Source organism: Lytechinus variegatus, chromosome 2, assembly GCF_018143015.1.
Source record: "Lytechinus variegatus isolate NC3 chromosome 2, Lvar_3.0, whole genome shotgun sequence".
NCBI classification, from domain to species: domain Eukaryota; kingdom Metazoa; phylum Echinodermata; class Echinoidea; order Temnopleuroida; family Toxopneustidae; genus Lytechinus; species Lytechinus variegatus.
Genome location: NC_054741.1, coordinates 49,763,820 through 49,897,826, shown reverse-complemented (window position 1 = coordinate 49,897,826; position 134,007 = coordinate 49,763,820). Strand labels below are relative to the sequence as shown.

The 134,007-nt window shown below is 35.7% G+C and overlaps 8 protein-coding genes across 9 annotated transcripts; 3 read left to right on the top strand and 5 right to left on the bottom strand.

Annotated features, from left to right (window-relative positions):
• Positions 1-2,298: 2,298 nt before the first annotated feature.
• On the top strand, positions 2,299-9,178 carry LOC121408275 (NADH dehydrogenase [ubiquinone] iron-sulfur protein 6, mitochondrial-like). Its single transcript, XM_041599680.1, has 4 exons — positions 2,299-2,461; positions 6,867-6,920; positions 7,793-7,915; positions 8,581-9,178. Exons 1-4 carry the CDS (start codon positions 2,330-2,332, stop codon positions 8,665-8,667), a joined length of 396 nt encoding a protein of 131 aa, XP_041455614.1. The 5' UTR covers positions 2,299-2,329; the 3' UTR covers positions 8,668-9,178.
• A 10,368-nt stretch (positions 9,179-19,546) lies between these two features.
• LOC121408274 (neurocalcin homolog) lies at positions 19,547-29,187 on the bottom strand. The gene is made up of 4 exons (XM_041599679.1): positions 28,929-29,187; positions 25,556-25,768; positions 22,948-23,216; positions 19,547-20,805 (listed from the first exon to the last, which is right to left on the bottom strand). The coding sequence occupies exons 2-4, from the start codon at positions 25,665-25,667 to the stop codon at positions 20,626-20,628; spliced, it is 561 nt and encodes a 186-aa protein (XP_041455613.1). The 5' UTR covers positions 25,668-25,768; positions 28,929-29,187; the 3' UTR covers positions 19,547-20,625.
• Positions 29,188-31,743: 2,556 nt separating this feature from the next.
• LOC121408271 (ileal sodium/bile acid cotransporter-like) lies at positions 31,744-39,633 on the bottom strand. The gene is made up of 4 exons (XM_041599677.1): positions 38,007-39,633; positions 37,174-37,468; positions 36,238-36,352; positions 31,744-34,099 (listed from the first exon to the last, which is right to left on the bottom strand). Exons 1-4 carry the CDS (start codon positions 38,596-38,598, stop codon positions 33,644-33,646), a joined length of 1,458 nt encoding a protein of 485 aa, XP_041455611.1. The 5' UTR covers positions 38,599-39,633; the 3' UTR covers positions 31,744-33,643.
• On the top strand, positions 33,992-57,228 carry LOC121408272 (solute carrier family 10 member 6-like). The gene is made up of 9 exons (XM_041599678.1): positions 33,992-34,074; positions 41,858-41,949; positions 43,321-43,389; positions 49,126-49,558; positions 52,276-52,456; positions 53,367-53,661; positions 54,175-54,289; positions 55,277-55,536; positions 56,499-57,228. Exons 4-9 carry the CDS (start codon positions 49,145-49,147, stop codon positions 56,680-56,682), a joined length of 1,449 nt encoding a protein of 482 aa, XP_041455612.1. The 5' UTR covers positions 33,992-34,074; positions 41,858-41,949; positions 43,321-43,389; positions 49,126-49,144; the 3' UTR covers positions 56,683-57,228.
• A 4,432-nt stretch (positions 57,229-61,660) lies between these two features.
• Positions 61,661-78,594, bottom strand: LOC121408270 (ileal sodium/bile acid cotransporter-like). 2 transcript variants are annotated; one of them, XM_041599675.1, is made up of 7 exons: positions 78,412-78,594; positions 65,973-66,300; positions 65,091-65,367; positions 64,445-64,736; positions 63,554-63,668; positions 62,744-63,003; positions 61,661-61,932 (listed from the first exon to the last, which is right to left on the bottom strand). In XM_041599675.1, exons 1-7 carry the CDS (start codon positions 78,435-78,437, stop codon positions 61,758-61,760), a joined length of 1,473 nt encoding a protein of 490 aa, XP_041455609.1. In that variant the 5' UTR covers positions 78,438-78,594; the 3' UTR covers positions 61,661-61,757. The 2 variants fall into 2 exon arrangements, with proteins under 2 accessions (XP_041455609.1, XP_041455610.1); XM_041599676.1 differs by having other exon boundaries at positions 61,662-61,932; positions 78,381-78,593.
• LOC121408269 (ileal sodium/bile acid cotransporter-like) lies at positions 70,705-73,436 on the bottom strand. The gene has a single exon (XM_041599674.1). The coding sequence runs from the start codon at positions 72,446-72,448 to the stop codon at positions 70,739-70,741; it is 1,710 nt and encodes a 569-aa protein (XP_041455608.1). The 5' UTR covers positions 72,449-73,436; the 3' UTR covers positions 70,705-70,738.
• An 8,052-nt stretch (positions 78,595-86,646) lies between the features above and the next one.
• Positions 86,647-110,692, bottom strand: LOC121408268 (targeting protein for Xklp2 homolog). The gene is made up of 14 exons (XM_041599673.1): positions 110,482-110,692; positions 103,609-103,734; positions 102,554-103,114; positions 101,360-101,507; positions 100,621-100,896; positions 100,103-100,391; positions 94,886-95,069; positions 94,383-94,527; positions 93,529-93,763; positions 91,536-91,637; positions 90,278-90,454; positions 89,667-89,807; positions 88,691-88,805; positions 86,647-87,512 (listed from the first exon to the last, which is right to left on the bottom strand). The coding sequence occupies exons 1-14, from the start codon at positions 110,585-110,587 to the stop codon at positions 87,232-87,234; spliced, it is 2,886 nt and encodes a 961-aa protein (XP_041455607.1). The 5' UTR covers positions 110,588-110,692; the 3' UTR covers positions 86,647-87,231.
• Positions 110,693-114,091: 3,399 nt separating this feature from the next.
• Positions 114,092-125,811, top strand: LOC121408267 (gamma-soluble NSF attachment protein-like). The gene is made up of 10 exons (XM_041599672.1): positions 114,092-114,508; positions 115,150-115,217; positions 115,903-115,987; positions 118,674-118,722; positions 119,039-119,148; positions 119,777-119,843; positions 120,441-120,590; positions 122,389-122,468; positions 123,381-123,510; positions 124,556-125,811. Exons 1-10 carry the CDS (start codon positions 114,450-114,452, stop codon positions 124,721-124,723), a joined length of 966 nt encoding a protein of 321 aa, XP_041455606.1. The 5' UTR covers positions 114,092-114,449; the 3' UTR covers positions 124,724-125,811.
• The last annotated feature ends 8,196 nt before the right edge of the window (positions 125,812-134,007 follow it).

The window sequence follows — 134,007 nt, the reverse complement described above, 5'->3', positions numbered from 1 at the left end:
TTTGTAGCTATAGAAACATAGCACTATTTAAACTAACCTAAATCTAACCAATGAAATTAAAGAAAATAGGAGAGCCTAACTAAAATGTGGTAATCCAATTCATAATATATTATAAACCAAAGAGGTCATGAGGAATAAGACGAAGGTGATAAAAGATGTCTGTGTGATTGTAATAATGGCATTAGAAACTAAGGAGTCAGGTGAGAGGTGGAATGAGTGGAACACTTGAATAGAGAAGGAATGAAGATAAAAGAGAATCAGAGGAAAGAATCCAATGTGGAGAAGGATGAATAAAAACTGAATATAGTCAAATGATGTATACAATGTAGTGTTCAGACTGCAAGGCAGTGCTGAAAAGAGAATGCAAATGAACTCAAGTCTAGACGGAACAGAAATGTAAAACAGCTGAAGAAAACATACATTAAAGAAATAAAGAAAATAGGAAAATGACAGAATAACCATTCTATACTACTGTACTGACCACATACATTGTAATTGGTCAATAATTTAAAGTTTGTCTTCTGTTTTGTCTAAAGTTATTGTCACTCAGTATAATGGTACACTGCATTGAACTAGTCTATGTGCGAGTCTTTGATTGATATATAATCAGCAAATTCCCTTTAAACAGCCGCCCACTGGTGCCTGGTGGCTAAAGTGTAATTGTAAAGATGTAAGTCTATTGTAGAATGTCAGGAATTGTTAAATACCGTGATCTTCAATCTGCCACCCCTGGCCTGATCTATCCCCATTCCCAAAATCAAAAGCAACACACAACAGCAATACATTTGCTAAACTGAACTTTTATAAGCTAAAGTAACATGCCTAAATCATAAATGCCAATTCTTGACATTTGTGATTTGTTTCCTTTTGTCACCTTCCTGCCTGTGCATTACCTTTTCAGGCTTTAGTTCGGGTGACATGCTGATTCCCTCAAAATCAATAAAAATATGCTTAGAAAAGAAATAGATCATTTAGATCTAGAAGAAGTTTAACACTATGCAGTTCGAACTATTAGCTCTAACTTACTTAGGCCAGGGGGGGCTTAAGTTACAATACTGTAGGATGGTGGGGTCGGGTGTCCGGACACTTTATATTTTTGAAGCCTTCGTTTTTGTCTTTGGATTACACTATTAAAAAAAATACGAATTAAAATTTCAATATAGTTGTAATCATTCTATTTTGTTCTCTATATTTCCTAACATTTTGTACTAGAAATTGATGAAACTTCGCTTGTAGTAAATTTTCCAAATGACTTTCTAAAATTGATCGTCCAGACCTCCCAATGGTTCATTACCATCCTGCCTGTGGACTATGGTATCATTGGTATGCCAATGCTGTACATAGCACACAATTTAAAATATTAAAATATCACTTTTGTGACCAAAAATACTAATTTCCATACAGTTTCAATTTATTTTTCATTAGTACATGGGGGTATTACTTTGTATTCACCAGAGTGCTCGAAAACTTGACTTTGGGGCATATTTTTGCGTACGCCCTCTATTGGTGGAAAGTAATATGGCAAGACAATTGTAGCTGGATTCCCTGGAATGGAACCCGACACTGACAGTGTAAAAAAATCAGGCATTTGTCCCCCCCCCCAAAAAAAAAAAGAAAATAAGCCAAACATTATCATTGCAAACCTTATTTCACCACGGAGGAGTAAACCATGGTAACAGAGAACAGTCAAGGTTTATATATCTTAATGATAACCTTGTTCATCATGTAGTCATAGAATGAGTGTATCAGACTATCAGGACTTAAATACGGTACAACCTGTCCGGATACACAAGGGTGGTAGGCCTATTATACAACAATTAACTTACCAATAACAAATAACATGCCATATGACTATTATTATGAGCTCGTACTGCCTCGGAGTAGTAGTAAGCACCACTCTCTGTCTGACTCCGCTGTGTCTGTAGGCTAGCCTACAGTGTAGCTGCACGATGACAAACTACCATTGAGTGGGTATTGCTCACACTAGGCCCTATACTTAATTTATGCGGGGATTTAGCTCCTGCGCAAGCTAAGTGATTGCATCACAATATATTGTGATGGCCCCATTAGATATGTGTGCATAAGAATTGCATGCGTCGATAATGGAAATGGCCTCTTGTCGGTCGAGCCTAAAATCGACCTTATTAATAGTGTTTTTATCGTGTCAAAACATAATTACTAACTTAGATAGGGCTAATGGAAAATGATTCTCACTTAAATGTATTTTATTGAGGTATTATTTTTAAAGTTAAATTGACAAAGCGAATAAGTCATTTTTTTACTTCATGCAATTACAAAAAATTTCGAACAAGGATGAAAAATATTCAACATGGCGGCGCTCAGGGCACTTTTTCTGAGAGCAAACTCATCCAGTTTAGCCCGTTTCTCGGCTGTAAGGCAACCAATTGTGATTTCAAAAAGACTTTGTTGCTCGGCGGAGAAAGTCACTCATACAGGACAGGTGATTTAATCTCCTATTACTATAACATTTACAGTAAATTCCAATCTATTTTCCGGTTGGCCCCAACTTCTCAACCAGCGCCAGCTGCAGCTCAGCCTCAGGCTCCGAGCAATCGGCCAGTGGCCCGCACGCTACGGTTGGCCAGCCGGCGGAGCTCGGAGCGTGTAGGTCGTACGTTAGAATGGGGGTCGGGTTTCCGGACACTCCATATTTTAGAAGCATTCTCTTTGTCTTTGGTCCTTTTTTGGATTACACTTTGAAAAATTTGAATTGTACTTGTAATCATCTTCTAATTCAGGGTGACCAGATTTAACAAAATGAAATATGGGACAATCAACAAAGCACGCTGCATGAGCAGATGGTCTTAACAAAAGTAGATCAACAAAGAAGGCTACAATGTTAGACTTGCGAAAAAATATAAGAATTGGAAGGGAGGGTGAATGAAAGAGAGAAAAGACGAAAGAAAAGAGATGAATTGAGAAGAAAAAAATAAAGGGGAAAATGAGAAAAAAAATATAAAGAATTGGAAGAGATGAAAGAATGAAGGAAAGAAAGAATAGACGAAAGAAAAGAGAAGAATTGAGAAGAAAGAAAAAAATAAAGGGGAAAAAAGAAAAAAAAAATGAAAGAAAGTTAGAATAAAAGAAGGATGAAAAAATAAAAGATAGAAAAAAAAGGTTTCCGTCATTCTTTGAAATGAATAAAGAAAGGAAAAAAGAAAGGAAGGGAAAAAAATTAATTAATAAATGTGTGAAAGAAAAAAAAGGCGAGAAAGTAAAAAGTAAGATAAAAGGAGGAAAGAAAGAATGGAGGAAAGAAAAATGTTTCCTTCATTCTTTGAAAGATAGGACAAAGAAAGAACAAAAGAAATAATTAGAAGAAAAGATAAAAGAAAGAGGAGGAAAGAATGAAAAAATAAAGGAGAAAAAGAAGAAAATGAGAGGAAGGGAGAAGAAAGCAAAGAAAAGTTTAAGGATAGAAAGAATAAAGGAAAGAAGGGAAGTAAGAAAAATGAATAGAGAGATAGATGAAGGACCAGGAAAGAAAGATAGGAAATGAAGAACAAAAAAGGGCAATCAAGAAGGATGAAGAAAGGATAGAAAAGAAAGGACAAAAGTTCAACTTTCAAGCCCCCCAAAAAAATCTTATCAAAGAAAAATCATAATGGTATTTGTTGGGTTTTAATGTTTCTTTAAAACATGTGTTTTGGAAATGAATAAAATAAAACATTGTCAAACTTAGTAAACAAAGGAAACATTGCGGCATCATACACAGGCATCTCTCCCATCCCATTATAGATTCGCACAGATCACAAGACTCAAAACGAAAGTTGAAACAACTAGATCTATTTAGTTATGAAAACTCAATAAACTTGTTCCTCTGATTACATCTCCAAATTAGTAATCTGATAATCCATAATTATGATTATGAATATTTCCCGCCGATTTTGTGATTATTTTGGTTTAAAAACTGTTTATCATGTGAGATTGTTTGTGCAATTGAGAATCTGCTCCGATCCTACATGCCTAGCTAGTAGCCTGTCACATACAGGCAGAAGGCCAGTTTGTTTGCAATGCATTAATTTAAGAAAATTACTGCAGAACTTCCAAAAAGTTTACAGTTCTTGATTTTATTGTAGTCTCTGCTTCGTCATGATTATTTTGGTTATTTGATGAAAATTTGTCACTTTTAAATGTATGACTATATTTTGTTCAATATTCTGAAATACGGGACAAAACGGCGTCCTGGGATGGTTTGTCGGGACAAAGGAGCAAAATACGGGACAATCCCGTGAAATACAAGCCTTCAACATCTGGGGTGGTATTCTGAAAACGTTCTTATCTTTGTTCTTATCTTTTATCTTATCTCACTGAGATAAGAAGACGCTAAAATCATTGCAAATCGGTATTCTGAAAATCTTCTTAACGCGTTCTTATCTCTGTAAGGACTGCCCCCTTCTTATCTCCAACACGCCCATTTTTAAAGATTTTACCAATCAAAATGCGCGTTATATTGGCAGTTTAACCAATAGAAGCGTACCTTATGTGAAGAGAATATCATGGGCGCTGCGCGTACACTGTTTCTGGCGCATTGCGCGAAATAGGCATTTTATACGCAATGACTGATTTTATTATTTCGAGACGTCCACGTGCACAAAATAAAGAAAGAAAAAAGTAAATAAAGCAGGTACGAATAAAGAATAAAATATGAAGAAAGAAAGTAAGTAGGTATTAAAGTAAGAAGACAGAAAAGGGTCAGAATGAAGCAGAAAAAAAGATGAAAGGAACAAAGCAGAAAATAATGAAAAATAAATAGTAAACGAAAGAAAGCGAGCAAAAAGGACTTAAAAATAAAAAAGAAAGAAAAATAGAATAAATAAAAGAAGGAAAAGGATGAAAGAAATAAAACAATTATCAATGATAAAGTGAAGGAACAAAAAGAAAAAGAAAAGAAAGAAACTAAAAGGAACACACACACAAAAAAGAAAAAGGTCGAACTAAAAAGATTTAAAAAAGTAACATGAACCGAAAAAGAAAATAGTCTAAAAGCGAATAAAAGAAAGTTAGAAAGAAAAAAAAAGAAGGATAAAAAGGGAATAAAATGTAAAAAGTGAAGAGAAAAAAAAGGAAATGAAACAAAGAAATAAAATTGAGAGAGAAAAAATGAAAGGAAAATTAACGCAAACATGAAGACTACAAAAAGATAAAGGAAAGAAAGGTAAATTCAAAGAAAGAAAGAAAGAGAAAAAAAACGAAAAGGGAAAATAAAGAGTTAAGAGAAGAAAGACAGAGAGAAGAAACAAAGTAAAGAAAAAGGGTAAATAAAGAATGAACGAAAAAAGAATGAGCGACGAAATAAAGAAAAAAAAGAAAGTAAAAAAAGACACAAAAATTTCAGAAAGCAGAAATAAAATAAATTTAGAAAGAAAAATTAAGAATTATTAAAGGGAAGGAAGCAAAAGGGGGAAAATAAAATGAATGATTAAAAAAAGGAAAAGCATATATAAAAACGAAAGAATTGAAGAAAAAATAAGGAAGAAAAATAATAAGATTACAAAAAAGTGAAGGAAGAAAGAAACAAAAAGGAAAAGCATATATAAAAACGAAAGAAGGGACGAAAAAATAAGGAAGAAAAATAGAAAGATGACAAAAAAGTGAAGGAAGAAAGAAAGAAAAGGAAGAGAAAAGGGGGAAAATAAGAAATAAAGACTCAGTAGCTATAAAGAAATAAAAAAGGGATAAAACGAAAAGGAAAAATAAAAATGGAAGAAAGATGAAGTATAAATGAAACAAAGCAAAAGAAAAAAAATTTAAAAATTTAAACAGAACAAAAGAAAAGATATAAATGAAGAATTAAATAAAAGAAGAAAGACATGCAGATAGAAAGGAAGAAAGACAGACAAATAGAAAGGAAGAAAAAAAGAAAAAGGGATAGAAAAAATAGACGGGCAAAATAAAGGGTGAATGAAAGAAATGGTGGGAGTAATACTTGTGGGTACTTATTACTACTAGTGGCCGTCGATTTTGAGCAAGAAAAAACGCAGACATCGTGAGATGTGATAACCCTCTAGCTATCTTAAATATTATCTTAAATACCGTGAAAGATAAGAAAGAAAAAAGATAAGAACGTTTTCAGAATACCACTTATCTTGATTTTGTTCTTATCTTTTTAGCGCACTTTTGTATTATATGCGCGAGTGGTAAATTTACGCGCTCAGCATTGGGGGTGGAGAGCAAGATAAGAACAAAGATAAGAACAAAAGATAAGAAAAAGATAAGAACGTTTTCAGAATACCAATTTAAGAAAGTGACGTAGATAAGAACAAAATTAAGATAAGAACGTTTTCAGAATACCGCCCCTGGTCACCCTGTTCTAATTTGTTCTCAATAATATTTCCTAACATTTTGTATTATGGATTGGTGGGCCCCAAGTCTTGATTAACAAGTTGCTAACTAATATGTCCAGGCCAGGGCCACTCATTCAATGAACAAGGTTATATCTATGATATGGCCAGGGCCTGAGCTAATTTAGGCTTTGCACTTTACAAAGAAAAGTCAGATGTCAAAAATCATTTATCAAAATGTTTTCAATAATGCAATTGTTATACCACAATTTTCTTTACCACAATTGTCTATCTTGATAGTTGATAGTATCCTTAGCAGTCAGATTTTTCATTTATTTTGAGGCATTGTCTGCATGAGGCAAACCCCTTCAATTCATATTAAAAAAAAAATATGATGGAATGCATGTTATGCCTATGAATATGACTGTAGAACCCAACTACAATTTGCTGTTTCAGTGAAGAAAAAAAAACTTACCTGTCGAGGAGTATGAGGAAGCATGCCAACTTCTAATATTTAACCACTTGCCTTTCACATTTTTTAAATTTTTATTTTTTTTACAGGTCTATGATGAAGGAGATTACAGAAAACTTAGATTTCTTGATAGAGAAAAAGAGGTACTTTATTTTTTTTTCTAGTAGGAAGAAGGAACTAATTCGGAGGGGGGGGGGGGGTCTTTAAATTCAATTTATTATCCTGCATAAGTATGGAGTCCATAGGCCCTACTTATTTTACTTACAAATAACGGTGTCTGTTGCATATTAAAGAATACTGATATGTATCCTATTTTCATCACAATTACTTTGCCATTCAAATATCAAAATATTTTACTGAATGAATAATCATGTGCAATATGTAGGACTTTCTCAGAAAAGAGCCCAGAAGATTACTCAATTTTAATATTTGTTTGGTGATTTTTCTTGAAAGAAAGGCCCTATAAGCAAGAAGTGACACAACTCTCAGCCAAAAATAATTTGATGAGCAAATAATGATGGGGAATTTCACTATGAAATCTCACTGTTTCTTTCCAATGAATTTGAACAAGGAAAAGAAAAAACAAATTTATCTTTTGATAATTGTTAGCCTGTTTCTCTCGCATTTTTTCTCATATTTTAAGCAAATAATATATGTTTTTATGATCCCATATTTCAAGGGACACCTGTTCTTTCTTTACACTTGTGGATCATGGGGGGGGGGCTCTCCTTTCTCACTCTGTTTCGGATCAGAGGTCAAATTCAAATATGTGCAAAGAATCTTTCAATTAAAAATTTTCTAACTTTTTGGTGTGATACTATATTGTAAAATTTTAAACTTTACAGTTAGAATAATAACCCTGATTCACATTATTAATTCTTTACTTTTAAGTTTCATCATGGCTTTATAAGGAGATACAAATCTATATTTTAAATTAATATTTCTATCAAATAATGAGTTTTCATCAAATTATTCATCTTGGCAAATGTATCCTTTGGATTTTTTTTCCTGAAAGGTAAATGAGAAATTTGCAATAGATCTGGTCCATGAAGAACCACCAATAGTCATCAATGGAAGGAGTGTTAATTGTGACGGAGGTGGAGGTCCATTAGGTCATCCCAAAGTCTTCATTAACTTAGTAAGTTAACACCTCAATAGCGGATTTCAAGTTAAGCGTTGACCTTTTGGTGTTGTTTTTGTTGTTAGAAAAAAAATTGGTCGTGGGACAAGTATCTCTTAGTGTTGAGTTATCGGTACAGTTTGAATTAGAAGGCAATCTAAATTGTACTCCAAGCACCAACATCAATCTTGAAATCACACATAGTACCTTCTATAACTCCTACCTCGGATCTGCAAACTGATGTTCTCTTGAAGTTGACATTCATAATCTGGAATTGTAAATAGCTTTGTAAAATTATACAATGAATTAAAAGATGTGTTTCATGTGCAGTGCAGGTGATTGAATTGAAAGTTGTTGACTGACAAACTTTCAGGCAAGTCTAATGCTTTTGAAAGAATGACTCTATATCTCCATTAATGGTTTATTTGGGTTCTTTTTCCTTATTTTTTCTCTTTGTTTTAGTATCTTGTGTTTATCAAGTTGAAGCAATTTACAGACTTAATTTATTCATAGTTCACTCTTCATCAGTTAGTTACTCATTCCATGTTTTTTTAACTAATGAAATGCTACAAAGCTAGTACATGTATATTGATAAATATATTTACATTTTATTATCATGCATGATGATAAATTATAACGCAGTTCAATTATTCTTACATTTATTTCTTCTTTTTTTTTGTCAGGATCAACCCGGAATTCATACATGTCCTTACTGTGGAAGAAGATACGTTGCTGCTGTACACTACAATCCAACAGATGACCATAATTGACGACGATATATAGAGATAATTTATCAGTTTTATGTACAGTTATGTATGGGAGTGAATGATCCATTTAAGAAGTGTCAGTGAAAATCAATTGAACAATATTTTCCATACCCAAACATGGGTTTTATGACTTGATGAATCCACATAGCTCTAATCATTCACTTTATTCTAATTTTTTATGTATTCCACTGCATGAAGGAAAACATCGTTTGGAGAAAAAAGGAATCCTAAGTTGATGTATTTCATTGCAAGGAGAGTTGTGTATTCTATAAAGCACACTGTATAAATTTGACATAACATTTTCTTGTGAAAAAAAATGTAAAAACTGTTTCATTTGAACTGACGATAATGGACTTTGCATAGAAGAGGATGTGAGAAGAAGTTGGTGTTGATAACCAATTTTGTTTCAGAAAGTAACAATTATTGTTTTCAAGCTGTGAACTTTAAGATTTTAAGACTAAGTTGAGATATTGAAATTCTAGGCACATTAAATATGGATTTGTATAATAGTTGAGTACTTACATCTGAAAGACTTTCTTCTTTATTTGCATTATCATTGGATTTTTTTTTAAGTGTGATGGTGTGTGTGTGTATGTTTGAACCAAGATGAATTAGCCAGGGGAGGGTGGTCACACAATAGAAAAGCCTTGTCCTGCAGCTTGCCCCCCCCCCCTGCTTTCCTGTAGCTGTCCTGTTGAAAAGATAGATGTATATTGAGTATATTGAGTAAATGTAGATATTTGTGGCCCAAATTTTGGTTTGCAAAAAATCTGTGGTTTCGAATTGCAAGTGATCTACATTTATGTAAACTAAGAAATAGGAATTGTAGATTATTTGGAATGTTTCATCTATCACAATTGTATGTGGGGCCTGGATGACAGATCAAATTGAGTATATGTACATCACACATGTACTATAGCTCATACTTTTTGGACAGGTCATGATAATTTCAAAACCTGGTTTTCATAACACAAAGGTTAGTGATTAATTTCTAAATTAAATGGCCTATCAAGAGCATCGTTGCATGCGCATTTTTTGAAGTAGACTGACAAGAAACCAATCAGAAGTGTCCTTTCAAATAAGCAATTAATCACTAACCTTTGTGTTACGGGGGCCCTGGTCAAGGATTTTCCATTAAAAAATGACTATCAGACTGGTTACCAGGATTTAATTTCACAAAGTCTTCAGGACAAATTAATATAATATATATAACAAAACAGTCCCGCTTACTAATGCAGGCATGACACGTAATGCCTGATTTAATTGATGAATATGTGGTATATTGATCATAGGCGGCAGAAGCGGGGGGGGGTCCTGTCCCCCCTAAAAACGTTTGTGGATATTTTTATTTTTTTTACTTTTCAAAAAAATGGTGATGGTCCCCCCTAAAATTTTCGTTGATAACCTTTTTATTTTTTTGCTTGTCACTTTTGTATCCTGCGTCCCCCCTAAATTTCAGGTGGACCCCCCCAAAAAATTTTTTTTGGCTTTCGCCGCCAATGATATTGGTAACTTGCATCAAGGATGTCTGATCTTATCAATGCGGTGATGTATAATGTATTATATGGTTCCATGACATATGCTCTGGTGACAATAGCCTACTCAACTCTTTTAGACACAACGGTCCCCGTATTTGGAACAATCTACCCAATAATTTTATGTCATGCACTACATTGTCATCTTTTAAGGTTTTATTGAAGAGACAGCTCGTCTCTTCCTATTCATTGTAACTCTATTTTAAGTACCTATGTATCACGCGTGTTATGGTGTGTGAGTGTGTGTTGAGGGTGTGTGTGTGTTAGGGTGTGAGTGTGCAGTGGCGTACCGTGGGTCACGGCATGGGGGGGCTCCATCAAAAATTTTGAGTCACCTAGTGAGCGCGCTCAGTTGCCAGGTATACTGATATTTTAAGGACAGTGCCATTAAACGGATATGTATCTCACTGATCATGCGAGCGCGAAGCGCGAGCTGAAAATTTTTGACATTTAGACCTAGGAAGGGACATAATAAGCAAATTTTTGTTATGTTACATACCTGTCTCGCTAAACAAACAATACGAGCGCGATCGAGCACAAGCTTGAATTGACCCCAAACAGGGACATTTTAAGGACTTTAACATATCTCACCATATTCATCTAATGCGAGTGCCAAGCGCTTGCTGATTTTGTTAGAATTATATCTAAACACAGGAAGCACTTGCAATCATTGTAATCATGATTCACATACGCATTTCACTAATCAAATATTGCGAGCGCGAAACGCGAGCTGAAATTTAGGAAATTCGGACCTGAAGTGGGGCATTCTAAGGCTTGTTTAACTAAGACCTTACGTATTTCACTAACCAAATGATGCGAGCGCGAAGCGCGAGCTGCAAATTTTTGAAATTGAGATAAGAAAAAATGATATTTTGAGAACTATTTTTTAAGGAATCCATTAAGAGTATACATATCTCACCATAGTCATCTAATGCGAGTGCCAAGCGCTTGCTGATTTGGTGAGAATTACATCTAAACACATGAAGCACTTTTTGTAGTCAGTGTAATCATGATTATTATACGCATCTCACTAATGATATATTGCGAGCACAAAGCGCGAGCTGAAAATATAAGTAATTCAGACCTGAGGAGGGACATTCTAAGGCTTGTTTGTAGGAATTCACTAAGACCATAGTACGTATTTCACTAACTAAATGATGCGAGCGCGAAGCGCGAGCTGAAAATTTTTGATATTCAGATCAGAAAAAGAGACAGGAAATGTTTTATATTAAGACCTTAAAATGGGGCGATCACTTTAAGTAGTCATGAAAAAGAAGCATATGTCACTACATAAAACAATAATAGCTCAAAGTGCGAGGAAACCTATTTGGTGTATATTGACTGGATTTGACAACGTCACATCTCTCTAATATACTTGAAAACTATAGTATTCCGAAAAAAGACATGAGCCCTGAGCAAATCATGTTTCATAAAGTTATTACAAAAAAGTTTTTGTAATATACAGTAATATAACATAATTATGATATAATATAAAATTGATCATTTTTTCTTTCCCACTACGTTTCTCTTCCTTTCTCCCTCTTTTTCTCCCTTTCCCCGTTTTTTTTTTGGCCAGCCGATTGGGGGGGCACGTGCCCCCCCGTAGTTACGCCACTGTGAGTGTGTGTTTGTATTGTAACAGGTGTTTTTTTTTCGTTTTGAGGGACTATGACTTACAAGCTTTTTAACTTTCATATTAGTCTAATATTTCATTCATTACATTAAATCGCGATTGTGTGCATGTTACTTTGTATATATTTTATGATTGAAATAAATTGAATTTAAAAAAATTGCTCTGATGGGAAAGCTGCACGTTAAGCCAAGCATAAAACCTTACCTACAAAACTAAATAAACCCCAATCATTATCCTTACATTATTCTGAACCAAAATACTATATTATGATCCTAACTGTAACCATACATGCCCTCTGTGATATTATTACCGCAGCAATTGTCACAGGAGCAAAATCACCGTATATTATATATATATATATATATACATGTACCACCGCAATTGTGAATTTAAGTATGATTTTTATTAGAGTTAATCCTTGTGAAACACCCCTAGACGTGATACTATGGGTGGCTTTCCAGTCAATTACCAAATATTAATAACTTGGCCCAGGGGTGGATCCAGGAATTTTCCAAAGAAGAGGGTCATTTTTGTACAGCAAAAAATTAGCAAGTCTTCCTCCCCCCAATGAAAAAAGATCTGCACTCCAAATTAATGGTGATTTATGAAAAGAAAAACAAAATAAGATGCAAGAAAAGCAAATCACTACAAATTGGATGATATTTTCTTGCAGGAACAATATGAAGCGGAAAAAAGTGGGAGAGAGAAAGAAAAATAAAACTTGCTTGTATGCGCGACATATCCCCCTGCAAAATATTTTTAATGCCTCCCAAAGGGGAGGGGGCACAGGCCGGATGTGCCCCCGCCTGGATCCGCCCCTGTCTTGGCCCAATGAGAGCCCAAATCAAGAATTAATTCAATCGATTCTAATCAAGAAAAAATCCAGCGCCATCGGTGTTATCTAATCATGACAAACACTGAAAATTGTACCAATCACCTGATCGTTTTGTTTTTTTTACTTCAGGAGAAGATGACTCCTAGATAAAAACGCATCATGACATTTCTGTAGTATAGAGATGAATAAGTCAGAAATCTTGTATGAGACAAGTGCCCTGGTAACTAAGTTTCTGGGGAAGGAGCATTCATTCGAATAAGTAAACATTTCTGGTTTTTTTATTGTGTTGATCCCGTCTGCTTTTCTGAAATGTTGCCAATTCTTCCTGGAGTGGGTGCCCAAGCCCTCCCCTACCCCACCCCCTCCATTCAGAGGCGTCGATCCTGGGGGGGGGGGACAGGGTGGCGATCGCCCCACCAATGAAAATATATATTTTTTTTTTTGGGGGGGGGCAAACATCATTTTGCCCCCTCCCCAATAATTCGGCATGTGCAAAAATAAACAAGATGGTAACGGTACACAGAAATCATCAAGCGAGATTGAGCTACACAACTCGTTCTTTATTTAAAGTCATGCTCAAGTTGTCCACTTTTCAGATTGGAATATACAAATTTTCAGCTCGCGCTTCGCGCTCGCATCATTTCTGTAGCAAAACCCCATACTTTTCATGATTAAATAGGTAAATAGAATGTCCCATTTTCAGTTTTAAACCTCAAAAGAACTCCCTCTTCGATTTACAATAATCTTGTTGGATCTTCTGTATTAAAACTTTCCATTAAACTGTCATTTTTTCAGATCGAAATATAAAAATTTTAAACTCGCGCTCGCATCTATTGTTTTTTTAGATACCCATCTTAATCATTGGTACCAAAAATGCTTAGAATATCAAGCTTTCTGGTCAGAATATAAGGAAATTTCAGCTCGCCCTCGGCACTCACATTATCTGTATCGTGAGATATGTATCCTCATGAGTTACTACAAACAGTCCTAATTACAGGCACCTTTTTCTTGTTTTCAGGTCAGTATATTAACAAATTTAAGCTCGCGTTTCGCGCTCGCATTTATTTATTGGTAAGATCTCTATCTCATGAGTCATATATATATGTATATAGTTTGTTTTGTGTGATCGAGCGCCTATGGAAAGTTGATTCATGATTTTGCCCTCCCCCCCATCTGAAAAATCTATCGACGCCCCTGCCTCCATTCGAACCTCTTTGAAATTCTGGCTTCTAAAAAGAAGCTTTCTCTTATATGCAACCGGGCGAAATAAAATAAAAATGTTCAGTCGTGCTATCCTTATTGGGTTAACATACGATTGAACTGGTTTGTACGAGAGGTTAATTAAAATCTACTTTTATTCGGGACTGTTTGTTCGTCATCTTTGTGTATCATTCATTTTGCAAGGGGTATTCTACAGTTGGTAATCTAAAGATCGATCTATAAGATTATGATGGAGACGAAATAAGAATTTATTTATCATACCTTAACTATATCTTTCTTTGAGATGAACCATTTCCATCTTATCTACAGCAAAGAGCAATTATATCCAGTCTAGTTTATCAACGCTGGAATGCTTTGGCAATATACTCATTCTAACAAAAAATAAAGAAATAAAAATAAATGCATCGGGCTACCCGTAAGTCGGATCAGAGCGCGCGTTGGCAAGCACTGAAATAAACCCCTCAAAAAAGTTTGGAAATCTGACTGATCGATAATCCCTCCTCGGTTTTAGTGAATAATTTAGTGTGTGATTGTCTGATACCAATGAATAGATAATTCAATTCTTTTAAAAATGATACTAGTACCCTACATGATATGATTATGGTTCACATGGAGGTGCAGCAGGGTGACCAGATTTCACAAAATCAAATACGGGACAATCGACAAAAAGGATCAACAAAGATACACATTGTTAGACTTGTGAAAAATATAAAGAATTGAAAGGGATGGTAAACGAAAGAATTAAGGAGAGGAAGACAAGACAAAAGAAAAGTGATGAATTGAAAAGAAATAAAGAAAAAAAACGAACTGAAGGGGAAAATGAAGAGAAAAAATAAAGAAAGTTAGAATAAAAGAAGGATGAAACAAATAATAAAAGAAGGATGAAAGACAGAATAAAAGAGAGAGAAAAGGTTTCCCTAAATTCTTTGAAATGAATATAGAAAGAAAGAAAGAAAAAGAAAGGAAGGGAGGATGAATATATGTGTGAAAGACAAAATAAAGGAGAGAAAGGAAAAAAAGAAAATAAGAAAAAAGAGGTGGAAAGAACGAATGAAGGAAAGAAAAATGTTTCATTCATTCTTTGGAAGAAAGAAAATAAATTAGAAAACCGGAAGAAAGGAAGGAAAACAAGGGAGGAAGGAAGGGAAAGAAATGATGAGGGAAAAGAATTAGAAGGAAATATAAAATAAATAATGAAAGGAAGGAGGAAAGAGAGGGAGGAAAGAATGAAGGGAAGAGAGAATGAAAGAAAGAGAAACTAATGGAAGGAGGGAAAGAACGAAAAAAGATAGAAAGGGAGAAGGAAGCAAAGAAAAGATTAAAGGTCAAGTCCACATCAGAAAATGGTGATTTGAATCAATAGAAAAAAATCAGACACAATGCTGAAAATTTCATCAAAATCGGATGTAAAATGAGAAAGTTATGACATTTCAAAGTTTTGCTTATTTTTAAGAAAATAGTTATATGAACGATATAACATCCAAATGAGAGAGTCGATGATGTCACTCACTCACTATTTCTTTTGTTTTTTATTGTTTGAATTATACAATATTTCAATTTTTACGATTTTGATGATTGGGACCTCCTTGCTTGAAGCACAAAATGTTAAAATAATAAATTTCCACGTGTTCAGGGAGGAATGTCACTTCATTTCACATGACAATGATAAGAAAATAAAAATATCTCATTTAATAAAATAAAAAAGAAATAGTGAGTGAGTGATGTCATCAGTTCCGCATTTGCATGCCGACCGAGATGTGCATATAACTGTTTTGTGAAATGAAGCGAAACTTTAAAATGCCATATTTTTCTTATTTTACATCCGATTTTGATGAAATTTTCAGTGTTATGCTTGTTGATTTGTCTTTATATTCAAATCAAGTTTTTTGTTGGGGGACTTGTCCTTTAAGGAAAGAAAGATTGAATTCAGGAAATAAAAAATGGAAATTTAATAAAGGAAAGTAACAGAAAGAAGGAAAGAAAGACAAATAAACAGAAAGGTTCAGGAAGAAAAGATCGGAAATAAAGATAGATGGAACAAAAAAGGGCAAGCAGGAAAGATATAAAGATGAACAAAGAAAGAGGAAAAAAGTTCAAACTTCAAGCAAACAAAAAATCCAGTCATTTAACAGAAATCATGATATTTGGTGCTTTGTATAAATACATTTTTTGAATTTTGAAAAACTAAAATGTTTTAGATAATAAAATTTCACAGTGAAACATTGTCAAATTTAAAAATTAGATGAAACATACCGGCATCGTACACAAGACTAAAAACGAAAGCTGAAATAACAAGATCTAGTTATGAAAACTCAATAATTTGTTCCACCGATTACATCTCCAAATTACAGTAGTTTCATTGTTATCTCTGCTTCGTCATCTGTTGGTTATTTGATGAAAATTCATCACTTGTTAATGTATTAACTACATTTTGTTCAAAATTCTTAAATACGGGACAAATAGGCGTCCCGGGAAGGGTTTGTCGGGACGCCGGGACAAAGGAGCAAAATACGGGACAATCCCGGGAAATACGGGACGTCAGGTCACCCTGAGGTGCAGTGCCTTGAAATTTGGGGCAAGGTCAAAATTCAAAAGTTGCAAAATGACACAGTATTGAAAGTCACTGTTTTTTACCGTGGTGATATATGTGAGTTTCTCAGCCGCGGTTTATTTTGTTTTCATGCACCTAAGCAACAACATTAACATGGAGATCTGTGAGATGACATGGTTTGAGTCGTGCTTTGAAAATACCCATGCATGTTTGTTTGTTATGTGTTTGCTTGTGCAGAGGTGTGTTTTATTCCTTGTTAATGCCGATGTTAAGGTGCGTGAAGCAAAAGAAACCCCTGGGAAACTCGCTCATCACCACGGACAAAATGAACAATGACTTTCAATATTGTGTTATTTTGCAACTTTTGAATTTTGACATTGCCCCACATATCAAGGCACTGCACCTCCATGTTAACCATAATCATATCATGTAGTGTATCATTTTAAAGGGAAATCAATGATCTTTTTAATGATATCAAATATGCATTGTGTCAAATTAGGAGTAGGGAGACAAATGGCCAAACTCAGATTTCCAAACTTTTTTGAGGAGTATATGTAACGTGGCAACTGTTAATGTCATTTCTTATAAGATTTACAAAAGTACTCCGGTTACAGAATTTACTAGCATATATTTTTCATGAAGGCAATGTTAATGGCCGGGAGAGCTGGCTTGTTCTTTTTGTCTAATGTCTTTTCATTGATAGACGTACCGGATTGACAACTTGTACTCTTGACCCGGACTCTTGAATCATTATTTGCTAATAGGCCTATATTGAGATGTAAATGAATTTACATTGCCATAAACCTTGAGAGGATGCCTTCCGATCTATGGTTCATGATTATGAACTTTGATAACAGTTGGTTATAATCTCTCATATACAATATGCTATTTTTTATTTTAAGTGTTGATTATGACGGTACGTCAGCGATATTCTGAAAATTTAGTGGCACTCGGACCCCCGGCCCCCCCCCCCCCCCCATGAACGTCAGTTGTTGTCAAGGGGAAGGCGGCATGACGACCAACCCTTATCCCAGTTCTTTATTTCATTTTCCCGATAGAGTCATTATGTCCCTCCCCTCCCATTCCCTCCCCCCCCCCCCCCCCCCGTGGCGGACCGTGACCCGGAGGAGACATCGGAGGGGCACAGCATTGTTCACAATACAGTGCCCCTCCAATGCTTTGTCTCCTCCGGGTCACGGGTCCGCCATGCACTGCCCCCCCCCCTTCTCTCTGCCCGTCTCTTCACTCTATAAATTTCTTTCTCTCCTCATCTCTCACTGACATCAATAAGATTGGGGATTGTTTTTCTTGCCAAGTCTTAATGATTCAATAATAAAAGGCACAATCCCCGGGGCACAATCACAGAAGAACAAACGCAAGAGCATGACCATTTTCTCACTGTCGGCATGTACTTATTGTACATTGAGAAACTCATGATTTTCTTGATCAAATAATGTTGAGAGTTGAAATCATTAAAGGACTGTATGTCATTGGCATTATCTTTTGTTTAGAAAATCGTAATCGTGACATATGCTTCTTTTTCATGACTTCTTAAAGTGATTGCCCCATTTTAAGGTCTTAATATGAAACATTTCCTGTCCGTGCTTACGTTCGCATTAGTGGATTGGTGAGATATGTCTGCTCTTCATGAATTCCTAAAATCAGTCCTCAAAATGTCTCTTTTTCTGATCTGGGTAAAAAAAAATTCAGCTCGCGCTTCACACTCGCATCATTTGGTTAGTGACATACGTATGGTCTTAGTCCATTCCTACAAACAAGCCTTAGAATGCCCTCTTCACGTCTGAATTTCCTAATTAACAGCTCGCAATATTTGATTAGTGAGATGCGTATGATAGTCATGATTACAATGACTACAATTATTGCTTCATGTGTTTAGATGTAATACTAACAAAATCAGCAAGCACTTGGCAGTCGCTTTAGATGACTATGGTGAGATATGTATACTCTTAATGGATTCCTATAATACAGTCCTTTAAATGTCCCTGTTTGGGGTCATTATGTACAAAAATTTCATCTCGCGCTTCGCGCTCGCATTGTTTGTTTAGAGAGACAGGTACGTATCATGATTACGAAAACTGTCTGTTTTTTGTCTGAATATCTAAAAAAAAAATCAGCTCGCGTTTCGCGCTTGCATTATTTGATCAGTGAGATTTCTCACTGAGTTTTCGTCATAAATTCGGGCCAAGCGATTTATTTGCAATTTCTCACCCACACTGAATGATGAAGATGATAGAGCATATATGTACATATTTATATTCTTTATAACAAATCACATGATCACCATTAACAATTGGTTTTTATTAGAAAAAGACATAAGTGACATTATACCTTCATTGAATATAAAAAAGGCTGATTTATTTTGTATTCTTGGACAGATATATGACTTTTATATCAAGTTTCCATTCTGATTTTTTAAATTTCATTTCCAACCTCAGATGCGAATTTGATCAATGTACTGTTTGTCTTATAATGGTTACCCTAATATTGCTCCCTTGCATTAGTCCCTTGTCAATTTTCCATTGAATTATTACAATAAATATGTACATGTTGGGGCATTTTTACTTAGTTTTGTGAATTAAGTAAACACAAACCAAATTGATAATTTGTTCAAAGGTTAATCACCACGCCAAATGGCACGCAAACACACAGTTTTTATTTAACGTTTGTATATTACGTTTGATTTGTTTAGTTCTGAAATGGCGCTGGCAAGCAATATCATTACTGACGCATATTCGCAAATGCAAATTGAACATGTAAAGAAAAAAACAGAAAAAATATCAGAATATGCATCATGTTCAAATCTAGGTCAAATCTTACATGGTGCAATCAAAGGGTACATTACAAAATAGAAGACTGTTAATCCCCCAAACTCACTGACTTCACATTATTTACAGAGTATATAGGCCTTCACCATCTGTTTAGTTCCAATTTTAAGAATAGTGGTTTAACTACAGACTAAGGAAGAATTTAGTCCAAATTTTTATGGAACTCTATAAGTTTCACCTTCATTCATGCCATTAGTCAACCATTTTGAAAACGGTAAATGATATGTTAGATAATCCTTTTTACCCCTTTTATAAAAAAAATCTTTGGACAGTTTTTATCGCATAACTACAATATAATAACTTTGCACTTTGTAATTGAGTTGGCGCTCCATAAAACTATGTACTTCAGACCAGTGGGTGACACGATATTTCCATCTGTGACAAATGCTCCGGGCTTAATTTCATCTAAGATGTAGGGTTGGGGATGCAACTAGGGTTTTATGTTATAGGTTTAGGATAAGGTATAGTGTTAAACCCAGAGCTAAAGTAAATAGGTCATTCGATTAGTGTGTGGAATTTAGAGCGGAGCAATGGTCGCCGGAGCATATGTCATGGAACAGATCAGTGATGTTAAATCTTTAATGGTCACATGTTTGTGTCGTGTTACACTGAGGCATGACGTTGATTTCGCTATTTTAATCGTCGTACGTCAAAATGACTCTAATACGCTGTTCAAACTCAGAATGTCTAACAGTACTATAACAATACAAAAATAACATGCAGTTACTGTAATGCTTACACCCTAATTAAAATAGATCGATATTTTACACTTTCGAAACGTACACTCTAGTCTAAAACACTGAAAACTGGGTAGAAAGGAAACATGCATGTTTGCTGGGTATATATTTTCACCCCATATTAGGCTATTTCAACGCAAAATTGCGTAGAATGTACGAAATATATCTTTCATTAGTATCCAACCAACATGAATATTCCCATTTTACCCAAAATTGGGTAAACCTTAAGGTTTACCCAATTTTAAGTTATTTTAAGTGTATATTACAATCATATTCTAACAGAAATTATATTTTCCTTTAACACTACACCTCTAAATTCAAGAGCTCAATTCTTCTGAACATCAAGAAATGCTTACCTAAAATATAAACAAGACAACAACATAATTCAACAAAGCAGCCCCCCCCAAAAAAAAAAATCAATGATTTGAATATTTTATCAGCGTAAAGGAAAAAAATGTTCAACCTACACCATATCATGGATAAAATCGAAGAAATCAGCACTGTCTGTTTTTTCGTAGGGGTCCAAGATCATCCCAACTGTAAACAACTTGGCAAGGGAAAAAATAAGATACCAACTTAATATTACATTCCTAGACAAATTAATTACTGCAGCATGGACATGATTCCAGGGTCATGAGAAGCTGCATCAAGGAATTCACGAAGTGAGAGTCTATCATCACCATCTCGATCCACATTCCTAAAAATAGTCTCGAGCTTGTTCTCTGGTGTCGCTTCATCATAACGTGTATCCTCTGACATCTCACCTACCATTCTATACAGTGACTGCACACAAAAAAAAAAAACAGAATGAAAAAAGGTGAATGTTACAGCCCCCATCACACTTATTCCGAATCAAGCAGAATTGACCGGAATGAAAGGACTATTGTTCATCTACCAGTTGGTCATTTAAATCTACTTCGAACACCGTTTGAAAATACCCCTCGAATGTTTTGTACAAGACCAAAACCTTCGGGACGACCCCAAAAAATGACAGAAATATTTCGAATGCACTGAGAATGAAGTAAGAGTATTTAGAATGCGCCTAGAATGTCCAAGAATGTAGTACGAATTATCAATCTGACTCCACTGCGGTTCATTTTGACTAGTGTATGAATCACCTTGTCACTTTACTGAATTTTAACTCCAGTTTGGTGAATTTATAAGTTCCTCCCCCAAATTTCTAGATTTTTTAAATATTTTTTCGTTCCAAGTTCTGCTTGATTCCTGCTGATTCCGAATAAGTGTGATGGGGGCTTAATGGTTACTCTAAACTCAAGTCCCGGGGGGGGGGGGCAGTCAAATGTATTGCTGTACACACGCGTGACCAAATCATTTCCAAACAACCCCTATACAAGCTCATCTCTTCATTTACACATTTTGCCCACTAAACAAGTTATTGCCAGAATATGACCCCTAAAAAAGCTTTGGAAAAAAATATACCCTAAAAATACGTTTGACCCCGCGATTGACCATTGACCAGTCTTTCAAAACCACGCTGAAGAAGTGAATTCCCACAATATACTAAACTTGCATTTTGATTTGCATTGGTCAAGATCGTGAATTACATTTTTGTAAGTTGATAAGGTCGTTTCTATATACCTCCTGCTTTAATTTCGAGCTCAATGTGACAGGAAAGTTATGTTCCAAAAGCGAACATAATTATTCAACATTATATTTAATTACTGCGTATGTTATATTGTAGAATCATAGTAGTTTTATCCCATTGTTGGTCAACATCCACAATCTACTTCTTTAAATCTTCTCCTTTCTATTTTTTCCCTTTCAACCGCCCCAATGCATCTAATCAATGAATATGTTAGAGTCAGGGGCGGTGGAATAAAGGAGGCATGGACGACCACTCTCACGGCGTTCCAAGTATGTGATAAAGGAGTAAAAGAAGATGAAGAAAATTGAACTTAATAAAGAAAAAGAAGATCATCATAATGATATTATAATGGCATGAGACTATTGCGTGTAACTCAGACATGTCAGGGGCGGATCCAGAATTTTCCAAGGGGGCACATTTTCCCGAGGAAAATTTTGACAAGCAAAGAAAAAAAAAGGTTTTCAAACCAAAATAAGACAATTTCGTTCACGAAAAAAATTGGACAAGCAAAAAAAATGGTCTTCACCTTAAAGGGGCGGGGCATCCTTCTGTTTTTATGGCATTTTTACATTACAAACTTTAATTGTGCCTCTCAAAGGGGGAAGGGGGCAAAGACCGCCTTTGCCCGCCCGATCCGCCAGTGGCTTAACTTAACATTGGGGAGTTCTCGCTTCCACTACCTTAGACGGATTCAAGAACATAGAAACTGCATTTTCAAAAGCCCTTCATGACAACCAAGAAGTCTTTTTGTTGAAAATTGATGAATCAAATCAGCAGATTCGTCGTGGACTGCATATATTTGCAATTTTTAGTCAGCTCCCAAAATAAGGACGAAACTGCTGCTCGGGTTCACCAATCGACAAAGGCCTCCGAGCTGTTCATTGTCATGTGACAGCATTTTCAATACATTTACTGTGTTCTTTAATCCGTCGTTCGTCGTATAAGCGACTGCAATTGAGAAAAAAATGACGTCCCCGTGACGTCTTGCCCACTCTATCGAGATGCCCTGAAGCCGGTCACACCAGGTTTGGAAAGTGTATCACCCCCTCCATTTGAATATTTAAAAAAATGAATAAAGATAAATAAATAAGATAAAATGAAATAATGAATAATTAATTGAATAAATAAAAATTAAAAAAAAATAAATAAATGAATAAATAAATAAATAAATGAATAAATAAATAAATAAATAAATAAATAATAAATGAATGAATAAATAAATAAATAAATAAAATAATAAATAAATAAATAACTGAATGAATGAATAAATAAATGAATATAGTTACATAACAATAATCAAATGAGTCGAAATTGATTACCTGAAGTATTTCCAACATCTCTGGTCTTGAGATATATCCATCCTTGTTGATATCGTACATACTGAAGATCCAGCTCAATTTCTGCTCAACCGTACCACGAGCGAGTACACTCATCCCACACATAAACTCTCGGAATGATATCGAGCCGTCCCGATTACTGTCGAACGTACGATATACGTGTTCGGTAAACTTCGTGGCATCACCCGAAGGGAAGTACTGGGAATATAACTTCTTGAAGTCTGCTTTTGTGAGGTAATCCTTTGAGCTGGCTGTTTTTACATGTGAGAGAGAGAGAGAGAGAAAAGAAGGTGGAAGAAAGATATGATAGAGATAAAGGTTCGGCTCTACACACACAAAAAATAAACAATTATAAAATAGGTTTTATATGAAGTAACTATAAAATAATAAAATGTCTCAGTCAAAATGCCATAGCCAACTCAAAACAGTATCAGCTTCGGTACTTAGCATCTCAAATGGGCGATTACACACTAGAACTTCAAAAATATCATAATTTCAACATGTTTTCAATACGTCATTAGTAGTGTAATATTTTTCGATGATAACTAGATTTTGTGAAAATCATAAGTTTTAAGCAAAAGTGAAGTCAAAAATAGTTTTTTTTGGGAAACAATGGAATTTTCAATTTTTAATAATTTTGCTAATTAAATTCTCAAGTACGAAAATATTGCAAGTCAATGGAATAATGTATCATTGATGGTTCCAAATGATATCTACAACATTTTCATGATGCATAATAGGGGCAGCCCTGATTTTTCCGAACTTATTTTTGGCAATGTCGCGTACGAAACATGAAAATGCAAAAGTTTTTCCTACAATTTTAGTTTTGATGATACAATTTCACAATATCAGTTTCTCTATCTTTGATCCATGGGTGATCGATTTATCCCATAAGGATCCTATTACTGCCTTTCATTTGTTAATATTTGTCCTATTAAAAGTTGTCCCGTACGACACACAATATATACTGCATTTAAATGCGGTATTTGGATTCAGAAACTATAAATAGTAGGCCTATTTTTAATGAGTAATATTGATTTTACATAAAATGAACTGAAAAATTACTTTTTATCTCCTTAGAACATGAAATAGGTGATTCTAACCATTTCAATTGACTTCATGTAGGCGTATTCTATTGTGAATCCCTTCAGCTAAACTGGTGATTGTCACTGGTCATGACAGAGCAGGTTAATTTCTTTGTTATTGAGCATGAAAATAAAAACTTAATAAGTGATTCACCCTAACCTGGAAGATGACTTCCTCTTGCATGCTAATGTGAAATTATTATAAGATATTTTAAAAAATATTTACATATCAATCATCTATTTGGACTTCCCTTGATGATATCTAATTCATTTTTATATACAGTATTGAAACTCCATACGTTTTTCAAGTTGTAAAAAAGAAATCTGGAAAATAAGACAAACCATGTTGTTCAAAACAAAAATCTGGAAAATAAGACAAACCATATGGTTTCATGAAATGCAGAAAGGTTTGAAAAAGTAGAATCGCATTTCTTTAGAAAAAAATATTTTTGTGGAATTACAAGTGACAGTTGTGACATATATAATGTATGTATACATTTTATATGGAAAAAATAGCATTTTAGCCCCATAATTTACACAATCAGTTTCATTCATTCATTGTTTAAATAGCGTATTGGAAATCATTAATTGATTCACTAAAATATAACTTCACACAAAACATCAAGTTTTTCAGCTCGTAAAAATGCTGTGAACCATCATGAAAAAAGGGGAAAAAATGAAACATAATGAATGTAGTTTGATAGGATTATCATTATCATCAGCCAAATAAAGTGATTGAAGAAGTCAAAGAGACATAAAATAAAAATAAAAAATTGTCCCGTATGACACATTTTGAGTGTCCCGTACGCCACAATGTTCTCGAAAATTGTCATTTGCTTTATATATTCATAAGTGTTTATTTTGCTTTCTTTCATAGATGTGTTTGTTCTTGGGTAATTGAATATCAATTTGAGTTCAGTTTCTATGAAAATTATCTGTCCAACTCACAGAGTACAAACTTGAGGTTTCTAAAAAAGCCACTTTTTCTGCGTCCGTACGACACATTACTATTTATATCTGTATTATTACAGGATGTGAATTCAAGTCATGTTAAGCCTTGATTTTCCCAACACTCTGGTAGTACTTAATGATCACCTTTAGTTACTGGGATATTTTTTGTTTTTCTTGTCAAAAAACTGTCAAATGTTCTCTAATTGTCCGGTACGACACGTATGGAATCGCCCAAATGTTTGAGGGTTTTTTAAGTCGAAGCAAGAGTTATCAACTTATAAGCGATAAATGATATTATGTTAGAAATTTAACATTACTATTCAAATTGGCAACATTTTGTATAAAGCATTTTTACTGTCTACTGAAAATGGTGTCAATACTGGTGTTTAGATATTTGGAACCCAGAAACCTAGGAGCGGTGCTAGAGGGGGGGGGGGTCAGGGGCAATCCCCTATGATTTTTTAGTTAGTGGGGCTGGGGAAGGAGGAGGGGAAAAAGACCATAAGATTCCCTATACACACAACACTCTAACAATGACCATTCTCATGTTTTACCTTTCTTGAAATCGGCATACCATTGTTGAAGCTCTTCTTCTGTAAAGTAGGTTTGTTTCCGGAGATCGTTGAGAGCCTCTGGTTTTAAATCATTGCTGGGTTTATTGCCCATCTTCGCTTTGTCGATCGAAATAGGTTTGGTATTGGTATAGTGGTCTAATCGATGATCTCTGACAAAGATGTCTATTCACAGTCCTAAACATGAATGTCTTCCTGTAGACGAGAGCAAACACAGAATGTGTGGGTTTTCTTCAGTGGTTTCGAAAGTTGACACAATTCTCGAAGTGAACAATGCATATTCATATTGGCTCGGCGGCAAATAATCCACTGGAAAAAAATCCACTGAAAAGGAATTTCTTTACATGATCAAGCACAGCTTGTGTGAGTACAACACACTCTATACAAAATCTATTATAACGAATGTGAGCGTTTTTTTTTTACTTGTGGTTAAAAAATATGGATTGACGGCAGATTCTTGATATAATTATAGGCAATGTTTTAATAACTTTTCACCATGTAAAATAATATTAGAAAAGTAGTGTTGAATTTGCAGAAAAGTATACAGTATAATAGAAACAAAGCATAAACATAACATGTTTGGAGTGCATATTCCCCTAAATCACATTGATGATGACTTCGTTGAAGTAAACTTGGATAAAGCATCTATTTATTTTGAGAACACTCAAAAACACTAACAATTTGTCTTTATTAAATAAAATTTTTGTTAAAGAGACAGAAAGAGAGTTATTATTTACCATTGTTATCAGCAGACTGGCAATTAGACTACAAACTTCTTCATGAGAACAAACGATTATTATCATGATTTGATAATAAATTCACATCGCAGAAATAAATGTGAAGTACTTATTCCGGAATCCGGTTATGTATCCTGTGTCCCCAGCTAACTTCTCTTTAGATAAAATGGAATCAAACTTCAATCGGTTTGTGAGATAGAAACTATCTGGGCATTTTGTTTTGTTTATATTTCTCATGTATGGAGCCATACACATTGTAGTTTTAAAGCAATCTGAATTGTATTGATCACAAGTTGATACTATTTATACTAAGGTAATGCAATCTTAATTCTGATATATTGTGGCCCCTCTGTATTACTATTCTCATTCCAATTGGGAGAGATCTACGTCAACTTCAGTCTATTTTGTCCCTCCTATTACAATTCCCCGGTGTCTTCAAGGGATGGTCCGGGCTGAAAAATATTCATAGCGTAATAAATATAGTAGAATTCACTGAGCAAAGTGCCGAAAATTTCATTAAAATCGGATGGCAAATAATAAATTTATTGAATTTTAAAATTTAGCAATATTTTGTGAAAACAGTTATCATGAATATTCCACTAGGTGGGCTGATGATGTCACATCCCCACTTGTTCTTTTGTATCTTATTATATGAAATTAGGTTTATTCATTTTTCCTCCAAGAACTAGAAAAATTGGATTGACAACTGATTTAGTGCATTAGATTATTATTGCTGCAACTTATTTCATTATAAGGGAGACATATTATTCACACAGGTATAAAATAATGAAAAAAAATGATTTTATGTAAGAACATAAGAAAACGGAAAGTGGGGATGTGACATCATCAGCGCATGTATAATGAATATTCATGATGACTGTTTTCACAAAATATTGTTAAACTTTAAACTTCAATAACTTTATTATTTGTGATCCGATTTTGATGAAATTTTCGGCACTTAGTCAGTGAATTCTACTCTATGTATTAAAATAAATATTTTCAGCCCGGACAATCCCTTTAAATGGGGGAGGGGGAGGGGTCACATTATAACGCAGGCATATCAAGGAGATAAACTGACAATTCCTAGCTTGGGCATATCGATCCACTAATTGTCCCGGACTGTATTTTGCGGTACCGTACAAAAATAGTCCAAAACAGTACTCGTGTTTTTATAGTCATACATATAAATCAGAGATTCACTGAGTGCATTTAATTTCGAACAGCTAGGACCCATAATGTAACCTTGATATACATTCTGCAGAAAAGGCCAAACAGTTTTCCAACTGCACGTTAAGCCAAACATGAAATCTAACCTACGAAACTTAATAAACCCGTATCCTTATCGTTACCTTATTCTGAATTAAAAAACAATCCTATACTTTTTCCGGGACTCTTTTTCTATACCCTCTGAGATATCAAGACCGGAGCAAATGTCGCAGGAGAAAATGTCGTGCCACCCTAATACCGGACTAACTGGCATGGGCACTACAGCATGATACTATAGTCGTGGCCAATGGTACAATGACAATCGGTGACATTTCGTTAAGTTATAATAAATTGCAGCTAAATAATCACAATTATAGCCAATCCTTCATTTCAAGAATTCAATCTTTGATAAGGTATCATTATTAACCTTGTTGCATGTATGTGCTAATGACATGAATGAAGAAGCATATTAGCCTGTAGGTTATACATATATGTAGACCCATGTTATTTAAGAAAAAAAATATAGGACTCCGCGGCCCAGACCCGGGCCCAGAGAGAGAGAAAAAATCGTCAAGTTCTTGATTGACCTTACCAGATTGTGGTAAAGTGATATCAGATTGGCTCGCAATTAATTTCGGGCAACAGTTTCAGATAAAAAAAATCTAAATGACCAACACTATCATATTCAATCAAATTTTTGCCCATGAATTCAGCATGTTTAAGTGATTCTAGTCCATTACCAAATATACAGAATTCTGGGGAGCGTTTCATCAATATTTTCATCCGACAAGTTGTCAGATCTGACATCTTTCCTTGATTCTGATTGGCTGAGAGGCACTGTTCCTATGGTAACTGTCGGATAAACTGGTACTTGTCGGATAAAATGTCCGACAAGTCCTTTCATGAAACGCTCCCCTGGTTCTATTTCCCCTTTTTCAATCATTCAAGTGGCTAAACTCATGTTACTCTGCATTTGCCTCTAGCTTTTATTAATCCAGAGTACCAATCGCGTTGTGTAATACTGATATACTGACATTCCTCATCACAAAGTATCTCTATGATCTACGATCTAAGAACTCTACAATTGCTTTAGCATATAGGTAAACATTCGTTACATAAGAACTTACATATCACTTAATTCGGTTATTTATTTACCAAAAGCAAAGGCAGCTATAGTATTACCATGTTCCGACATCAAAATATTGGCCACTGCATCCCTATTGATGTTCTCTCTCACTTCAATAACGAATAATATACCATGTTTTCGGGTATAGGGAACATTATTCCAAAGACAGTTCAATAAACATTACTCTCCATAATCTGATATAGCTCGTCTATTCATCACTTCTAAATCTCTCCTTCCCTTCTGTCTGTGACTCTCTTTCCCTAATTTCTATATTTTGTTACATTACCTTATATATTTGTGATGTTGTTCTCAGAGATGTTTGCTGCTTAGAGATGTCTAATCCAAAATCTTGATAACAGTGAAGTTATAAAGGATTTCCCCTAAAATCTCGATTTACGTGGCCATGATCATCACGAACTGGTTTCCAACTTGAGTATCTCAGTGGCGCCTCTGCATAACAATGAACCTGCAGAGGCTACAGCCGACGCAGCTAGAGCTTTGATTCATTCAAAACCCGACGAGCTTTCGAACAAAATTCAACGAATCATGACAATAGTGTGTAAGACCATGGACCTACTACTCTGTTTAGTCTGCTGTGCAAACCCTTCAATCGAGTTAAGGGTCTGAATGTGCAGCCTACTTATGCCTTGCAGGGGCCGGGGAACGGTTTTCAAAGGGGGGGGGGGGCGACCATGCAAAAAATCGTAATCCTATGGTCATTTTTACGTTTTAGTACACGGTTTTGGAAAAAAGGCCTACTTATGCCTTGCAGGGGCCGGGGAACGGTTTTCAAGGGGGGGGGGGCGACCATGCAAAAAATCATAATCCTATGGTCATTTTTGTACACGGTTTTGGAAAAAAAGTGGGAGGGCTGAAGCCCCCCTCCCCCGCTTCCGCGGCCCCTGCCTTGTGTAATGAAGGCCCTCTCGCTTTTTATGTGCTAGTCTGCAATCAGGGTCTGTGCCTGCAAACTATACCCTGTCCTCTGTCCAAGGGATGGGGTATTGTTCATTTAAAAAAAAATAGCAAGCCAAAAATAAAGGTATATGCCCGATTAATGGTGATTTACGTCAGGAAAAATTCCCAGAAAATTTTGACAAGCAACAACAAAAACCCAATAGGTATTCACTTGCGTATGCACGACGTTTACCACTTAAGGTTCTCAAAGAGGAGGGGGGGCCTGTACGGAGTACCTTTACGGTATTATTGCCCAGTATTATTGCTCTTACTATCGTTTGCGATCATAAATTTAGCACGTTGCATGTTAGGCACAATCGCAACGGTTTTAAGCAGTCGCTCCACTAAGCGGGACTTTATGGGGGATAATGTCTCGGGAGAGAGGGGGGGGGGGTCAGAAAATGGAAAAGAGAGGTGTTAAAGAAAGAGAGGGACAGAGAGAAGAGGGATAGAAAGTTAAAAAAATGAAAAGAAAAAAAAAACATCACAGTAGGGACCTACATGCATTTCAGCCATTTTGGTTACAATGTAAGATTCCTCCGAAAAGACTCTTATTCAGATTTCATATCCCAATACACATTACAGGCTACATGTACATGAGCTCCAGATTTGTTCCTCCCAAACTACAAATTCATCCAGAAATATACATCAGAAAAGTACACAGAGTCATGGAAAATGCATTAGTATATAACGGTGACATAAATTCAGTGGAGGTATAGATGTAAGAGCGCTCTTTTAACAAAAAGTTATGTGTGAACATTTCCCACACCGAATAATTTCGATTTTTTTTTATTGTGAGAATAAAAGCGTGTTCAGTGAACTTACCCACTATAATTTTGTTACAATGCAGGCCGTTCAGACAACCTTGAAAATAACACTCCCTTATTCATAACAATAATGCCATGCTCCACTGAAGATCATGGAGAATGGAATAGCTGTTATCCACCTTTGTAAGCAGAGTACGTAGTCGGACTTATAAAAAAAACTCTATTAGTGATCGTCTGTTGGGCTGTTGATTTCACTCATTCAAAACTGACTAATGTACTCTTAAATATCATTGTGTTCTCTTGTTTTATCTTTATAATCATGTAATACATGTATTCGGAACAATCGCATTCATCAACACTGAATATTTGTATACTTATGCAATATTACTTTCTTTCTTTGTCATTTTGCCCCATCCCTTCTCCATTTCTATATAGGCTTTCTTTTCACCCCTTCATTAATTCTTTTTTTTCTTTCTTTGACTCTCTCTATCCCCCTCGCTCTCTTTCTTTCTTTTTTTCTGTCGGTATGTCTCTCTTTCTTTCTATCTATCTTTCTTTCCTATTTTCTTTCTTTCTTCATTTCCTTATAGTCTCTATACACCATTCTTTCTTTCCTTTCTAATCTATTTCCATCTTATGTCTACTTCTCTCAATCACTTATCACCCTGCTAATTAGGGTCCTTGAATTCAGTTTGTAAATATATCTCTTATTGTTCTGTTTATGGTTTGTTTAATGTAATTTTTTTTATTTGTTTTAACTTTTGAAATCAGTATGGTCCGATTAATAATTCTTACGATATAAGATGAGGCACAAAATCTAACAGTAAACACACATCTAACATTTATTTTTTTATTTGCTTGAACGTAGGCCCACATGAGCGTCCAGACCATATGAGTTTGTGATAGGCTCGTAAAAATCAAATCGGAAAAAACAAATTTTTCAAACAAGGTTCAAAGTCAAGTTTTCAATATTTCACTTGACTAGTTTGCTAACAGAAAAAAATAGTATCAACAACATATTTTATTGTGTGTTATCATGTTAAGTAAATCACTCTATAATAGACACGATTCGGATTTATATACACCAGTGTTATTCTATAACTATGATAACTACAAACAAAGATATACGACATGCATACTATAAAAGCCCACCCTCTTCACAAATTGATCTTTTTTTAAATGTGCAATAATCATTCCCGATTGATAAGCGAATCTCGTTGTATATATATTAAAAAAACATTGTATATCGAAATACGTATGCTATAGTATCGTCTTGGTATGCGATTTGGCATTAATAGTTAATATGAATTTTGAAAAATCTCAGATACTCGATTTATTGAATAATCATGATTATTCTAAAACCTTTTTTAATGCAAATGCTACGGATGAACAGGGGGGGGGGATGAGAAAAGGCTACATCATTTTTCTCGACTGAATAACAAAGGAGCATTCCAGTAGTAACATGAACCCGACCCCTCTTTTTGATACTCTACGTTCGGCATCGCTTTGTGTTTCTGCCATTTCGTCATTAAAAAATAAAAAATGAAATGAACAAATTAAGGGCATTCCTCCTTGACATTGTAGCGCCGCCCTTCCACGTGAGTGAACAATCAGTATTAGTTATGGACCTATATTTTTACATAAAACCTTAGCATATTATTCAGATTGAATTTCGAAGCAGTGACATAAGTAATTCTGATAGCGACGATTTGATATATCTGGCACGATGGTGTATTCATGATCAGGTGCGGGCGCGCGTCTCTTGCAACCTCTCCATATTTTGAGAGTCACTCTGAACATACACATTGGCAAAGCTTAAATCTAAGAATATTGTCGTCTGCACCTCCTCTATTTTGACATTTTGTTTTTGCGCCCTTCTATTTCGAAATCATTGATCCGCCACGCAAAAAAGTGACTAATTTAAGCCCCTTTCACAATTGACGTACGGCCATTTGCGACCTTTTGATCGAGCGACAGGCTGCAACAGGCATCAATCGCTGTCATCTCATAAGATCGCACAGAGGCTTTCACAGTTGCAACAACTGTCGTACAACAAAAACAACTAGTAAACCCCGTTGCACGAGTAAGTCGGATGTGCTCTTATTGTGCTCGTGCGATCACATGCGAGTGTTGCACGAGGGATTGCGGGTGGAACGGTCGCATAAATGCGAATGAAACGGTAGTGCAATGTTGTAAGCCGTTGCGATCGGTCTTGCAACAGTCTTATGGCCCATATATTATCGCACCCAGTCGCAAGACAGGTCTGTGTACATGTAGGTCGCTAGCACATGTGCAAGTGTTGTGCGACCTCCAGTCGAGTAAATGCGACTACTTTGTCGTGCCACCTCTCGCACCAAGTCGTACAACGTTGAACAACACTCGCACGATGATCGCCCAACCGATGGTACGACCCCGGGTACGGCCTGATGCGAGTGAATCGATCGTCTTTTATCGCGTTCGGATTTTGAACATGTTCAAAGTTCAGTTGGTACCAGTCACGACCACCTCGAGTTCGTGCGACCGTCTGCAACGACTAGCGAGTTCTCACAAGACACCAAGAGATCGATCGTGCAACAACAATAAAAAAATTGTTGCAGGCGGTCGTAAACTGGTCGGACGTCAATTGTGAAAGGGGCTGAACGGTCGCATACATGAGAATTCAACGGCAGGGGAATGCTGTAAGCCGTAATTTCGATCGGTCTTGCAACGTGTGCAACAGTCTTATATAATCGCACCTAGTCGCAAGACTGGTCTCTGTAGGTCTCTAGCACATGTTCAAGCGTTGTACGACCTCCAGTCGACTAAATGCGACTATACTTAGTTGTGCCACCTCTCGCACCAAGTCGTACAACGTTTAACAACACTCACACGATGATCGCCCGACCGATGGTACGACCTGATGAGAGTGAATCAGTCGTAATATCTAATAGCGTTTGGATTTTGAACATGTTCAAAGTTCAGATGCGACCAGTCACGGCCACCTCCGACCACCTCGAGTTCGTGCGATCGTCTAAAACGACTGCGAGTGCTCGCAAGACACCAAGAAATCTATCGTGCAACGACAAGAAAAAAAAACTGTTGCAGGCGGTCGTAAACAAGTCGTACGTCAATTGTGAAAGGGGCTCTAACAGACGAGGATTACTATATCACTTACTTCAGTTCATCATCGCGCGGCTGCAATCAAATCAGACAAACACAATTTATGCTAAAGCGCCCTCCAGTGGGATGAAACCCTCATGGATTTTCCACAGTCCAAGTTCACGATCATGATTTTGATTTAAAATACCGTTACGTCAACACACGGATTATCCAGGCCATCGTCCCCTGCTTGTGAATCCCTTGTCTCTCTCATACTACCATTAACAGTAAAAACAGCAGATGGTTTAGACTCCCCATCATTGATTATCTTCTCATCATCTTCATTTTCTCTCCCTCCCAGTATAACATCGCACCTCGATCTACACAGGAGATAACGCACGGCTGAGTAGACGACGGAGGCGACGACGCCTTCGATGAGGGTGACGACCACGTTGACGAGCATGACACGGGCGATGAGGTCGGCCTCGGGCTGGGGATAGAAGAGACCGATGATGGTACGGCCGAGAAGAGCGTTCTGAATGCCCGTCTCCAAGGCAATAGTGATTGATGTACGGATATCACGAGCGAAGATACGGGCAAAGGACAGGCCGAAGAAGGCCCCAAATGCTGGTGTGATGATGGATACTACCCAAATCTAAGAAGATAAAAAAAAATTGCATTTTTTTTTAATGTGACTTCAGATTTTCTTATAATTCCTCCCAATAAAAAAAAATCACATTCAGGCGCACATAGACCCTTTCACCATTATTCTTTCATGTGGTAATTGAGCCTAAATCATGAACGGCGATTGCACTTTCAAGTCTCTTGTTTTAAATCAAGATTTATTTATACAGGTTGATAAGAATCATCCTGTGTGATAATAGAATAAGACTTAAACATTTTCAATTTGAGGTTTTGTTATCAATGGCGTTAGCACATTTTGACACTTTACACGTTCTCGCTTCTCTCAGTGACAGTGGTCGCGAGCATGATACTGTTTCAAAAATGTGTCCAAATGTCAAAATCCTGTTACCGCACTTTATGCTCCAATATCAATATTGACAAATTCTCATCGAATGCAAGTAATGTTCAAAAACACACACACAAAAAAATGAAAATGCTTTGAACATTTGCTACGTCCAGCGCAACGTTGTTAACTCCTCGGCAAATACGTACCAATTTGGCAAACATCGCCGTTTTCGATATAAATGTTATAGTTTCTATTATTTTTCGGCATCGCCATGTTGCATTTACGTTAAAAACTTTGCACGATTTGCACAGGTGTACGGCATTTGTTACTTTTTTTCAAAAGTAATTCTCAACTCAAGCGATTGGGGATGCTTCCGAACCAAAGTCTGAGTTATAATAAAACATTCGACGCACAAAATGGATGTGAATGTGGCATTTCGTCACCCATCTCGTCATTCGCTATTTTTTTGCAAAACACCAACATTCCCCTGGAACAAACATGCTGAAAACTAAGAAGGTTGTGCCGCCATTTTGACACATACACATGCTCTTTCTCAGGCCCCAATGATACCAAATACTATCTCGTCAATGTTTATGTCGCACTCGAACCAGTGACACCGTCATCTGGGGCCCGTTTCATATAGGCATTGCAACTGTTACCATGTTACCCTGTTGCCAACTTGCCATTATGGCAAAGTTACAACAGTTGCAAGTCATTTGTGAAACGGGCCCCAGACCGCGGTCAAATCTTAGTATATGCTCTTTGGGCAGTTTCCGCACCGCGACGCAGAATGAATTAAAAAACACAGTAAATATATTGAAAATGCCAGTAATATTACAAAGCACAACTGGGATGTCTTTGTCGAAGTTTGTGACCAGGGGCAGCAGTTTCGTCCTAAGTTTTGGAGCTGACGAAAATTTTCAAATATGTAGTTTATCCATGCAGAGTCCGGAACGAAACTGCTGTTTTGATTGGCCAAATTTCGACAAAGCCTTCTTGGTTGTTCGTTGACATAAAAGACATTTGACAAAATATTTTCTACGTTCTTGAATCCGTCATGCGTAGTGAAGCGAAAGCTCCATCAGCCGTAATAACCTACATACTGTAGGGCTGTACATTACTTTCATAGAAGTCGAACATAATTTGAAAGTAACCAGCTTAGTAAAAAAAGGACAGCAATGCTGCTCGGGGGGGGGGGCGCATTTCCATTGACGAGTGGATACCATGCGTGAATATGGGCTTTCGAAAAGCACCCTAAACAAGCAATTTCCATATTCTGTAAATGCACCCCTTAGCAGGTATACTGGCGTGTGAAACCCTACCCTTAACATGCTTAACAAGCATGGGAAACAATACAGTACCTTTGACAAGTATTCCCTGAATTGAGCCCTTAAACAAGTACAACAATATTTTAATTGTTATGCCACAGACGTGATCACGGACGCCGGCTTTACCTTTACTTACGTTGGGTTTAGTACTGCCCCACCTCCCACCCACTCGCTCAAATCGGACCCTAAACACTTAGTTTTGGGGGCAAAAATTACATCCTCTATCCTTTGTAAAGTATTTTAGTCTTTTCTATACTCTTGTAAATTGGACTGCAAACATGTCGTTTTCCTGGCGAAAAATATACCATTTTTTCACCATTTAGTGTTTTTACTCCCTTATTACGTTACAGAATTATGTAACGTGCCCTATCTTTAAAAAAAAGAGAGATTTTTACGTGTTTCTTTTGTCACGCATGGCAACCACTCGTCAATGGACATGCCCCCCCCCCTCCGGGCAATGTTGCAACCACACTAGAATGTACATGGTGTATCTACCTTGGCAGATGACGTAGTGAATGCATATAGGTCAGCCGGAACAGCTAGAGAAACACCGAGAACGATTAGGAGTGTACCAATAGGCTTCATCACTTTACTGCAAAACGTTCTGAACCTATAAAGTAAAAAAGAAAGAAAATTATTTAAAACAAGTATATATGTTTAAAATACAACAAATTAATGAAATATTATTGCTTTCTTTATTGGTTCAAAACATAACTTCTATCTGCTAAAGGCCATATAATAGACAAAATGTGAAAGCAATTTTTTTCTTCTTGTATAGAATTGAGGCTAAAGATTTTTTACCGACATCTGAATTGTTTTTTTTTACCGACATCTGAATTGCTTTTCATATTATAGATTTTACCGATTATTCGTTATGACAACGAAAATAGTAACCATGAATAATTAAATTTCGGATGTCGTTCCTTAAAAAAAGGATAATATGAAATATCTCTATTTTCTTAAATTACCATCAATAAATTTGAGTGATATGAAACTCACCAATTGCCAATTTAGTGACTTTGTCGCGAAACATGACAAAGCCGACACTTTTCAAAGCAAAATTTGCGACCTGTGATGATTTTACAAGCAAATATTGGGCTGCCAATTTTACGACTTAAGTCATCAATGCAAAACGTAATGTATACAAAAATTGTCAAAGTTTCCGTAAGTGACCCAAAGTCACAAAGTTTGTAGACCTAGTCGTCAACTTTGCGACAAAAAGAATTGTCGAATTCGTGACCAGCGAATTTAAGGCTATATGCAGCACATGACATATTATCTTCAGGACTACAATACTACAGTCATATCAACGAAACATACTCCAAAACCGACTGATAGTCTGCCTTTGGTAATAAGATAATAGATTCTGTTGGTCTCGAATCGTTTTCTTCAATGATACTGTAGCTTAAACCATTGATTATATCCACATACTTGGGGTATCTATAGGAGACTCCAATGCCAATGAAACACGGTACAACAAGGAGAGCCAACTGCTGGGCCATCTCACCGAACGGTGTTTCCAATCGAGCATTGCCTTCCGCGTAGGGTGTGGCATAGATGAAAAGATTTAGAGGCATCATCCCCATGGCGATGATGGAAGAGAAGAAGGTCATCGTCAAGCTGAGGACGAAGTCGACGTCGAGGAGGACGCTGAACACGTTGCTGAGCCAACCACCGGGGCAGGTGCCGACGATGATGATCCCGAGAGCCGTAGGCGGATCGTCAGCTGGATGGTGCGACAATTATTGTAGGGACTTTCATCAGACAGGTACAAAATTGTATTCTGCATCAATGATTCTTTTTCATCGATTGAAATAAATGAATAATTAAAGGAAAATACCTATTTATGAGTGAAATAGTATATGATAATTAAGGGAATATCATTATTTTTATCAATTCATTTTACCCATACGCAAATAAAGTTTTAATTTTTACCTGTTGCATAACAATCGAGGGAATATATTTTTAAGTCAAATAAAAATGATTAGGTCACTGCATGGGATCTAGATTAAAAAATATCAGATAAAAAGTTATTAAATTCTATCATCATGACATTATATAAGTTGTAAAGATCTTAAAAAACACGAACATGAGGTGATGTAAAACAATTCTCTTTATGATTTAGTTCAAGTAAAAAAAAATGTATATCAATATTTCAGATTTCCTTACGAACTAACATTATCAACTTTGGTTTAATTAAAAGGCCTTCATATTTAAATAGTATGTTTTCCAATCACTATGAAAAGCATTGCGTCAGGACTTACCTACGGCCACCTTGGCGATGTAGTAGGTCATGACTGGCATGATGATAAACTGACAGAAGATACCAATGAGCACACCCCATGGTCTCCTGACTCTTGCCCAGATAACCTGCATGTCCATGGTACCACCCATCGACAGGTAGCTCAGGACAATCCAAACCATCAAGGTGTAGATGTAGATAGTCTGCAGGATAGATGGAATCCTCTTTACCGCAATGGTCTGTGAGCCAACCTTGAGGACATCCTCAGAGGCATCAGCCTTGAACCTGATCTGAAGTTCGCTGATGGAGATCAACCTTGCGCGGATCATCACCGTCAGGTTCTTCGGTAAGACGTCCTCTGGGGTCACTGGAAAGGATTCGTCGACCACCAATTCGAAGTTGGCCTGGTTTTCGGTCTGGAAGGTGATGATACCTTGGGTGGTAACAGCTTCGATCGATACGGTAACATTGATGTCATCGCCTTCAAAGACATAGTATGTGTCTTCTGGATATGAAACGTTGACTGCATTGCTGCTACCTCCGCATTGACCGCGAATAGATGTCAAAGTTTGGAGAAGAGTTACCAAAAATATTACGATTTTAACAAACTGCATGTTTCCCAAGGATGTTTTTTCATAACAATGCTACTCTCGAAGTTTTTTTTGTGTCTCAATGAGTCTGATTGATGTTCAGTAAAGAAAGCCAAATTTCCTTTCGACACTTTAAATTAAAGTGAACAAAAAATGCAATATGGCAACAAAGTTCAATCGTCAGTTCGTAAAACATGCAGTAAAAGGCGACGAAAATCCAACTTTAGTAGTATCGCGCTTATTCAGAAAATTTCAATTTTCCAATTATTAATAATCATAAAGGATGAGTTACATGCAATTTTTTCTTAAGGTGTGCAAGCCTTGAAGAGTATCAGAGAATGAATTCGTATCTTTCATGCAGTTTAATTTATAGTATGCTAACCAAAGTTGTTGACAAAGTAGGATTATTTATAGGAACAAATGCTCTAATTTTATGATGTGTATACAGTGTGACCCATTACTAATATTATTCAAGGTGTATGATAAATTGTTTTGAGGGATACAAAATGGTGGGGAAGAGTGTGTCTAGCAACCAAGCATGCATCGTCTGTATCCTATTTGGAAGGATTGTAAGAACTCACTGATGTGTCAAGTGTAATTGCTTTCACATAGAAGAGGTATCTCCCAAACATGGCCAAGATATTCTTGAACCAAAATATCTATATTCTCTTGCTTTCTCACCCCCCTAAATAAAATGTTGCAAATACGCCCATAACAGCAAAGATAAATGATGCAATTCGAAATTCACCCCCGCCCCCCTATCACCCGGCCCTATCACCGACAGCTTAAAAAGAAACTTCACATTTTAACCACAAATTCGTCAAGAAATAAAGTGTGGTTAATCGAAAATAAGAATAGCTTTAACAAATTTACCTCGAAATTCCAATAGGGGGGCCGTTGTCAAGTGCAAGGTACACGTTTATAATATGAGTTTAAGATGCCGAAGCGATAACAAACTATTCATTTGTCATTTATCAACGTCGTGTCGTCATAAAATTACCTCATTGTCAAATGACAGTGAACTCTGTACGTAGTCAGGTGCAGTCTGTGGTTTTGGGAAATCAAATATTTCATATTCATATGATTATTTTACGAATTCTATTTTTCTCGTGGTGTATACTTTCATTTGTATTATGCTATGTAACTACAAGAATATTCATTAGGAGGCTGCACTCTACAAGCTCCGCTTTTTAGCAGCCTCCTCCATTTCCAACCTGATATGTAATAATCTTGAAAATAATTTTGGTACAGGGATACTTGAAATATGTTTTGTTATAATGTGTATGTCGAAATGTACAAAACAAACTGTAATTGTAAAAAAAAATGAAATGAAAATGAAGTAATCATTGCGATAGATGTATTTACCTGTATACGGTTTTTATCCTAACTTTAACGAATTAAACATGTCTGAAAATTACAATTGTTGAAAAATAAAACATCAAGAACAGAATGATCAAAAGCATCACTGGAATGAAAAACTCAACTGGACAAAGAAATGTTTATTCATTTTGATTTTCTTTCAATTTCTTCTATCTTTTCTTACAATCAAAGTCATTTATAGGAATATATTTATTCTTAATAGAAAAATATGGAGAAAATATTTCCTTTATTACACGCATGAAATATATTGTCTTGAAATGATCCATACCGGTCTGGTCCTATTGTGAAGAAACCACTGGATTAAAAAAAGAATAAAATCTAGGATTACACAGAAAGGGTTACCAAATCAATTGAAAATGAAATTCTTGATTGTTATCACGATCTTACACTGTAAAAACTGTGGTGTTAAAACTGACACCAATTGGTGTTAATAGAGGACCACACACTGAGGTGTTAAAATTACACCCTAGAGATTGAACATAACACCAAAGAGTGTAAATGTAACAACCAAAGGTGTTACACCTATAGGTGTAAAACTAACACCACCAATTTAACACCGGTGTAAAATAACTGGTGTGGTCATCTATGTACACCGGTTAACACCACAGTTTTTGCTATGTACGAAATAAGAATGCAATGCGTAAGAAAATTGCTGCTAATATTGGCGGAATAAATAATATCAATTTGATCAAACTGTGATCAAGGATATGCACGAACTGTTTTATGATGATGAGGCGCCGTGTGCAATATTCCACCCAGATCTGTTTGTTAAATGAATGATCTTTGTAAATAATGACTCTCTAATCTGTATTAAATAGTCCTTAATAGGTATGTTGTAAAAGAAGCGTCTTCCATAATCGTATCAATGTAGGATCCACCCGGAGCGGCTCAGTGGGTCAGGGGCCCTGCCCTGCCCTATCGCTATCCTGGCCCTTGGGTAATATAACTCTGTGAACAGGCCTCCTTTATTATACCACCCCTTCAAATAACTGAACACAATCTTAATATACAAATACCGAGATGATGCTTAAACAATCAAATTTTTTTCACATCATATTCGATGGGAGGGGGGCACGTTTACATTATTTCTTACGACCCTATTTGGGCCCGTGCCACTCATTAAATGCGTAATTGGAAAGAAACCACGCCTTACAGATCATACAGAGTAACCTATAACCTATATCACATATATTTCAGAGATGTTGCATGCATATACAAGTCTTAAATAATATCATATCCCTCCAGCCAAGTCTTTTTCCCCCTTTTCTTTCCCCTTTTAAAGTATTTTTTTTTCTTGTTAATTTCCTCGTTTTTATGTCAAATGTTATATCTAGTATTTCACGTCTTATCATATTTTAAATTTTCATTTTGTCCAGGTGGCAGTGTTGAACATGCTTTATATTTCGCATACTCCTCATTTCTTTTTTTTTGTTGTTGATGCAAGAACACCCTCTTTGCTTTCCCGAATATTAAGAATATTCTGTTTGTGTATTTTTTCCTGAAATATGTGTTGACTCTGAATGTATTCTATCCGTATGTTATTTATCAGTGTTATTAACGACGAAGGGAATAAATGCGATCAAATAAAAAAAAATCCCAGAAAGTTAATGAAGAGAATGAACACTCCCTGCTTCTTTAAAATAGACGAAACATAAAAATTATGACGATTGGAAGTTTATTAAAAAAAATAAATAATGAAAATTGAGTAGTTTGGTTGTGCCTCCTGCTTACCTACTGCACGCATCATCCAAATTTTATATCAACTGTTTATGTAGTATATTGTCATCAATTCATGAAAGTATGTTTCTAGATGTTCAAGCTGACGATTATTGCTGACTGAATTAATTTCGACAATCAATTTTCCTTCCGACATTTCCTTTCAATGCTGCTTCCTTTCTTTCAGAGTTGATTTCCGGTTTTTCGAGCACAATTTCATCTATACACTCTAAACTGCATGAGGGAAATCCACGTGGACTGTACAGTTAGAGACAGCTGGTGAGGTTTACTTTTAATGCAAGGGCGGAAACCTCTCCCCCAAATAAAGGGGGCCGGGGGCTGGAAAATTGGACAAGCCAAAAAAAAAGAAAGGCTATCACCCAAAAAGTAAGGTTAACTCGTCCAAAATACATGTTTTATTTATATTTTAAATGATGTATTTTTTAATACATCATAAGTACCAAATATAGTAGGGGCATTTCATATTCTGTCCCCTACTATTTTAGGGGGACGCATCCCTCTGCCCCCTGGGATTTCCACCCATATTATTATTATAAAATCCATTTGTTAATCTAAAGGGATCTGAATTTGAATACTTTAAGATTTAAAAATTGATATTTATAATTACGACTACATCCCAAATTCGATTATTTGGGATAATAGAGTCCACCTGGATTTATTTTAAATCCCTGTAATTTTGGAGTGTAAGTTCAGTCTTACCATGCTTACTAATTGAATGGATCTGATATATACCCTAGCATACCAACATAGTATTCAGCCAACTGCTTTCTCGCAAGATAAGACTCATTTGTTAACATGATGGTGACGGGAGCGTTGCCGCTGCCAGGCGGATCTAGGATTGATCATGGAGAGAGGAACGAGGGCCCTCACTTTCTATTTCAAAATTGTCCTATATACAAGCAAACGGACCCCCCCCCCCCCCACCAAAAAAAGATGATAATAAAAACAATGCGAGTTCATTTTACAAGACGGGAAGCAAGTTTTTAAAACAGTTTTTTTTTACATTTTGTCATGTTTACATCCCCATTTCGGATCATAACTCGGGATGAAAAAAAAAATTTTTTTGGACTTCTGTACTCTAACACAACTTTATCAAACATGCTAAATGTCATTATTTGATTGATTTGACTGTTTTCCCGTTGAAAAAAAAAGAAATCATAATCATGGAGAAAAAAAACACCGCTACCCGCGTCATCATTCATGTGCGAAATGTTTTCAAAGATTTATGTGAACTTTTATTACTCGGCAATAACTAAAAAGCAAAGATATATTTTGGAGAAATCAAATTTGCTCAAACCGAGGTGTGTTCCATGGGACTCCAATGAGAGATATAAAGTGTTGTGAAGATGTGTATGTGTATTATACCAGTGTTGGCAAACGATCAACATAACATGCATTGTTGGATATATTATGCTAGCGCTACCCATCTCTGATTTGAATAATAATAATAAATAGAATATGGGCAAACGATCATAACAAAGAACAGATCGAGCCTTAACCCTGCAGCATACGGAGGCCTCAATATTATTATTTTTCCCTCAATCATTACAGACGGCCATCCGTGGTGTTTCCAACCCAGGATATCGCTCTGATTGTTCATCAAATATTTCATCATTGTTAACCTCCTAGGTCTCGTTTTTAGATTGGGTTTGGAACCTCGGCATCCATATCAACGGGACCAAGCTTTTCATTGAAAAGGTGAGTTTTAACTATCAAGTTTGACAATTTTTAAAATTTCCATTCTCTGAAAAGAGAGGGGTTTTAAAATTGCCTTTCCTGTTTAGACCATCAACCTTTTTAACGTTACACTCTTAAAACAAATCATTCAAATTGACTAGACCAGTAGTCAGCTGGGTGCAACTGGTATGTCTAGTCACATTTCTGACATATATTCTAGTCAGAAACAACTCTATTCTAGTGAAATACGACTAGAATAACAGTCGAACCCAGCTGACCCTGTTAACTATAGTCATTTTTTACTGATCTGTTTTTAAAAGTGTAATATTATGTATGTTCAGACACAGTAGCAGGTTTTCATATACAAAATCAGGTGGAAAACTCCCGGTAGTCCCGCCTGAAACTCTGACAAGATATTCAAAGGTAATTGATTGACCTTATGTCCAAGTTTCATGAACTAGATCCATATACTTTCGAAGTTATGACGACATTTAAATACTTAACCTTGGTTAAGATATTGATGTGGATTTCTCCCAACATGGTCTAAGTTCATAAACCCTAAATGGCCTTTGACCTTGGTCACGTAACCTGAAACTCAGTCAGATATTTAAAGTAATACTTTATTACCCTTATGTTCAAGCTTCATGAACTAGATCCATGTAATTCCAAAGTTATGATGACATTTCAAAAACGTAACTTTGGTTAAGATCTTAATGTGAACGTCGGCCGCCGTCGCCGGAAAAGCGGCGCCTCGATCTGCTTTATGCGAGAAAAAAAAACTGGTTGGATTAACATCTCACACAGCACTTATCTCCTGTGAAACATATTTGTTTCTTTCTATCCCAGTATACCCAAAGGGTGACAAAGTCATTGTAATAAGATTGACATGTATGCGATTGGGAAATTTGTTAAAAATCCCGGCATTTGCCATGCAGGGTTGCTCCCCAGGGAGTGGAAATTGATATGTACTTTACGCGTATAACAGTGAATTAGCACATTCTTTCATCATAATTTCATATCCAGATATTCATATTCACCAAAATGTGGTTGTTCGGTATTATACTATTTAGTGATATTTATTTTTGTTAATTGTCAATATATCAAATATTCATTATTTTCCTTTTATTACTTTGTAATCTTGTTGAAAATATGAAATGAAATAAATCCTGTATCAATTATTCAATAAATCAATATGGCATACTAAGCATGGGTAGATATGTGCATCGAGTGATATAATGTAAATTGTCAATATTTTTCTTGGATAGTAAAATGAGTAAAAAAAAAATTCTTGTTCCAACTTATTCATAACAGTAATGCCAAATTCATATTCATGTATAATCAATACCTAAGAACGAAAATGATAAAGAACTTCAGTATGTAGAGCATAATGCAATCACTTAAATATGATGCTGAAAATTTCATCCAAATCGGATGTAAGATAAGATTGCAAAATTTTGCTTATTTTTATTAACAAAACAGTTATTTGCTCAACTTTTTGTTGGGATGGACTTCCAATTTAAAGGTCAAGTCCACCTCAGAAAAATGTTGATTTGAATCAATAGAGAAAACTCAGACAAGCACAATGCTGAAAATTTCATCAAAATCGGATGTAAAATAAGAAAGTTATTACATTTCAAAATTTCGCTTATTAAAAAATGAAAAAAAATAGTTATATGAACGAGCCAGTTTCATCCAAATGAGAGAGTCGATGATGTTACTCACTCACTGTTTCTTTTGTTTTTTATTGTTTGAATTATAAAATATTTCAATTATTACGAATTTGACGATTAGGACCTCCTTGACTGAAGCACAAAATGTTAAAATAATGGAATTCCACGTGTTCAGGGAGGAATGAAACTTCATTTCACATGACAATGACGAGAAAATAAAAATATTTCGTATTTCATATAATAAAATACTAAAGAAATAGTGAGTGAGTGAGTGGGTGAGTGAGTGATGACATCAGTTCCCTCATTTGCATACCGACCGAGATGTGCATATAACTCTTTTGTGAAATGAAGCGAAACTTTAAAATGTCACAACTTTCTTATTTTACATCCGATTTTGATGAAATTTTAAGTGTAATGCTTGTTGAATTTTTCTCTTTTTATTCAAATCAAGTTTTAGTTTGGGTGGACTTGTCCTTTAAGCAATTCATTACTGTGCAATGTGTTTAAAATTAGAAAGCGAAGTCCCGAATAGTTTCTTTATAGTCTTCGAAAAAAAGGTGCGTATGCATCTTGATTCACCATGGCCGCTAATACGGATGTACTGGCTACGGGGGGGGGGGGGGCTTGGGAGCCACTGGCCCCCAATAATTTCACCAAAAAAAGAAGAAAATGAGAGGAAATGAAAGGTTGTTTGATATGAAAAAAAGTCAGAATATTATGACAACATCTATCACAAAATTTGAATTTTGTATTAAAAAGATAAGACTTTGCTCGCTGGTTTCGCTCGCTCCCATATTTTGTTGTAGTTGAAAATCTCCCCTATACGCCATGTCTGGCACCCCCCCCCCTCAAAATTTGTGGCTCATGACGCTACTTACTGTACGGATGCCCACGCACTTGAACGTTATTTTTCATATCTGCTCACAAAGCAAGAACTGCTGTCACACTGCTGAAACCAGTACAGACCGACAAACAAATATTATGCTATTACCGATGATCATCGATTGTTCGGTTTGGCATATGTTTCCTTGGTGTGACCAAAACATACCAGTTTGTGATCAGCGTGGGATCTTCATGATTGTCATAATCTTTGAATCAAATGAATTATTGCAGATCCATGGTTCATCAGTGGTCGTATAGCATACATCATATTGGACATAATACAGTTGGCTCATAAAGTCAATATTTGTATCATTGCCAACTCGTCAAATATGCAGTGTCGCTCTTAAAATATGAAAAGATAATATGGGACGTGGAAATTTGCTATCAAGTCTAGGGGCCGTTTCATAAAGCTGTTCGTAAGTAAAAAGTGACTTTAAGAACGACCGGTGATCATTTCTTGTGGTACATGATATTCCCCATTTGATGTTCATTGGTGATTATTGAGCGCATAAGAAAGGTTCACCAGTCGTTCTTAAAGACGCTCTTAACTTACGAACAACTTTATGAAACACCCACCTGGCGAAGACGTACGTGATTTTTTTTTTATTTCGCTCCGTGACAAAATTAGTGTCTAAAATCATATTATTAAAATGTTAATGAAGCATGGTTATCATTACAGGTTCAGTGTAGTGTTATGGTTTTTTTACACTCTAAAAACACTTGAGTAAAATTTTATCCAATATTGGGTAGAAAGGGAACTTATATGTTTGCTGGGTATTTTTTTTACCCCATAATGGCCTAATTCAACATTGCGTAAAATTTGCAAAATATTGTATACATATCTTTTTACCCAACCAAAATGCATGTTCCCATTTTACCCAATATTGGTTAAACCTTTTTTAGAGTGTATACAGAGCTAGGTATATTTCGGTCTATTTTTAGGTGGTGGGGATCGCAAACATTTAGACCTATAAAATATATAAGCCTCGTGCATGACTTGTAGCAGACATTACACAACACTTTCATAGAGTTTTCGACATCTGCGCAACTTTAGTCTTAAGGTGTTATATCAAAATTGTCACTGATGATTTACGTCATTATATGATGTACACAATAAGAAATAAAGGTTCAAAATTGAACCCCGAAAGGTTGATGCAAAATCAACACCCTATGGGTTCAAGATGATTTGGGGTTCAAAAATTGAACCCTGCGCTTGGGGTTCATTTTTGCACCCTGCGGGTTCAAAACTGCATCCCTAGGGGTTCAATTTAAAATTTAGGGGTGCAGTTTTTAACCCGCAGGGTGCAAAAATGAACCCCAATCGCAGGGTTCAATTTTTGAACCCATAGGGTGCTGATTTTGCATCAACCTTTCGGGGTTCAATTTTGAACCTTTATTTCTTAGTGTGTATATAAAAGAATGCATACAGGTTTATGGAGTATATTGAGGTAAAGAAGAGAGCTAGGCCGCTGCAGAAAATATTCTTTTTTTGAAACGTTTTTTTTTTCTTTTTTGTGATCATAGAAATGAATTGTCGTGATCAGATTTACGTATTTTGGACCCTGGGTGGTTGTCATTCAACTTTTTTTTGTTGGTTATCTGAAGGAGATCAACCGAAACGCTGCGTATTTCCATTCCTGCAAAACATCTATTGTATCTAATGAAAATCACAAAACGAATTTTGAAGAACTGATATTCAGACAATTTGGGGCCCCAAATGAGGTAATGAAATCGAGTGTTTTATTGTAAAATCTAGCTAATGATTGAATCCACCTCTCAACTGCTTGTTAGTTACTAAATATCTCTAAATTAGATTTGGAAACGCATTTACACGTTATATCATGGTGCGATTGTGTGGAATACGAAAATTGTGTATTCACATTTCATCATTATTATTAAGATAAGGGCTAACCATTACAAAAAAAAATCACACTATTTCATGATGTTCTGGTTTTGTTAAAACAAAAACTTTTCACTTTTCGGAAGTAAAAAGGGTCATTTTTACGAAAATAGTTTAAGCCTATATTTGGCGCTCACTCAGCCACGTCGTGGTTTTAACCACTTTTGTTCTCGTATAAATACATTTTGCTGAGAAGTTTTGAATTTGTTCCCCGTCATAGTTAATCGATTTTACATTTTCTAAATGGTGAAAAGAATACTTTAATTTGAGCTCATTGACTTTAATTTTTATGGTTTTTTTTAATTCATTAATAGGTAGGGTTCTCATGCTGTAAGAAAATACTTTTCATTGCGACACATAAAATTTATATCAAACCAACGGGTAATTCATAATGTGAAAAACATATACATTATTTAGGCTGACATGTAACAGAATGTCGTCGGATGGAGAGTTGAATGTCCGGACATTCACTTCTGTTTTCGTTTAGAACAAAAAAAATGTATATGCATCAAGCAGCACAGGTAAATTGTATTTGAAAAAATGCTTTTAGTAATAATGTCTGACATTATTTCAAAAAGCTATGAACTATTGATATAGCATCATATTCCTCAATTTTCCGTCTTGCCTGGATTTATAAAATGTATTGTAGTTTGATATTGAAAAGAGATTTTTAAATACGACCTTTTCTATTGATTTCAAAAGAGGGGCCAATAAAGTTCTGATTAATTCATGTATTAGTTTCATCAAGTAAGAAAAAAAATTTGCACTGGCGTCGCCCCTGAATTCAAAACCAAACACGGAAAAGAGAAAGGAAAACAGCACAAACTTTTCCAACAACAATAACATTCAGTTAAGAGACTATCATGACCTCCACTTCCCCTGAAAAATTGTTATACCATATTCCAATTTGAATTCAATTTCATTCATCTATTCCGGGAAAATAAAAATTGAATTTGCATTATATGCAGAGATAAAAAGACCCCTAAATCTCAATATGCACACATGATAAAAATAAATTCTTAGATGCATGATCCGAAAAAAGGAGAAGAAAATTATTCATGTATGTATATATATATATATATATATGAAATATCTTGGCTATCAAATTCAAAGTCTGTCAATAAAATGTGATATTGCACTTTGTTAAGTATATACATGTATATTTTTTTGCTCTACCGACCCAGTGTACAGTACTTTTTAAAGGAAAATCATAAAGGATTTGTTCACCATAATTTCGATTTGATATCTTGATAGTTTTTAAAGTTGATATTTAGGTATCGACATTTCATTTCATTTCATTTCTAGTAAAATATTCCCTTCGACGATGAACCTCGCTTTGTCTCACGGGATAGCATGTTGGCTCGTGGTCATCCTCGCGTTCGACGTCGACGCACAATGTGGTATGGATATTTTCGTCAATGTGACGGTCCCTGAGGAGACCGTTTACGTGTTCGAGGGCTCTGATTCCAACACCACCATCATCGTCAACGAAGTCCTGCGCGATGGCGAGTTGACATTAAGATCATCCAATCCTGCTAAATTTACGATTAAGGATGGTTATACGACTACGACACTGACGACGTCCTCTGATCTTCCCCGTAATCTCACCGTGGTCATCGAAGGTCGAGCCATCTCTTTAGAAAAGCTTGAAGTCTACTTTCAACCATCGGGGAGCGATGACCTGATCGAGCTTGGCCAACAAACCATCGGGGTCAAAAGGGTGCCGACAATTTTACAGGTATGTTCAGTCTTTATTCACAATCGTTATTTTTCTTTGTCGCATCAGAGGTTAATCAGTTTTGGGAATCATCCAATCTTATAATGAGCATTTTCTTGCAAGAATATCGTTCAACCTTGCAATATTGATGATGTATTGTATCTTATAAAGCCTATGGAAAATAAATGAAATGAATAAAAAATAAATATGAATTTGATGATGTTTGAAAGTTTGTATAGTGGCAAAGTCGCGAAAGAGGGTACACACGTATAGGTTACCCTGGCCTAATTACAACTGGCAGGCAAAATATATTCATTCGAGCCAACCCATTCTCAATTTTTTAATTTGATATTTCTGATTGACAAGAGTGAATGAATATGATTGACAATCCAACACTGATTCTAGGGAGGGTACCTACTGAACTTTTTTCCAAATTAGGAAGATAATTCACCACTATTTGTTTTACTGACGGAAGAATTAGGGCCATTTTACTTTCTCTAGTGATGATATTGATTCTGTCGGGTGTAGTCTTCATAAATGCCGATTTCTTTTTTAAATGAGCCGGTCGAGGTACCCTTTTCTGGTCAGATATGGAATGCCAGATATATATCCTATCCACTGGTAGTAAACATTCAACCCTCAAATTTCATCCTTATTTTTGTTTTTTTTTAAGTTCCACTTTAACACACGAGTATGGGGAATGTATTATTAGGCCTGTGATACCTATAGTATTCCTATAGGATAAGAATCATGAAGAAAGTTGGATAGAGATAGAAATGATCGAAATGGAGAAGTGAGAGTGGGAAATAACGGAATATTTTTTTTTCTGGACAGTAAACCTGAAATGGAGAGAATCTTGAATGGTTGGAGGGATGGGAGAAGGCTGTGTTTGAGTCGGCGAGTGGAGTTGTAGAGAGCATGCGAGAAAGCAACAGAGTTTTCTCTTCTGCTCCGCAACTCCATTCGCCGGCTCAAGCCAGCCTCTTTCATCTCTCCAATTTCTAAAGTCTAGTCTTGCCATGTCCGGTTTACATGTATTGTAAACCTCTTCCGCAGAATGTTAATTCGTCTCATACAAAGTGTGCGAGAAGATAAGGCATAGGCTGATTTCTTATCCAGCAAGTTTGATCTGAACATAATATAAATCATTTATTTGCCTTTTTTTACTTTCTACTTTTTATAACAAAAGGGTACGTTATTGCGTTAGCAGCTTTGAATTTCTCTCTCTTCTTATCTTTTCAATCCATGACCTCCTTTTAGGCAGTTAAAAAAGTGGGCGTCCTTAAAAAATAGCTAAATTTGCTCACCTCATTATGTTGGAATTAAGTCACAAACCAATGTAGATCTACTTCTACTTCTAATTCAGTTCGTACCCGAAGTGGTCGGTTTTTGAGAGGACCAGTTCGTTTTCTTGTGTAAATATATAGAGAGTATTATGTGTTATATAATATTGATATGAAGTTCTAACTGTTTGCAAACATTGCATGCAAAAACATTGTTTTATACCATAGTTTGTTATATGTTATTTATAATTTTGCACTCTCAAACCCCGAGAGTGGTCGATAGAGTGAATAAATAACTTTAAATCTAAATCTTAGTTTTTCATGACATGTTTATAAAGAATCAAACTATTCATAAATATCCCAATAGACAGTCTGAATAATTTCATTTACTTTTACTAAAAACACTTTCAGCACAAAATACATTCATTTTTGAAGGTCCTAAATTTTGGAATACTTTGCGTATAGATTTGAAAAACTCCCCTTCACTCGCAGTCTTAAAAAAAAACTTAAAGACATTTTTATTGGCTACGTATATAACCTAGCTCTCCCTGTTGTACTTAGTTTGCCCCTTATTTTATTGTCAATATTATCACTATTATCAGGATTATTTTTGTCATGATTCCTATTATTATTGTGAATATCAATATCATCAACATTATTATTATTAATGTCATTGTTATTATTGTTGGTATCCGAAAACTCGTCACCACTTCTCAACCAGGAATACACTTTGATCCGTTTCCTTTGCGCGTTTACTTCATATTCGATATACATCACCTGTGAAACATTTTCTTATTTTATTCCACATGCAGATATGTTCTCCTCATCATCTCTCCTCGTTATTCTTCGTAAATTACTCATTTCATGCATCATGTTATTGTTTATTTCACATTTTTCTTCCCTCTTTTGGCCACTATCATTATTTTAATTATGTAATCTAACATTAATGAATAATTTGTTTAGTGGGGTCCACGACGTACCAGCACAGCATCTTATTGGACATCGCCTTTTCCAGCATGTTATTTTCAGCCACAAATATTTCATGATCCATAATGTATAATTTGTAATTATAAATAAATAAAATAAATATAATATATATATATTTGAGATCAGTAGTATGGAGAGGGCCGTAGCAAGGTCAATACCCTTCTTCATCAAGCTTTCGGGCACATGCCCTTCATCAGGATCGTAGGGTCCGTAAGTATAGTGTTGTTGACAGTAAAGTTATGTGTGAATACACACACACACACACACACACACACACACACACACACACACACACACATATATATATATATATATATATATATATATATTGTGTTACATGTTTCTTTATTACATTTCAATTGTTATAACTGTATTTATGATGGATTTTGTCTGCTGTTTTGGGGAAATGAGAAAAAATAAAACTGAAACTAAATACCGTACATATCTTAATTGTCTCTCTTCATACAGGCTGTATATGTTTACATCATCTTGGCTTGGATTGTACTCAGTTACCTTTCAATGGGGGGAAGCATGAATCCTAAAGATATTTGGAAGAAAATTCGACGACCTTACGGTATCTTGATCGGCATCTTCTGTCAATTCATCATCATGCCCGCTATGACTTACATGATTGCTCTTCTCTTAGCGCGTAAGTAATAAAAATAGGCATTTATATAGCGCCATCTATCTAGAAATATTCTATTCCGAGGCGCGTTGTTATTATTATTATTACCCCGGCTTTAGCCCGAGCTGCCTTTCAGCGCTCGTGCATTCGAGGAATTAATCCTGCCGGGTATCCATTCACCTCACCTGGGTTGAGTGCAGCACAATGTGGATTAATTTTTAGGTGAAGGAAATTTACGCCGTGGCTGGGATTTTGAACCCACGACCCTCTGTTTCAAAGTCAGAAGACTATCCACTAGTCCACAACGCTCCTATATGCCACTGAATGATGGGGGAAAAATCAGTCAACCATGTTACTATCATGTCGTGATCAAGACAGGTCTTTATCAAATATATGATCAACTTTGCAACTTTAGTCATATTGGGGACCCTTCAGTTTAAGTTTTTATTTTTTTTCTCATTTCCAACAGAATTGTACGAAATTCATTAAAATGCATTTTTAATAAACAACTGAAGTATTACAAAATCATGGGTTAATATGGAGGTGTAAATGCTTGCTATAGAATTTTTATTTCTATTAATGTTTTAAGCCGGCATGAACTTGTTTTCTCAGGTTTCCCTTCTTAAGACTTGCGCATTTTTTCTATAAAAAACATTGTCTGAGCATCTAACATTTGGTCTCGAAAGATGAAACTTAAAACTTTGTAGATTAATCTGTGTGCTAGAAACATAGCGGCATGAAACATTAAGGGGGCATCCAGTACCCCCCCCCCCAACAATTAATGAAACATTTTGATCCAAATCGATCAATATGATATAAGAATTATTCGGCATCGAATACGTTAAGTTAATCAAATAACAATTTGAACGATATGACAAAAACGAATATTTTGAAGAATTATAGTTGGATGTTTTATCTTAATGGCACAAAACAGGAGGCGATGACGCGACATCGGTAGGGATCGTCTTGATAGGTACAGCACCCGGTGGATGGCTGAGTAACATCTTCTGCGCTCTACTCGATGTCGATCTGGTCCTCAGCATCACCATGACATTCTTTTCCACCCTGATCGCCCTTGGGATGATGCCCCTGAACCTACTCATCTATGCTACACCATTCACTACTCAGAATCAAAGATTACAGACACCCTTCTCGGATCTGGCTCAACAGCTTGCTATCCTTGTCATACCTCTCTTCATCGGTATTGCCATCTCGTGGAAATTCCCAAAGTAAGTATTAGGATTAAAATCTAGCCCCCCCCCCCCCCCTTTAAGTGATGCCTATATTGTCGTATTCTCAATCTAATTAGTAGTATGGCATTACTTTGGTATTTATTCAATCAATAAAAACTTGAAAAAAAAACAGTCAAAAGACTGAGAAGTTCGGTGCATGCACAGTGTAAACAAAAGCAGTGTGTAATATTCATAATGATAAGTTACTAAGCAAAATATTACGTCCAATCAATTATCATATTACACATATAAGATATACCAGGAAATATGGCTTAAAAAGTAATTATGTTGATCGATAAAGCATGTACAAACGCCAAAAAAAGGTCAACTCTTTTATTTACCAGTATCATGAGAGGCAGGTTTTTGATAAATTACTTAATCAAATATGGAATAAAATCGATGATTTCAGGGAACATTGAAATTATATAACATTGATCTTCGGATGTAATTCAGTATATAGAACAAAAACAACATGATATATTTCATTTTGTATGTTTGTTTTGATTTCAGATTCAAGAAATTCTGCAAGAAAGTGGTAAAACCAATCGCCTTACTCTTGATTATCATTGGTATAGCGATGGGTGTACCGGCTGATTTTTACGCATTTTCACAATCTCCAGGCTATGTAAGACAATAGTCATTATTTTTCTCTTGTGCTATTCAATGACCTTTATTCTAGCATCTCAGTATTCATGTCTTAAATGTTCATGGCATCCCAAATTGGCAACAATTGTACATTGTATGAAAAGTCGGTTACAAGTAAGCCTGACTTAAAATTCTTCTATTTGGGATCATTACAGGACAAGTTCAATGAGAAAAATCTAACAAGAATAACACTGAAAATTTCATCAAAATGGGATGTAAAATAAGAACGTTATTACATTTAAAGTTTCGCTAAATTTCCCAAAACAGTTATATGCACATTCTGGTCGGTATGCTAATGAGGAGACTGATAACGTCATCCACTCACTATTTCTTAAATACGTTATCAAATGAAATGTGAAATGTTCTAATTTTTCTCATCATTGCCAAGTGAAACAACGATTAATTCCTCCCTGAACATGTAGCATTGCTTAATACTATGTCCGTCAGTCAAGCTGGTCCTTATTGTCAAATATGTAAAAATGAATTATTTATAATTCAAACAATAAAAAACAAAAGAAATACTGAGTGAGGGACATCATCGACTGTCTCATCTGCATGTCACTAAGTTTTGCATATCACTATTTTGTAAAAATAAGCGAAACTTTAAAATGTCATAACTCCCTTATTTTATATCCGATGTTGATTTAATTTTCGGCGTTATGCTAGTTAGATTTTTCTCTATCAAATCAACATTTTTGGGGGTGGAATTGACCTGTAATCATTGTCAATTTCCATCCCTCTTTCAAGATTTCAACGAAATTTCCTCTCATAATGATTATATCGATAATTTCAATTCCCTCTTTAACCGTCAAGCATGAACATCAGTTCTTGAAGGCAAATGAAGTAAAGACAAAGGTGATATTTATAGTTTTTGAATGATTTTTTTTTAACTTTTCATTCTCTAATAACACCGTCTAGTGTCTATTAATTTGTAACACTCGTTACTGACTGCATTTATGTTTCATAGGTATGGGCCGTCAGTTTTATCATTCCTTTCTTCGGAGCGTTCTTCGGCCTGTCCTTCGCCCGTATCTTTGCCCGGGACGTCCGTTCATCCATCACCATCGCCATAGAGACTGGAGTGCAGAACGCTATCCTAGCCCGGACCATTGTCTTTCTGTTCTACCCCAGACCGGAAGCTGATCTACTAGCTCGTGTTACCTTGACGACGAGTTTGGTTACCATCATAGAAGGCGCGTTCGCTGTATTAGTATATTACATTTTCAGGTAAGTTCTACTTTACAAGATGCAATGATAAAAAAATGCGATGAAAATAAAATAAACCAATCAACTGTACAAACAAACAAACAAATAAAAACAACCTTCCATTCTACCCAATTAATCAATCAACCAACTTGTCACAAATTAATCAGTCGAATGAAAAAATATTCGATATATCGATTGATCAAACAATAATTGGTAGATTAATTTCAAGCTATACTTGATTGATCAAACAAAGAACTAACCACATTAAATTTGATTAATAATCCACCGACTAGGATCAATTATCAAGTCAATCACTCAGGTAATTACCTCATCAATTTATTAACGTTGATCGTCGGACCAACTCGTAATTAGTAAGAGCTTGAAAATAAATGTGAAGACCTGTGAAACTCCTTAAAAATGAGTTTGAAACTGCACGCCTCGAGGATAAAACTTTGAGAAAAAAACATTAAAAATACCAGGCATATTCGAAAGAATAGAAAGATTGTCTTATTATTATCATTATTGTTATTATTTTATCATTATTATTTTTATTATTATCACTATTATAATTATTTTTATTATCATTATCATTATTATCATTATTATTATTATAATTATTATTATTACTATTACAATCATTATTATAATTATTATCATTCTATTATTATTTTCGTTTGTTTTGTTTATTTTCAGATTATTTTTGTTTTGTTTTGTTTCCATTCACTGAGTTGTTATCAATTTCTTCAGAATCCGTTTTCGTAATATGATTTGCACATTATAATTCGTATTAAGTGATGTAATGATACGTTGTAAATTCTTTATTGCTGGAATAAGACCAGAAATGATGCAATTATGATGTTTGCTATGTGAAAACCAATCAAATTAAACATAGATATAATGAGCACAAAAATGTCCACCGTACCCTAGTCTACATTTTTCTTGACAAACTCTTCTCTTGACAAACTCTTCTCTCAAAAACTCAGGTACCTATTGTGTAGACGACGATGTAATAAGGCTCAAAGTGAGGATGAATTAGATGGTGAGAAAGCCGTAGTCGATGATGACATCAAGGTGATCGAGATTGCTGAAAAAAATGACATCGGTAACAATGGCCAAGAACCTGTGAATGGAGCCGACAATGCTGCCTTCCAGTCAGAGTCCAAATGATATGGAGCTGGTCAGTGATATCATGCCTGCAGTACTTACTTCCTTCTTTTTACGTATAATGTTTACAGGAATCATCAACATTTATACTCGATAATTGATGCATAATGCTGCATTACTTTTTCTTCTTTTTGTGTTTCTCTTTCTCTTTTTTATTTCCCTTTCACATTTCCCTGATATCTGTAAAACCACAATAATCCTCATCAAAACGTTGATATAAAAAATATGACAATATAGTTACACGATTATAGGCATGACATTCGGATGTGAATAAAAAAAATCATGTCATTTTGAAGTTTTGCTAAAATGCGTAACCTAATTGGCATACAAATGAAAAGAACACTCCCTATTATGATACATCATGTAGGAAATTGATGATAAAGAGCTGGTGCGTAACAATAATGACAACTTCACATGCACGGAACAAACATTTCTTTTCTCAAAATTTTTTTTTTACATTATCGGATGAAAAACTAAATATAACATATTCTATGTTACAAAATACAAAATGAATTATGAGTGCATGATATCATCACCTTCATAATGTACATAGGGTTGTAAAAAAATAAAGGTTTTGTAAAAGTTAAAAAAAATTCATCATAGGTCTCCATCCATTCTTAAAATAAAATGTCACTTTAATGCTTGTGTGATGTTGCCTTTTTTATTCATGCGAACATTCTCCTTTTTTAAGGAGGGGGGGGGGGTAGTTTTGGCAAATTCTGCATAGCGGGTGGAGTGAACAGATAACCCATTTCCTCCATATCGAACATTGATATGGCTAACTGATGGACCCCTCCCACACACACCCTATTCCCCCCCCCTCCCCTATGAACCCTACCATGCTCTCACTCTTTCTCTATCTCTCTCTTCCTCTCCCTCCCTCATCCCTTATTTCTTTATTTCACTTTCCCCTGACTCTCCCATTCTTTTCCCATACTCTCTCTCTCTCTCTTTCTCTATCTCCACATTATATGTATTCTCTGAACATCATCTTCACTTTGTTTTGACTGTATAGTAGATCTTAATAATCACATTTATCCCTTTATATAAAATGTATTCCAGTGTGTGTTATATATATATTACACTGGTATATATTTATTGGGCATGATTTACACAAAAGTATTACTTATTGGATCTATATGCAAAAGAAGAGAGCATGATGTACATTACTATTTTTGTGGGTATCGATTTTATTTATCGTCGAGAGTCAGAAATTAGTCAATGTGCACTATGTAATTGTATGTCCGTAAGTTTGAATTTATTATTGACAGCTGATTCATGTGTTTTGGGTTGATTTTTTTTACCAAACTTGGGTCCTTTTATTAAAAAGCGTATATGTATTTCAATCAGTGCCGACACTAGTATGAGCAAAAAAATGACCAATTGCATTTGATTTTCAGGTCCGGATATCAGGTTCCATGACATTTGCTCCGGCGACAGTTGCTCCGATGAAAAATCTTTACCATTAAGCCAAACATGGACGCTACCCTCCAAAACTGGATATTGACCCAGAATCTTTGTATTTACACGGTTCTGAGCCACGCGGAAACTCTATGACAATCCTTACTCTTACCCCATGCCCTGTGAAATATTAAGACCGGAGCAAGTGTCGTTTCACCGATTTGGTTTACTACCGCTCCTGAAAAGTGTGTGGGGTGGGTATTATTCGGGGGAGAGTATGGGAGGGGCAGGGGGACTATTAAAGGGATGGTCCGGGCTGAAAACCTTTATATCTTAATACATACAGTAGAATTCACTGAGCAAAATGCCGAAAATTTCATCAAAATAAGATAACAAATAATAAAGTTATTGAAGTTTAAAGTTTAGCAATATTTTGTGAAAATAGTCGTCATGAATATTCATTAGGTGGGCTGATGATGTGACATCTCTACTTTCCGTTTTCTTATGTTATTATAATAAAATCATATTTTTTCATTATTTCATACACTCTTAAAACAGGTCAGTCAAATTGACTAGACCAGTAGTCAGCTGGGAGCAACTGATATGGCAGTCACTGATAGTCACGTTTCTGACATATATTCTAGTCAGAAATAACTCTGTCCTAGTAAAATATGACTAGAAAATAGTCCAATATGACTAGAATAACAGTTGCACCCATGCAGCTGACCCTATTAACAAGTCATTTTTGACTGATTTGATTTTAGAGTGTACTTGTGTGAATAATATGTCTCCCTTATAATAAAAAAGGTTGCAGCAATAAATATCTAATGCACTAAATGAGTTGTCAATCCAATTTTTCTAGTTCTTGGAGAAAAAAATTGAATAAACCTGATTTCATATAATAAAATACAAAAGAACAAGTGGGGATGTGACATCATCAGCCCACCTGATGAATATTCATGACGAATGTTTTCACACAATATTTCTAAACTTTAACTTAAATACCTTTTTTTTTCTTTTTTATTTGTTATCCGATTGTGATGAAATTTTCGGCATTTTGCTAAGTGAATTCTACTTTATTTATTAAGCTATAGATACTTTCAGCCCGGACCATCTGCCTTCGAATACTGTATAGCAATGCGAGCAGATGCCACCAAGGGCAGTTGAATATTTATATTTCAGTATCTCTGAAATTCAAACAACAAAATGTAAGGGGTTTTCAGGTTAAAAGTGTAAGGGTTTTCAGGTTTTCATTAGGGGTATTCCTCTAAGAGAAAAAAAATCATGTTTTCTATATTTGCCCATACCTGATACATTTTTGTGAGTGGCATATTTTCAATAGAGGATGAACCAAACTTTAAAAAATACACGTATGTCAATTATTGATAAAAAAATAGAAACAAACATCAATAAACATCAGTTTTGACTTTAAACAAACTGTATAGCTTACAAAATTAATAGAATGATATTGTGTTGGTATGTTGTAATGCTGATTTTTTTTCACTGGCTGCATTTTCCGTATTGTGCTAGTCTGCTGTATTATATCCATTCGTAAGTTTGAATAAAATTCCATTTTATGTGGCCCTTTGACGGGTGGTGCTTATGTGATTTCATTTTACATTCCAAACATTTTTTTAAACATTATTTCAAGTACGTTTTACTTGAAATGATATTGATAGGTTATTTCGTTCACAATAATACTTAATTATTATTTTAATCAAATGACCATATAACCTGGGTTTCAGCTTCTGTCGCTAGACGCGTTTAGAATATATATGTTTTTAAGAAGAACGATGAACATTCATTCGGGGGGGTGGGGTGTTCCATGAAAGGATCTATCGTAGAGAGAGAGGGAGAGTCTGTATATAGGGGTTTGTGAATAAGTGTGCGGGTGTAGGCGTGTGTGTCGGGGTGGGAGCGTGTGATGAAGAAAGAAAGTGATAGAAAAGTGGTGAGCTAAAGAGAAGGGAAAGATAAAAAAGAGATTCAGATAAATAAAATAGAAGTGAAGATGAGGAGACGTCGTGTGCTATATTCAAGGGGTGTATAGTTTTTGGATACGGTGCAATAAATTCTTTCCAAATTGCAGGAATATATTTAGCGCATAAAAAGTGTAATCGGTCAGATATTAAAGCGATTTTCGATAATATTGATGTTGAAGTTGTTGCAACAATCTGTAACCCAAACTACTGGATTGAAGAACATTGCGTGAGTGTGTGTGAGATTTTTTTTTTTTTGGGGGGGGGGGTGATGTTAGATTCTAAACCCCATCAGAGCTTGATTGGGGAGAGGGGAGGGGTAAAGAAAGTGAGAGTGATGTGGGCACTTAGAAATAGGAGGGATCTAAAAAGCTAATACAAACTTTTCTTGCAAATATTTCACTACATTACCTTTATTGAATATCATTCATGGACCTATACAAAAGTTATGATATACAACACGAAACAAATATATACATATTCGCAAATAACTGTACAAAAAAAACTATAGTTGCCGTTTCCCCTTCCCAAAAGATAGAAATACACTGCAAAAACTCCGGTGTATTAGTTGATTTAACACTAGCCCGGAATCTATATATGTCCACACCAGAGAAGTATTGAAACAACACCAGTTTGGAATCAAACCGATGCTGTTTTAGTACTAATTGGTGTTGTATAAACACCTATCTGGTGTTAGACCTAAACGAAACTGGTGTTGTTTAACACTTCTCTGGTGTAGACATAATTACATAGATTCCGGGCTGGTGTTAAATCAACGCCAGAGTTTTTGCAGTGAAGTTTATGATAAAGAGTAAAAAAAAAAATTAAGAGTGTTTACTAGCACTTTAGATTGGATGAGAACTTTAAACATTGAATTCTAGAAAATATCATTACATACAATGCTATTTCAACATTACGATTTTAGATTATTCATCATAAGTACTTCTTTATAAGTCATCAAAAGGATTATCATACTGTATCACAACTAAAACCAAATACCTCACGTAAAAGATAGAAATATGAAAGACTATGGGTTAAAATTTTGTTAAATGTAAGGAAACTTGCTTCGAAATTCGGAGATGTAATTTATATTGCCTTGTTTTCTGTGTCCCCTTGGCTATACAAAAATAGAACAATGAATAACAATTAGTAAGCCGTATTCGATGTATAGTTTATGAAATAAAAATATTACTTTACACATCCGCTTCAAAATTAGACTTACAAATATTTAATGAAGTCATGCAACAATCTCAAAATGAAAATGAAAGTTAGCTGGAAATTACATCTCAAAGTGAACGCCACGCACAATGGCTATTTTTAAGACATGTTTATCATGTTTATGCCACTGATGGTGAACATTTATAAGGTTTGTAAAAACAGTCGCCAAGAATCAATTGAAAAATCCATCTGCAACATGCAAAATCCATCAACTTTTTAACAAAACAATACAGTCAGTGCGTCAAGTTTACTGTTATATTATATTCAATTATATTGATTAATTGATTTAAATTTGACATGCATGTTAATTTTTTATTTTGAATCACTTATTGAATATGTTTTTCATTTATTCAATGTTGAATTTCGTTCATGCTTTTATCTAAATTGAATTAATTTGTCTTGTATTTATTTGTATTATGTTGAAGAATGAAAATAAATTGAATTGAATATATATATTAGCTGGATATAGACATCATCGGCCTAATTGTCAGACATCTCAAAGCCCGAATTCTCAACTCCGACTGGGTTGGGCGTGTTACCATTGCTCTCAAGACCAATTTTGGGGTCGATGTCATCGACTACCACAGCCTCCTCATCATTGACTTCATCCTCTTTCGGCATCATCTTATCACACTGCTTGCGACAACATAGATACCTGGATGCGTAGACATTACGAGGAGAACAAGTTTATTAACATATCTTCGTTATTGTCTTAACATTCAAGTTAAGGTTTGGAGGAGGGAGGAGGGAGGGGAGAATAAACTCATTTGAACGTCTTTGTAATTTAAAAATTCTATTTGATTTGATTTGAATTTCTTCTCATATTTCGCAAAATAAAGAACAAAATATCAACACAATATAAGACAATACATTTGATTATTATAACACAGAATACAATATGGCAAAGTAATTCAGTATTGCAAAGAATGACAGTAAATTATAGCAATGAGAATAAATGAGTTGTGAAATAGGAAAGAACCTGCATAAAATGCAGGACTTGTAAAATATGATTAAATCAACATTCAAGGGGATGGGACCGGGACATACGCAAAATTAGACAACATTCGAAGAGCCAAAAATGAGGGAAAAGAAATTGTGGAGTATAAAATGAAAAGGAAAGTGGAGAAATAAGAAGAGAGAGAAGGGGGAGATAAGAAAAGAGAGATAGAAAATATAAAAAACCAATTGAAAAATAGTATACATATTTAAAACCTACAATGTGTTGCCCAAATTGTCTTAGTGTTTATTTCACAACATAATGTAGTATTTTTTTTTTTGCCACGGATACAAATATTAATGTTTATATATGTTATACAATTTGTTTTTTGTTTGATGGAGGTGAAATAAATAAATTTGAATTTGAATTTGAACGCAGTAACGTACCTTTAAAAGAGTTAGAATGGTAGAAAACAAGGCAAATAAATAATTTATATTTGTTCACTCAAAGCGCTTGAACAAATACCTACCTGAATAACGAATAGATGATAGACGCCAGCGTTCCTTCGACGAGGGTCACCATGACAAATGTGAGTTGAACTCGAGCAATGAGATCAGCCTCCGGTTGAGGGTAGAAGAGCGCGACGATGGTACGGCCAAGGAGAGCATTCTGAACACCTGTCTCCAACGAGATGGTGATCGATGTCCGGACATCGCGAGCGAAGATACGAGCTAAGGCGAGACCGAAGAATGCTCCGCAAATTGGGGTGATTATACTGGCGATCCAGTTCTGATTGCAAAAAAAAAAATAATCAAAGTATAGTTGTCATGCTTTATACACCAGCTCGTAGCCTAAGATCATCACACCAGCAACTTCTTGAGACTCCCAAGACACGTGAAGCATATGGTGCGCGAGCTTGCTCTGCCTCAGCACCTTCTGTCTGGAATAATTTGCCGTTGAATTTAAGAATTATACCATCACTGAAGACCTTCCAATCTTAACTGAAGTCTTATCTTATCTAACAGTATTAGTTATTGGCACTTTGACACTCATCCAAACTTTCTCATTCTTTCTTTTCTTGTGCGCCTCGGAACAGAATATTTTCTAGATAGATGGCACTAAATAAATGCCTATTATAATTATTATAATTATTATTAGTAGTAGTAGCTGTAGTAGTATTATCATTATTATTATTATTATTATTATCATCATCATCATCATTATCAAGGAGAGTATGTAGAATGGGATGGGGTAGGATTTATCCCGGATTCATAATCAAGGTGGTGGTTGAATGGATAGCAATATACCATCACATTTTACACATTTTAGACCTTATTACCTCAAGTGGTGACGTGGTGTAGGCATAGAGGTCTGCTGGAACACCAAGCGACACTCCACATATGATGAGAAGGGCTGAGATCGGTTTAATGACTTTATCACAAAACTTCCTGAATCTGTGTAAAACGATGATACATAATTCATAAATATCAGCTTGTTGATAGGGGAGATTATGCAATCATCAATTTTAAGAGGTGGTGAAGCATGGGGGCAGGGGTTGCCGCCTCGATTATCATTATTCAAGTAGTGGGGGAAACAGGAAAAGGAGAGGGGAAGAAGGGAAGAAGGATGAATTACAGAAAGAGAGGATAGGATCGTGTAACTCTCATGATAATAAACAACTTGTTTTTCTATTGAGAAAAAAGATGACGTCATCTTTAGGTTATCTTACCCACTAACAGAATACCCCCGCTCCGCCCCTGCATCAATTTAGAAAGTAAATTGAATTTATTAGATGCGCCGAAAAATGATTCAGCGATATTGGAATGGATTATGTCATCATGTGTCATGTGAGTGGTATATATTTACAAACAAACGACTTCCAACTTGAGTGGTTATCATTTAAAATGACAGATGGTTCATGTAACACCTATATATTCTGCTTGTTTTAGAGGAGGGATAAGTCATGTTTCAATGCATGTGCATTTTACTTTAAGAACTGATGAACCATTCGTATCAGATAACGACCGAATAAGGAATCATATATAGAAATTAGAAAAGAAAGTAACCCGAAACATTGGAAGAGCCTGATGATATAACACAGGCTTGCCATAAATTGAACTAACCTAGATATTAATAAAAAAAGATCTATATTTTCATATACGTTTTATGCCATGTATACAGTAAATTCACCAGTGTGTGCTTGATTTGATAGCATAAAGGAAAAACTCACTTCTTGAATTTATAGGAGAGGCCTATACCGAGGAAGACGGGTAGGATGAGGATGACGAGCTGCTGGACGAGGTCGACATATGGTGTGCCAAGTCGTGCGTCACCACCAGTAAAGGGCGTGGCGTAGATGAGGAGATTGAGGGGCATCATACCGAGCGCGATGATGGAGGAGAAGAATGTCATGGTCACGCTCAAGGTGTAATCGACATCGAGAAGAACGCTGAAGATATTACTTAACCATCCGCCAGGACATGTGCCGACCAAGACGATACCAATTGCTGCTGTAGGCTCATCTGATAGTTAAATAAATAAATATCATATCAGAGAAATAGTTTGATGGGGGGTCAATGCGATTTGATGCAACATATAAGTAAAACAGTATCAAAATAACTGGAAAACCACAGATATTAAGATACTTGTAAATGATACGACCGACATAATTTCTTTTCACATTATATTACGAACACAGCTAAGAACATTATTGTATTTCAAATTATATTTGTAAATCAAACAAACTTTAATCTATCACCCTGAACATTTTTTTTATCCATGTGCTTGTGAGTTTAATTATTTTACCAATAACTTTCAACTGGCTCCAATCTTTTTGCCTACGGTCGTAATAGGTCCATGGTTAAACAAATATTTACCAGTAATGAGACGGGCAACGGCGTAAGTAAGAGCAGGCATGATGATGAACTGACAAAACAGACCAATCAGGATACCATAAGGGCGTCGAACTTTCTCCCAGATTGCTTTGAGATCCATGCTGCCACCCATAGATATGTAGCTTATCACTACCCATGCAAGTAGAGTGTAGATGTAAATCAATTGCAGAACGTTTGGAATACGACGGACGCCTACGCTTTGAGAACCGACAACTATGACGCCATTTGAGCCTTCAGGGGTAAATAATATTTCCATTTCCTGAAAAAAATAATGGAACCTCATTCATTATCATTTTATTCCATGTCTAATATTGACAATTACAAATATGAAAAAAAGGTAATTCTTGTGTTGAGTATTAGCCGAACAGGGTTTCGGCACCAAAAAGACGCGCTGCGTCCTTCCTTCGCCGAAATAACATTTCACGATTTAATGCTTACCATTAAAGTTTATAAAGTATCTCATATGTATATTGATATCATCGTCTAGCTTGAGATACTATTAGGGGTCAATCATGACCCAATTTGTTTCTCTTCCCATTTGTCAATCAACATTCAAGACTGTAATTGAATATTCGTCGTCATATTTATATCAAATCTAGGGTCCGTTATTGACGAGACTGATTTTGCATTTTTGGTGAAGCTTCTGATGGCTATTCATTGCAAAAGGTAAGTTTTAGATACCACATTTGAAAATCTGTCAATCTTTTCGAACATCATTTTATTATAATTAACAAAAAACATAACGATGAAAAAACTTTTTTTGGTACCATTTTATTGTTTTCTAGCAGTCACATTAAATCATTAAAAATATCAAATAACACGATTTCCAAATGATCGTTTTCGATTCCAAGGAAAACACATTACCTCGATCGATATCACATTTCCAATGATAGTCGAAGTGATGTTCATTGGATAACCTCCACCCACTGACAGGTTAAAGGTCACTTCCGGGTCCTTCAACTCGAAGTGACGTGGGCTATCTGACCTGAAAGAGAGGATCCCATCGCTAACCACGTCATCAATGGTCAATGTGAAGTTTGCCTGGCGTCCTTCGTAGACGTAAACGAAATCCTCTGTGTAGCTGATGTTGACAAGGGTGACAGATCCGCACTGAGCATCGACGGTAGTCATCGTCGCTGCCATCGACAGTAGTGAGATAAGAATCAAATTTGAGGTAGCCATGTTGGTCATTCTGCAAAACAGGATAAAATTGATATTAACATGAATGTGAATAATTAGTCTTCCACACAATGCCTTAAATCGAGTAAGTAGTACATGTATTTCTGAAATGGGGCGATTCCCGTAAGATGCTTAGTATTTCATTTCATTTCAATTAAAATAAACATTAATTTTCCTCCATCTTACAAAATTTCTTCATTTTCTTAACAGGAATTCATATGAAATCAATTACCATAAAGAATATAAATATATACAACTTATGTATACAGAAGACGGCGTAGGTCCCTAGAAGCACATGTTTGTGGTGGGATACGCATGTGGACATACAAAAGTATATGACGATATAAGCTTATTTTATTTAGCATTTAGTAGATGCAGCTGTGAGGGGGCCGTCATTTCTGTGTATTTTTTGCTCGTAGCAAGTGGGTATGTGCAGAACTGTTAATTAATATGTTGGGAGAACCTTATCCCACTGCAATGGAGTCAATCCTCACTGTTGTAGCACATTAATGTTTGTTTTAAATTCTCTATGCTGTCTTCACTTATGTTCCTTATCATGAAAATTCTAATTGATCAGAAGATAATATGGATCGTTCGGGAAATCTAGGATGTATCCGAAGCAGTAGCTTGACAAATATGACATTATCAAACTTTACTGAGCGATGTCACTTTAATTATATTTTTAAACTATAGTTATGTCACTATAGTTATATATATAAAATAAAAAAAAAACTTAAAAAAAATTAACCCTCATGGAATGAGATTATTATTAGATTAAACACATCTTTATACAGTACATATTTGAACTATATGTTTTTGATTGGTACATGCGGAATAACTTTTACTTACCTACATACAGAAAGAAAGAAAGAAAGAAAGGAAGGAAGGAAGGAAGAAAGAAAGAAAGAAAGAAAGAAAGAAAGAACGAAAGAAAGAAAAAATATAATTTGCTACCTAAATCGTGAACTAGCCGACACAGGCATAATATTTTGCGACCATGCACCGATCGCGAAACCAACAAGTCATGATTATATTCAGAGCCACCATTCATATGAATGTAAGAGATTTGTTATCACTAAATCTAAACACAGAAAGTTCGTGAAGATGATATTAAATTTTGATGATGAAAATGGTGCTCTAACATTTGATTAAACTAATTTAATTAAGGTGGTGTGTCGTGTTATGGATTTGCCAAACACGTGAATAAAAAAGTGATTGCTTGCAGTGTTGCAGCGTTTACATCTACATGTATGTCTAGCCGGTGTTTGAACACAAATATAATACAATGAAACTAGTAAACATTATAAGATGCAATGTAAGGTTGTATAAATATTATGAGAGTGGACTGGTTCTCTTATATCATGTTGTCCAAATGATTACCACGTTCACAATATAGGTTATAACCTCAATCACTATCACCATCATTATATGAGTCATCATCATCATCATCATCATCACCATGGCATCATCATCATCATCATCATTACCATCATCACCATCATCATCATCAACAACAACAACAACATCGCCGTCATCACCATCATCATCATCATCATCACCATCATCACCATCATCATCATCATCATATCATCAACAACAACGAAAACAACAACATCGCCGTCATCATCATAACATCATCAACAACAACAACAACAACAACAACAACATCGCCATCACCATCATCATCGTCATGGCATCATAATCATCACCATTACCATCATTATTATCATTACCACCACCACCATCATCACCATCATCATCATCATCATCAACAACAACGAAAACAACAACATCGCCGTCATCATCATCATCATCACCATCATCATCACCATCATCATTATCATCATCGTCATGGAATCATAATCATCACCATTACCATCATTATCATTACCACCACCACCATCATCATCACCACCACCACCACCACCATCATCATCATCATCATCCTCATCACCACACCATCATTATCATTTCGTAATGATACCCGCGTTCACAATGTAGCTTACAACCTTCACCACTATCACCACCATTATAAGTATCCTTATCATCATCATCATCATCATCATCATCACCATTATCGTCATCATCATCACTATCGTCGTCATCATCATCACCACCAACAACACCACCACCACCATTATCATCATCGCCATTATCGTCATCATCATCATCATCATCATCGTCAACATCATTATAACCACCATTATCATCACAACCACTATCACCACCATCGTTATCATCGCTATTCTCATCACCATCATCACCACCAGCATCACCATCATCATCATCATCACCACCACCACCACCATCATCATCATCTCGTCGTCGTCGTCGTCGTCGTCATCATCTTATGTATATCTTTATTACTTAATGCAGATGAAGAAACTCTATTCATTTTCTCAACATTTTTAACGCAATGTCCTTAATAGCAATTCTTCCGACAGTAATTGTATAAACATTCTCAACATGCTCATTGGTGTATTTCTGCATTCTTAACAAATCTCTCCCTCTCTCCTCACCCCTCCCTTTGTCTCTCTATCCCTCTCTATTTATCTCTCTTTCTCTCATATTCTTATCAGCCCTTTGTCATCTCACAATTTATTCAAATGGATAGATGTACTCTACATTCGAAAAGAGAATACTTTGTTGTAGTTACAGGAAATTGTTATATTTGAACTGTGTCAGTTTGTTACGAAATGTTAAACATAAAATGAAAAGATCTATCTCACGCGTGAAAGTATACCTAAAAAGGAGTTAAGAAAAATGAGATAGAAGAGGCCACGAAGAAAGAGGCGATAGAAAGAGAGAGAGAGATAGGGAGAGAGGGAGGGTTGGGGGCAAAATTGAGTGTATGGTGAAAGTACTGTTTTATGAGCATCGTTTTGACATACCATGCATATTAAAGCAGCTTTAATCATGATAGAAATTATTGCGTTATAACAATATTTGAAATTTTGATTAATCCAAGAAGATTATGCATATTTTTACATACTAAATTACAAGAAATTAAAATAAAAATGTCACGGACAAAGTTTTATTCACATTTAATAATAGTATTTTGAGATATATAATGTATGGTCTTCATTTGATTGCGTAAGAGAGAGGTTATTTACCAATATCTTTTCAAAACATTAAAAAGAGCAAAGAAAATGATCGTGAAAATTGAAAGTGAAACGCATTCTAAGTAAAAAGATATTACAATTAAAAAGGTAAAAATCGATGTTAAGTGCACAGAGTGAAATCATATAAATGATTTCGTAAAAAAACATTTAGAAATATTGTAAAATAATATTCAAAAGAAAATCATTATCAATTTCAGGGTAGAATGAATCATTACAGTCAATATGCATTAAATATGAATTTTTCAAGTTGTTAAAAATCACTGGGGGCAAATTGATATATTTGCCCCATTTTTTTCACTGGGGTAGATCGCTTCACCCTGCCCCTAGGATCGGCGATTCTGCTGATAGAAATCAACATGATCAAAGACATCATAGATGACATAAATCTACATTTAAATGTTAGGACAGATTAACATTGGGAAAATGGCAACACTCGTATAATTCCTGAGATTTTCTACATATAAGAGCTGTGAGTACTAAACGCATTGAATATAAAAGTTGAATGATACCCCATGTTTTGTTCAGTTTTTACTTTATGTGTTACATGCATGGTTACAGATTACCTGTAGGGGCGGTCACGATCAGGCGATGTAGAATTCATTTTTTCATCCTTTATCTTGATATCAAGCAAGTAAAAAAAATCAAGATCTGTATATTAATAATTGATTATTGATTTCAAGAAATCATTTTGTGTTATCAACAAATGGCAACATTTGATATCAAGAAATGTAATTAAATAAGTCGGCAAATGTTAACTGAATAGTCTTGGTGTGACAGCAACTTAAAGGGTACCCCAGGCCGAAAATATTTAAATAAATATAGTAAAATTCAACTAACGAAGTTAATGAATTTTAAATTTTAGCAATATATTGTAAAAATATATATATGCACGTCATCATGAATAATCATTTGGTGGGCTGATGATGTCACATCCCAACTTTCCTTTTGTTATTTGTATTATTATTATTTATTTATATGATTATATAAATCATTTTTTTTTCATACACGTGTGAATTAAGTGTCTCCTATATAATAAAATAAGTTGCAGAAATGAATAACCAATGCACTGTTAATCGGTTAGCAATCATTTTTTTCAGTTCTTGGTAGAATTCGAATAAAGCTAATTTCATATAACAAGATACGAAAGAAAAAATGGGAATATGGCATCAATTTGATGACATTTTGACTTTGATATAAGAGGAAACGTGAAATAAACTTTACGTTGTTCCTGTTTCAATTCCGTCTTCTGTACGTTTGCGCCCCCCCCCCCCCTCAGCCCATAAAACATGATAAAACGTTTTTGTAGTACAGATTCGTCTATTAAAATTATCATATATAGACTTGACGAGCATTCTGGTTCGCAGTATCATCCATTGTGGCAGTGCTGATATTATACACAGATATTGGTCCATGTTCCTCAGCGTCGTAAGCATGGTTGACATGGGAAACAGATCTAGAATGGGACCGGACCTGGGACATAACGTTCGACCTGGCATTATCAGAACTTCGACGAATCTCGTCAAGGTCGACCTGAGTCGACTTCGAGAACATCCATGATTGTTTAGTCTTCTTTCTTGGTTTGGAGGACTGTTTGAAGTCACTGGAACCAACCCCAACTATCCTTGATGATATGTCCAATTTTGTATTTCCATTTTCATGCGATGGTTCAAATTTAATTGCTTTATCACCTAAGTCGTCGTGGTCGACGCGATCGTCATCATCTGGAAGCTCAAATCGACCGGGAAACCGTTTCATGACCACGTATATGGCCGTCATACATAACCCTTCGATGAAAATGAAGGTGACGAAGAGAACGGGAACCCTGGTCATGAGATCCGCTTCCGGTTGAGGAAAGGAAAATGCTATAACAGATGTCGCTAGGAGACCATTCTGAGACCCTGTTTCTATGGCGATGGTGATGGATGAATGGTTAGACAAGCAAGTGAGTTTACTCACAAAGAAAGCCAGGAGAGCGGCTACACAAGGTAATATAATCGCACTGAGATAGATGTCTGCAGGAGACTCGAAGGCAAAGTAGTTGGCCCAGAGTCCAGCAGCAAATCCGACAAGGACAAGAACAACCGCTATAGGCTTCAGGAGCTTTCGGAACCATTTAGCCACTCGAGGGTATCTATGAGCAAGGAATGTTCCTATGAATAGAGGTACGACCAACGTGATAAGCTGTATGAAGATCTGCTCGAAAGGTATCCTGATGTTGCTGTTGTTCCTGGCGTATGGTGTGGCATAGATGAATAGGTTCAATGGCATCATACCCAGGGCAATCACCGTCGAACAGAATGTCATTGTAAGACTCAAGACCAAGTCACAATCAAGCAAAAGGGTGAAGACATTACTGAGCCATCCCCCTGGACACGAGCCAACGATGATGAGAGCCACTGACGCTGTAGGTTCAAGATTCAACACCCTCGCCAGGAGCGCAGCTATGCCAGGCATCACAATAAATTGACACATCGCACCGATCACTACGCCAAATGGTCTCTTCATCTTTTTCTTGATGACGCCCCATTCTATCTTTACCCCCATGGTGACATAACTGATCATTAGCCACACCAACAAGATATAGGTGAATACAGTTCCCACTGAGCTTGGAGTCCGGATCACTTTGACAATAAACGGCTGGATTTGAAACCTAGGGTCCAATAAACCCATATCATCCCTCACCACAAAGTCAATTTGTCTAATACCTAATGAAATACCTCCTATCATAATCGTTATAGTCTGTATTCCGTCGTCTCTGAGTCGTTGGCCTGTCGAACCATTGGGATACAGAATCGTTTCGTAGATGGGGTTAACCTGAAAGCTGGCTTGCTCGAGGGTAAACTTTTGCAGATCGCTACTCGATGTTTCAATCTGGAGAGTTTTCGTGATGCCGGTAAGGTTCATCCGCAAGCCCGCTTCCTTTCCCTCCTCCACGGTGACAAAGTCTGTTGGTAAAGTGGTATAATTGAACTCCGCCCCGGCCACGCCCACCCTCAAGAAGATGATGGCGAGGAGTATGTTACCAAGGGATGGTAGCATGATGGTGGTCCTCTCCTTTCTGACGAATCACGATATCAACAAGACAAAATTTACCACTAATGATTTATCTTCACGGCAATCAATAGTCTTCACATTGTTCAAGAGCACTCCCATGCATGCTCTTGACAGTGTTTACAGTTTTAATTGTCTACGTGCAATCTATGCACGAGTTTCGATTAGTGGCATCTCAATTAGAGAGATAATTCATGCTACATTCGGCGAAAATGTAAAATAAAAGGCTTGCAACCGCTGTATATTTACACGATAATTATGATAATGGTTTCGAAAGTGAATTTTCACCAGCAATATACTCCACAGCACATGTAATTGTAAGCCCTATAGGAACTGCTTCCGCCTAAAATGTGTAATCAGACACTCAAGTAGCGTTTGTCGCCCTTCAAGCTAATGTTCTTTGAAGATCACCTCATCGTCATATCTAGTTATCGAACCATAATTCCTTGTACTTGAACATGAAACATCAGAAGTGATATAATATATATCCTGGTCCAGTGTTATGGCCGCTGCCAATCACAATAATGATTACTGAATATTCTGTTTTCATTACAGCTCATCTGATGAATATCAATTTACAATTCCGGCTCGCTGAAATTGTTGGGAAATGAGAGTCTCCACATCATAACAATATTCATGCGATGGTATTCCATTCAAACTGAGTTCTGTGGTGCTTTAATGGATTACGATGGGAATAAAATAATTTGGTCATTTCAAACACTATACAGCAAGCTGAAGTTTGTTGACATGCTTCTTTATATAGTCACTGAAGAAAAACAGATATGGCTTTTCAATTGACACCATGCGCAAACAAATGGCAGTCCTGTACATGTTATATGTTTAAAAAGTGGCGTTCCTTGTTTGTTGTAGAGAGAGGTATCAAAGAACAAGAGTATCTCGCTTCACACGCTCACAGCCAAATTTTGAAGAAGGGGGATAGTATTTGTGTTTCTAAAATGAATACAAAGCAAAGTACAGCGTTTGGTGGAAGAGTAGGGGGAATTCTATTGTTGCGTCATCATGGCTTTTGTCAGAAAAATCCATTGAATATGGTGTTATTACCCCTGTCGAAAGAATTTGATGTTTTATACTTAAGCCCTGAAGCGTGAACTTTTTGGATACAATTCAGCCCCGTAGTCGTTTGAAATGCTCGAAATGGTTATTGTCTCACTATCCATTGAGAGATTATAAGCATATAGAACGAGGAAGTTTTGCCATAATTGTATGAGCTATAAACTTCCTGAGATGTAAAATATCGCGCAAATCATGGGTGGGTGTTTGGATAGAATAAATACCAAGAAAAGGGGGAAGTCAAGCTAACGAACGACCCTGTTTTCTTGTAAAGATCTTCCTCGTCGTAACTATGTTAGATTAATGATCAATTGGAAAATCACCATAAATTATTCTTAAACATCATTTGGGCGGATCTTGCTTTATGGCATATGAGGACGTTTAAACAATCAATGCTCAGATTGCATTGTCCGTGGCTCAGGCATTACACTCAACAACAAAATAAGTTTTTAAAGGCGATACGGAAAGAAGAAACTTACAAAATAATGATTCAAATGCGCATATACCTATATTGTGGATTTGAAATATAAAAGACAAAAACAGGTCCAATCGTAAGTGGTAGTGGACGTCGTTACTTATGGATCTCAGTCCGATCTTCTCCCTATTACCCTCCGACCCGATCTCTTTTGGTCCCGTCTCGGGCTTTGCTCACCCAACTCCGAAGTTCCAAACACCCCCCTCTTTTATGTTTCCTTATCAATCTCTATTCTATTTTTTTTAGTGTCTAAGTATCTAGTGTCTTTTTACACCTCATCTCCTTCATTGATGATTTCATATTTTAAAGAGACCTACAATCTCTGCCTTATTGTGCAGGTTCCTTCCTATTTCACATTCATTTATCGTCATTGGTATATGCATATATTACATATACATATATACATATATATATATATATGTATACATATATATGAAATAATCAAACTAAATGAAGAATAGTCAAAGAATGCTCAAATATTTGGTACACTTTTCCATCTCTTTCGCTTTCCTGTTGATCAGCGAGGTCCGTCTGTGAGTGCTGGGGCTGGGTTCTGGAGACCTTTAATCTCTCTTTTTCTTATTTCCTTTTCTATTTTAATTTCCCCTATTTCCTTTTAATTGAACTGGTTGATGCTCAAGTTTTAATTTTGATTTTTATATGCTATGCAACTACAAGAATATTTATTAGGACGCTGCACTCTACAAGCTCCGCTTTTTAGCAGCCTCCTCCATTTCCAACCTGATATGTAATAATCTTGCATATAATTTTTGCACAGGGGTACTTGGAAATATGTTTTGTTATTTATATGTCAAAATGTACAAAACAAACTGTCATTGCTAAAAATGGAAATGTATATATGCAGAAGAAATTTTATATATCTATGACAACAAAGTGAATCAAAATGTAATTTACTAAATAGAATATTCCATTTTGAAATAAAAATATCTAAAATTTCTTGCATGAGATCTCTGCTCTCTTGCAAACATGGCTAACTAGCAAATGAAACCAACTTTTATGGACATGGTAGAAAAAAAGGCGTAAATATCTTTCATTTCTACATTTATAATTTTTGAAATGATGAGTTTCTTGAACACGAAAATAGTATTTTTTTCGTTTGTGACATGACATCGGTTATCCCATTATGTGCATATAAAGTTTTGTCAAATTTAAAATGCCATAGCTTTCATATTTTTTTGAAAAAAATATTTAATCTAGATAACTTGTCGGATTTATGATTGTTTGATCTTTGTGACCCAGCAGATTCGTCTCCTGACTTTAAAAAAGAGGGTCGTGGGTTCGAATCGAATTCATGGCGTAATTTCTTCAGCAACAAATTGATCCACATTGTGGTGCACTCAACCCAGGTGAAGTAAAGGCTATGGCGGGAGTTTATGTGCTGTAAAAGGCTTGCCGGCCTTAAATATCCAAGTCTCTCCAGAAGCTAATATGCAGGGCTTGTTTTCTGGGACGGGGGGGGGGGGGATATGGGAGGGTTTCTGAAGATATATGTCCATAAACATAAGCTTAGTGCGTGCTCATAGCATATTACATGATACTGACATAGCACCACGACCATTGTACAGATGTTAGTATCTAAGCAACTATATTCTTAGTAAATAAAGAGCATTTAAAAATGTCACTGAAATTAAATTGATGAAAATATTACATAAATTCATGTGGATATTCATATTTATAGAAAGAAGATAGATTTCGAAAATAAGCGCACATATAAGAGGAAATTGAAAAGTATTTACCATAGAAAATTTTGATTTTCATATTTTTGACCCTGGGTGGTTAGCATTCATGTATTTTTTTTTACTTGAAGGAGATAACCGAAACCCAACGTATGACCAATCTTGCAAAATATATTGTAATATAATAATGATAATAATAGGCATTTATATAGCGCCATCTATCTAGAGATATTCTATTCCGAGGCGCGTTATTATTATTATTATTACTACCCCGGCTTTAGCTCGAGCAGCCTCTCAGCGCTCATGCATTCAAGGAATTAATCCTGCCGGGTACCCATTCACCTCACCTGGGTCGAGTGCAGCACAGTATGGATAAATTTCTTGCTGAAGGAAATTACGCCATGGCTGGGATTCGAACCCACGACCCTCTGTTTCAAAGTCAGAAGACTTATCCACTGGGCCACAACGCTCCACTCATGTATCTTGTATCTACGGAAAATCACAAAACAAATATTGAATAACTTATATACAGATAGTTTGGTGTCCCAAAAGAGGTAATGAGATGCTTTCACTGATCTAAATCGAAATTCATGACAGAAATTTACACGAGGCCGTCGCATGATCTCATCTGCGTTTTTGATATTTCCTATAAAGGCCTCCGAACAGCTCCTGGACCACGATCCGATTTTGGAACAAATTATTTTTGCCTATTTTCTAAAAATGTGAATGAAGAATATTGTATGTGGCACAAATTAATTTTTGGATGATTGCAAGCCTTTATTTTGAAGTAAGTGCTATAAGGCATGCTTAATATCAGACAAATTTATTGCTATTAGGCCTAATAAGAAAAATTAAATAAGCAACTTAACAAACTGAGAGCAAAAGAACAAAACACATTATGATGATAAGAACCGAAAAATGTATATGTTAATCGAAAAGATGAAATGAAAAACATAAAATCAGATTCAACACAAATGTATAATGAACAATGTAAACGAATTAATAGAAACGTTACCTGACAAAAGTAGAAGCCAAATTGAAGTAAACAGTGACATGTGTTAGACCTATATAATGACTGAAATATCAAAGTAACAAGTAGAATGCATATTTCCTAGAACCATTTTAGGCCGAATATATCTATTCATTTATGTATGTGCTCTCCTTTGTACATGGTAGCCCTTTCAAAAACAAGTATTGATCTAAAGAGGTGCCCTGGTACAGGTAATAAAGGGGCATATAAGGGGTAAAAAAAACACAAAGAACAGTTCAAACCAGACCTCACATCTGTGATCTTTGTTGGGAACGGAGGGATAGCGTTGACGAACTTGAATTTTATATTGTCAAGTTTAAAAGCGGATCCCATGCTTTTTAGAGTAGATATCTGTTGCTTAAAAGCAATCGCAACTCTTGTATTTTTTTCCTGTAAAAAATTATCCGTTCGCTGTTATTTCTTATCTCACTCTAAGATTCAGAAACAAAATCACAGGCCCTCGATGCACACTCATTTTTAAGACCCGGAACCCCCTCCCTACCCCATAAAAAGTAGAGGACTGCACCCAAACAAAGGGAACTTCTGATAAAAAAAAATAAAACAGGACAATACGTGTGGTGACGAGAGGGAACTCTTACGTATTGCCTCAATGGCTTCAACTATTTTTTCACATCCTTTGGCGAAATTTCTTCGGGTTAAAACCCTTTCTTCTTTAGCAATAAATTTCTGGTTTCTCAACACGAAACGATCTGACAATCTCCCATTTGCGTTTTTATGGCATAAAAGGTCCTCAAAACAAACTAAAGTGCGTCACATCTGGAGAGAATGGGTGCAATGAGACCAGTACTTTTTATTGTTCTCGATAATAAAAGTAACGGTTTGCTACGAGTCTTGGTGCTGGTTTAATGTTTATATTTGAAAGTTGCCAAAACTTTTCGAGGAAGCCAACAAGAAGATGAAGTCATCAATTTGGAGGGAAATATCGGTATAGATCTATGAGCTGCCCTGTGTTTTTTTTAATCACATATTTTGTTTCATGGATATACTCAGTCGAGAGCAAATTAAATTCTTTCTATCCCTCGAATAGAGGAATAAACCGCTCGGTGGCTTCATGCTTCAGGCTTTGGTGGAATTCACGTAAAGTGAAACAAAAACAATTTTAAGCCTATATTCATTCAGCATTTTCGATTCATGTCTGCTCTTGCAAGGAGATAATCAATTTATTGTAAAAATAAATAGATCGTGGTGGGTTTTGGTGTTTTCTAAGGCAGCAGAGAGAAAAAAGCAAGATGAAAAGACCACAATGGCATACATGTATATAATTATGCATGGCGCCTGGAAAGCAGTGTTACACAATTAATAGGCAGCACCCCTTTGAAATCAGGTTGGTGTGTTGAAATGTATGGAAATTTGACATTTTTGCCTTTTTTGTTTTGCTTGTCACATTCTTTGAGAAAACGGGGTTTTGGGGGGCGGTGGAGGGGGCGCTTGTCATTTTTCTAAACTTCTTCAAAATTCGTTCCGAGGCCCATCATCACATGATGAAATGACAAATAATGTTAAAATCTGATCGATGTGAAAAGGGCATAATCATTCAAGATTCAACTAATTTTGCTTTAGTTCCATGTATAAACAATGAATGTTATCAAATAGAAAAGAACGACATCAAAGAAGCTAAATACTTACGGCATAACTAGAAGATTGATGTTTAGAATACCTGAGATGTCCTGCGTTGGGGACCATCAAGCTCCTCCGTACGTCTTGACCAGCCAAGTGAGTGAAGCAGCTAGTGTCGATGATTCGATTCTTCTGTTCGATTTACTCGACAAACACTCTCTTCTTAAACTTCATGGGCCTATTTATAGAGAGAGTCGGTTTGTTTGATCTGAAATATAAGATGACCCCAACCCGAGAAAAGCTGACAGGTAACAAAAGAAACCCTCTGTGAATCATCATTAAGATGAGAAGTTGATTGGACCAATCAGGGTGCGTGCTGGTCCATAACAATCACAGATGACCACCTTCGAACTCTTTGTTGACGTTTCATGGTTCAAACCTTACTTTATTTATTTCATTATCAAGAATGACCTCGAATAACTAATAAAACATAATTTGCGTGATAATCCTCAATCAATGTGTATAAGAATGCAACAAAATTCGAGATGACTTAATTAGATTGTCTCATGTATTGAAGCAACTTGTCTTGCCCTCATCCCCCTCCATCAACTCCCTGATGTCACAACCAACTGACCGGGACGCTCTCTTTTTTAGAGAACTTTTTTTTAACGAGCTATTGTCCATGTATTTGTTCAAGAGGGATAGTCGAAACGGAGTTGGTGTTGACGGAAGCTTTAAAACCAAATGTAGTTTCTTTTCACCAGTAAGTAAAGAGGAGGGACTAACTTGAAATATAAGCAGAAGAATCCACAGTCCCAGACCACAGTTCAACTCAGAGTAGTCCAAATTTGCCAGCGTATGAAATACAGATTCAGATATTTGTATTGTCCATTATGCAATCAGGTACAAATTGAAATTCAATTTGTTCGCACAAACATAATTTAGAATGTCATATGATACACACAAAGATTACATGATACATATAAGTAAGCATCATACAAATCTAAGAAACAAAGATAAGAGAAATTAAGATAAAGGCAGAAGGGGGAGGGGGTCATGGGCCCGGGGGTTAATATAACTTGAAGTATGCAATTAATGTAAGGATTGAAACAGGAACAAAAGAATTTACGAAGCGTTAGGTTCTACAGGGAAGAGATATTAGACGTTTGCATGATCTCATCAACCACAAGGGTGACAGGCGATTTTGCTCTCAGTGACTGCTGAAATTGCCGCTAAAATTCCCCTAAAATGCATGCTTTGGGACGCCCTTTCTTTCTGTAGTCGCCCCGAGATCTGTCACAGGCAATATTAAAAATTTAGAAAAATTAACATTCTAACTATGACAGTATAATGATATTGTTCTTACTGCATGATTGCTTTGATGCACCCCCCAAAAAAAAGTAGAAGATAAAATAAAAGAAAAGGCCCCCAAAACGCTGCAATTGCTCCGATGTGAAAAACATTGGAAAAGTAGGTAGTCCCTAAAAATAAGAATGATTTTTTACCCTGATATTTGCCAAATTCCCCGACGATATGGCCATAATGGCACAAATCATTGGCTTTGATGAAAATCTGCCAAAATATTGGTTGACTTTTAAATTATATTTTCGGTCTCACACAAGTATGGCGCTCCCCCCCCCCCCATAAAATCAAACAAATTACAAATGACAATATTTGTGTATATATATATATATAGAAAAAAATGACTGATAGAGATGAAAAAAAAAATTACTACAGATTTTTATAGGTATGGTATCCCGTGCCGTGCAAATATCAGTCGAACTTTTTGCCCCATATATCATTTTATGTATTTGCCATTACAACCTACCCCAACGCCATAGCAAACACTATACTCTACCACTACCTTGGTATCAAAATAATAATATTTCATAACAATTAAAATGGGTCAAAGGGTTTGTGGATTCAGCGGTCGAAATAATAATGAATTGCGAATTTCGACGAATTTAAGAGCTTAGAATAGAACTGCAATTCATTACCTACTATCTTTTGTGTCGAATAAAAAGGATTCTTTTTTACGATGTGGGTAGTTTATTGTAGTTATTATTGACGCTAGGTAAAATAGGTCTGGGTAGTTATACTTCATTTCGGTCACCCTGTAAACTCACTTTGAACGAATCAACTTACTTAACCCTTAAAATTTAGAATGAAATGAATTGAAATGGAGAAGCGAACATTGAACGAAAAAACGAGTGTTGGCATGTGCTTGAGAGAAGAAAAAACTAAATCAGAGAAACAAATCTAGTATTCAAAATCTTAATATTTGTATTGAGTTTCGAAGAAGACAAGGATGAAGCACTGCTTTATCGTCATCATCATCATCATCATCATCATCATCATCAACATCATTATCATCATCATCATCATCATGAACATCATCAACATCATCATCACCTTTGCTATGGCAATCATCATTCAAATCATCCGGATCACTATCACTATATCTCAACTTTACCAATAACTATCACTGTAATCTGGTGGCAGACCGGGTGGCATAAAGCAATTATTGGTTGATGCAGTAATATATTTTGGAAATCTGCTTAAAAACTATCAGACCGCTCGGCTCCGTCACACTTATTCAGAATCAGGCAGAATCGGTCGGAATGAAACGACTGTTGTTCGACCACAAGCAAGTCAATTCCTCCTATATACCCCTCTTATTCTTTTCCAAATGCACCTATAAAAAATGAACATGACCAAACATTTGGGACGGCCACAAGAATAGGTCAGAATATTTCGAAAGCACAAAGAATGCATTCATAATTTAAAGAATACAATGGAATGCCCCAAGAACGTTGCACAAATACAAATCTGACTCCATTCTGGCTCATTTCGACTCTACCATACTATGTGAGTAAAAAAAAAACACTTTACAAATCCCCAAGTCAAGGAAAAATAATATGTCATAACCACATGATTATTATATATGGCCTGAAAGAGTATATTCTCACAAATAATTTGATACGATGTTTATGTGTTATGTGATAACGCCTGGACAACAGCAGATATTCTTTGCACTGATGTACATTTTTCTTTGCGCCAAAGTAAGGCATGACTGCAATCAATGAATCCAGATAATAAACACTTCTTAGTATTAATTCTCAGTTAATGTCATTGAAAGGGATTTGAAAATATTTACTAACTCATGTAGGATTGTGACATCATTGACATTCATTGCAGTCTTGCTTTACTTTGGCACAAATCAAAATTTACATCACTGCAAAGAATACCTACTGATTATCCAAGCGTTGAGGACATACCAACATAAAATGGTATCAAATAATTAGGGCGTAGATACATTTTTTAGCCGTACAATGATTGTATTCATGTCATAATTTTTCCCTTAAATTGGGATTTTGTGAGGTATCATTTTTTTTAATTAATGCGACAAGTCTTTCTGGTTGCCAACTATTACGTGTCCCCCTTTTTCAGTCCATTTTTTTTTAAACAGGGGGTTAATTTATTATATCAAGTTGTTTAAATCATATGTAGGCCTATGTAAGATTTAATTTTGATTAGTGTGAAATGAGGTGGTATGATTTAAATGGATTAGGAGTGAAATTTGCTGCGTTTTGTAGAAATTTATAAAAATGCAGTACGTGAATTCCAATCCGTTGTTTGTGCATGAATTTGTAATAAAAACAATTATACAATGAAATTGGCCAAATTGTGTTAATAAACAGTATTATGTCTAACATTTCGATGAATCTTATTTTTGATAATTTTTTGTTAAAATTGATAACCCCGTAGACAATAGTTCTCAGCCAAGTGGACAAAAAAAATTCAATGTATCTTGCCTGAATGCAGAACATTTATTGTTGCCTTGTGTATTCCATTGACTTTGTTTTACCACGTTTGAACAAGAATATTAGTCAATAAACCCCATTCTTGTCAATTAAGTAGCTATGAATTTAAAACTGATGTAATAGTACATGCAACTACTATCAATTCCATTATTTAAAGGTCAAGTCCACCACAGAGAAATGTTGATTTGAATAAATAGAGAAAAATCAAACTAGCATAACGTTGAAAATTTCATCAAAATCAGATGTAAAATAAGTTATGACATTTTAAAGCTTTGCTTATTTTTACAAAAGCTTCGCTTATTTTCACAAAACATTGATATGCACAAATCAATGACATGCAAATGAGAATTCAATAATGTCCTTCACTCACTATTTCTTTCGTTTTTTGTTTGAATTATACAATATTTAATATTATACATATTTGACAATAAGGACCAACTTGACTGAACCATATAGTATAAAAACAATGCTAATTCCACATGTTCAGGAAGGAATAAATCGTTTCACTTGACAATGAGAAAATTAGAATATTTCATATTTCATAAAATGAAAAAAAAAATAGTGAGTGGATGATGTCATCAGGTTCCTCATTTACATATCGACCAGGATGTGCATATAACTGTTTTGTGAAATTAAGCAAAATTTTACATCCGATTTTGATGAAAATTTCAGTGTTATGCTTGTTGGATTTTTCTTTTTTTTAATTCAAATCAAAACGTTCTGTTTGGGTGGACTTGTCCTTTAACAACTTTATACAATAGAGTCTGCATTAAGTTGAGCTCCCATAAGCATTTTTATATACCAGAAAAAAAAAATCAAACGGAATGCTGTAGTCAGAAGAGATTCGACTTAGCAGATTCTAATGTACATTATTTTACTATTAAATTCAGACGCACATGAAAACCAGGTGTTTTTATACATGAAAAGATCAGTTTTAATTATTTTAGTCAACTTCTTGTTCATACATTATAGGCACTTTATGAGGCTTGTTATCATATTGTTATGTTTAATCCCTCCATCATTGTACAATTGTATTAATCAATTCATGTATTTGACCCAGTTAAAATGTCATATAAAAATGTTCCGAAAGATTATCTAAAAATCGCATAAATACATGTATATCACATGAACTTGTCAAAGTTTGCTACTAATGTGCAAAAAAAAGCATATCTTTAACTATCGGTGTCTATATACGAAAAGTTGACTTCTTGATATGCATTCAGTAGTGACAATGTGAATTTACATGATGGAATTTGTTTATTATGTGCAGTTATCATCATTAAAAATCTCCTTAACACAGCAAATTAATAAAGAAAACAAAATACAATTAACCAATCTCCACTCTTATGAACTGGGATTGTAAAATGCTGTAATTATTCTGTACACAGTAATAATCTTGGTAATTGCAATCGTATCCAGTTCAAGTTTAGATGAAATACTTGTTATATAAATGCTTTGTACAATGGTTTCAAAATAAATGTATTAGTACAAGCCTTTACAAAACATTTCTCTATTTTCTCAATAATATACAAAAATCCACATTTCCACACCATACTCATTATGCATTTGTGATAAACTGTTATTCACATCAACTTGTTCTTTTTGTTTGGAAACTACAGAGAGATTTTAAAAGGCTGGCTAGATTAGTACTTCTTACTTTGCAGGTAAAAGCTAGGAATAACAATCAGAGGCAAGGGGCATATTTACAACTCACCAATTCCCTGAAAATGCATGATAAAGAGTGACAATTCAACATGTGACAGTCAAAATAAACTAGATCGCAAAGATCCAAACAAATGAACTACGTGTGAAAGTGATTTAGCTCACTTTCACAGGCACATTTCATGAAGTTTTAAAGTATATACATCTGTGGTGGAAAAATTTGAAGTAATTAATGATAATCATATGGATATATTAATCAGGTTTAGGTTTTAGAATGCTAATCATATGAAAATTAAAATACCTAGTCTAATATACTCTGCATTCACATCCTTGCCGGTGCCAAGTTCATTTTGATTACCGATGAATAAAATACTCACCCAGTATTTCAAGAATATTCATGTGGAGTACGAAATTCAAGCAGTCACAAGAAAGGAATAAAATTGCCAGTCAAACCTGTAACTAATATATACTCTTAATTAAAGTGATTTTCCTTTCAATCATGGTCTCAATATTAGTTTACTGGTATGCTACAGGTGTTTTGATTTTTTGTTTTCATTTTTAGTTCTTTTTGTTCATGACTACCTGTAATGTACAAAGAAATGCCATGTGGGATGCAATGTAAGAATAATGTAATAAAATATATCATAATTAATATAACAATTATAATGAATATAATTGTAATAATAATGATAATAATAACAATCATACAATAAAATAAAACCAATCACACATAGTAAATACAATTTCACTTTCTTCTAAATAAAATGTTACTAATCATACATTTTGATAAGCAAAAGTATACAATAACCAAGTTCATACACTGTAGACTACTTTCTTTAAACAAATACCTTTCCAAATTGTGACAAGTGCAGATGTGATGGACTTCTATCAATACCTTTTTCTTACTTACTCTGCAAAGTTATCCTCCGATCAATGGCATGAATTGGTTTTTCTCATTAAAAACATAACACTTCTTACGGCCATAGGATGTAGTTGATGGTTGTGGTAGTGAGTGGTCTAGCTAATTCCCGATATCTGAAGACAGATTCTCAAATATGCCTTCAGGGTCACTTATGAATTTGGTGTCTGTGATTACTCCAAATAAACTATATATAATTTGAAATCTATTAAAAACATTCCTCTTTATCAACCACACACTCTATTCTCTATATTTACAATTAATAGAATGTCTGGTCTTTCAGAGAAACCAAAAATCGTGTCCTGATTTCTTCAAAATCTTTATCATCAGAGTCACCAATATCACTATTTACACTTTATAAATGGTTCAAATTCACATGAGTGATACATCAGCTTATCATACATTATTTATTTTTTCAAAATGCCATAATCAATATTCTATTCCTGCTGTACATTCAGTTTGCAGCGGTTATTCCTTGTAAATTATGACAAGTGGAATGCCTCTGGCCGTCTCACCTGCATCACGCAGTTCAATATAGCAGCAGTGCTGACTTTGAATACTACTCTAACTCGCACAAGATGTTCAGTGATACATGGTTACTCTTATGTCCACTTTTTATGAACTAGACCAATAAACTTACAGAGATATGATGGTTATTCAACAAAAAACCCCAACATGGCCAAAGTTCATTGACCTTACATGACCTTTGACCTTGATCATGTGACCTGAAACTCGCACAGGATGTTCAGTGATACTTGATTACTCTTATGTACAAGTTTCATGAATCAGATCCATAAACTTTCAAAGTTTTGATGGTAATTCAACTGATACACCCACTTCGGCCAAAGTTCATTGACCTTTGACCTTGGTCATGTGACCTGAAATGCGCACAGGATGTTCAGTGATATTTGATTACTCATATGTCCAAGTTTAATGAACTAGACTAATAAACTTTCAAAGTTATGATGGTAATTCAACAGATACCCACGATTTGGCCAAAGTTCATTGACCCTAAATGACCTTTGACCTTAATCATGAGACCTGAAACTTGCACAAAATATTCAGTGATGCTTGATTACTATTATGTTCAAGTTTCATGAATCAGATCCATAAACTTTCAAAGTTATGATGGGAATTCAACAGATATCCCCAATTCGGCCAAAGTTCATTGACCCTAAATGACCTTTGACCTTGGTCATGTGACGTGAAACTCATGCAGGATGTTCAGTGATACTTGATTAACCTTATGTCCAAGTTTCATGAACTAGGTCCATATATTTTCTAAGTTATGATGACATTTCAAAAACTTAACCTCAGGTTAAGATTTCAATGTTGATTCCTCCAACATGGTCTAAGTTCATTGACCCTAAATGACCTTTGACCTTGGTCATGTGACATGAAACTTTAATAGGATGTTCAGTAATACTTGATTAACCTTATGGCCAAGTTTCATGAACTAGGTCCATATACTTTCTAAGTTATGATGTCATTTCAAAAACTTAACCTCAGGTTAAGATTTGATGTTGACGCCGCCGCCGCCGTCGCCGCCGCCGCCGCCGTCGCCGCCGCCGCCGTTGCCGCCGCCGTCGGAAAAGCGGCGCCTATAGTCTCACTCTGCTTCGCAGGTGAGACAAAAATAAAACTACTACCTTCGTTCACGTAATCTAAGATGGAAAAAACAATATGCATAATATACTGAAGCTAAATGAATATCAGTCCAGAGATTCAAAACTAAGTTTATATCTTGTAGACATGGGGGAAAGTACACAATACATACACACACATTATAAAACTTATCTTGAACCAATATAGATCGTAAAGTGGTTGAGTAACTGGTAAGCACAAGTTTATACATGACTGGTGATCCTCTCTTGTGCCAGCTGATGTACCCCAAGGTTTCCCCGTTTTAATGTGAGTGGATTTCCTCTCGCCCTTATCAAATTTGTTGATAAATTGTACCATGAGATGCTCGTCAACAAAGATAATTTTATTCTAAAAAGGTCACATTTCAACTGAGGGAATCAAAATCACGGAGAATCCAAAATTATGGCATCCCAAAAAGGGGTCACCTGTATCCTGAAACACAAAGGTTAGTGATTGATTTTTATTATTGATTGTACATTGTAGCCAATGCAATCAATCGTGAAAAAATGTTCTACAATGATCAATATGCTTTGTGCTACATGGCCTAGTTGCACATACCTTATTATGAGTAGCTTGCTGAAATACTGCACAACCCTTGGTTTAAAAAAAATTTGATAGGTCAACATCAAGGGTAGAGAGTCGCTAATCTACTGATACCTCAGGACCGAAGTCTTGATTACCAATAAAGCTTCTACTACATATGGCATAGATTAGTTTCAGTCAGGCGGTTTGAGATCTGAACAAATCCTCATCTTCTTTCGGAATCTATCAGAGAGGTTGGACAACATGCATTAGCAAGAGGTTTCAACTCAGAACAACATGGTATAGTCCTACTTTGGCTGGTTAGGGCCGTGTGGACCAAGTATAGAGTTTACTTCTGGAACCTATCAGAAAAGTTGGGACTGCAAGCATCGGTAAGTGGTTTCAGACTAGGCATGACATGGACTGGTTTGTAATGCTTGATAGGCTTGGCTCTATGTACCATGTCTTCTCGTCTCATTCTCTCTACCTCCTTCCTCTCCTCCTCTTCCTTGAGCTTCTCCTGCTGATAGCGGCTCTCTCGATCCTGGAGTTCTTTCTTCAGCTTCCACTCCTCGAATTCCTCCCGTTCCACAGCGCGTCGGTCGGTGTTCAGGTTGAAAGGGTTAATCTCTGTAATAATGAAGTCAGAAAAATTTGAAATATTTTGAAATTCTCTCCAGCCAAGGAAAATAGAAGAACAGATAAACAGCTAAAAATTACTGAATAGATGCAAATAAGATGACAAAATGTCTATTAGAATCTCAGCCATATGAATATGATGCGATTAATCTTTATGTCGGAAAAGCGGTCCAACCTTTGAGATACGATGATTTATCTTACTAAATATCTAAACATGAGTAAAGACTTACAAGGATACAATGCTATGAAAGTCAAAGATCTGCAGTAAGTGAAGATGATCATGAAGTAAACAGACATTCTATTTGTACCACTTGGTGTCATGACACTTTCACAGGTCAATAGTAACGTGCAGAGAAACCAACAATTCCTCTTATTCCGACTGTCATTACCATCAAAATTTAATATCAATTTCTTAAACAGGCAGAAGTTTGCTTTGTACAGAACTGGCTTATTTTTGGACAGCTTGTTGACACATTACATCAATTAGATCAGTAGAGAAGACACTGATCTACACATGATAAAATTTGGTGCAATGGTCTGTGATGGGATGTCTGCCTAGACATGGCTACACACAGGCAGACTTGCCAACCTCTGTGAATGAGAAATTGTATTCTATAATAAAAAAAACTGTATTTTCCCCCAAAATCTATATTTCATAATAAAATGCATGGCACGTGCACTCAGCGCGGCAGCTCTTGCAGATGAACAAAAATAAGAACATTGAAACATGTGTACATCTCACACTGGTTTTAACAATATGATTGGAAAAAAAAGTTACCTGAAAATAATAGATCTAATAATCACCATATTTGTGTAATTTTTATGAAATAGATACATATAGAGATGATTTTTCTCAATAAATGATGATTTTCAACAAAAAAAAAAAATTTATTTTCATTTTTTTTACAAAAAACACATTTTTAAAAGGAAAAAAAATGTACTGGTTGGCAGATCTGCACAGGGCTGTCACCAAGATTGTGTTTGTGGAGGTTGGAAAGTTGACAGACATCTCACCATGGGACAAAACTAATTGGTTTTATATTATTTTTAAAATCATCATCTTTGTCGGTGGGGAAATTGTTATCAGTCAGATGCAGGAACTTTGAGCGGTGGACGGCACTGACCACCGAGGTGACAGAACTGGGTACGCATACCCCTGCATATCTTACCTATTAGGGGTTTGTTGGATTTCTGAGGTACGAAAGGTTCGTTGTAGACCACATCGGCTGGTTTAGCTTTGAATGCATTGGCCATTGCCCTTTGTTCTTTTAGTTCCTCCTCAATCTAAAGACAAAGAAAGAAACACAATATTCTGATCAATACTCGTTTTGAATTCATTAACAACTAATATCAGTCCTCACACAAAGCCTTCAGGAGGGGAAGGCATTTCCTTAGAACTGTTGGTAAGAAGGAAATTTGTTACAGAAAGGCAGGTGGAGTGTGCAACTGCATGTCACCTAGGGCTAACCTGAGGGCCGACTGGAGTACATGCCAACCGATATTTCTGCCATTTAGTATAAATTAATAGCGAGGGTTTTATTTCAGAATTTCCTTGATATTAATTTGTTGGCCTGATTACACTGAAGAGTTAACTCTTAATGTGCCATCCACTGTAATCAGCGAGTGCCTTTTTTTTTCCAAAAGAGTCTCTATTAAAATGTTTTGTTAAAAAAAAATCACTCCTGAGACAATAATATCAAACCTCATGACCATAAGCTAACCTCAACAATGGAATCACTCATGCATGCAATGCACTGCTCAAAATGCAACAGGCATAACAATAGCTGTATGACCATTGCACGAAAATGTGTTTGTGGCACTCCAGTGGATGCACAAATATGCGTTCATGGGACAGGGTTAACGATACAATATCACTATGTTCGGTGTAGGCTGCCATATTTGTCTACAACTTTGCCCCTTGTCATGAGATTTTGTTCATTTTTTCAGGATCTGAAAAAATGTTTCATATGAAAATATGAGTAAAAACAGAGCAAATTTTATGGGATCTAATCCAGTTTAGATTTTCTTTGGTGCACCGGTTCTGAAAAATTGAACCGGGTCCTGAAAGAAACAGTCAAGAACCGGTGTGTTCAAGGGTAACGACTTGGCACTAATAAAAAGCAAGTATTGTCACTAGATACTCACCTTCTTACTCCACATCTCGGCTCTCTTAGCTCCCTGCTCTTCATTACTGAGATGAAATGGTTCAGGTTTGGTGACGGGTTTGACCTTCTTCTCAGGTACAGATACTGTATCAAGGATCGGTTTGGCTTTGAATAGACGGGCCTGTGTCAAAGAATGAATAGGGATGGTTTAGACTTGAATAGACGTGCCTGTCAAGTGAATAAATTGGATGGTTAAACTTTGAATGAGACAGGCCTGTTGAAAATGAAATGGGATGGTTTCATATATAAAATCCTCAATTTTTTCCACCAAATTAAACACCATGCACAGGAAATTCTCCATCAAAATATCTTAATTGACAAAAACACATTTCACTAGGCTATAGGGGGGGGGGGGGTTATTTAGACATTCATCCCCATTGCCACCAATGTAATGCAATCCCTGTTAGGCTACAAAGATAAAAAGAATGATCTGAACTTTGCTATAAAAATACCAATACTATTTAGAATGAACAGGAGTAAATAATCTCGTGTATGGCCAAAATAAAGCATTTTCCCCGGATGGTAACTTCTAGTTTGAGCAATGAAGGAAGACATTGAACTATCACATGATTCATCTGGTTTGATGTATACCTTCTCCTCTTCTTGGTAAATCTCTTGTATCTTAGCTTCTTTACGAGCTTGGATCTCTTTATCACGCTGTTCAAAGGAGAATGGTTGAGTGTCTGTGGTCTTATGGGTGGTCTGGGGTTTGAATGGTACTCCTACATGATGAATCGGTCTAGCATGGATGATACGAGATTTGGACTCCTGATAAAAAGAAAAAAAAAAGTCAAAGAAATATTATTCATCAAGACCTTCAAGAGTCAACATTTCATCAATTGGTGATTGTGATATAGGTAAGGATATACAGGTAACTTCTCTTACATCTTGGTTTTTGGACAGAATCCTATTAAAATCTGACCATAACTGAATGCATAGTGCGATACTAGCAGTGGCTCAGGGCCACCAAAAAGGAGAGTCGGGCCACCAGAATTCTGAAAGAGGCCAGACTTAAGTTTCCCAAACAGGCCACCAAAGTTTCAATAAATCTTAAAGTTTGCTTTGTCCTGGGGCCACCATATTTGCTTTTTGGGCCACCAAAATTTTAAAATTGATGATTTTGGTAGACTGATCTGATCGTCAAGACAAAAATGTTGAGCATTGCTGAACGCATGGAGGTTGCCTTGTGCAAAATTAACAAAAGCTAGTTTAAATTTTGTGACATCAATTGAGATAGGCACCTCCATGCCATGTGATTTAAATGAAATTCCATGAATTGCCTTTATTCAAAAAATTAATCATTATCTAAAGGGCTAGTCCGCCCAAATAACAAAGTTGATTTGATTAAAAAATGCAAAATGGAACAAATATAATGCTGGAAATTTCATCAAAATTGTTTATTGGGGTGGACTTGCCCTTTTTAACAGTACATTCAATGCATCATCTAATACATTATTCCATCCAACCTTCTATAAAAAAGATATACTTAGTAATCATAAATCTTTAAATTAGGTAAAGTTTAGAATTACTACAGCATGATATGCAAGGAATACATTCACACCTGTCACAAAATCAAATACTAGACAAAATTTTGTCAAACCTTCATTCTTCCAATAAAATTGATTCAAATAATGTAGACTTAACAACAATAGTAATAACTTTTATCAAATCAGGGTAACCACTTCAGATATCTCTGGCAGACCCTGCTTAAAATTTCATCATTATCCTTTTTCATTCCTTCATACCAACATTAGCAGAGGGTCCCATTTTTAACATTTTTTGGGATGACTCAACTGGGAATTGAAACAGAACCTCCCGTTCAATCCCCTTTTATTCTGGATTAACATACCTCAGGTTCAACGATGTCCTCCTTGATTCTAACCCTGTTCTTCAGTGCAAAGGCAGGAGACTTGGGGCAAGTCAATGTGCGTGGTTTGGCTGGACCAATACCCTGAAATACCAAACATCACAAGAATATCCAATTGGAAACAAATAACTTGATCTGTCCTATGCCAGTGGCAGAGTATATAATATGAAGCAATTCCCTGAACAAGGCACTCAGGTAATTGGCAAATGTGCAATTCATTTTCAAAATCTTCTTTGTTGCGTCTGTAATATAACATAGCAGTATACTTTTCATATGACGGACTTCATCAAACACTTTCCACCCATGCAAAGTCATTTTTTTATGATAATGCTGTTAACTTGTGATAGTCAATCAAGTAATGCAGTTGAGATTTCTATGGGTATAACTGTAATCACTTTTATTCCAAATTTCACTTCATTTAGAATCAAAAGAAAGCAATTTGAACAAATTGCACACTCTTGCCATGGTTGCTGCTCAAATAGGATAGACTACCATGTTACAAAACAAGACAGGTATAATTTTTAGGTCAACTTATCACGTGATCATATCCCCACTACATAGTGCCCAAGGAAGTAATGGTCATTGTTACTCTGGCTTTAGCCGTCTACATTCCAGGTGCACAAGCATTTCAAGGAAAGAATAAGCCAGGTACCCATTCACATGGGTAGAGTGTATCGCAATGTGGATAAATTCTTGCTGGAGAAAACAAGTGGAATGCCTCTGGCCGTCTCACCTGCATCACGCGGTTCAATATAGCAGCAGTGCTGACTTTCAATACTACTCTAACTCGCACAAGATGTTCAGTGATACATGGTTACTCTTATGTCCACTTTTTATGAACTAGACCAATAAACTTACAGAGATATGATGGTTATTCACCAAAAAACCCCAACATGGCCAAAGTTCATTGACCTTACATGACCTTTGACCATGATCATGTGACCTGAAACTCAAACAGGATATTCAGTGATACTTGATTACTCTTATGTACAAGTTTCATGAATCAGATCCATAAACTTTCAAAGTTATGATGGTAATTCAACAGATACACCCAATTCGGCCAAAGTTCATTGACCTTTGACCTTGGTCATGTGACCTGAAACGTGCACAGGATGTTCAGTGATACTTGATTACTCTAATGTCCAAGTTTAATGAACTAGCCCAATAAACTTCCAAAGTTATGATGGTAATTCAACAGATACCCCCGATTCGGCCAAAGTTCATTGACCCTAATGACCTTTGACCTTAATCATGAGACCTGAAACTTGCACAAAATTTTCAGTGATGCTTGATTACTATTATGTCCAAGTTTCATGAATCAGATCCATAAACTTTCAAAGTTATGATGGGAATTCAACAGATATCCCCAATTCAGCCAAAGTTCATTGACCCTAAATGACCTTTGACCTTGGTCATGTGACGTGAAACTCATGCAGGATGTTCAGTGATACTTGATTAACCTTATGTCCAAGTTTCATGAACTAGGTCCATATATTTTCTAAGTTATGATGACATTTCAAAAACTTAACCACAGGTTAAGATTTCGATGTTGATTCCTCCAACATGGTCTAAGTTCATTGACCCTAAATGACCTTTGACCTTGGTCGTGTGACATGAAACTCTAATAGGATGTTCAGTAATACTTGATTAACCTTATGGCCAAGTTTCATGAACTAGGTCCATATACTTTCTAAGTTATGATGTCATTTCAAAAACTTAACCTCAGGTTAAGATTTGATGTTGACGCCGCCGCCGCCGTCGGAAAAGCGGCGCCTATAGTCTCACTTTGCTTCGCAGGTGAGACAAAAATGAAATGACCGGGTTTGAACCCAAGACCCTTCTGATTATACAGCATGAGTGAGAAACCACTTGACCAAGATACTTCCACTCATCGCTGCGGTAAGTCATTACATGTAAATCAATCATACATTTGAACAACGGAAAGTCATTCAGGCACTGCGAATGAACCACTTACCACTGGTCCTTCTAGCATCTTACTAGACACTGGTCTGGCATGGAATTCATAATGTTGTTGTTCTTCTTTCTCCTCTTCTTCCTGCACCTTCTTTGTCTCACGTTCCTTCATCCGTCTTTCGCTCTCTAGGTTGAATCCTATGGCCTTTGTAGGCTCCTTGTGGGTTGGCATCTTGAGTCCAATATTGCGATTGTTCATCAGTTTGGGGTTGACAGGCTTGGCTTTGAATTTATAACTGCACAGAAAAAAAAAATGTGATAAGTGATCCACATTGCCTTCAGATACTACTACATGTATTAAGCCCACATTCTGTGATTACTATAAGGGGAAGTTCATCATGATGATAAGTTGGATTTCATCTTTTGATAAAAGCAGAACAACAAAAGAGACCATATTGGTCAAGTTTTAATGAAAAATATATCAAAGAATAAAACAAATGTGAATTTTTTTGACAGATTTTCATCAAACATTTACCAATATGACTAACTTATTGTCAGGGTGAACTTCCCCATTGCTTTGCCTAAAAAGCGATATCCATGTTATCATAATACCAAGGTCAAATAATTTCTGGTTTCTGACCCCTAATGCATCATTTCAAACATGTAGCCATGTAAAGTTATAAAATGATAAAGAATTATGAACTATTTCATGAATATTCATAAAATATTTCAACAAAAGTATGGTTTCAAGCATTCCAGTTTTTCAATTGAAATAAACTGTACAACTATGATTTTCTCATAAATTGACACATTTTTAAAGACAATTCTGAAGCTGGCAGGAGGTTCAATGTGTGATTAAGGACAGCTCCTCATAGGAATAAATCCTTTCAAACTACAGAAGTATACCATAATTACCTTTGCATTTCTTGGAGTTCTTGCTCTTCTTTTTCAGCCGCACTCTGTACGGTGATGGCACGCTTTCGATTCCTGCTTTCAAGGTTAGGGGTCTTGGGACAAGTCAATCTGGGCTTCTGAACTTCTTCTTTATGCATGGAATTATCTGAAATGAATACATCAAGTTTCAAATTCAGGCTCACAAGAGTTGAATGAAACAAGCAGCAATCAGGTTTACAAAGATGTATTCAATGTTGGGCATGAATCATTCTTCTCTAAAACTTGGTTGTTGTTGGATCATTGATTCCTGAGGAAAGAGTCTCTCGTTTTTTTTCTTCTATATATCAGACAATTCAACACATTTAAAACAGATGAATGCAAGCATAAAATTCACCACTCATACAGCTTATAATCTAGAGAATTCCAAGCTGTAGTTTGTGATCATTCGAAAAACACCATTACATAGTTTACACCTCTTTATAGTCTGAGGAAAATTTGAATTCGATTAGTGTCTACTAGCCCACCTTTATGATCCCCGCTCCGTCTGGTATGAAAGCGCTGCGGTGTCTTGTTATGGAACCGTTGGATCCGTGTAGCCATGGAGCAGTAGGGTGAATCCTTGCTACCTTCTCCCTCGGCAAGCTTTCGTTTCCTGTTCTCCGTCAATTTGAATGGTTTAGGTACAGTCGGACCATGGTGGACCTTACCCTGAAATTGAGTTGAGGGAAAGGAAATGAAAGAGTCATGCAGAAAGCCAGCTTGGTTTGCCCCCCCCCCCCATTGTTCTCAATTTCAAGAAAAAAGCCCATCTGGGCCGTTTCATAAAGACTTGTTATAATAACACATATACAATTTTTATTATACTAAGTTTACTATAAGCTAATAAGATTAATTTCTGTAGTTTTAAACTGTTATTGCAAATTTGTTATTATAACAAGCCTTATAAAACGGGCCACAATTCTTGATCCTAAAACCAATATCAGATATGACAAAAATGATCATTTCCTGGAGGCTATAAGGAAGCCCGATTCAGTGTACATATTTTACTCCCTAGATTAGCTCAGATATGTCTTATTGACTTGATGCCAGATGAAAAGGCGAGTGCCAAAAGCAAGCGCACAAGCAACAGACAACAGTTCATGTCCACAACCAGTTGACAGATGGGTCAATCCACGTCAAATCAACCAATTTTCAGACAATTTGTCACCCGACCCTCTTTGATTTTCTTTAAACTCGCACCAAATGTTGCCCCAAATGTCTGACGGAAAAATCTGAAATATTTTGCCCCGAGGTCAAATGGTTGCTAAGATACGGCCTCCCATAGCAACCAATGCGCACACAACAAAATTATTTTAAATAAAATTGGCTATGTTTGATTGACTACTGAAGCAAAGTTTGATTGATTACAGTCTTCATTCTAAGTAAATTGGAAGAACTTTTTGGTCTAAACATGCAGAGTATACTGTAGCGCGGACCTGTCAACCGGATTTCGCACACGAGGTCACCGAAAATGGCATTAAGCATCCGTGTCCATGATTTCAGAAGCATGTTTGGAGGCTCATAAATCCAAAACTAAATTAGCTTAGAACCAAATATTATGCACATTTATGGACTTCCAGATGCTCAACAGAATTACAAAAAATTGACCCAAGAGTATGTGTCGTTTTCCTGTAGGGCGCCCTCAAAGTTGGATTTTTTTCAAAAGATGCCAAGTTCAAGGTCACGGATCACCTCCCGTCCCATCGAGGACGGGGAACAATTTCTGTGTTTTGATAGACATTTACCCATATTTTCAAGTGTTACTTGAGAAATTTTGCTACCGGAATGTTAAGGGGCTGATTTGCGCATTCCAAAATGGTCGTAAACACCCTAAAATTGATGCTAATGACACATACATGCTTTTTAACACTTTTCAAATTGTGATAACTCAAAGATGAAGAGCCCAAAGACATTGATCTCTTCTGTGATGATAGTCTGTAATTAGTATTAAAAGGATATATCTTCAAAAATAGTTTGTATTGTTGGTAATGACCTTGAAAACACACCTAAATTTCAATAAAAACAGTAAATTGGCTAATTTTCCAGAATCAAATGGCATTCAAATGGTGTTTACATTGACTTTCAAATGAGTGTCATTTCAATACAAAGGGTGAGCTTAAGCCAAAACTTGGAGGACATGTTCAACTTTTGGTCTACTTTAAGCAACATATAATATTTGAACTCAAAACCATATCATTTGACCTTGAAATTATTCCAAATATAGCTATTTGTTGCTTCATAAGTAGCATATTCATATCGCGCATGTACATTGTACTTTGCAACACATTTCAAAATGGATTTTCTTATAGAGAGAATACCTGATCAGGCTGATATTTGCAGTATAAGTAGTCTGTAATGGGTTCTTGGAGGATCTACAGATTAAGTACCTATTCTCTCATGACAATGACCTTGAAAATACAGCTGAAAATCATGAAAATCAATAAATCATACAATTTTCATTAATAATTAAGACGTGTTTTTATCCACTTTTAATTGTGTGTTATTCCATTTTAGATTGTGAGTCCATGCTGATAATTGCAAATCATGTTCCACTTTTGGTCTACTTTAAGCTAAATGAAATATTTGAACTCAAAACCATATCATTTGACCTTGAAATTATTCCAAATATAGCTATTTGTTGCTTCATAAGTAGCATATTCAAATCGCGCGTGTACATTGTACTTTGCAACACATTTCAAAATGGATTTTCTCATAGAGAGAATACCTGATCAGGCTGATATTTGCAGTATAAGTAGTCTGTAATGGGTTCTTGGAGGATCTACAGATTAAGTACCTATTCTCTCATGACAATCCCCGTCGTCGATGGGACGGGAGGTGATCCGTGAGCTTAAACTTGGCATCTTTTGAAAAAAATCCAACTTTGAGGGCGCCCTACAGGAAAACGACACATACTCTTGGGTCAATTTTTTGTAATTCTGTTGAGTATCTGAAAGTCCATAAGTGTGCATAATATTTGGTTCTAAGCTAATTTAGTTTTGGATTTATGAGCCTCCAAACATGCTTCTGAAATCATTGACACGGATGCTTAACGCCATTTTCGGTGACCTCGTGTGCGAAATCCGGTTGACAGGACTGCGCTACAGTATACTCTGCATGTTTAGACCAAAAAGTTCTTCCAATTTACTTAAAATGAAGACTGTAATCAATCAAACTTTGCTGCAGTAGTCAATCAAAAATAGGCAATTTTATTTAAAATAATTTTGTTGTGTGCGCATTGGTTGCTATGGGAGGCCGTATCTTAGCAACCATTTGACCTTGGGGCAAACTATTTCAGATTTTTCCGTCAGACACTTGGGGCAACATTTGGTGCGAGTTTAAAGAAAATCGAAGAGGGTCGGGTGACAAGCATTGGTTGATTTGACATGGATTGACCCAGATATTCTTTATCAGAGCTGGCAATCTCTGTTGACAAAAAGAAATACTGATCTATAATCAAAATCATATTTTGAAGGAAAAAACATAAGAAGCATGCCAATCAAATTTAACAAAAAACATATTTTGCAATAAAAAAATCATTTTGTCACTTTTGATTATGAAAAAATATACTAATATCGTTAAACATATTAATTGGCAGCTATGCTTTATGCCTGATGCATAATTTGGGTCTGATGATTATATGTGCAGCGTTCTCGCCAGTGTATAATACGCATGGTTCAAACACCATGCGTGCGGAAATGGAGATCAAGTGGAACCATGCGTAAAATTTCAGCGACATGCGTGGAAAAATTAAATGGAAATATTCATAAAAAAATAATACACTCCATGAACTCATCTTAGTGATATCAACTTAATTTATCGGGTTGCGCCGAAGTCCCACCAACTTAAGACCACTTACAGGCCTACTACGGCTAGGAAAGTGGCAAGGCGCCCAGCTAGCTCGCGGCTGCTCGCTACGGTTCTCCTCCCGACTCCCTGGTCCTTTCATTCTCTCCCAGTCATCCATGCAGACATAAAAACCACACACACAAATTCTCTCCCCATCATCACAAGATCAACTCACTGCAAACATTATACACACACAGGACACAACGCAAGCACATGTTTGACCGTGGTTTGACCCTGGCAATTGTTTCTTCGAAGTGATTGTTTATAATTTTTAGTGCTGTGATGATAGAGTGATTTCCGTGCTTGACTGATATCTGATTTGATTTAATCCAAGTTTGAATGTGTGGTACTTGGTTTACTTGAGGTCTGTATGTTTACTGTTTAGTATTTTTAGCCCATTATTTGTCAAGAAACATCTGCATTCGTGTCCAAATACAATGTAAAAAGATAAAGTTTTTGTAGAACTTTCGTACAATTCTGAAAAAAGTAATTTTATCATACAATATACCTGCAAGCCTGCAAATGTGAAGTTGAAATTATTTAAATGATGCATTAAAAAAAAAGACTATCCATCATGAATGCCGTCCAAAGCCTCTCTTTGCAATTAAATTTACCCTGACCTAATTTCTCAACACAGGCCATGTAGCAGCCAAACCCAACACAGAATGAAAAGGGCGGCAATCTTGTAACCCCTCCCCCCCCCACCGCAAGAATATCAGATTTCCAAACATGTGCTTCTCAAGATTGTGCAATACTAGCGGAGACAAAGAAAGTTATGTAAACAACTCGCAGAGGGTTGGGACTAGTCTTTGTTTTCAGTCACTTAAGAAAATGGCAAACTGGATAAAGGTGAAATACATCCTTAAAAAATGATTGTTTGGAATGAAAAGACTAAGATTAAAGGAAATATGACTGAAAAATATCCATAGTTCAATCGCTAATTTCATTACTGACAGAACAATAATATGTGTTTTATTAACTTCTGGTCAATATTCCAATATGACAAGACTCCCATTTAAGACTAGCGAGCAAATGATGGTGGGGGGTTCTGGAATGAAAACCAAAAAAAAAAAACTTCTCACACAAGTCACACACAAATCCCAATACACTAACTTTGATGATACAATCACGAGTGTTGCTTAAAGCAACGCACGTGCTCTCTACTGGCTTTGTACAGTCACAGAAATACACACAACACACACGATAAATCCTCAGTCACATGCACACGGCATACACTGCAGGCTCCAAGCAGAGAAAGTTTGTCCTCTGCTCGAAGTAAATCATTCTGTCAGCTCCAAATTCCATGTTTTTTCTATCTCAGTGCTTGGATTCGGCGCTGGCTCCCAAGCCTACTGAACGGCAAGTATCTGTGCATTTGTGTGGGCTTAAAAATACGCCACAATGGGGCTTCCTTAGCGTCTCTATTTGATGAAAAGGCCGTCGCTTCCGCGCTCCGCGAGGGAGGGGTGAACCCCCCCTCCCGCACCCACCCCCCAGGAGTGCCAGCACAAGTCCCCGACATGCGTGATTTTTTTTCTGGCGAGAACGCTGTATATGTGTATTACAGAGAACCCAAATATAGACCTTTGAACAAACTGGCATATATAATGAGCTGTGACCTTTGACCTGCAGACTTCGAATTCAAACTTAGCCTGTATTTTGGTGTCATCTACCTACACACCAAATTTTTTTTAATCCATTAAATATTTTTTGAGTTATTGCGTGTGGGGTGGGGGGGGGCAGACAGAAGGACAGGGGCAATGCTTAATGGCCCCTCCTTGGACTTCGTCTGCGGGGGCATAAAATTAATTCCAAAAGGAAAGTCAATGGAGTAATGAGAGTCATTGATAACCTACCGGTGAAGTCTTTCCCCTGCGAAGGTCACTCTCAAAGCTCTTAGTATCTTGTCGTGTAGCCATGGGATGCTCTTTGATCCTCTGATCCGTCTCAAACGTGAATCCAACAGGTTTGGTGGGTGGAACAACAGCCTTGACTGCATGGTACCCACTAGACTCCTGAACCATCTTATAAGAAGCCTGGGACTGTTTCTTGCGAGCTGCCAGCTGCTGACGGAACCCTGCAATTCTCTCCATCTCCATCTGTTCTGTGCTCTTGAATTGGGCACCGGGTTTAGTGGTATTACGCCTGAAACAGCAGGTTTGGATTTGATGATTATTTTATTTAGGCCTTGGGGATTAAGATTTCCTAACCACTCTACAATGCGCTAGAGTCCAGTCAAGATGACAATTGTCATTATCACCCTGGCTTCAGCCTGGCAGCTATCCAACGCACAAATACTTAAAATTAATATGTCTGCATTTAACTATAAAAATATATAATCTAATTTCTTTATCAAATCTATTTATCTACTTACTTCATGAAAGTAGGAGTAGTAGGTAATGTCAGTCTAGGAATGAAAGGTTTGGAGACAGGCTTAGCTGCAGCAGGTTTAGCGGCCACTGGTGTGCTCTTCCTACTTCTACTCTGAGACCTGTCAGAAACGCGTCTCTTCTTCAAAGCTGGTGATTGGCTGGATTTATTGTGGATGCGTAGGGATCTCCTCTGCATGTTGTTGCCAGCAGAGGCTCTCTTTAATCCACTCACATCACTGTTGAGAGAACGAGTCGATCTCCTTACGGAGCGTCTCAATCTGGGAATAAATCAATCGGTGTTTAACAGTTAGCATTTACCCGATGAAAATTGAATATCAATAAACAAATGGAAGCAAGAAATATCATCAAATTAAAATAAAATGTACATAAGACTGACTAAATATTTATTTTGCTTGAATATAAAACTATAATCTCAGACCACATACGAACCAATAAAATGGAAAGTTCTTGAAATCAAATAGAATTGTGGGAAGAAAGAAAAAACTGTTATGAAAAATTGAATAAAAACTTTCAATGAGCTTTATGCTAGTACAAAATTTAACCAGAAGGAGGTTTTGACTTGCTTGGCCTCCATACAATTTTGCTGATTCTTGTTTCCTTGGAACTTGAAGTCATCAATACATTGACGTCATATTTTGCCTTCATCAAAATAAGAAAATGGTCATATGAAGTCAGGTAAATAAAGATTTGAATGATTTGCAGCTGCTCTGTTATACTTACTTTGCATCCTTGTTAGCGTTTGTAGATTTGTCTGTGTTACTATTACCCCATGATGTTACTAGGTTCTTAGGTGCAGGCTTTACTGCTGGGGCAGAATGGTCAAAATTTGTCACTATATTGCTTGGAACATCAACTTCAGCAGGTGATTCTGTTGAAAAGAAGCAAATGTGAAGAGAGCAGACCTTCCTGTTAAATAGGAAACATTGCTTTCTTTGACTATCCACAAGAAAGGGTACAATTAGTGATTCCTACAAATCATCTATCAGTATGATATCAACTTAATTCTGTCATGATGTGGTACATTCAGTGACATATCAGCTACTTGAGAGATCAATGGATGTGTAGCCAAGAGAACTCCAAAGACTTAACCCTATCTAGGCCGGGGGGGGCCTCCGAGGCCCCCCCTCAACGAATCGCGCGATATTTTCGCCGTGCGAAATTTTTTGACCGCGCCGCTCGCTGACATTTTACTTTCAAGTCTTGCGCAACTTTTGAGACCAATTTTGCGTCACCCGGGTACGTGGTTCCGAAATTACGCAACATTATGTAAGTGCATGTCAGACTGGAAATTGCTCAAAAACGTGATTTCGTGTACAAAGTCAATGCAAATTGTGTTTTCAACCAAAATTCATAAATGAATGATTATTTTTAGTTTTTCTAGTCTAAATGTATTCATTTTATGCTTTTTATGATCAGAGAAGAGTCCCCAACAAATTTCATTGAAAAAACAGTGAAAAACAAAAGGTAAAAAAACAATGAAATACATAAGAAATAGCAAAAAACAATATAATACATAAGAAAATGATTTGATATCACAATTTTTTTCATGTACACTTGCTAAGGACACCACAAAGAGTTTCTATACCAAAAATTAGTACATTTAGAGCTTTATTTAGGGAGTTAGAGGGAAAAGTATGATTTCGCATACTAATTACGCATAAATTAGCATAATCACTTAATAGCGATTCGCATGAAATAAATTACTATACAATCTTGTAGATTATGCCCCAGACAACCCGCGTGCCAATTTTCGGCGCGATCGCGCGGTCGACGGCCGAGATCTTAGGGGGGGGCCTGGGAGGCCCCCCCCGGCCATAGGAACTCCCAAAATACCCCGGCCTAGATAGGGTTAACAATGATCTTGAATATATCTAACCTATTGAAAGAGGTAATTGTCTTCTAGTTTTATTTTACCTGCATCTCGCATTTCCACCTGTGGGCTCTCTGGGCTATCCCTCATGACCAATGTCTTCTCCATGACCTCCACCTGTTTCTCCTCCACCTTCTTTTCTTCTTCCACAGAATCCTTCTCTTGAGTGAACATCATTTCACCCTCCTCATCAAAAGTCGGCACGGGCTTCTGCTCCTCAACAGGCATCTCCCTGTCCTTGCTCTCCTCCTCTTGCACCATCAAGTTTTCAACATCGGTAGTCACGGGCGCATCCTGACAGACAGGTTCTTGCACAAGCTCCACCTCCTTGTCCTCTTTGGTTTCCTCCTTGACCTGTTGGTCTATCCTCTCATCCTCTTCTCTCACCGTGGCTACTTCCATTTCTGCCTTCTCATTGTCTGTTACATGTTCTGTATTATGATCCATATGACCAGTCTCATTGTCTTTGGTGTGATCTTCGCTTTCACCCACTGTATCTTGTATTGAGTTTGTTCTTGTTTCCTGTGGATGCTGTTCAACCTGCGGATGATGCTCAACTGATTCTGTCTCTTCCTGCCTGGGAGGTGGAACATCAGAGATCCTCTCTGTACAAATAAATTTATCCAGACAAAACAACATGTAAATAATGTGGATAAGACATATAGATGTAGACTATGAGGGTACATAAAAAGAAAGGTGACAGTGTTGTACAACAAATACATCTTAGCACCACAATTGAGATATCGGGTGGAAAGTGCGAATGACATATAACTCAATACGAGGTAAGATTAATATCTTACTTTTTTACATTGTATTATTACTATGAATGAGTGATAAAAAAAAACATCAGTATTTATAAGAGAATGATACAAATATCCTTGTCAGTGTGTTACAATTTTAAACCATCAATAAAATAATTTAGTGTTACATTACACACAATGACAGATTGACTATTAAGACTGAATTTCTTGAGAGTGACCTTTAATCATTTACATGTAGCAAATCTTGCACAAGTTGCACTAATGACAAATTCATCATGACAGACTCTGAATGAAGATTCGAAATTTCAAATTTTGATAAATAAATTGCAGTTGTCTACCTTCTACTCTTGCTGTGGAGCTTTTACATTCTGATGATGGTTCAGGCTCATCGTACTCTTCTGGAATCTGCCCATCTGGTTCAACCATGAAATCATACTGGCCGTTGTTTCCCTCGTGTTCAAGGTCTGTTTAGTAGGATGAGAAGGAGACAGGGTTAATTCATTCCAATGCAGTTGTAGACCCAATGGAAACAAATTATATTGAGACTAGATGAAGGGGGGGGGGGAGGACCCCAGCTTTTTTCATGGATATTCATTATCAATGAAAAGCATTGTATCTCGCACACGCATTACATACACTTCTGTACATGTACAGTATCTTGTCCTTTTCACTTGACTTCTTGCATTGAACAGACAGACTAGAATTAGGAAGTTTATAGAAACTACAGATGTGTGTACCCATATTTCTTTTTTTTTCATGGGAAAGATCTCAAAATTAAAGATTAGTGGGTGAGATCTAAGGGCCCGAATCAACAAAGGTGGTTTTTAAAACCATCACTTGAAGTTGAACCCATGGTTTGTGCAGATGTCCTGTATAAATTACACTTATTTACAATGTAGATTAAAAAAGGTCCAATGCTGATAAGCGCTTTTGTTGCCATGGCTATCCATGCTATTTTATTCATGAGTCCACTGTTTTGAATTAATAAGTCCACTCTTCAAACAATGGACTCATGAATAAAATAGCATACTTAACCATGGCAACAGGCCTGCATCAATTTGGCGCACTGTGACAAAAGCGTGCATCAGCATTGGACCTTTTTATATACACGCAGTAAATAAGCGTAATTTATACAGGAAATCTGTATAAACTGAGTTTAACCAATGGTTTCAAAAATCACCTATGTGAATTTGGGCCAATATGTTAGTGGAAACTTTCATATAAAAACTTTAATAGTAAAGTTTAGAATTTATAAAATCCACCAAGCAAATGTTGATAAATTAATCAAAATCTGTTAACAAATAAAATTTATCAAATTTAAAGTTAGGCAATATTTTGTGAAAACAGTTGTTGGGAATTTTTTCTTGGGCAATTAATTGGAAGCCAAGTGAATCTCATATCAGAGAGACCAGTGTTTCTTTTTAGGTTGTCTCTGACTTAAAAGCTTTACTTTTTTTTAACTTTTCCACAAGTCATTCATGTCAAGAATCCCAAGTCTTGGCAGCTTGCCAGGTATATGTACATAAAGGAAATTGGTATTGCGTTGAGCTATGCTTGTCATCTATTAGAACTGTCAATTGTCATTTTTTTTTTATATGTAGGGAATTTGTTGGTATTGATGGCATGATAGGGTAGGGTTTGAATCAAATAACGTTTGGGTATAACATGATGTTCTTATAATCTAAAAATAATCATATTTTACAGCAGATGTTCAGAGATGCCAAGTTCAAAGACGAGCTATGCGTGAGATTTTCTGTGAATCTGAGTGAGATCATAGACATTGTGTACAATGTATATGGGGATAGGCTGTGATAGTTGCGTGATACAGAGATTTGAGGGGATGAACAAGAGTCCAAAATGCTTAAGTCTCACGCATAATGCGTGAGACTTGGAAGCTCTGGATGTTTGAAGAGTGCATGAATCCCCTGTAAACTGTTTAAGGCATTTTATTTGAAAAAAAAGTAGATATCTCTAGGGGGTCTAATGGTTATGCAGAGTAAGCTTGATTTTTTATTGTTGCTGGGATGACACGATGAGATTGTCACTGGTTGTTTTCCTGAAGCCAGTGATGCTGGTGTCATTTCTTTGTTGACCTTGGGTAAGCAGCCTCTACATGTTTAGGGGTAGTTGTAATAACAAGTAATGCAAATTTAAACTCTTGACTTGTGTGTAAAAGAGACTGTTTTGGGTCATGTGAAGCTACAATGTATTAATGTAGATTGTAGAAATTGAAATTGTTGAAAAGATAACTGACTGAACTTTCTGTGATTCATACATAAAAATTATTGATATTGATCATGTAAAATTGGTTGTAGTATGATTTTTCTCTTGTCTTTTCCTTGTAAATGAATGCAGGGATTGAGATGAAAATAACCAATTTTATTTGCATCAAAATTCAAGAGTTTCAAGGAGACTAATTTACTCAAGTATTTAAACAAAAAAAGTATTTGATAGTAACATAAATGACTTGTTTCATGTATAATTACTTACATGTATCTGAATAGACTGGTTGGCAGTGATTGTAGATAAGATTGATAGTCCTGGGATTGGTAAAACTATTCTAACGTCAAACTGATTACTACGTAATTACCTATTTTTTTTAATGCAGACAGTGCTAAAAGCTATTTTTGTTTTCAGTTTGCAAATTATTCATCTTCCATTTTTTTTTTAAATACCGGTATATAAAGGTTTCCAATTGTGAAAAATTGGCAATACATCAGAAATTTTTTCCTGATTTCATTTTGCATCTGTTCCAACTTCCAACTACTATGAATTAGCACCCGGGGGGGGGGGGGGGCCCATTTTTACACTCTTTAGTTTAATGAATAAAAATTTTGAAAATTAACGCAACGAAAATGCAAATTAATATTCCCTCTTGGCAATAAGTGCCACAAAACGGAGAAAAAGCTTCGGTCTCTGTTATGATTGTTGGTTGTTCAGCTGAACTCCGTTGGCTTCACTCACCAAATACAGAGACCGAAGTTCCAGCGCGATCTGTACAGGGGACTCAATGGCCATAGGTTCTGCATTCTCAATGAAGATCCCATGAACACTTCTGATCATCTGCCTATTCAAGTGTTTGTTGAATGGATACTGGAGGAAGGAGAATGTAAAAACACCAAGGAAGTGCCACCTGCTAGTAGACCTAATGGACGGTCACTTAAACGCATCCAGGTCAAATGGAATAACCACTCACAAAGAGACATCGAGGAAATGTACACTAAGCCTCTTGAGGAAACCTGTGAAAGAGTACTCAAGAACCTTCAACATGACTCTCTGCATCCCAACCAACTAGAGAAAGTACTAGATCAGCTAGCTACGGAGATGTGCAACACCAGCACTTCAAACCTGGAATCGACCTCATCATGTCCCAAGAGGAAACATCAGAAGCATGAATGGGACTCAAAGGTTGATGCTATATACACTGATATGAAGAGGACTTGGAAGAGATGGAAATGTAATGGAAGAAAGAGAGATCCCTCCAATACGCTATGGAAGGAGTACAAAGTATCTAAACACGCTTTCCGGGTAGCACTTAGACGATCTCGAAGGAGCTGTGAGCTTTCACTCATCAGAAAAATCGAAAGAGCTAGGAAATCTGATACTAAGCTGTTTTACACGCTCATCAAGCAGTCTCGAAGCCAGAAAGTATCAGAAACTGACAACCTTATATATAGAGACAAGAAGTATGCTGGTAACGCTGTAATACAGGGGTTCAATGCGTTCTTCTCCGATCTTGCGGTTCCAAGCCAAGGATGTTACCAACAGAGCATTGTAGATAGTGTTGAGGACATTGCCAACTCAATCACCCCAACTAAAGTGGAGTTTACCATGGAAGAACTTAATACAGCAATCAAAAAGCTCAAGAGAAATTAGGCTCCGGGTATTGACAACATATCAGCAGAGCATGTCATATTCTCTGGACACAATCTAAGAAAGCTGCTCTTGTTTCTACTCAACTCGCTACTCTCCCATGGGTATATACCTGAGTCATTCCTCAGAGGGATTATCATACCTATTCACAAAGGCAAAGGAAAATCTGTATGTGATCCAGGAAACTACAGAGGTATTACCCTCTCCACCACATTCTGCAAACTGGTAGAAGTGCTCCTCAAGCCTACAATTACTCAATGCCTTGAAGATTTTGATGTTCCCGACGAACTGCAACACGGATTCCAAGAAGATCACTCATGCTCTCTCACAGCAATATCCCTCAACTTCATCGTGGAAAATAACACCAAGTGCAAAAGACCTACTTTTGCTGCCTTTCTGGATGCGGCGAAAGCCTTCGATACGGTATGGCACACAGGATTAATGTACAAACTTTATCACCTGGGTGTTACTGGAACCACCTGGTACATCATCTTCAAACTGTACAATGGGTTGAAAAGCACGGTATACTGGAGCAACCAAATCAGCCAGTGGTTCCCTGTTGAGCAAGGAGTAAGACAAGGAGGTATACTTTCTCCCCTCCTCTACCTTGTCTTTATAGATGGACTCATTAAGAGACTCAGGAAAAGTGGAGCGGGATGCTGCACCCTAGGTCGTTTTATGGGCACTCTCGTGCTGGCAGACGATGTGGTTCTCCTGGCAAACTCTCAACAAGAGCTGAATGAGATGCTAGCGATAGTGCACTCCTACTCCAGTCAGTGGCACTATTCCATAAATCCAACGAAGAGTGCTGTCTTAGTCTACAACTGTAAGACCACACAGGAAACACACGTCTGGAAGTTTGGGGAAGACAGTATCCCTGAGAAAGAAAGTCATCCACATCTTGGTGTCCAAAGGGCATCCAAGCGGATCAACAACAGATGCCACAACATTATGCAGCTTGGAAGCAAGACCCTATATAGCTTGACTGGCTCTGGAGCTAAGAGAAGAGGTCTCTCCCCGCCTATTCTTGCCGTTTTATGGGATGTCTTTTGTGTTCCCCGCATGCTGTATGGTGTTGAAATCAGCAACCTTCTTGAGGGAGAAAAGGCCACCCTCGACAAATACCAGAGTCAAGTATTCAAAACCTTGCTTGGACTTCCCAAGACAACTAGCTCTGCAGCAATCTACCTCCTCACAGGCTTAGCTCCTCTTTCCACCTCGGTTGACCTCTCTCATCTACGTCTCCTTGGTAAACTGCTTGCCCTGCCTCCTTCCAGAGTGGAGTCAAGAATCTCCTTCCACACCTTGTGCCACAATCCCAATGCTCCAACTCTGATGAAATATAGAGCCTTACTAGAAAAATACAACCTACCAGACTTCACAGAGTCCTGCAGTGAGGCATCCACTTACTCATCGTGGAAGAGGAGGATATCACTAGCAGCAAATCAATTTGTAGCTACCTCCACCAGTCTGCAAATCCAAGAACGGTCTTCTCTCTCCCTGTTTGTTGGTGTAAGCCCAGCCCACATCCAGAACCTCTACCCATCCATGATCGATCCCCCCCGGCTGAGACAAGCAATAACCCTCAAGGCACAACTTCTGACCCACACCTACCTCACCAGAAGCAGACTCTGTAAAATCACAAAGGATCATCAGGATGCTCTCTGCACAGCTTGCAAATCTGCTGATGAAACCGTGGAACATATAATTGGAGAGTGTGACATGTACTCCGAGGAAAGGAGTAAAGCTCTCTCCCACTTTCCAGCGGAAGTAAGAGATGATCTGGATAGACTTCCTCCTTCAGTAAAGTCTGTATCTATTACTAGACTCCTCTTGCTGGGAGTCCTAGGACAGATCAAGCTAGACATCCCAGATTTTCATTATTTCACTTTCCGATTCTTGACTGAAATACATCACAAACGACTAGAGGTTCTAAACCCTTGACCTTGTATCTTTGGTCCCTGTGTCTGCACTTTGTACCTACCTTACGTTTACCTCCACTACTTGCATGTACACGTATATTAACTTCAAACTAACTACCTGTACACCGCGTACAGTTCTCCAGACTGGAGGAAATCAAGAAGAAGAAGAAGAAGTTTATGTATTTAACTTAAGATCGGATAAAACAGGGAAGTGAATTTGCGCGACAGCCGAGGTAAGTCACTGTTTTTGTTCCTTTTAACTTGATTTTTCTCCGTTTTTTGGCAATTGATGGCAAGACTAATTTGCATTTTGGTCGCGTTTATTTTCAAAATATTTTATTCATTAAAGACAAAAATTGAAGAGCCCGACGGGTGGATTTTGCATTGCAAGTCCCCTAATGGTGGCTGCACGATAGCGAGCCGTCTGTGTATGGCAGTGAGTCCAAACTTCGCGCATGTCCAAACTTTGCGGACGGTCATTATCTCCAAAACTAGCCAATATCCTTAAAATCTGACATCATCAATGTGAAAAGCGACCTAAAATTACCCTTCGCTGAAACTTGAAAGTTTCTTTAGGATTAGTCCAGTATTCATGAAAATATTGGCAAAAGATCGGCAAATTTCTCACCGTTAGCGCCCGTTTTGAAGAAAGCAACAAGCATCACGATATCACCATATTTTACAAGCAGAAATCATAAAAAATGTGAGTTAAATGTAGGCCTAGTACTAACCGATTCCATAGCATTTTGCCATCAATCTGATATAAATATTTCACTTTTTGAGCTCGAGTCTTTGTTTAAATCTCCACAAAAGCTTTGGTGCGCGAAGTTAGGTCACACTTTTTCTGAACGGTTTTCCAGCACAGCCCGCATTCGCCGATCGGAATAGAATTTTGAGATCGCGATACCGGCGAAACCCCGTGACCTACTTTACATTTTCGTCCATGATTTTATAGTTTGCGATCTTGCCGTCAATGTGGTAGGCCTAACTATTTCTTGAATTGGTTTTGTATAAATTATCAATAATTTGTGGACAAAATTAAGCCTGATGAATATTTTTGAAAAGTGCGCGAAGTTTTGGACACCCCATCATACTGATTACTGGAGAAATAAAAAAAAATTAAAAACTCCTCGAAACAGACGGCTGCCAGCTGTCTAACTCTACAGATCGCGCTAGAACTTCGGTCTCTGTATTTGATATTTGGTGAGTGAAGCCAACGGAGTTCAGCTGAACAACCAACATAACAGACATGACAGAGACCGAAGCTTTTGGTCTAACATCGTCCCATGTCATGCACCAGGCCATGGACATGTTGGAAGTTGGAGCCCAACGTATACCGTACGGTACATGTATATCGAGTCTAAGTAAATTTTGTGTGACTGAGTGACTGAATCGGTGAGATACTGAAATACTTACCAAAAAATTCGTCTGCCTTGTCGTCGATTGTGTGAGGAACAGAGAAATCTACGAATCTTGGGGCGTTATACTCATAGGTCTCATCAAATACTGATTCCGGCTCCATTGTTGAATATTGAAATATATTTTCAAAAAGTCTGGAATACGATTTTCAACTCCAAAACAGAGAAGGATCACGGACGTAACACTAACAGCATTGTTTCCTTTCCTAGTTTTTGATTTCGCCGCTGCGAGTCAGCCAATCAGAATTAAGCGAGAATTTTTTTTCAGGAAAATATGTAGCGCCAGCAGCGACGAGTGAGAGCAATCTCCAAATTCAAAAGGTGGAGGGCGGAGCAGTTTTTACTTGTTTCCCTTTTTCTTTCTCTCTTTGGTTTTTTTTTTTGGGGGGAGGGTGGCAAGAATATAGTAAGTTGAGACCACTTTTACATAATTGAATAATATGGTATGATAGAGTTAGACGACCCAGACTTCTCTTTTGAGTCTTTTTGAAAGGCTTAATTTCTTCCCTTTTTTTCTCTTCCTCTTGCTATGGCAGGGCCATGGGAACGATTTTTTTTTACTGGGTGCTGAAGCAAATTTGATAAGCAAACAAACAAACATAAATTTGAATCAAAAATGAAGGTCACGTTTATTTATTTATTTGTTTGTTTGCTCATTCATTTATTTATATATTTTTTATTTATTTATTCATTTATTTATTCATTCATTTTTTATCCATGGTAGCCACTTCAGCTGCAGGCGCAAATCAAGGATTTTTCCACGGGGGGGGGGGGACCTGATTTTGGCACCCCTGTGTACTTTTCGAAAAATGGCGCCCCCTGCCCTCCAGGCAAGGCATTGGTGCCTTAAATGCAGCATGTTGAATTATGAATTATCTTATTTCATAATCATTCACATCTGGAAAAAAGGCAACTTGAGACCACAATTTTTGAAAATAATGATGTGTTCATGAAAAGCAACATCCGTGCATGAATATGATTTCCAAACGATATTTTTAAACGACTTGTAACGAAATCATAGTCTCTGCTTACATGATTCTAGTAATAGGGGCGGATCCAGCTTTCGCCAATAGGATGGAGGGCGAAAAAGGTTTTCATAAAAAGGCAATATCGGCCTCTAAAAGCTGATTTTACTTTTTTGAGGGTGTAGTCGTAGTAGTGATTTCTTAGCTTCACATTACAGAGTAAATGTATCTCATAATGTATGTATAGTTTATAGAGTAGAATTCACTTAGCAAAATTTCATCAAGATCGGATAACAAAGTTATTGAATTTTAAAGTTTAGCACTTTTTTTTGTGAAAACAGTCGTCATGAATATTCATTAGGTGGGCTGATGATGTCACATCTCCACTTGTTCTTTTGTATTTATTATATGAAATTAGGTTTATTCAATGTTTTTCTTCCAAGAATTAGAAAATTGGATTGGCAACTGATTTAATGCATTAGATATTTATTGCTGAAAAAATAAACTTGTGACATAGTCTGACATGAAAACTAAATATTATAGGCACTTTTTTTAAACATAAATAGGATCAGATATAATGTAACCAACGAGTGGGAAGCACGAGCTGAAAAATTTTCAGATTTAGACCTAAAGAACCCATATTTTGTATATATTTTCCTAAATGAATTATGCGAATTCAAATCGTGAGCTAAAAAAAATTGATATTCTGATCTGAAACTGGATATCTTAACCACATTTTATATATAAAGAACCAGCTGGGTTTTTTTCCCAATAAACAATGTGAGCGCGAGCTGCTTTCATTTTTTTTTATCTTATAACCTAAATTATATGTGAGCGCGCGAAGCACGAACTGAGAAACTTGATATTCCGATCTGAAAAAGGGACAATATAAAGACTATTTACATGAAATCATGAAAGGAGGATTTTTCATTATATTCAGGTCTGAAAATGGGATTATTTTTAGGCACTTTTTAAAACCATGATCAGGATGCATGGGTCAAATCATTCAAACGATCAATGCGAGCGCGAAGCGCGAGCCAAAATTTGTGATAAAACTGTCACGAGAACAGGATTGTAGTGCAAAGAGGTAGGCCTATATCTCATTAATCAGAATGCGAGCGTGCAGGGCTAGCCGATAAATGTTGTCGATCAGACATGTGAAGCATTTTTTATAAAAATTAATGGAATAAGCGCGAGCTTAAAAGTTTTGATATTCCGTCTTGAAAACTTGACATTCTTGGTACTTTTTATAAATATAGACATGATAGATAATGTGTGCCAAATGATAATACGGAGCGCGAAGTGTCAGCTGATTTTTTTTCTTCAGATTTAGACCTATACCAACGGAACACTATTCATATAGGATGGGTATTTTCTTCCTCAATGAATTTTGCGAGCGCGAAGCTAGAGCTATATATATATTTTTTATATTCCAATCTGAACCTGGAGATCCTATAAAAAACGTGAGTTTGGCTACCCCCGATTCTGAAACATCAAATTGGTGCCCCAAAGAGCGGCACATCAATTTGGCACCCCCCCAAGTTTAAGGTCAATTTGGTGTCCCCCTCATTTCTGGTCAATTTGGTGCCCCCGGTCGTCTATAAAATTGGCGCTCCAAAGGCTGAACATCAATTTGGCGCCTCCCGGCCCTCCAGCTCTTTTATTATTTTTTTCCCCTTCTCTCTCTTCACTTCTTCTCTCCTTTCTCCCTTTTCTTTCTTTTCCTCCTTCCCACAGTTTTTCCATGGAGCTAATCTCCCCCTTCACTCTTCTGTGAATTTTTTCTTTCTTTGAAAGAAAAAAAAACGTTTTCTACAGTCTTAATAAGCTTTTATTCATTGCAAGGTTGACGTCCTAGGGGCAGGGGCGATGCACCCCCTTAACTCTAATAATTTGAATAAATTCTTTGGTCTTACTAATGATGCGCGCAAAAAACTTAAGGCCGGGGGGGAATGTCTTTTTTATATCATTAAGGAGGAGCGTATCTCCGTATAGTGCAATGATTAGCGATATGAACCCAAAAATTGAGGGGGCACAAGGTGTGACAAAATTCATTGTAAAAAATCCTGAGCGAGCGAAGTAAGCGAGCAATTCTCTTATTTTATGATAAATTCAATAATCAGAAAATGATGAAATCTTATGTCCTTTTCTTTCATTCAGTCCTTTAAAAGAAATAATTTCTGGTCGTGAAACCTTTTTTTTTTGGGGGGGTGGGGCATGCATGCCAGTGATGATAATAGTAAAGATGAACGGCCTGTGGTAGAAAAAAACTTACCATTACCAGTCTTGATCAATACTTGATATCACAAAAAAAAAACAATACCATGGTATGGTGCAAGTGGAATTGTGAATTTAATAAACAAAGTGAAAATTTGAAGTGGAATGGGTCAGGGTAAGAATGAATTTTGTATTCATCCTAAAATAGTTTTAAAATAAGAGAGGGCAAGTGAAATAGCTATTGTTTATGAAATGTCATGCATTTTCCTGAAATGTCTGTTATGTTGTTCTTGTATAGGCCTGCTTTGTTCTTTTTTTACCAGAAGATCTTTATATTTTCATTACGGTACCGGTAGGGTCGTTCTCTTTCTTGCACTGTGTGCATTTTGCACAGTGGATTTGGCCTAGTATCATTAACATATTGTCTGATTAGCATACTAGTAAGAGAATCATCCTCATTATCCTTGCAGCACCTCGGTGAGGCCTCGGCAGAAAACTATAATCCATACAAGGCCTAAGGATCAAGGATCGTGATGTTGATTTAGTAATGATGAGCTGGAAGGCATCCGTCTGACATCGAACTGATGATATTTCAGCTCCAGTCGTTACCTCCCTCCTCCACGTCATCAGTTCCACATGATTAGCCAGCGAATCGATGATATGAGGATATGCACCGCTCGTAAAACAACAACTAGGATGCTTGCTCGGTGTCATCTCAAATATTAATCACCTTTCTATAATAATCGGTCTCGACCTCAGACTAACGAAAACAATCATTACAATCATGGCGGATGCAAGGAGGATCTCCGAGGCGAAGGAGCATATTGCGGCGGCCGAAAAGAGGTAATCGTGTGTCTATTGTTTCTTTAATTTGATAGCTACAGATCCGTTATCAGTGCAGAATCTTGATGTGTGTTCATGTTGTTGGATATGCCAATAAATGCAAAGTTGCTGCCAATCTGTGACTTCGAAGGACGAAGACCAGCATTTTCATTCATTTGCTCTTGGTGTACCGTACGGCAGACCCTGCTTGCTGGCCGTGTGTAACTTCCAGCGCCACGGCTAGTTCCCCGTGGCCGTGATTTAGGATCGCCGCCTACGCTTTGCGAAGCTCGGAAGTTATTATGAAAGTAGAGGAGCGGATGCACTCTGCGAGCGGTAGTAACTAATGTTTGCCCGAGGCGGCCTGGCTGGGTTTGAGTTCAAAGGCTCGGTGCGGCCCCTTGGAGCATATTATTATTAAGTAATTTATGACTTGCACTGCAGTTTGAATCATTTTTCACCACCAATCTAGACTACTCGATGTGTGCTATATTATTTGTGGTAATATGCTCAGTCTTCTTTTTTTTTTCTATGATATGAATCAACTCCTTTTTTCAGTACACTTTAGTTGATTAAGAACTAGACTCCTATTAGTATTTTATTCTTTTAATTCATAAATTACCATGTTTTCTTTTTGTTTTGATATATAATTTTTATATCAGTTTGAAGACGTCATTCTTCAAATGGAAACCAGACTTTGGCAGTGCAGCTCATGAATATGAGCAAGCTGGTAAGTATCTTAATATAATATTAATAATGAAATTATAGATTATAAAAAAATAATCATCAATATAAGATTACATTATGTGATAAGGTTGAGTTGTGGATGCAGGATCCTCTGATTCTCTAATGACTATGGCTAGCTCTTGATGGTATTTGGAATCTATTCTTTTCTGCCTCTACTTTTATGTTATTAACCATTCTGTCCAAGTACCTTTGGATTTGGAAACACAAAAAATTGTCAGATTGTAGATGATATGTAATAGATCTATATACAAGAACTGAATTTACTATTATTAATTTTTCCAATGGGGATGTCTTAAGTCCTTTGTTAAAGCTTTTTTTTGCCTTAAAAAATTATTTGAGTGGAGGCATGTTTTGTGTTATTTTTCTAGATTTTTTAATTAAGGTCTGGTCTTGTGAAGTTTACTCTATTTTTTATTTCTAAATTTGTTGATTTCTGTATTTCTTAATTTTGTAATATCCTATTTATTTCTTTTATTTCAGTTAGTTCCCTTATTTAGTTTTTATTAAAATTTTACATCAGGAGGTGTACTAATCTATTCATTTGTTCACAAAGAAACATGAAAACTAAATGCATTACAATGTACGAACATAGAGCTATTACATAGCTCAATGGTACAAAATTGGATGATTAAACTCCATTTGCTTCTCTTGCCTCTCCCTTATAACAGCTATATGTTTGAAGAATGCCAAGCAGCCTTTAGAAGCTAAGAGGGCGTACATCAATGCTGCAGGTGCTCATAGAAACAACGATGCGTATCCTTTTCACTTGTGGATAGGTGATATGGTTCAGGGGCGGTATTCTGAAAACGTTCTTATCTTAAGTTTGTTCTTATCTACGTCACTTTCTTAAATTGGTATTCTGAAAACGTTCTTATCTTTTTCTTATCTTTTGTTCTTATCTTTGTTCTTATCTTGCTCTCCACCCAATGCTGAGCGCGTAAATTTACAACTCGCGCATATAATACCAAAGCGCGCTAAAAGATAAGAACAGAATGTAGATAAGTGGTATTCTGAAAACGTTCTTATCTTTTTTCTTTCTTATCTTTCACGATATTTAAGATAATATTTAAGATAGCTAGAGGGTTATCACATCTCACGATGTCCGCGTTTTTTCTTGCTCAAAATCGATGGTCTCTAGTAGTAACAAGTACCCACAAGTATTCCTCCCACCATTTATTTCATTCACCCTTTATTTTGCCCGTCTCTTTTTTCTATCCCTTCTTTCTTTTCCATTTTTTATTCCTTTCTATCTGTCTGTCTTTCTTTCTTCCTTTCTATCTGTCTGTCTTTTGTCCTTTCTATCTGTCTGTCTTTCTTCCTTTCTATCTGTCTGTCTTTCTTCCTTTCTATCTGTCTGTCTTTCTCCCTTTCTATCTGTCTGTCTTTCTTCCTATCTGTCTGTCTTTCTTCCTTTCTATCTGTCTGTCTTTCTTCCTTTCTATCTGTCTGTCTTTCTTCTTTTCTTTCATTCTTCATTTATATCTTTACTTTTAATTGTTCTGTTTGAATCTTTTAATTTCTTTTTTTTTTCTTAGCTTTGTTTCATTTATACTTCATCTTTCTTCCTTTTTTATTTTCCCTTTTCGTTTTATCCCTTTCTTTTTTTTTCTTTACTGAGTCTTTTTTCTGCTTTCCCCCCGTTTCTCTTCCTTTTCTTTCTTTTTCTTTTTTTCTTTCTTTCTTCCTTCACTTGTTTGTAATCTTTATTTTTCTTCCATTTTTCCTTTTTATACATGCTTTTCCTTTTTAATCATTCATTTCATTTCCCCCTTTTTCTTCCTTCCATTTAATAATTCTTAATTTTTCTTATTTTTTTATTTCTGCTTTCTGACACTTTTGTGTCTTTTTTTACTTTCTTTCTTTTTTTCTTTATTTTGCTCATTCCTTTTTCGTTCGTTCTTTACTCTTTTTCTTTACTTTCTTTCTTCTCTCTGTCTTTCTTCTATTAACTTTTTCTTTATTCTTTCCATTGATTTTTTTCCCAACTTTTTATTTTCCCTTTCGTTTTCTTTTTCTTTCTTTCTTTCTTTCTTTCTTTCTTTCTTTCTTTCTTTCTTTCTTTCTTTTTTTTTCTTTCTTTCCTTATTTCTTTTTTCTATGAATTTACCTTTCTTTCTTTATCTTTTTGTAGTCTTCATATTTGCGTCAAATTTCCTTTCATTTTTTTCTCTCATCTTTATTTCTTTGTTTAATTTTCTTTTTTTTCTCTCTTCCTTCACTTTTTACATTTTTATTCCCTTTTTTCTCTTTCTTTTTATTTCTTTCTAACTTTCTTTCATTCGTTTTTTTTAGACTTTTTTTCTTTTTCGGTTCCTTGTTAATTTATTTTATCTTATATTAGTTTGACCTTTTTCTATTTTTGTGTGTATTCCTTTTAGTTAATTTCTTTTTTTTTCTTCATTTTTGTTCCTTCACTTTATCATGGATAATTGTTCTATTTTTTTCTTCCTTTTCCTTCTTTTATTCATTCTATTTTCTTTCTTTTTTATTTTTGAATTCTTTTTGCTTGCTTTCTTTCGTTTACTCTTTATTTTTTCATTATTTTCTGCTTTGTCCCTTTCATCTTTTTTTTCTGCTTCATTCTGACCCTTTTCTGTCTTCTTTCTTTCATACCTACTTACTTTCTTTCTTCATATTTTGTTCTTTATTCGTACCTGCTTTATTTACTTTTCTTACTTTTTTTTGCACGTGGACGTCTCGAAATAATAAAATCAGTCATTGCGTATAAAATGCCTATTTCGCGCAATGCGCCAGAAACGGTGAACGCGCAGCGCCCATGATATTCTCTTCACATAAGGAACGCTTCTATTGGTTAAACTGCCAATATAAAGCGCATTTTGATTGGTAAAATCTTAAAAATGGGCGTGTTGGAGATAAGAAGGGGGCAGTCCTTACAGAGATAAGAACGCGTTAAGAAGATTTTCAGAATACCGATTTGCAATGATTTTAGCGTCTTCTTATCTCAGTGAGATAAGATAAAAGATAAGAACAAAGATAAGAACGTTTTCAGAATACCACCCCAGGACATTATTATTTTTTTACATCTTGCTTATTAGCTAGCTATTTTACTATATATATATATGAGGGTCGATCAAACTTTGCTCAGTTTTTATTAAAATTCAAAACTGCATGCATTTAATAAATCTAGTTGTTGAGTTGAGGGAAATCATTCAAATTAAAAACCTCAGTCTAAATTTATTTTCAGGTGCTATTTGGCTTATTCATATGATCTCAGACCCTTGAATTTTGATTAAATTCCACACTTTTTTGTTTTTTGGTTGGGGGGTGCTCTATAACTAAGTATATTCTTGAAGTAGTAATTTAGATTTTAGACTTGGAATTGTGGTTAGATTTAATTATTTCAATAAACAAATTAATTTAATCTTTTTAAAATTTGTAACATTCAGTCTCATTTTCCTGAATATTGATGATAATACAGTTTGTTTCATGCAGCCAAGCAGTATGAACATGCAGCTTTCATTATGAGGGTAAGAATTGTGACTTTGTCATTCATACATAATCATATAAAGTATCTTTCATAAGTCATCAGTCACCTTTGATAAAAGTTGTAATGGAACTGGTTTTCAATCCATTCTTTATTTTTATTTATATCCTAGATTTGTAAACATGAATTCATCTTTCGTTTGCAACACACAAGAAAATTTATAAAGGCTGCAGTACTAGCCAAATATTTTGATGTAAATTTGTTTGTGTTTTGAGATAAAAAGTTCTGATTTTGTAATATCTTCTACCAACACAGATGAATTTTCATTGTGTACTATTTTTTTTAATTTTGTTATATAGGATCTGAAAGATTGGGGTGAAGTGATGGGATTATTTGAGAAAGCGGCAAGTCTATACACAGAGCATGGAACGCCTGATACAGCTGCTATTTGCCTTGAAAAGGCTGCTAAGTAAGATTATGTTTCATGCGATTTCTTTTCATTAAAGTTTCTGATTACCTCCCCACCCCTTAGAAAAAAAAATTAATTCAAATTTTGAATCTTAATCTACTAATTTCAAACACAAAATTGTTGCAAAGTATTCATTGGTGGCATACATGTAAATTGGAAGTGATGGAATAAGTATACAAACCTTTTTTTTCTAATACACACATTTTAAGGAGAGATCTGTCAATAGATCTGGAAATAGAAGAATCCATTCAAAAGTAAAGCTTTTATGATATGAACCGACAGTAATGTTTTATTGCCAGATTGATATGTAATTAATCTTCAACATTTCTACCTGTATTAGAGTAAATAATAGAATGTGCTACAGTGAACAGTTTGATATATCTAGAAAAAAAATTCTTGGTGATATTCTAATATGTTTATAATTACATGCCCAACTTATAATGAACCATGTACAACATCACTCTGTGTAATTAAAAGATATGTATCTACAAAATTCACATGGTATATATTCATATTCTCTCATAAATCATTCATACATCATAAGTTTCATTTCATGTGTTATTGTGTATATCATTTGCTGCTTGCGCATTTTGATGACTTCTACTTTCAATATTTCTGTCGCATACAGAATGATGGAAACCGTCAATCCCAGGATGTCATTGGAATTATATCAAAAAGCTTGTGATGTTGTTGAGGTAATTATATCTTTTCTTCTAGGATTAAAACAACAGAAGACTGTTATTTCATGATTGCTATGTTAAAACAAATATATAGGCCTAAATGTAAATCCATTTTATAATCATATTTGATGGCCAAGTTGATCCTAACAAAAAGCTGATTTGAAAAGAAAGAGAAAAAAGAATATTGGGCATAACGCTAATGTTTTCAACGAAATCGGAATTAAAATAGGTTGGTTTCACAAATGTAATTTTATTATGTACTTTTATTTCTTGTTTTTTCACAATTTTGTGATAAGCAAATTATCATCCTTTTCCTTTGAAATTTTAATGTTAAGGTCATAATATAGTTCTAGCAATTTGTAAGCACAATGTTCAGGTCTTCTCCATAATAGTTCAAGAAGCTCTAGAATGCCCATTTATTTTGTTAATAAACTTTCTTTTTATTACCCAACTGGTCTACTTTAAAACTATTGTCACTATTGAGTGCCCAACATCTAGTGAAGCAAATTGTGGAGCACTTTGTAACCACAAGGGGAGGTCAATGTCACCAAAATACTTGATTGATTGGATAACAAAGTGAAATTTAATTTTCATCTCTTTGATCTTGTTCAGTTGGAAGATCGGCCACGTCAGATTGTAGACTTCTTGGGGAAGTCAGCGCGTATTCTAATTAAGATTCAAGATTATGATGAAGCATCAAAGATACTGTCAAGAGAGAGAGATCTCAGGCGTGATCTAGGTGACATCGATGCAACAAATAGGGTGAGAAGATTTTTTTTTTGAAATAATATTCAGGAATAATTTTTGATAAAAAAACTGACTCACTGACTCACATTTGCAACAAAAAAAAATAGCTAGGATTAACCCTATCTAGGCCAGGGGGGGGCCTCGGAGGCCCCCCCTCAACGAATCGCGCGATATTTTTGCCGCGCAAAATTTTTTGACCACGCCGCTCGCTGACTTTTTACTTTCAAGTCTTGCGCAACTTTTGAGACCAATTTTGCGTCACCCGGGTACGTGGTTCCGAAATTACGCAACATTATGTAAGTGCATGTCAGACCAAAAATTGCTCAAAAACGTGATTTTGTGTACAAAGTCAATGCAAATTGTGTTTTCAACCAAAATTCATAAATGCATGATTATTTTTAGTTTTGCTGGTCTAAATGTATTTATTTTATGCTTTTTATGATCACAGAAGAGTCCCCAACAAATTTCATAGAAAAAAACAATGAAAAACAAAAGGTCAAAAAACAAAGAAATACATAAGAAATTGCAAAAACAATATAATACATAAGAAAATGATTTGATATTGCAATTTTTTTCATGTACACTTGCTAAGAACACCACAAAGAGTTTGTATACCAAAAATTAGTACATTTGGAGCTTTATTTAAGGAGTTAGAGGAAAAAGAATGATTTCGCATACTAATTACACATAAATTAGCATAATCACTTAAAGGGGAAGTTCACCCTGACAAAAAGTTTATTGTAAAAATAGCAGAAAAAATAATTAAAAATATTGCCGAAGGTTTGAGAAAAATTCATCAAATAATTAAAAAGTTATTAGAATTTCAATTATTTGATTTGTGACGTCATATGCGAGCAGCATCCCTACATAGAGAATGGTAAAAAATCAATGAAATGTCATTTTCTCAGAAAATTGAAAATGGTTTTCACTGTAACTTTTGTATATCAATAGACAAATCGTTTCACACCCGATCATGAAAAGAAAACAAAATGAAGTCATCAGGAACCATACCAAATTTGAAATTCATACATTTTATATTACATAACACATGGGGCAGCTGCTCGTTTATGACGTCACAAATCCAAAATTTTGAACTCTAATAACTTTCTTACTCTTTAACGGATTTTCCTCAAACCTTCACCAATATTTTTTACTATTTTTTCTGCTATTTTTAAAACAAAGTTTTCTTCAGGGTGAACTTCCCCTTTAATAGCAATTCGCATGAAAAATCTTACTATACAATCTTGTAGATTATGTCCCAGGCAACCCGCTTGCCGATTTTCGGCGCGATCGCGTGGTCGACGGCCGAGATCTTAAGGGGGGCCTGGGAGCCCCCCCCCGGCCATATGAACTCCCAAAATACCCCGGCCTAGATAGGGTTAATTAAGAAGTAGATATGATTCTGAATTTATATGTGATTGTATTGTTAAATTGATTGAGTGTTAAATACATAAAGATTATAAGCATTACTGGCCATAGTGTGACTGTAAGCCTATATACTGAAATCACTAAATGAATTAAATAATAGTAATTTTTTTTTAGGTTAGTTGGTGCAGAAAATATGTCGTGATTTATTTTGTGAATGTGCCTTGGTAGCCATTGTACCTCTTAAAATCCTTATCTAAAAGTTCAAATGATAAGATCTCTGCAACGGTTGGTGCATGAGACGCAAGCTCATCAAAGCGCCATCAACAACAAGTTCAAATGGCTATTCAGAGAATTTGTGCTATCCTAAACTTGATTTCAAATCGATTTTGCCAAGTAATGAACAGATACGATTGGTTTTGATATTATTTATACCATTTCATTATAGACGGTTTCAGCACTAGTTCTTGTTCATCTAAAGAGAGGAGACTATGTTGCAGCGGATAAAATATGTAACATGGCAATGGGGTAGGTTTACATATTCAATTGTAATGTGTCAGTTAATGTTTGCTCAATGTGCTTGTGTATTTGAGTGTTGAACCGTTGATTAGTACTAATGATAGAACTACGGATGCATCAAGTGTCCTGTCTAGTTTTGACTACTCAAAATAATTTTTGAAGGAGATTATTTGAAGAAACGGGAGCGTTTCATGAAAGGACTTGTCGGACGATTTATCCGACAAGTCCTGTTTTATCCGACAGTTACTATAGTAACAGTGCTTCTCAACCAATCAGAATCCAGGAAAGTTGTCAGATCTGACAACTTGTCGGACGAAAATATTGATGGAATGCCCCCTGTTCATTCAGTATTTTGGAAATATAAAGTTTATAAACACATGGTTTTCCATCAATCAAAGCTTATCCCAGATTCTTTTAATTAAAGTTGTCAGCAACTGATTTAGAATATACATTTGTAATTGATTTTGTATCAACAAAAGTATATACATGTAAGCAGATATAACACAAGATAAAATACAAGTCATAAATTTGTTAGCACTTTGATGTATCATTGTTGTTTAGGTGTTTTATAAAAGGAATGTTATCTTGAGTATTATCACCACCATCTTTCACCATCGTTGTCATTGTCTTTGTCATCATCTTCATCATCACTTATGATCATCATCACCATCATCATCATCACCAATATCTCCATCCTCTGTCTCCTCATCAATCCTGCTTTGATATCATACCTTATATGGAAGGGCCACCTGTATAGGAGGGCTACCTGTCTGTTTTCCCTTGAATATCATTCCACGTTGAAATATTAATTCAATGAATCCATCCATAAAGAGTTTAAAGACCACTTTTCTTGTCTACCTTTGTTGATAAGCAGGTTTCACCGCACTATCATTTAAATTGTCATTTCCGTTTCATATTCAGGTTTGAAGGTTATGCTGAGAGTGATGTAGCATCAGCGTTAGCCTGTCTCTTAGATGCTTATGATAAACAGGATGAAGATACCTTTCATCAGATCTTAAATCTTCCACTCTTCAAATATATGGATAATGTTGTGAGTACCGTACTTCAAGGTAAAGTCCACTCCAGGAAAATGCTGACTTGAATAAATAGAAAAAATCAAACTAGCATAGTGCTGAAAATTTTATCAAAATCGGATGTAAAATTAGAAAGTTGTGACATTTAAAAATTTTGCTTATTTTTCACATAACAGTGATATGCACAACTAGGTGAGTCAGTTGATGATGTCTATCTCTCACTATTATGTTTTTTACTGTTTTAATTATACAATATTTCATTTTTTATAGATTTGACAATAAGGTCCAACTTGACTGGACCATATAGTATTAAACAATGCCAATTCCACGTGTTCATGGAGGAATTATTTGTTGTATCACTTGACAATTAAGTGGATTAAATGAGAATATTTCATATAATAAAATACAAAAGAAATAGTGAGTGGATGACATCATAGTCTTCTCATTTACATACCAGCCAGGATGTGCATATAACTGTTTTGTGAAATTAAGCAAAACTTTAAAATGACATAATTTTCTTATTTTACATCCGAATTTGATGAAATATTCAGTGTTATGCTTATTGGATTTTTTCTCTTTTTATTCAAATTAACTTTTTTTGGGGGTGGACTAGTCCTTTAAAGTCTATCATTTCCATCAACTCAATGTCTCATCTTGTATTTATCCAGCTGTTTGTGTTGATTTTTATTAAAATGTGTTGTGAGATTGTTTACTTGACTGCACTCAAAAGTTTTGTTGTTGTTAACACGAATGAAAGATGAAAGATTCGCATTTAAACATCTTATAGTACCATAAAGTCAAACAAGACAGGTTTTTGATACATTAAATCTTGACTGCTCAAACCATTCTTTTTATTAGTACCATACTCCCACTGTGAGATATACATGTATGCTGAACCAAGCGCCTGTCATTATAACGAAAATCTATCCGGATTTGCAACAAATTTAAAAACATCCATTCCATACTCAAGTCATGGCTGTCAATGCTCAATGTATTTATATTAATCCTTAATAGTGATCACTCATCATCCTGTCCATTTTTGTTCTTCCTTCATAAACGCAGTATGTCATATTAGCGAAAAGTTTACGAGTCCCAGGAGGAAGCAGGCCGAAGCCGAAGAAAGCAGCAGCAGCCGCGGTACCGGCAGGTGAGATGGGACTGGTTGGAGGAGCGGAAGGAGGTGATGACCTCGTGGATGAGGACGATGATGAAGAGTTTGATTTGAAATGAAACCCGGAGGTGTGGAGGGTGCATCTTGAAGCCAAGTATTAAAGACCAAGCTATCTCAGAGACTGAATCTCCTGCGATGTAGAGTCCGAGTCCTAGTCCGATTCTTAGCCTAGGCGATTGGAGTAGTGTAGATGGTTGAAGTGGACTAGGTGAGACCACAGCAGGTTCATTCTGCCCTACTTTGACAAAAGGAAGAGCAGATGATATATATCAACCAAACTTGAGTTTTTATGTGTTAACATTTTACAAATCGATTTCTTCTTTCAGACAAAATTTCATAGAAAATACACCAATGCTGCTATGAGAGAGCTAGTTGACTATCTTGCTAATGCATTGGCATCAATGTAAATAAAAGACTGATTTTGCTCTTTTAAAGGAAATTGCACTCTTGTTGGTTGAGTCCTTTTGTCAGAGTAGGGCAGCATAGATAAATTTCATTACAAGGTAGTCAGAGGGAAGTCTCTCTCTTGAGATTTGGGAGCAAGCTGTTTGAATAATCTGCAAGAAAAGTCGAAGATTGTGACGGAAAAGAATACAACTTTCAGGTTTGAAGTGAGTTGATATGCTGAGCACAAATTTATCTCAAACAAGTATTATTCTGTGTTTCAAATATTTGTGAGTGTGTTTTTGTCAGTAATTGCATTGTGTTTCATCAGATGTAGAATTGAATTGAATTTCAAGTGAAGTGTAATGCTCCTAAGGAAAGTATACAACTCTTTTTTTGATTGAAGAGTATCAAGAACAAAATAGAATCAATAAAAGCAATAGAAGTTTTGCAGGAGATTGCAAAAAATGTATTTACTTTTTTGAAAATTTTCAATAAACATACTTCACATTTACACTGTCAACAGTATTCTAGGAGATCTATATTAAAAGCTACCATCATTGAATCTCCAATATGATTATATGGTCAAAAGCCTAGATGTTCTGAAACCAATGTTGATTGTGTTGTGTTGTAGACAGTACTCAGATTGCTGTGAAGTGTACATGAAAATATTTTAAAGCTGTCTTTGGTGCAATAATTTTTGTACCCCCGATTGCTGGGGCAAAAAATAAATGGAAAAGAAAATTATATCATAAATGTATATGTTTTGTTATATAGTATGAAAGATATTCTTTGTCTTTTCAAGGAGTAAAATAAGTTATATTGTTTTTTTCACTTTGAGGTCTAAATGTAGTACAAAAATATGCATCTAATTGATTTGGTGACTGTAGAGAGAAATGAAAATAATATCTATAAATCAATTTACTCCATTGCTGGGTGGGACAGAATAAAACATTTTCCTGTATTTTATCATTTGACTGAAAAGTTCATTAAAGGTCCTCTGACATACAAATTCATGTTATCTTCAACTAAATCCCTCACCTCTTTGAGCTTAGATGTGCATCATATAATTTCAGTATTTTTTATTTTATTTTCTTGCATTTATCTGCAGTATACTAAGCCCCACCCCATTAAAATCCACTATCGGTATATCATTTTTTGCCTCTTGTGATGTCACAGGAGGCAGAAATAAGCATAACAATACACAATGCTATGCAACTTGCCATAACTATGTGCCATTTCTAACAGTCATACTGTCTTCAAACAACACTAGGGCCTGCATAGCAACCATTCAAACTGTCATTTAGTTCCCGCTGGTGAAGTGGTATTGTATGGAGACTTGTGATTGTTAGCAATGGTACATAGTTATGGCAAGTTGCATAGCACTGTGTATTGTTATGCTTATTTCTGCCTCCTGTGACATCACAAGAGGCAAAAAATGATTAGTGGATTTTAAGGAGGCGGGGCCTAGCATATTGCAGACAAATGCAAGACAAATTAAATTTTTAAAAAGTATAAAAAATTATATGATGCACATTTAAACCCAGCAAGACATGATGTGGTGAAGTAAAGACCCATCCACATGAACAGAAAGTATTCTGTATTTTCATGTCAGGGGACCTTGAAATCACAATGGGCGATTTCAAGTTAAACATTGGTGCTGGTGTTAATATGGGAAGCACCATTCAGATTGACTTCCATTGCTCCAACCCCAAATCAGAGTTTAACTAATGATTTAGATTATCATTGACAGCTCAAGACCAGATGAGACTTGCCCTATGACAAGTCCTATTTGTATATTTCTGATGTTGTGCTGATGTAAAAAATCTAGTCAACACCAACACCAAAAAGGTCAACACCCAAGTTTGAAACCGCCTAGCGTACCAGAGGGAAAACTAAAAAGGGAGTTGAGCTTTAAAGGACAAGTCCACCCCAACAAAAACTTAATTTGAATAACAAGAAAAAAAATTTACAAGCATAACACTGAAAATTCCATCAAAATCGGATGTAAAATAAGAAAGTTATGGCATTTCAAAGTTTCGCTTATTTTCAACAAAATAGTTATATGAACGAGCCAGTTACATCCAAATTTGAGAGTTGATGACATCACTCACTATTTCTTTTGTATTTTATTATATGAAATATTTTGATTTTCTCGTCATTGTCATGTGAAATGAAGTTTCATTCCTCCCTGAACACATGGAGTTCTATTATTTTAACATTTTGTGCTTTGGGCAAGGAGGTCCTAATCGTCAAATTCGTAAAAATTGAAATATTGTATAATTCAAACAATAAAAAACAAAAGAAATAATGAGTGGGTGACATCATCGACTCTCTCATTTGGATGTAACTGGCTTGTTCATATAACTATTTTGTTGAAAATAAGCGAAACTTTGAAATGTCATAACTTTCTTACTTTACATCCGATTTTGATGAAATTTTCAGCATTGTGCTTGTCTGATTTTTCTCTATTGATTCAAATCAACATTTTTCTGAGGTGGACTTGACCTTTAATGCCTTAAAATAATGATTTTTGAAAATGTCAGAAGTGGCCCGTGTGGGTTGAAAAAGAGACCTATGAATTTTTGTTGAGTGTAAGTCAAAACCTGAAGTACACAACAAACATGTATCTGCCCCCTTATTTCAAATGCAACTTTGGAATACTCACATCATGGCTTGCACATAGTAGCAACCCAGCACTTGAATAATCAATAATATAATCTTTTGAGCAAGTGTTCAGATTGGGTTCATTTGGGCCTTTTTTTTGTAATAACCATCAATGTATCAAATTTTTTAAAGGGATAGATGATTTTATAGCATTCTAATATAATTGCTATGGTGTCCCAAAATTTTGTTACCTATAAAATACTACATCCAAATGATTATATATTCAACAGAGAATAAAACATGGGAATAAAATTAAGAACTTAAAATATATGGCCATACAGGTGTATGCATATGTATATTGTCTAGAATCATGATGTCTATAGAGAATGTTTCCCTGAATTAATATGACAGGTGCCACACACAGCATCGGAACTACTAATCTATTCTAGAATGCTTCATTGGTCATCTTACTGCGTGACTGAACAAGAGATTACTGTGTAATTCAGATACGAAGGGCTTTCAGAGGAAGTCATTTCAATTAACTGTAAAATAATAAGTGAAAGTGACCTTCATATGCGACATGACTTGTCTTTTGAAGTAATACAATGTCAGTAATGGCCAATAATATGATGGGGTTTCTACTGCAATGTAAATGTTGTTTTATTCCACTTTGAAATGAAATTACAGTACATTCAGTACAGTAGGTTGATTGTGTTCATGTAGATCGATTCATTGAATATCTTGGTAAACCATTAGGCCCGAATTCACTTAGGTGGTTTTGAAAACCCACGGTCGAGTCCATGCTTTATGCAGATTTCTTGTATAAACTACGCTAATTTTACCACGTATATTAAACATTGTCCAATGCTGATGCGCGCTTTTGTCCCAGTGCGCCTAACTTGACGCCTGTTGCCGTGGTTATCCACGCTATTTAATTCATTAGTCCACTCTTCAAACAGTGGACTCATGAATAAAATAGCGTATCTAACCATGGTGACAGGCGTCAATTTGGCGCACTGTGACAAAAGCACATATCAGCATTGGAATTTTTATACACGTGCCTGATACGTGCTAGATTAAGCGTAATTTATGCAGGAAATCTGCATAAACCATGGATTCAACCATGGGTTTTCAAAACCACCTTTGTGAATTTTGGCCTTAGAGCTCATGCTGTTCTTTTGTTTATAATTGAACAATAAAAAGCCCAATTGTCAGGTAGCATAAAGTAAGAACCAATCTTTCAGTAGAATTCATACTCAGCACCTTTTCACTCGTAATCCTCCAATTTCTGAGACAGAAGAGAAAAGATTTTGTACGGGGATCCTGTAGATAGATGTGGCCTGAACTATTTACAGGTTGCAAAAGAAACCACAATTTGAGGAAAACAGACCTGTTTAGACAACTGTGTAACTATTAGATGTAGTCATGAAAATCAATTTTATGTTCTTTAAAAATTGAGCTGTGATCTCTGATCCAATTTTGCAGTTCATATTTTAAACATTTCTTCCTATCTCTTTCATCGAATGTCTTCTTTATCATTTGTTAAATAGTGCAGAAGGGTATGTATAGCAACGATGTAATGAACTGTATGTTTGAACAATGAAAGTCAACCATATCATTTGCACTGTATTATGAAATAAAAAACATCTGCAACTCAAATTGTCTATGCACTCGATAGGTTTATGATGTAACTTCACTATGTTTGTTTATTCTAGATTGTTCATATTGATTACCGGTAGATAAGATTGCTACAGTGATCAACTAGAAATGTTGCTGCACATCTCACAGATGCCATAGCTCTTAAAAACATGGTACTAATTTCATGTACAATTATAAGCTATTTTGTGTATCTGCTGCAATCAAAGTTCACGTAAAGTGATATTACCAGTCTAGCATCATTGCGTCATGGGATTAAAACTTAAAATTATTGAAAAATACGTCAGACATTGACAAACCTTAGAATTATGCAATGTTTTTTGCATGGTTTAGTGGTTATGACCCTCGTCTTTCAATCAGAGGGACGTGGGTTCGAATCCCAAGCCATGGCGTGTTTTCCTTCAGCAAGAATTTACCCACATTGTGCTGCACTCGGCTCAGGTGAGGTGCTTTAGCGCCTATACGGCGGCTCAGCTACAGCTGGGGTAATAATATGATACCAAGTATCAAGTTGCAGTAGAGTATATGCAATTATAGTAGCTGCACTATACAAATGGAACATATTATTATTATTAAATAATTGTTTTGATCGTTGGCAGGAATCAATTTTGTATTTTGGTTACAGTAGCTTTGAAATCACCACCACCAGACAAAATTTGCCAAGGTATGGTCTCACATGGTATTTCCGATTTCTTACAATTTATTTTTATTTCCATTGTTGGTTCATGATAACATTACAGCTGTATTTTGTGGAGCACAGTAAAAATTGTAATATTTTTTATTTGTACATAAACAAATACTTGGATGGTGATTTATTGAACCCTGATCGACTCAAGTGGCATTTTTAAGGTAAACAACTGCAGCTACTATTTCAAAATAGGAATTTTACCCGTCATAATCATTAATCCCACCGTACATGAATGTTAGTAGGAAAGCACTGCAAAGCCAGTATTGTGTTATACGGTGCGTATAAAAAAAAAACGGGACAGATTTGAAAAGTCTATAAAATTTTAGTTTCAAATTATTATGTCTATATTTTGGTGATAATAGGTGCTCTAAGGTCTTGTCTTTCAAATGCTATAAAAAATTTTTAGTTTCGTTCATGCTTGAGCGAACACGGGACATTTTTGTTGGGGGTTCAAAAAGAGGCTTGCGCCAGAATTGCAGAATATGAGTAATATGATGTTCGGACTTCTTGCTAATTAGCAGACTTCCTCTTAACCTTTTCATTATCTTTGCCATAATTTTCAAATCATGCGGTCAAAATTCATTTTCAGATCTATTTATTTGCTTGAATTATTCTGTTATTTCTTTTTAATATGCTCTCTGTTAGCTTTGAATATTCCTTCTTCGAGCTAAAATTTTTTTTTTTCAACCGAATTATGGGAGAGCATGGATTTTTTTCAAATCCTTTCATTATGTGCTACAAAGGTTATGGTGCCTTTTGAACAAAGCCACACAGATGGGCGGGCGCTCGGGTTGCTCCCCCCCTCAATTAAAAAAAATCATGACCAAGAAAAAAAGTGGACAAGAAATAGGGAAAGATAGAAAGTAAAATATGATATCATTTTCTGAATATTATGTCAAAATCTATCACAAAATTTGATCTTGTAATTAAAAAAGTGGGAATATTTGCGTGCTCACTTCGCTCGCTCACAACTTTTTAATACATTTTACCCGATCTGCCATATCTAGCTCCCTCAAAATTGACTCAATACACCATTGTCATTGAAAACATGAATCCCTTCCTGTGTTTCCTGTCAAGCAATTAAACTTGGTCAAGGAATTAATGACCCCTTGAAAAATAGATTCATGTCTTTTAAAGGTACATAACATTATTTGTTTCACATAATAAAACGATTTGAATAATCACAAGTTTTCCCAATTAATAATTCAAATCTTCTTGCTTGGGTTGACAAAAACAAATCTTCTTTTCTCAGTTACTTATGAAGGAAAATTAAAAGGTAAGAGAAGTTTAAATGAAAAAAACAAAATAATTCAATTAAATAAATAACTTTGTAAATGAAATTTGACAGCATAATTCGAAAATTGTGGCACAGATAATGAAAAGGTCAAGAGGAAGTCTCCTGATTAGCGAGAAGTCTGATCATCATATTACTCATATTCTGCTATTCTGGCGCAAGCCTCTTTTGAACCCTCAACAAAAACGTCCTGTGTTCGCTCAAGCATGAATAAAATTAATTTTTTTTGAATTGCATTTCAAAGATAAGACCTTAGAGCATCTATTAACACCAAAATATAGACATCATTATTTGAAACAAAAATTTTATAGACTTCAAATCTGTCCCGTTTTTTTTATACGCACTGTATAGATGAATACATTTTGTAATTTGGTGGAATTTTTTCCCCATTTTAGACTACCATTTTTGTTTAGTCTGTGATAATTGTCTATTAGTTTGTACATAAACACACCTCGCTTCATTCTGAGATATATGTATAGTACTATTTACCTTCAGGCCAATGGAATTTTTGTTTGTATGCCTGACCCCTTATGTTCTGTCTTCACTTGAACAGAGATGATCATTTAGGAAGGACCCCAATGTAGGTGGTCAGACTACAACTTCATTATGGAACTGTCCCACATCTTTTACAGTGTAATACATGTTGGATATATTCATTTGTAAAGTTTGTCCCAATACCGAGACTGAAATAAGAACACACTGAGTCAGATTGTACAAAGTAAATATAGAACTTTGATTTTATTTGCAAGACCAATAATATCATACATTCCAATACACTTTTCTTTTCTTCACATTGTTATGTTACACTTTATAAGAATTATTACCGGTAGCATGATAAACATTAAAGTGGATCTAATCCACTTGGTAAAATAGTGAGTTGTACTGTTGCGAAAAGGCAATATTGCATGTCTTTGATTGTTGACCTTTTTGCTATGGGGGGTGTTTCACAAATTGTTAAGTGTGACATTAAGTCATGCTTAGTGCGACATTAAATCATACTAAACTCTTTGTGAAACACCCCCAGGTAGTAGTAGTATTCAAAACATAATTTCCTTATGTTTAAGTCAATATATATATTCACTTACAATTTATACCATCTTTTCTGATGATTGCATGATTAATAAAAAAAAATGATAAAAATTGATAATTAATGTATGATCCTATTGCCTGGCCTTGAGTATAATTTTTTGCCAAATTGAATGCAGCGATGTTCATGTATAACACGGTAACTGTGAATTTCATTGAGATTTACAATCACACTTCATTCTTTGTGAAATGACTCCACATTTAAACCATTATTTCATGATCTCAAGTGCATGATTATTGTACTCAATTTATACAGTTTAATATTATCTTTTAAATTAATGTCAATTATTTTCTGTATGCAGAACGTATTACAAGTAATAGATGAGGAAGATTTAACCATCTTTTCAGTATATGAAGAGATATAAAATTGTTTTTCTTTTTATGAACACACTATCCAAAGTCCTAACATTGGTGCTTTTTTAAAATCACAAGGTTTACTATCTCATAATAGCAATCTTACAAGCTTATAACAAATACTTTGAACTTTATAAAAACTGGTGTTACTCTTCTTTTACAATTCTTGTATTCTTACGTAGACTAAATCTTGATAATGTACTTAAACATTATTTGACCTTCCACTGCTCATTATACGCTGAGTTTGCATATATCTATTCGGGATAACTGTAAGGGGCTTAATTTGAAATCAAAGTTGCTATGATTAATGTCAAGATTATAATATTTTTTTTTCTTCAGATTTCTAGTTCATGTATGATGAACGATTACATACAAATTGATTAATGATGTTCAGTATGACCTTTAATTAAAAATGTGTATATTCATTTTGAAAACGTATTTTGTTATTAAATGTACTTATTGAAGAATGTTCCTGTAAATATCATACGTATTTAAATCAATTTTACTCGAGACATTGCATCTATTGCCATAATAAAGATATGAATGTTCTATGATATAAACAGTGTATTACTGTTACTTTGTTAGCCTCTTTTAATGAGTAGCCTATCAATATACAAGAAAGCTTTAAAATGGCAGATTTAAGTAAACATATGAAGAAATATCATATACAGACATAGTTGGAGAATAATAATATGTTTGAGACCTGTATGAATCAAATACAGGCTCAATACTAGTCATTACATTGGATTTCATTGTGTTATTTATGCAAGATTTTCTTACACATTACTCTGTTTCACAAATGACAGTAATAGCTTCACTGCTGATAAAGGAAGTTTTTTTTAAAGCTTTAATCAAAAGTTTGGAAATGGTAAATGAATGGCAAGAGACAACTGTCTAGGCACATTTACATGTATACACTCCATAATATTAAACATTCAAAGGTACTCATGCTGTTTCTTAAACAGCATGGTTTCTTTTTTAATCTTTATGGATTGAATATTATTCACACTTGCAGATCTGACTACTTTATCAACCATGCCAACAAACTTCACATTTTTTTTAATACATATTTAGAAGTTATTGAGTTGTATGGGTATGAATATTGATTGGTGTGTACAAAAGTCTTGAGTTATTCTGCCTACTTTGGCAAAATGAATCAAGAAACAAAAGTACAATTTCTTTTGAATGAACAAAATTGTCAGTTGTTTTAGATGCCAATGCATTAGCATAATGTTCAGCAACCATAACATCAGTGCACTTCCATAACATTTGGC

Excerpts from the sequence above, each read along its gene's own strand:
- LOC121408275 (XM_041599680.1), top strand. The coding sequence starts at position 2,330 with ATGGCGGCGCTCAGGGCACTTTTTCTGAGAGCAAACTCATCCAGTTTA. Across the intron at positions 6,921-7,792 it reads TTCTTGATAGAGAAAAAGAG|GTAAATGAGAAATTTGCAAT; the intron begins GTACTTTATTTT and ends TTTTCCTGAAAG. Across the intron at positions 7,916-8,580 it reads CCAAAGTCTTCATTAACTTA|GATCAACCCGGAATTCATAC; the intron begins GTAAGTTAACAC and ends TTTTTTTGTCAG.
- LOC121408272 (XM_041599678.1), top strand. The coding sequence starts at position 49,145 with ATGAACCTCGCTTTGTCTCACGGGATAGCATGTTGGCTCGTGGTCATC. Across the intron at positions 54,290-55,276 it reads TTTCACAATCTCCAGGCTAT|GTATGGGCCGTCAGTTTTAT; the intron begins GTAAGACAATAG and ends TATGTTTCATAG. Across the intron at positions 55,537-56,498 it reads TTAGTATATTACATTTTCAG|GTACCTATTGTGTAGACGAC; the intron begins GTAAGTTCTACT and ends TCAAAAACTCAG.
- LOC121408269 (XM_041599674.1), bottom strand. The coding sequence starts at position 72,448 with ATGCTACCATCCCTTGGTAACATACTCCTCGCCATCATCTTCTTGAGG.
- LOC121408268 (XM_041599673.1), bottom strand. The coding sequence starts at position 110,587 with ATGGAGCCGGAATCAGTATTTGATGAGACCTATGAGTATAACGCCCCA. Across the intron at positions 103,735-110,481 it reads CAAGGCAGACGAATTTTTTG|ACCTTGAACACGAGGGAAAC; the intron begins GTAAGTATTTCA and ends CCTACTAAACAG. Across the intron at positions 89,808-90,277 it reads TTTACCAAGAAGAGGAGAAG|GCCCGTCTATTCAAAGCCAA; the intron begins GTATACATCAAA and ends TCTTTGACACAG.
- LOC121408274 (XM_041599679.1), bottom strand. The coding sequence starts at position 25,667 with ATGGGCAATAAACCCAGCAATGATTTAAAACCAGAGGCTCTCAACGAT. Across the intron at positions 23,217-25,555 it reads GTATGCCGATTTCAAGAAAG|CCAGCTCAAAGGATTACCTC; the intron begins GTAAAACATGAG and ends ATGTAAAAACAG. Across the intron at positions 20,806-22,947 it reads AGATGTTGGAAATACTTCAG|TCACTGTATAGAATGGTAGG; the intron begins GTAATCAATTTC and ends TTTTGTGTGCAG.
- LOC121408270 (XM_041599675.1), bottom strand. The coding sequence starts at position 78,437 with ATGGTCCCCAACGCAGGACATCTCAG. Across the intron at positions 63,669-64,444 it reads CTCTCCTATAAATTCAAGAA|ATTCAGGAAGTTTTGTGATA; the intron begins GTGAGTTTTTCC and ends CGTTTTACACAG. Across the intron at positions 61,933-62,743 it reads ATCATCTATTCGTTATTCAG|GTATCTATGTTGTCGCAAGC; the intron begins GTAGGTATTTGT and ends CTACGCATCCAG.
- LOC121408271 (XM_041599677.1), bottom strand. The coding sequence starts at position 38,598 with ATGCAGTTTGTTAAAATCGTAATATTTTTGGTAACTCTTCTCCAAACT. Across the intron at positions 37,469-38,006 it reads CATCGCCAAGGTGGCCGTAG|CTGACGATCCGCCTACGGCT; the intron begins GTAAGTCCTGAC and ends CGCACCATCCAG. Across the intron at positions 34,100-36,237 it reads TCACTACGTCATCTGCCAAG|ATTTGGGTAGTATCCATCAT; the intron begins GTAGATACACCA and ends TTATCTTCTTAG.
- LOC121408267 (XM_041599672.1), top strand. The coding sequence starts at position 114,450 with ATGGCGGATGCAAGGAGGATCTCCGAGGCGAAGGAGCATATTGCGGCG. Across the intron at positions 115,988-118,673 it reads GCTCATAGAAACAACGATGC|TTTGTTTCATGCAGCCAAGC; the intron begins GTATCCTTTTCA and ends ATGATAATACAG. Across the intron at positions 119,844-120,440 it reads AAGCTTGTGATGTTGTTGAG|TTGGAAGATCGGCCACGTCA; the intron begins GTAATTATATCT and ends GATCTTGTTCAG.